Below are 127,500 nucleotides of genomic sequence, written 5' to 3' on the forward strand. Positions count from 1 at the left end.
GACAATGGCCACATAAGCTATTGTTCATTCTATTGTTTCCTAATATCGCACCTTTGCAGTATGGCTGAATAAGTGCGCACCGGCAGTAAGTGTATTAACGTTTAATAGTATAACAGATCGAATTTTTTGAAGGGCCGTTTGGCCTGCTTTATACTAATTGTGAATAGGGCAAGTCTTACCTTCCGCCAAACCCACGGCAACAAGTGTGGCGCCTTCGCAGGCATTCGAACATATGCTTGTCGCGCCTGAATCTTGAGTAGCTTATGCTCGAAAAAACTCGCGCGCGCGTGCCTTTTCTTTGTTGCGAAAAAAGAGAAGCTTTAACTAGAACATTCGCGCTCGCGACCAGATTCCTCTAATTTGTAGGCGAAGGAAAGGATGGTCGAACAAATCGGCCGGTTTCCCGCAAACGTCCCTCCAGTTGAAAATCGTAAGTAGAGTTTATAACATTAACGTATGGCGGCACGATGTGAATTAACAACGGACGGAGCGGGTTTTTGAAGAGCTCTGAAAAGAGCGCCCGATCACTATTGTATTTATTGGTCGCGCACGCCGTCATCTTCGTTTTGACCGTAGATCGTGAGTAAAACAGCTGATTCATATGGAAATTTTAAAATTCGCGGTAGTTAAGAATATTTTTTTCATGCAGAGTGGTTTGTAACAATAGGCATTGTTTCATTTGACATGTATTGTTATTCATGTCTGGGCTGAAAACAATAGCTCGCCAGCTCTGAACGCGCCATTTTCAAATAAAACTACCACCAACAATTTTCAAGCTGAAAAACATAAAGGTTCCTCGTGACCAATTTTCGAAATTAAAACGGATTCTTTTCAAGGAAAGACTCGTCTGCCATTTGCCGTGCGTGAAAGTCTAGTAGGTATGTTAGTTTTCCCAAAATGGTTCTCCAAAATGACTGTCTATACGAAAATTTGCAAAATTTACTGTATATTCAAGTGGAAAAACATAAAACTTCTACTTTCTCAATTTCATTCTTTTTTAGTGCAAATTGTAGACTAATCCTTGAGTTTTAAGAAGCCGTGCGTGAACCTTGAGATTATCATTTCTGAGACTCAGGAAAGTGAATTTTGTGAACCCTAGTTGCCTAGTTTCGGCCCATTCTTCTCTAATTTATAGCTCTTCAAAGCGCGGTCGCATTCGAATTTGCCGCTTCAGTGGCTATGAATTATTCATGATGTCCAGGCATTCTGCGCGATGGGTAACCAGTTGGTTATCTGCCGTTCTTCTTCGTCTCCAAGAAATTCAGTAGGCGGAACTACTACAAGTACTCATATAGTGTAGTAAAATGTTCCAGTTCTCCTTTTAACCGTTTGTGTGAGTTTGCTACAAATCGCAATGAAGAACGCTTGGAGACGGATATGACTAGTGAACAGTTGACTGCCCCATGAGAGGTAATCTTCTGTCATTTTATAGTGTCAAGAACGCGGGAACGTTGTGGGCGGCACTGCATGAGTCACCTCTAAAAGACGGAAAGTATGGGCTTGGAGTCGTTTAATATCCGAGAAAGAGTCGTGTCCTTTGGGTGGGAAAGAGTTGGTTGCGAAATTCACGAAAGCCGTGAATGTTGTTGTTTTTGTTCCTGGCTATGAAAAGTTCTGCTTACGTTTCCGTTTGTTGCTAAAATTTGCCCCGTTCTGTGAGCGAAACTCCTTTCAATGCATTGAGCCGTATGTTGATGGAATTAAGAACGAAGCATACACTGATTGATATTACAGTGTTTTGCTACTGACAGTAATTATAAGTAGCTTCACCTTTGTAACTGATATTCATTATTTAAAATAAATGAACGGGCATACACATCTTAATAATATTCACTTGTTGGTTGTTGTTCAACCAGTGTAGAATTTTGTTAAATGGTTTTAGCTAGCAAGAAAAATCCTTGTTACTTTTGCGATATTTGCGATATTTGCGGACATTTCGGGGCCCTTCTTGCCTTCATCTTTTACTAAGTCTTGAATCTTGTTACATTTGTTATTCTTGCGATTTTTGCGATATTTGTAATGATTGCTTTTAGCTAGCAAGGAAAATCCTTGTTCCTTTTGCGATATTTGCGATATTTGCGGGCATTTCGGGGCCCTCCTTGCATTCAAATTCTTCTAAGTCTTGAATCTTGTTACATTTGTTATTCTTGCGATTTTTGCGATATTTGTAGTGAATGGTTTTTGCTAGCAAGAAAAATCCTTGTTACTTTTGCGATATTTGCAATATTTGCGGATATTTCGGGGCCCTTCGTGCCTTCATCTTATCTCAAGTCTTGAATCTTGTTACATTTGTTATTCTTGCGATTCTTGCGATATTTGTAATGAACGCTTTTAGCTAGCAAGGAAAATCCTTGTTACTTTTGCGATATTTGCGATATTTGCGGGGATTTCGGGGCCCTCCTTGCCTTGAACTTCATCTAAGTGTTGAATCTTGTTACATTTGTTATTCTTGCGATTTTTGCGATATTTGTAATGAATGTTTTTAGCTAGCAAGAAAAATCCTTGTTACTTTTGCGATATTTGCGGACATTTCGGGGCCCTTCTTGCCTTCATCTTTTTCTACGTCTTGAATCTTTTTACTTTTGTTATTCTTGCGATTTTTGCGATATTTGTTACTCAGTCTTTTCTCTTGGCAAGGAAATGTCTTGTTGCTTTTGCGATTTTTGCTATTTCTTCTATACTCTTCTAAAAGCCGTTTTCTTTGCGACAATTGCGAAAATAATTTGCTAGCAAATTCTTGCTAACAAGGTCGATCCTGGACATAAGAACCTACGTGTTCATTCGACCTACGTGCCTAACGCTTAGTCTATACAAGAAGTTTGAAGCAACTTGACACATGATATCCACTGAATCAGTGTATTCACAAATCGAGGAGTCCATCACGGAAAACATCTACACGAACCAAAATTGGCTCAAATATTTGCTGTTTTGTAATTGAAGATAGTGAAGCCCCGGGAGTTTTACTCTATTCTAAACTTTCACAGTTCAATCCACGAGTCGACAATCATGCTACGCGTATGTTTAACGTTTTATGTATTCTTGCTGACATTGAGCTTACCTGTTCTGTGTTCACCAAAACGCACATGTAAATAAACTAATTATTAATAGTGTTTGCGATAAAGTTTATTCGGGTCGATGTTTGTTTTATTTTCAGTCTTCCACTGTTAACATTTTTAAATACAAAGGGAAATATTTGTTACGACGAATCCTTGATATGCTTCTCATGGAAGCTTTAATCCTTTCATTTTCTCGAATAAGCAAGCACGCATTATCAATGGGAATATACACAAACAGATAATGTCACCGCGATCATCGAACAGCCAGCAACGGGGACAAACGACCGAAGACAACATTTCATGAATTATTGTTAATGTTTCCACTTACTATGGATGTATTGGGTCAAAATTACACACTTCAAGGGTTAGATGTACAAGCCATCATTTTACAGTGGTTATAAAAGCTGATACTCAGTGGGTATATATTGATGATATCAGAGGTGTCTCAGTCAAAGCGTACACCTCATTTCAAGATCTTTTACATAATCATTCTAGTGGTTGGTTTTTCATTATTTTCAGAAAGTCTTCAGTAAGAGTTGCCAACGATAATATACAAGCAAGTTTTCCAACCAGTCAAACTCCGACACAAAACTTAGATGATTTTCCTGTTAGCACTTTGCCAAGAGATCCACCTAGCATTGAAAACATTACTACATGTAGTGTCACCATAACAAAAAGCTCTACAGTAGCTCTTTATGCTATTTGTTTTTCCATGTTGAAACCTTGTGTCGACTGGAAGACTGATACATCAGATGCTATTGTTAAATGTGGAAGTTCATTATTTTCTGACACCATGAAGTGCCATCCAAATCCCAGTGAACTATTCCAGAATATTAATATATATGGTGCTCATATTGATGTTAACTGTGTCTCAACTACGACAGGAACCCTTGTGAACAGTTCGTCCAAATCTCTGGAAAACTTGAACCCACTGATAATAATAGAGCAACTCATGATGCCACCGGCCTTGATGCCATTGATGACAACACAACACCTCATGACAACACAGCACCTGACGACAACTCGCTTGAAGCCATATAATGGCAATGCAACTACTGATGACACTTCATTCAAACACATTCCCTCCCCATGTTTATTTCACATTTGTTCACGTTTTGATAATCAACGTTGTTTTAAACAATATTGTAATTCCCAAACTATTAAAACGTTGTGTTGCCATTCATGTCTCAAGATTTTATGGCACTTCTCATCATAATGATATCACCTCATTAGAGAAAAACCAATTCCGTTTTCCTCATTGCAATATTACTTCACTCAGTTTTAATGCCATTTCGAAACACCATACAAACAGTCGTTCAATCTTCAAAATTACCCGGAAAGAGGAAAGAGGAAAGAGGAAAGAGAGGAGACCCTCCACCCAGGTAATGTTTCGCCCACCCTCTTTTCCACCACAAACCCAGTGAGAGTTTCTTTAAGACTCAAGAATGATTTCTCTGGCTAATCTGTCTCACTAATCATGGCCTTTCTCTCTAACTTCACAATTCACTCCAATGCTACGCTCAAAAAACCCAAACCATCCCACGGAATCGCCTTTAGGCGTCTTGTCTTACAGTCTTCGAGCGTTAGAAGGCCATCTGCCTTCTCACTCACCTCATGAGAGAGATAAGGGATTTCTAAGTGTTCTATGTAACGATTAAGTTGTTCCTCAGTCACATCTACTTTGGATGAATACAGAGTTTTATAGTAGTTTTCTATCTCAAGCAAAATTTGCTCTTCATTGTTAATAATCTCGCCATCTTCGTCTTCTAACTCTGAAATTACTTTCCTGCTATAATTCCTTTTTTCAAGATTGAAAAAATATTTGGTCGGTTTTTCACCTCTTTCTACTCACAAACATTTTGATCGAAACTTTGCCGCTTCACCTTTATTTTCATATAATTCTTGGAGTTCTTTCTTCAGGTTTTCGTATTGCTTTAACTCCTGATCAATATTCGTTAAATCGGCATTGTTACAGATAATATGATCAAGTTTGTCCAGTGTATCCTTGATTATAAGTTCGCGTTTATTAGTTAATCCTTGGCTTTCCTTTTAGCGTATGAGATAGTCATACACCTAATTTCCATCGTAAGAAGTTCCCAAAACATTCGTTTATCTTGAATATATGTATACTTTTCTCGTAATTCCGGATACATTTTACAGATTTGTTCTGTATACTTATCATCTTCAATAAAGCGTTGTTAAACTTCCAGAAACCAGGGCCCCTTGGGGTTTCTTTTATCCAGTGCAACGATAGGTAGACTGTCCTATGATCGGGTGCTATCGAAGGTTGAATGTCAACTTTTTGAACGTATCTGGTTAAATTTTTAGCTATAAAAAAAAAAAATATTCTTGATCTCATTTTTAGGGCTTTTGATTCATAAGAGTATTTGTTTATATTCGGATGTTAAACTCGTTGTATGTCTACAAGATCAAAAATATCCATTGTAGTTAAGATCAAATTTCGGAAGCCGGTTGGTCTCCAAGGCAAGCCACCTTTCTTGTCTTTCTTTGTCAGAGTACAATTCCAGTCACTGTAGCTGTTAATTTACTTTTCGGCGTTGCTCTCTTCAGCGGAATAGCCAGATCCAGATTAAAGTATGAATGGTTTTGCTGATTCGTAGAATTCCAGATATGCAGTTTTTGTTAAAGGTGGTAAACTTTGTAATTAAACAGCGATGGTACGTGCTTCAACAGCCACTCGCTGACCTTGCAATTTTATTTATACTTCGCTAGTATATACGTGCTCCAAGAACCTTTGCCGGCTCTGCTGCTCTTGTAATTTATTGTTTTAAGGAATTTGCAGTTTAGGTTACTTTTAAAAATAGCCTCAGTAATAATAGCTTCTGGAGTTAAAAATATATTCTGTGGTTTACTTTCGCTAAGATCCAACAAATTGTGTATGCACTTCTTTGTATTTCTTTTAGTTGAACAGCTGTACGAATCATATATAACGTAGTCAGTTTGTAGTGTTTTTCGATTACAACCTGTACGATTACATCTCTGAGAAGTTGTACGAGTTCTAGAAATAAACGCTGTAATGGACCCAAGTCAAGTTTCTCTTATTGCTGCGTACCAGTTCGTGGTTTGATCCTGAGTGACGGCTCTTTCCCGCAAGCGATTTGCCGGCGGCACATTTGAGTCTAATTTCCCTCGTTGTCAGTTATTTCCGAACGCCAGAGAACCGTAAAGTTTTTAGTTATCCAGAAAGCGGAAAAACCTTCCGTCACACACTTTCTCGAGAGTCTTTAACCTCGTGCACTTTCTCGAAAGTTTTCAACCAGCTCAAGTTTACACGAGAATTGAACACCAACATGCTCGGCTAGTAATTACTGGTCATTTTCGAGCTTTCATTCTCGTGCTCTTCCGACTTGGTTTCTATCTTTTCAGTAATAAAACAGCCTGAGAGAATGCAACCTTTCGAAGATTGTCAACGAACAACTGAATTTCGAGCTGATAACAGGAACTAAACGGAACAACGGGAATGTTCATCGGATTTATTTTATCTGATATTAGCTGCGAACGGAGACTTTTTCGTACGTCCCGCGAGTCCGACACATTGCGTTCAGTTTCGCTTCTTCCTCGTTCAAGTTAATTAATTATCCTTGCCATGCGCCTAAAAATACAATTCCTATTCACTTGATTCAACTTCGTTCTTCACAATTATTTTGAAACTAGGTCTTCAAGACTCTTGCAAGTTAGTTGTGTTTCCGTGCAATTTTGTTTATTCAAGTTTACGGTACTTTTAGTTTAAAATTGGTTTCAAGACAAGCCGTTAGGACTTATGATTTTTTTTTAGTGAACTTAGCCGTTTCCGTTTCCTTTGATATATACAGACTCATCCCTTTACAAATTTTCCACGGTTGGTGGACGTATCTTGTTAACCATACAGGACATCTAAACCAACCCACTCTGTTAGCTTTTATTTCTGTGCTTACATAGAGTCCACGGAACGTCCCATCGCCGGTCGGCCGCGACGTCTCCTTTGACGGTCCATCGACTAAAATGTCGAATTTCGGCGGCTAAAACTGAACTTTCAACCTTACAAAAAACAAACTTATATTTACAATAGGAAACACTAGATTACATAAAGTGAAGAACAAAGAGTGGATGATCAAAATTCGGGCACGATTTGAACAGATTATTCCACCACAAGCTCACGTCGAATTTCAGGTGTCGACCCGTACAATTTATTTTTGAGCCGGTCTGCTCGCGCATGCGCTTAACCGTGAACATCGGCCTTTAAACAGCGATGGTACGTGCTTCAACAGCCACTCGCTGACCTTGCAATTCTATTTATACTTCAATAGTGCGTGCTCCAAGAACCTTTGCCGACTCTGCTGCTCTTGTAATTTATTGTTTTAAGGAATTTGCAGTTTAGGTTACTTTTTAAAATAGCCTCAGTAACAATAGCTTCTGGAGTTAAAAATATATTTTGTGGTTTACTTTCGGTAAGATCCAACAAATTGTGTATGCACTTCTTTGTATTTCTTTTAGTTGAATAGCTGTACGAATCATATATAACGTAGTCAGTTTGTACTGTTTTTCGATTACAACCTGTACGATTACATCTCCGAGAAGTTGTACGAGTTCTAGAAATAAACGCTGTTGGACCCATCCCAAGTCAAGTTTCTCTTATTGCTGCGTGCCAGTTCGTGGTTTGATCCCGTACCTCCAGAGAGTGACGGCTCTTTCCCGCAAGCGATTAGCACATTTGAGTCTAATTTCCCTCGTTGTCAGTTATTTCCGAACGCCAGAGAACCGTAAAGTTTCCGGTTATCCAGAAAGCGGAAAAACCTTCCGTCACACACTTTCTCGAGAGTCTTCAACCTCGTGCACTCTCTCGAAAGTTTTCAACCAGCTCAAGTTTACACGAGAATTGAACACCAACATGCATGCGCTAGTAATTACTGGTCATTTTCGAGCTTTCATTTTCGCGCTCTTCCGACTTGGTTTGTATCTTTTCAGTAATAAAACAGCCCGAGAGAATGCAACCTTCAAAGGTTGTCAACGAACAACTGAATTTCGAGCTGATAATAGGAACTAAACGGAACGACGGGAACGTTCATTGGATTTATTTTATCTGACATTAGCTGCGAACGGAGACTTTTTCGTACGTCCCGCGAGTCCGACACATTGCGTTCAGTTTCGCTTCTTCCTCGTTCAAGTTATTATCCTTGCCATGCGCCTAAAAATACAATTCCTATTCACTTGATTCTACTTCGTTCTTCACAATTATTTTTAAACTTTGTCTTCAAGGCTCTTGCAAGTCAGTTGTGTTTCCGTGCAATTTTGTTTATTCAAGTTTACGGTACTTTAAAGACAAGGACTTATGATTTGTTTTTAGTGACCTTAGCTTGCGTAAGAGTCGTTTTCGTTTCCTTTGAACCAAGCGGGGCAAGCACGAAAGACGCGCAAGGGCATTGGCGAAAAGGAGCAAAAAAGTTTTTGTTTAGGATTACAGCTAAGTGATAATATAGTATGTATGTATAACATAAGATATTCACAAAAAACCTATATGGAAACAAAACACGCAAGCATATCAATAACAAGAATATACTTTTGGTCATTACCATAATAACAAGGATATACATGCCATAATTTACTCTTCCCACTCTGGCCAACCCAATTTTTGAAAAAAGTAAATATTGTTATTAAGAAGACCACTCCCTTCCCTCGGGACTTTCCCAGTTTTAGTATGCTTTGCACAAAAAACTTTTACAACCGACTTTCATGATATCTAACTAACTCTTATAACACCTTTTAGAGTCACTGTAGCTGCTCGTATAGTCAAGGTTCACTCAGTTGAAATTATTTCTTTATTTGTCAATGTTTCTTCTTTTCCTTTTCTTTTCTTTTCATTTCACTGATCGACTGAGCAACGTTCCTGTGAGAAAGGATGATAAGAATCGATCAATTGACGCGATTAAGCTAATTACGTTAAGACAAACTGATACGTACCGATTTGTTGGCCCGATTAGTATAGGTTCAAGCGGATCGGTCAGGGGCAAGTTACTCTTTACAATATGTCGGTCGATTTTATTTTCTGTTGGTGTAAGGCGGAGTGGTCGGTGAAAATCACCCCCCCCCCCCCCCAAAAAAAAAAAAACTCTCTTGTAACACTGCCACAGATTTATATATATTGGGTCAATTTTCGTCGGCTTGCTTTTCCTTTTGTTTTTGTTTTGTTTTGGTTTTTTTTTCAAATTGGGTCAATTCGGCCATATCATCGGTAAGTGTAAATTAGCAGCCATTTTCTCTCCTAATCTCCCTCTATCCAATCCCCCCCCCCCCTCCGTTTTTACCGTTACTTAGCATATTAAATGTATCGTTTCCGCACTGTGGAAAATTGAACGACTGCTTGCAGTCTAGTAGAAAAGAAGTCTGTACAAACAGCTAAATTCTCAGTTTCCTTCCCGCCTTCATGAGTTCTTGTTCCTAGCTAGTATTTATTTCTCAGAAATTCCTAGTATTGCTATAACACTAGGCAAATTGATCACAATCAGATAAAGCTACTTAATATTTAAGCAGATTAATGAAAATGCTAGAAAAAAATTATAACAGATAAAAATGTGTTTCGGGTCAAAAGATGTAGTTTGGACTGACTTCACCTTTACAAGGAGTAAGAACTAAAACTAAGGCAGTGAGGTAAGGTAATTGAGCTTTAACCAGACAACTTTCTTATTCTCATCCCGCTCTAGTTAACGACAAAATTTGATCGTGCACAAGTATTTCAAGTTTCAAGTTTATTAAGTTTATTAAGTTTTCCAAAAAGTTACTTACAATGAACACCGCCTGTAAATAGCGAGCTAATCTAGGCAGGCGGTGTTAAGGACATACTTACACGAATTACTAATTGAAGGCGTTAAAAAAGTCAATTTGAATACATTATTTGTCAAAAGAGTAAAAAGTAATGAAAAGTGAAGAAAAATATTATGATTTATGATTGAATTATAATTAAGATGACTTTTTTATTTCAGAAATAAGAGTGCTAGTGTCAGCATAACTGTCCAGAGTTTCTAAAGTTACAAATAGTAATGCTTGAATTTTCTTTTTGAATATGTACTTTGGGTATTCTTCGATAGCTTTTTTGAATGCTGTTCCAAATTTTAGCTCCAACGATGGAAAAAGAGTTTTTATGATAATCGAGCCTAGAATAATTAATATAGTAGTTACCAGAAGATGCTGAGCGAGTATTATACTGATGTATGCCTTGTGTAGAAGTAAAAAGATTGCAGATATTTTGAGGTGCAGAATTAGTAGTTATATCAAGCATTAAGGTTGATGAAAGGACCCAGTCTAGTTGCTAACTTCAGCAGTGAGCCATAAACTCCGCAATTCGCAGGTTGAGATAAAATTAAGATGGCAGTTTTTTTAAAAAACAAAAAGCCACGTTTGCGGTGAGACCGACCGACAACAACTGCATATATTTAATTCTCTTTATTTTCTCTAAAAACTCATATGCAAGTATGATTGTCAAATAGCACTAATGGAGAGAAAGGCACATTCCTGAGATGTAATGATAAGGAGTTTTTGTTGTTGTTGTTGTTGTTGTTTAGTATATATAATCATTTTTGGTCTCTTTATTCGTTATGCTTAGCCCAAACTTTCGCCGCGGTATCAGTCGATGCAATAGTACTTGGAACCACCAAAGGTCTTTTCTGATTCCGGCACAGGAGGGGCTGTTAAGCAGCAATTGAAATTTCATTTTTGTACTGCCTCAATAGGTGAATTGCATTGCGGCTGCATGTTGGTGGACAAAACAAAAGAAAATTTGCTCCCAGACGAGAAAAATCTTATTGTTCCTATCCACCAATATGGCGGCCGTGAGGTCACATGCAATCCTCCAATACAGGGATTAAATACGGTCCTTCGTCTTGATAACTGCGGAACGTGCTTGTTTGATTTCTTTCATTCACGTATCATCATACATCCGATATGCCTCACGTAAATTTCCTGGTTTCTGTTATAGAAATTTGTCCGCCAAGTTGTAGTCAGGTGCTGCAACGATGAAGTCGATGAACGTCTGTTCTCAACACAATGCTTGTCTTAATGCTTCCACAAACGATATTTTCTGTACAAAACCGGACTGTGTGCTCCCCGCATGTATTAATATGAAGTTACAGAACTTGAAGGATGGAACCATGAGCAAGGCAAAGCCAAAGAGAGGCAGAAAAGCAAAGTAAGTGTTTTTTTCATCTAAATTTTTAATTTTTAAATTAACGCTTCAATTCACACCAGGGGGTTAAGAAATGCGTTTTTACCTTCTGAAAGACTTAAACAAACTTCGCTCCTGATGAGCTTTGGTCAAGATAAAAAACTTATGCTAATGAGCTTACGGTGAGTTGAAATCACCGATGGCTTATCATTAACTGCAACAAGAGAAACCGTTTTGCACCTTTGCGTGTTATAATGCATGGTCGGAATGGTCTTTTTTCACACGTGTGGAGTTCCAGCAGTCATGCAGAGAGAAACAGAATTCCAGACATCGTGGTTTATGCAGATCGAATGCTAGACTTGCTCACAAGTCGAGCTTAGAGAGCGCGAAGCGCGATCGTCAGAGCTTCAATGAGAAGCGAGCGAGCGACTTTGAGAAAGTCTAATCGAATGCGCGAGGAATGCTCCCGTTTTACACACGCAAATGGTAACCAGTAACGAAAGTAGTTACGCTTTTTGAAGGACTTGGTTCTTTTGCTCGAACAGTAACTCCAGGGCACAATATGAACCACTGAAAATAGGCAACTGGGGCGATTTAATATTCTAAACGAACATCGAATCAAAGCACAAACGCAAACAATTCCTGCCAAAAGCAGTAGAATCGCGGAACAGAGTTTGGAACATTTATTTACTGCACAACATGTGACAATATTCATTGTAGCACAAGCCGCGCTAGGAACTGTGTTTTTGTGAACGTTGTAACAACAAGATCACATTAAACAAAATTCGGAGTCTTTTTCCACAAAAAAAAAGAAAGAAAAGTGATACAAATGTAAATTGATGATACAAAGCATGAGATCGTCTCCGCGCGTTTCATTCGGACGGCCCTAAAATGGAAGAAAAAGGAATAGTTGATAAACTGTGAGTGCGAGGTTGGTATTCCTCTCATAAAGAGTTATAAAGAATTGGTACTACAAAGCAGTGTTACTGTATACTAAATTCGTACTCGACAAAGCAGCTTTGCGCAATTTACTTCAAAGCCAAACGAGAATATTACAGTGAGTTAGATCAATATCCTGCCAGACAGATAACAACAGCTCAATGAAAAGAAAGCTGACTACCTAAGTAGAGCAGAATTGGTTATTGCGAAATTAATTAGTGCGAGTAGAGCATTGTGCTCGACAAGCTAAAGCAGAACCTAAGTTAGTGTTCAAAGCGCGAGGTTAGGTTAATGTTTGCTCGACAGATAACAACAGCTTAATTAAGAACTGACTACCCAAGTAAAGCAGTTTGCTCGACAGATAACAGCAGTTCAATAAAAACTGACGACCCGATTAAAGCAGAACAGGATTAATATTGCGCGGTGATGGTTGAATTAATCTGGCGGTAGATACAACAACAACAACAATTTATTTAGGTATTTCCATATCTATACATGGCATTACCGTATACAAACTAGAAAATTATATAATTGTGTAAACTTCTAATACAGGTTCATAACCTATATAACTTCCTATATCTAGAGTTCATGATTTCATAGACAAGAGCAGCAACTGATCTACAAATAAATGGGTCAATACTATTAAAGAGGAACAAAATTTTTGAATTAATATCTAGTTGTTCAAAAAATTGGTATTTTCTAGTTATTTCATCAAAAATTTTAATTCGAAAACTATCATAAAATGTGCAAAAGAATAAAGCGTGGGACTTGTTTTCAACATCATTAGCTTGGCAAAAAGTGCAAATTCTTAAATTTTCAGGAGTCTTGGGGACAGTATATCTTCCAGTTTCAATATGAAGTTGATGGTTTCCTAAGCGAAATTTATTTACAGCGGTTCTATGGAGAGGATTTATAATAGCATCTAAAAAAAGTTGTAAAAGCTCAATTTTCTGTTTGAGTTAAGAAGTGAGAGTTGATGGTTAATTAATGCTTTGCGTATATTTTGATTGACGTGATTTATAAACGCTTTTAACTACAGTTATTGTTATTTAAAACCATGGAATTGGAATTATACTCCTTGGATAGCACTTTAATTTTCTGTGACAAACCTGGCTGGTTTTTGTCAGCCAGTTCGTTAGAAATCTGTAAACATTGTTTTGCAATGTTATTTTCTGGTAGAGTTTGTAAATGTATCCAGAATTTAAGGATGGAAGTGTCAATATTCAATTTCAAAGATAATCTTCCTAGTTCATTTCTAGCTGCAACGTTTGGGCATCGTTTATTTACTCCTAGCTTACAAAGAAAAATATGCGTTTTTTCGATTACATCCTTTTCCCAAGTACTGAAATCATCTTTATCATAGATTGCCCATACCTCAGATCCGTAGAGAAGAATTGGCAAAAAGAGTGAATTAAAAAGTTTATTGGTAATATCAAGCGGAACTTTGGAGAAATCTAAATAACGAGAGGTAGCAAAGAAGGATCTTCTTACTTTATCTTTTGAATTTAATTTACTAAATTTAAAGTTTCCATTATTAGAAAAGTTTATTCCAAGGTAAGTGTAATTGTTGACAATATCGATGTTTTGGTTGTTTATCTGAAAGGAATACTTATTAATGATTGATTTTCTAAACTTCTTCTGGAAGATCATTACTTTAGTTTTCTTTGGATAAAAACAGTGCAGTAAATAAATGACTAAGAGCCAAGCTATGCACTTATATAATAACTTCCAAAAGCAGAATCTTAAAATTGATATAGTCTATTTACAAATTTCACTACTGACGAATGCCTTGCCTTGCTTTTATATGATCGTGAATCGATGACGAATACGCGCGAGTTTCCCAACCTCGATCAGTTTTCCGCCATAATTACAATGACTCAACAAGACTTCAACTCTCGGCAATCGTCTAAAGAGGTTCCTTTATGCCAAAATATTGTTCTAATTCCTAGACGTATACGTTGCTTTTCGAGATTTCCTGTGATACTTGCGTTAAATGCTGAGCGGAAATTTGTTAGGGATATTCAAAGAAGACAAAGCTGGGAAAATTCACACCAATACAACTCAATTTCAGAAGTACATTATTTTATCGAAGCCGACGTCAATTTATCTGAGCATTGCTTCTTAGGTGAAGAAAATAAAAACGAATGACCCAAGAACTATTCTCCTTCTCCTAAAGCTCACTTGTTGTTGAATTAATCGCGAGCTTGGCAACGTCAACGAATGGCTAAAGGCCAACAAACTGTATTTGAACATAAAAAAAATCAAACTTTGTAATCTTTCGTCCCCGGCAAAAGAATATGCCCTTCATACATAGGATTAGAATGCTTGACTCCGTGACTAACACCTACGCAAACCTTGAAATGAAAGACTATGTAAAATATCTTGGCTTAATGATTGATTCAAATCTTTCTTGGAAATACCACATTGAATCTATCTATCACAAAATCAGCAAGTCGATAGGAATTACAGCTAAAATTCGACATTATGTCCCGCCAACTCATTAATAGTCCCTTACTTAACTTATGGTATTTTTGGTTGGGGAAATTGTGCCTTGACATTTCAAAGAAAGATCGTAACTCTACAAAAACGGGCCTTACGTCTTATTTACTTCAGGAAGTCTAACGAACATACCGTACCCTTCTTTCTCAAATCGAATTGCCTTCCCCTACCTAGCCTATTTTTTAGAGATTGTAGCTATTTATTGTATGATATCAACAGACAGTGAGCACCAGTTAGTATACTCAATCAGTTTGTTAAAACAAGTCAGATTTATAACCACAGAACAAGATCTGTCTCTAGCGTCTCGTTCTATGTTGTTTTCTAGAACCGATAAAATGTATGCCTTTTTCTCGAGAATCGGTGCCCAAATTTGGAACTCTATTCCTCATTCGATTAAACTACTCAAACGTTCGTCCTTTCGCAAAAAGATAAAGGAATTATTACTAAATTTCTTGCGGTCAGAAGATGATTACGTCGAAGTCTCCCGTCTTACTAAGTTATTTAAGACTTTAGGTTAGCTTCTCTTCGTAATTTTAATGTATTTGCTTTGTTTTATGTTAGTTTATCCTGTTCACTGTATAGTAGTGTCTTCACTGCTATTTAGTCCATCTATATATAGATAAACTTTGTACTTGTAATATGTCCTCAGATCTCCCCGCCTCGATTAGTTCATAAGCTACTTGCGGAAAAGTAATATAATTAGTTATATTTCTAATTTTCAATAAAATGTTGTTGTTGTTTTATGGTAGATACAACTTACCAAAACGAACATGCATGTGTAAAGTCAATCCTCAAGCAGAGGAAGTGGTCTGCTGTTATTCTGCCCGCGGCAATTATCGATAAATACAAAAAAAATCCATTCTTTTATGACAGTCTGGGCTGTGAAATGTTATGAAAACGAAGGAAAACCAATGGCAAAATCGGCAGTTGACCGTGGAAAATCATACAATACCACTCCGGAAAACACTGCGCGTCGCAAGGCACGAGTTTGTCTCGAAAGCGCAAGATGAAACTGCGTGACTATAATACACTGTGGCTGTTTCATGTTACTTTTCCAGGCATACGATGACACCTCGCGTACAATATTAAAAGGACCCCAGTTATTTTTGTTACTCACAAGATTAAAATCGAGACTGAAGTATTTACTGTTTGACTTGTCACGTTCATGGCACAGAGGGTTTCCCTTTTCTGCATGGCTTAATATCTCAAGGTGCGCATGAATGATTTTCAAGCTTTTGAGTGTCGAGCGGCTATGTCAGTTAGCACGAATTTCGGCATGTATATATATATTTTTTACTTTTACCTTCTCTTTAAAAGTTTTTTTCCATTTCCGCGTTTCAGGTAATTTTAATTAACTTATAAGAGTGATTGGTTTTGGCTGACGAGAATGAACTTTGGAGTTTCACTAAAATGTCAATAGGGCAACGCCATCATGCCAAAATATACAACTTAGACAACTTATCGCTGTTTCACAGTGTCTCTAAAATCTCGTTCGTAACATCTTAATTGCGTTTTGTTGGGTAATCGCAAAGATCGGTACTTAGGTCGTCGCTCAGGCTTTGGATTTAAAGTCAGTGTAAAGGGGGGATTTTACCTAAACGTCACTTTTCCGCCACTTGACATGGCTTTAATGGAAATATCTCGTTCACGTTTCAAGCAATCCAAAAACACTATTCTCATCCCGTGAATCTGTGTTGTGGGGTGTTTTGTGAATTTTTGGGTGATTTTTGGGTATATTTGGGAGGAGATAGTTTTTCTTGAAGGATTGGTAAAATTAAGAGAAATAAGAACCATTGACAAATGGTACCCCTTTCGTATACCTTCCATTGGAAAATAATGAAAGGCCCTTTTAAATACCTAAATGACAGATTTCCCTTCCCTTTCATATACTTCGACTCGTGAAATCCTTACTAGAAGAGCCATTCATAAATTGCTGATATATTTTAAGATCGGTAATAATTTTTGTCCAAGTTATTTAGTTGATTTATTACCCTTACAAGTTAGTGAAAGGACAACTTACTCCTTACGTACGGCATCAAATTACTCTCTTCTTGCAAGCCGCACTGAACGTTTTAACAGATCTTTTTTTCCCTCAACTACTACCTTGTACTACTACCTTGATTTTGCTATTGATAGATTTAATGCAATTTTCCATACTCGTTTACGTTTAGACACTTGCGCGCTTAACTATTATCTTTATAAAATAGGTTGCAAAGAAAGCCCCGTGTGTTTTTGTGGTTTCTACAGCGAGACAATTAAGCATTTTCTTCTTGAATGTCCACTTTATTCTGCCCCTAGAATTCCTCTGCTGCTCGCATATTTGCTGACAGGTGGTTTTCCATGTCTAAAGCACAAATAGTATCAGTTTTTCTGTTTGGATCACAGCTACTTTCTCCTAAGCAAAATAATGATCTATTTTTTCATGTCCAGTCTTTTATATCTGAATCGAAAAGAATTTATAAAAGTACCTAGATGTGTATTTTCCACCTGTTAGCATTGCTTAATGCTGCTTTTTGTTGATTTTGCTGCCGCTCTGACTAATTATTATTTAATGTTAATTTTTCAATTCAACGTTATTTCGAAGTGAGCCCTCTCGATGAGTTTTAAAATATGTTTAAATAAATAAATAAATAAATAAAAAGAAATCCCTACCCTTTTATATACCTGAAGCGTGAAAAAAGTATCCCTTTCGGGCGGAACCTCCCCGTGTAGGCCATTATATAGGGAGTACCCCCCCCCCCCCCCCCAGGGTTGTTGCCAACAATCGCCGCGTACAGAAGACGAGCCAAACTGCTCATCCCAAAGAACAACAAGTCTCCCGCCTTTGAGAATTCCGTCAAATATTCCTCATGACAGCTATACACAAGATTACCGCCAGGGTAAACTCGTAGTAATAGACTTTTTATTCTGATTATTTAACAATCCCATTCATATTGTCGTCCATACTGTTTTCTTCCTCTGCTTACAAAAAAACAACAGAGGAATATGGAAATTGCGAGACTAGTGTTCCTGTATTGACGTCACAGCCCTACTATCCCCAGTCTACCATCTTTCGCGGCATTGTACCCAACCGGAAGTGAAAAATTTGACACTTTTATACTAAGTCCTCAAACGCGGGGGAGAAAAAAATAAATAAGGAGTTTTGGGGGAACTTTCATTCGAAAACAACATGAAAATTTGATCAAGCAAATAAAAAAAATGTCAGGTACTGCGCTTGTGTCACGGGGATTTGGTGTCATTTCATAAACCTAAATACCATAGTTTTGTTTTGTTAAAAAATACTACCACACTGCAATACCCCAGTGTACTAGAACTGCCGATCTCTCTGGACTGTAGGCTAACTTTCTTGTAGACTAAAGTTCTTGCATTTTTCTTTCCAACATACGCTAGAACTGATATCATGAGTTGTTCCTTTCGAGAATTCATTTGATATTTTTCTATCAGTCTTCTAAAATTATTTTGTGACTAAGCAAAGGCATTTTAGTTGCTTTTAACCTAAAAAAGACAAAATACGGCGAACACTTCCCCTTTGGTAAGAGCAGCAGAGACCGATACAACGTAGAATTACGTTTTAGAGATAAGAATTTGCATTGGGACATTGGCTTATATTACAAGTATTTGCGCAATAACAGAACTACGTAAAACTAAAGTGATTGACAGTATAAAAGATGCAGCAAATGAAAAAACAAAAAGGAAAAAAAGCTAGTAATTTTCTTCGCGACTATTCAGGCCATGTGGAAGAAGTGTTCTGCCTTTTGAGATTAGAAAGGCATCCCTGGCCTTACGTATTGAGTCTCATTTGGAGTAGACTTTTTCTATAAGAACCTTTTTTATAAGAACGTCGAGGCTGAGATTAACCAAAATTTTAAGAACGTATTAAGAACATTTCTCAGGCTGAGAGTAGATTAAGAACTTTTTTATTTTGCTAATCTGTGTATAAAATCAAGGTAACAAATGTAAATTAACCAAAATACTTAAGGGCATGTTTTGTATAACATTTAAAATGGTGACACATATCGTTTTGTCATATCGTTTTGTCATAATCAGCACCATATCTCAGCAGGCAATGCACTTTGATAGGTTTCCTGGTCCTGAAACACATGTAGTGTATACCATGTAATTTAAGAACATCTTAAGAACGTTTTCAGTCTCAAATCGCAACAAAATGTAAGAACGTTCAGCCTCAGCTTCAAAATTAGACGTTCTTATAAAAAAAAACAGAGTGTAATTGCACATCGCGGCCGTGTGGTTGGAAGCGGTTAGGAAGTGTTCTGCGGCTGTGGTAGGTTTAATAGATTTAGTGTTAGGGTTATCTATGGTGCGGCTGTGTTCATTAAAGCGTTCATCGCCGCTTTAAGCTGGGCACTGATACACTGGTTTCGTTTATACTAAAATAATTCTTAACGTCAGAGTCAGTGCCAAGTGAAGAGTGGTGGGCATTTACCTCGCATTATGACATGCAAACGAGACAAATGGGACATTCTGCATTAATTACTATGGATCTTTAACCTCGCTTGAATCGTTATTCTGAACAATAGAGGGTTTCATCTGTCGAGGAAATATAAGCGCAGACATTTTTGGCTAATATTGTTTTAAGGTCGCCGAACACATTTTTTTTTTATTATACAGGAGTTAGTAAACATTAATTGTTTGTAAACCACGCCGTACTTCAGGGTGCCCGAAATTAGCATGGAGCAAGATTAACTAAGAAGAAATGTATTTTGATACTTCCTGTTGAGCTAGGTACTGTTTCCATGGCAACATGGCGAGCTATTAACCATCCACAAATATGTAATAGGTTTCCTTTATTTTTAGAAAATATACTCGTTAGATTTTTTCCATTTTTTTATCTTCAGAAAAATGTAATTTTGACCGAGAGACCTACTGTAAATTATATTGGTTTTGAACTTAAATGTTTTGTCAAGATACCCTCTGTCAGACTTGGGTTTTTGTGCGTAGGCGAGTTATGCTTAAAGAGAACTACTGTTTTGTCAAATTTCACGAAATTCTAACGAGCGGTTCCTAAGAAAATTAACAGCTCATTTCTGCTAAAACAACCAGTCACAGTTTTTGGTCAAATGCGCATGCCTGGCTTTTAATTGAGTGATTTCAAACTTGAAGATGAAAAGCGTGCAAAAAGGCTTAGCTTCGTGAACTCGCTGTCTGTGCTCGGTGATAACAAAAAAGTGTTCACAATCGAGAAAACTGAGTTATTTTAAGAACAAATATTAAGATTCATTTGATATAAAAGAAATTATTGAGCTTTATCGTTACCTCATAAATTTGCTTACCATAGCCCTAGCGCTCTTAAAATATCGTCATTAACTGAACCTGAAAAGCGTGCGTAAACTGTGTTCGGACACCTTAAAGAACGTCAAATTTCCAAGGGGCAACTATCAGTCCGATCAAGGCAGGAACACTCCATTGTTTTTATTGTTCACAAATAATTTTCTTCCGCACAAAAGTTACTAAGAGTGGCGTTCATTTACTGCCTCCTGTTGACGTCAATAGGTGGTTTACAACCAAACCCTGGAGATGCAAAAAGACAACGGTATGGCGGCCATGTTGGATGACAAAACAAAAGGTTCTCTCATCCAATATGGCTGCCACACTATGTCTTTTGGATTTCCAGGGATTGGTTGCAAACCACCTATTGCCAGTTGATGGTAGTGAAAAAAAGCAACCTAGTTGTTAATAAACTGGAAAAATAAATGAGAGGTTTCATCGCGGACGATTATTGGCCATCCGGGCATTTTCGTGGGATGGACACTGATGCGCTGACAGTGACTCTGCTCAGATGAAAAAACTGTCAAGTCACGTGATCGATTTAAATCAATCAGACTCAACTATAATTGATCATAGACTCATATTTTTAGGTTGCAGGTTTAGTTTACGCTATTTTTCTCTAACATATAAGCCCAATTTTATGATGTATTTTTTTGATATTCCTAGTCACAAGAGGCAACAAGTTTATAAGTGCGTGTGTAACCACGTCAGTGTTATGTGCATACCCTCGTTAAATAAAGACATTATTATAATTATTATTATTATTATTATTATTATTATTTTTTATTAGCCTAAGACACACAATATTTACAGTACTACGCACTACTTATAGTACTTACAAAGTTACAATTCTTACCGTTTTTGCAATACTTACAATATCCGGTTTACAATATCACGCTATACTAATAATATTTACAGTGCCTACAACATTACACATACATTTAATAGGGGAAAAGAAGCCAAAAGATAGATAATTATATAAGAAATAAATAAATAAATAAATAAATGAATAAATAAATAAATAACCATTGAGCGACAAAAACTTCAAAACAGCCATTTATACGAATTATATAATCACTGACAACTTGAGACAAAAGTTAAAAAAGAATGTTATCCTATTAAAACAAAAGAACAATAGCACGCAGTTACTTACCTCTTCTGGGAAAAAGAAACAATCAACCGTAATAACCCAAGCGCACATAAGCGAGGTTAGCTTTTTTGAAATATTTCACTACATCGTATGTAAATTTAAAATTGTTGACCTTTTTATCAATTATCTGGAATTAAAGTTCGTTTAAATCTTCAAAACAGTCGATTCTTCGTACTTTTGCGTTAATATCCGTCTTTAAGAAGATTTTTCCGTCGATAGTCCATGCTCTGCCATTCGGATATTTTTTTCTTTACTTTCCTCGCTTCTCTGAAAAGGTTGGCTTTCCAGGATGTTAAATTTTCGTTAATTATTATTATTATTATTATTATCATTATCATTATCATTATCATTATCATTATCATTATCATTATCATTATCATTATCATTATCATTATCATTATTATTATTATTATTATTATTATTATTATTATTATTATTATTATTATTATTATTATTATTATTATTGGCGTTATCTTCTGTAGCACACTGATGCTAATACAGCCCGGGATCTTTCCAGTTTGTTCCTCTATGTTCTTTTTGATGACTCTAAGCGCTCAAACTACTACTGGAAAAGTTTCCGTGTGCATTCCCCACATCCTGGTTACTTCAATTTCTAGATCTTTGTACTTTGAGAGTTTTTCAATGACCTTTACGAATGTATTCCTCTCTGATGGTACTGCTATGCTGACTTATTTGAATTTCATGGTTTTGTGAATTTTAAGTACTATGTCAGGCTTGTTAGCTTCTTCTTCTTCTTCTTCTCCTTCTTCTTCTTCTTCTTCTTCTTCTTATTATTATTATTAATTAAAAAAATATTATTATTATTATTATTATTACCATTTTTTGAAAAGTTTGTGCTTGAAAATTAGTCTCGAAATCGGAATGAATTGTAAATAGGTTTCAATAGTTGTTTTCTCAACTTTTAACCTGTAAATAACAATTTCAGCTGCTCGGTATATGTTAATAAAGATTATTTATTTATTATTTTTTATTATTTTTATCACTATTATTATTTAAATAATTAAATCATCTAGTTACTAACAAATTCCAAGCAAATCGCTATTTACAAGTTAAAAGTAGAAAAAAGAACTATTAAAACCTATTTACAATTCATTTCAACTAAAAAAAAATGACCATTTTCGGGCACAACAGCTATTTTCAAGCACATTTTTTTAAATTGAAGAAATTGTTATTATTGTTATGACAGTTGTAAAAACTTACGTATGCCATAAGATTATACATAGACTGGGGCGTTAAACGTGGCCCAAACTACATGTAGGAATAGCGAATGTCTCTAGACTTTGTATAAAATATATAATAAAAGCTAAATAAATAAATAAAACTTAGTGACTAATAATCTCTAAAAATTATGAATGTGAGTTCCTTAAAAATGTAGCCATCATTTCAAAAGTCCATTATTATTATTATTATTATTATTATTATTATTATTATTATTATTATTACTTTAATTATTATTTATTAGTAATCAATCAATCCATCAGTTTATTCAATTAAAACATGTTTTATCTGATTTTTAAAATCAGAAGCAGCGTGGGTCAAAGTACAGAGGTAAGGCTTACCGCAGCAAACGAAAGTACTGATCATTTCTGGAATCAAGACCTAGATGACCTAGATGATGTTCTCAACGTTCTCTGGCTAAACAACTATGGAAATATTCCGGACAGCCAGTCAAACAATGCCACCCTGGATATAAGTGAACAGCGGTCGCCTGCTTTACAGCATAATTATGAGGAAGTCTTCAACTTATTTCACGATCCACTGGCGTTTCAAGCTTTACCATCTCGCCAACCAGGGGTGCAAAACCAGTGTGTGGTAGAGACGCAGAGTGCTTCCAATCCTGGAATAAAGGTCCAGTCCAAATCAGCTCAACATTCATTTCCTGCAGAAAACCAACACCTGGCCAGCGATGAAGCGGACTCGGGTGGTGCACATGCTCACGTACCTTGCGTGCCTCATGTCATAGATAACACAGTTCAGCCAATTAACAGCCCCAATACTCATAATGCTTCATATAATATGAATGTTGCTGTATCTGGAAGGGAAGCAAGCTTGCCTGCTGTTAAAAGGTCCATACAGAATCAAGCCAAATTTCAAACGAAGTATTCTAACAGCGAGGAGACTGGAAACCACTCTCCGATCAAGAGAAAGCCAACGACTCCCATGCAATCTTCCAGCAAACTGTTTGGGATTCTTTCTCTCATCCTTCAGGTCTTTGATAGTCCCATGACACCAGAGCTTGAGGAACGCTGTGCACGTGCGCTGCAAAGAGCTCTTACGGAGATTCAAAATGCCCATTCTAATTTAAAGGGATCTCAGGGACAACTAATTTGAACCGGTACTATCTGAGTGACCATCTCAAATACAGTCATGCACAACAAGGATGTCCTATCTTAGGACCACCTTTTACAGCATAATAAACAGCACCACAGGAAAGTACTGCTTAGTAGCTTTCATTTTCATCCACAGACTCAAAAGTTAGAACCACTTTGTACAGCATAATAAACAGTACCACAGGAAAGTACTGCTTAGCAGCCACTTGAATGGTCACACTTTAAGATTCTCATTTTATAGATGGCCGGTGATAAAATTCTCAAACTCATTAGTTTTTCGTTGAGAGAAACAAAGGAAATCCGGCACTACTATGAAGAAGCAGAAGAAGAAGGTCTGGAAATGTGACTTTAATTATCATAAAATTTGCTGAACTTTTGCTTTGAATTTCTCCAAGAATTATTAATGGATTGAGTGCCTTGAGAAGCGATATCAAACTTTCGAACGAGTGTTTCACACCTCGACTGGTTGGTTCAAAAGGCTTTGCTGCGCCTCGTTGTTTCAACCCGTACTAACACACTCTTACTCGTGTTTGATATATTACTTCAAACTATGTTAAAGTAGCTAGTTAGAGAAAATTATATATTAGTTAATTGGGTGAAAAGTATATACTATTAAAAATTTCAAGACACCAAATCGAAGATCTAGCTCCGATTTCTTTGCTATTGTAAATATTACGCAACTCTCCCTTTGCGACCACCTCTCGTAAGCGACTACCTCTCATTAGCGACCACTTTTCCAAAATACCAAAAGTTTTCGAATCAAATCACTATAGATGGAACCTCTCGTAGGCGACCACCTCTCGTAAGCGACCACCTCCCGTAAGCGACCACTTTTAGAGGTGATTGTTTAAAATTTTCAATTGTTTTTAACCTCCCGTAGGCGACCACTTGACACACAATCTGCTGTTTCTCTCACGGGCGGAAATTGACTGTTACATATTGGCCCACATCATTATAGCGGATGCCGTATTAAAATCTCACAGCGGGAGCTACCGGAAGTGTCTCCCGACATTGAAACAAATGATAACATATACATGCACTATAGTGTATACTGAAATAAACTTTAATCAGGTTGAATCCCTTATAGGAAAGAAACTCTCTTATCTTGTAAATAGCATGCACGTACATGCACGACCGGTGATGACTCTCTCAACCTTGTTATTATCCAACAGAAAAATAGGCCTTATCACGGTTTTCGACGCCATTTTGACGAGTAGGCAAACAGGCTCGAAATAACAGTGTTTGTATGGAAATCCGATGTCAAATAATTTTCATAAAACATCGCTTCTGAAAAATTCATGAATTGGAAACTTTTGGCACTAGGAAAACGATTTTAAGGAAAAGTTTTGAGGGATGAGGCTGTGCCAGAAAGTGTCTAGTCGTGTTATGAACTTCCCGTCCATTTGTCTGTATAGCGAACCAGCCGTGAACTGCTCTAAAAATAGCTCGCGGGAAAAAAATACAAGGAAATGTATGGAAAGTTCAAAACACGACTGGGCGCTTTCTGGCACAGCTACATCCCTCCAAGTTTTTTCCTAAAATCCTTTTCCTAGTGCCAAAAGTTTCCTATTCATGAATTTTTTCAGAAGCGATGTTTTATGAAAATTATTTGACATCGGATTTCCATACAAACACTGTGATTTCGAGCCTGTTTGCCTACTCGTCAAAATGGCGTCGAAAACCGTGATAAGGCCTATTGTGGCGATAAAGAACGTCAACTGGATTATGTAACAAACAAACGAACAAACGCCAAAGTTGTTGATGTGTTACGCTTGCAATGTAACATTGCAAACATGCCGTTTACTGTTTGCTCCTAAATCAGGCAGTCTAAAGAAAGTTTTTACTTTGGGTTTCGATACGTAAGCGACCACATATCCTTGACATTAAGGGTGGTCGCTTACGGGAGGTTCGACTGTATACTCACTTTGTTATCAAATATTGAACAATTCCTTGCTATTAGTTTACCAGTCATTTCTGTTCAGTTTTTGCCAGTCTTTTAGCCTGCGAGCAAGCTCTCTATCACCAAAATCGAGCAAGCAAAAGAAAGGCTCTGCAAGCAGGGTGGCTCTCTATAGGTCAACCGCAAGAGAATGTCGCGGGACCCACCCCAATCCTCTCGCGGCTGACCTGTAATAGAGCGGCTTGCTCGCAGGCTACCGGCCTTTCTAATATCAGCGCTACCAAGCGGTTCATTTAGGTGGATATCTGTTCAGATGACCTTACTTTTTCTTCGGCAAAATGTCTCTTCAAAATTTCGTAACACCGGAAGACTGATTCGTTTCATTTTCTGAGGGGCACATATCTCGATAAAACTGCGGGATAAGATCAGTTCTTCGTAGCATTTCGCAAAACCAATAATAGCTCGTAAATTCGGAAAATAATCTTCTATTTCTTAAAACTTTCTGCAGGTTAACTTTTAAGCTAAAGTGTCCGAACAAACCGAACTGAATAGACCCTTATCACTCGGCGGCCATCTTGAGTCTCGGGGGAATAAAAAAGCTTTGTTTTCGCAGGGCAAGCCTCGCGAATTCAGTGCGAGGCTTGCCGTGCAAAAAAAGCTTTTTATTCTCTTGAAACTCAGCATGGCCGCCGTGTGATAAAGGTCTAGAGGCCATTTCGGAGTTGCTTTAAACCTCATGATGAAAGCGAGGCTAAGTGCAAAGTTTTTATTATGGAAATTAGTTTTCATTTATATGCAAACAAAACTAATTTTCGTTTGAAAAGCTTTACACTAGTAATGGGCTCTTGTTTACACTTAGCCTCGCTTTCATAATGAGGTTCACAAAACGATCTGGGAACACAGGGGACAACATTTCCAGTTTTACTTAATGTCGGTTCTCGTTGGGTGACCCCACAATACCTGTGACTATTTAATTGCTATCGTTAAATTCGGTTCATAGCCCATTTTTCAACCCTTGAAAATGCATGCCAAAATTTAAACTTTTGCTACCATTTTGGCAGCGTCACAATGTGTTGAATAAAACCAAAAGCCCAAAACAGGAAAGCTCACCCTGACTGGGTTATTTTAAGAGCAAAGCTCACCTTTGTGATCCATTTGGTATAAAATCGAGGGATCGATAGTATTTGCTTACCACAACCCTAGTGCGCACTTAACAGCATCACTAACAGAAGCTCGCGCAAACTGTGTTCGGCCACCTTAAAAACCCTAGACATGAACAAATTCTATATTTGTGTGAATGCATTTCTCTAAATTATTGATATTCTCTTGGCTTATATTTACATACAAAACACTCTACATGCAGTACATACTAAGTTGTCTACAGTTAAACTAAGGTACAGAGTACCAGGGCCGTACATAGCGCGGGGGCTGAGGGGGCAGCTGCCCCCGCCAGGAAAACTCAATTTGTTTCTAACATCACACTGATCACAAGAAAATCGACTAATTGACTGAAAAATTATTCCTTCAATGTGAATTCCAGATAATTATTTTGGAAAATCTGTTGAGGCAAAAGCCAGTACCGGTTTTGTTATGAAAATAATGATTTTGTCAGTTTGGGCTGCCTATTGTTTAGAACTTTCTGGCGCGTGTTTAAGCCTTTTTAGATCTAGCTTATACAAGTATTTTTGTTTTTCAGAGATAAATTGGTTTTAAAAGCCTGCGCTGCTCGCAAGTATTTGTAGCGGGTTTGGATTTAACCATCATATGTTCATCATCCGACAGATCATTTGCGCCTAATGATCTTTGAGTTTCCTCTTTTGAATTCTCTTCGTCTTGAATATGACCTCTTATTCCGTGTGTTCAACGACGGTGTTTTTATGCCACGTGGGCATTTCAGCTGTGTTTGGCTTGACTCTTTTAAGCGCCTTTCTTGTTGAGATTTGGCAATATTAGGACAGAAATTAATCATTGCTTGTATCATGCAATGAGCTTCATTCTTTAATTGTTGCAATGCCGTGCCCGGCTAGTGTTTGTCACAAGGAGTTGTGTTTCTTGGCACGGCTATTTGGTTTTTTGGGTCTCTAGTAATCGTTGTAGCGTGTTATAGAGCTATGCAACGTGTCACAGTAATACTGAAAAGGCTTGAATTGCATTTAAACATAGTTAGTAGAGGAGACTGTTTATGAAAGTCGGCAAAAATCAAGAGCAAAAACAACGGTGCTGCAATTTAGGTTGAAAGCTCCCTGACAGTGCACAACCTTTTGTTCTTTGGTCGCACATTCAGACTGAATAAATTAATGGTACTTTGCTATTGGTCACAATTTTCAACTTAATTGGAGTGCTATTGAGCGTTGTCACCTTTGTGCACCTTCAAGGGCAAAAAAGGCCAACAAAAACCTAAAACAAAGGAAGAATGATGGGCTTCATAACCATTGCCCTTTATTAACTATGATTTAAATAACGACTGTGTTTTTGCAAACGCTTCGCTCCACTGATATAGTGCATTTGAATTGTGGAAGCTCAGTATTCTCCCTTTGTTTACAGCAGTGCATCGACTGTGTTTTAAAATTAGAGACAATATTTGCTTCAAGCTAAACAAGACGTTACCTCCATAAAAAGTCATGACAATTTAAAACAAAAAGCATCGGTGTGTTTTTTTTTTCTCTAAACGTCGTAGAGGCAACTTTCTGTGTAGGAGTGAAAACAAACTTAATGACCAACTAGAAACCCTGTCTTCATACGGTAGACCCCTGTGAGGGGTGTGCGGAGTTTGCCCCCACAGACAAAAAATCCTAGGTACGGCCCTGAGTACGGTAATGAGAAAGTTGGTAGAGGATAGAAACCAAAATATAAATAAATTTAACTAGACCGGTTCAATTACAAAACTTGAAAATTAAAAGCTCAAAACTTTACTTGGAGTTTAACTATGTTTTCCAAAATTGAGGTGGGTTTTTAAAAGTCGTATTAAATGCTTCCCACATGTATTAGGCTTCTTGTTTCCTTGAAGCGGTGTAAAAATAGAATTTGATAAAAATGACACTTTTTTGTAGTACTTTCGTTTGTGCTGAATATGGATGACGTGTGAATGGACGCAGGTTTCCTTCTAAGTATGTTTGGTTTGCTGATCCAGATTATTATTAGATGATCTAAAAATAACGAGGAAGGAAAACGAGAAGGAACTGATTCTGCAACGGAAGCATGTTCCCACGATTAAGTGATTTCGTCAAAGCCTGTGGCCGGATTCACAAAGCCCTCTATTCTAAGTATTGCTTCCTATTGTCATGGCAACATAAGCCTATTGTCATGGCAACATTGGCTACTGTTAGGAAATAATACTTATAATACATTTTAACTTAGGGCGGCTTGGAGAATCTGGCTCCTGTTTTATACACTTTGATCGACTATCACGATATTGACTATAGCCCAAAGGTGATGTCAAGATGGCTGGATATTGGCCAACTGAGATAACTGCGTTCGTCTATGGACCGAGATGAAGTCGAAGTCCATAAAAACACAAAGATGAACGTGGCCAATATCCAGCCACAAGCACACACATTATTATTGCAGAAAAGTTGGAGATGGTCTTTAATTATTCATCACATTCACATTCCTCTCCCCTACACACGAAATTACGCATATTTAACAATTATCCTGCGAAATCGCGCGGAATATCGCCTGATACTTAAGGGATATTCCAGACATTCCGCAAGATTGAGCGGGATAATTGTTTTCAGTATTATTCAAACATTGTTACAAAACACAGTTTTATGGCAGAAAAGTTGAAGAAGATCTTTATTTTGCCATTTTTCTCCTCGACACACGAAACCAAGTATATTTCAGGATATCTGTTGACTACTGACAATGAATATCGAGTGCACCAGGACCATAATTGGGTAGTGTTATAATGTGCTGAATAATAACGCAGATTATTTGTTGTGTACAGAACACAAATCCCGAGTACACCATGACCATATTTGGACAGAGTTACAATGTGCAGAATAATAACGCCTGATATAGTCCAATTTCTGTTACGGGCTATTTTTAAATTACTTTCACTACTGTGACTTTCACTACTGTGGTTTGTATATGTGTTCCTAATTACCATAACATTGTGCCAACTTTAGCCCAGTGGATTTCTCTAAGAATTATTTATCATTTGTGAAGCCATATCAAACACTCGAAAGTGTGTTTCATCAGATATCCAAACACCTCGAAGTCGTTTAAAAAAACTCGGCTGCGCCTCGTTTTTTCAACCTAGTCTCAGTGTTTGGATATCTGATGAGACACATCTACTCTTGTTTGATATCAGTTACTTACAATCAAGCTACTGTATGTTTCACGATGATGGTAAAGGTTTTTTTCGTCTGTGGGAAACTACTCTTCCCAGACTTCAAGTGATGTTATCCGCTAAGGTCTACAGAGGAAGTCACGAAAATATCCATACCGGAAAAAGTCGATAAATCAGATCATGTAAGTGACACTTTTCACTTGATCTGTTCCGTGTTATTTCGCGGAGCATATGGATGGATGGATTTAGCTGACCCAATCTGCAAGCACGCCGAGACTAGTAAAATTTGTCCTTGTCTATAATAGCGCCAACATATATCAACTGACAGTATTTAGGTACGCTCATTAAATCCACGGCTATTACACCGGGCATCGTGACCAGCTATGACTACCCCAAGCAAAAACAACTAAGTACCAGCCTGAGGGCAGCTTCGTAATTCAGGATTAATGGTGCGCGTACTTGTAATTCTTTACCGCAGAATATTAGATCAGCAACTGACCTTGGTATATGAATTCAAGGTGAAGTGTCTGGCTAAACGCCACTTTAAGCACTAGCGTCCCATTAAAAATGATTGCAGTGCCTAGAGTCATATCAATTGTAATTATAGTTCACAGTTGCTATTTACCATAAAATGGACGTGATAATATATATACATGTAGATATTAATCGGGACCCTTCCTAGGCCTCAACAAATGTTTGTCACCTTAGTTTAGAATAAAACGCCTAAGATAGCTCGAAAAGCATAACTTTAGTGGTAATATCGACCAAACAACAGCTTTAAGTATTTCAGTATAACCGAAGTGCTCGGTTCGTACACTGATTACCCCAGCCCCACTCGGTACAGGTGTGGCATGGCGTGGGTTCACCTGTGGTGTAATGGTTATCACGTCTGCCTTAAACGCAGGAGATCGGCGGGGTTCGAATTCTCGCCGGTGAGCCATATTTTCACATATTAGGCTATATCTTGCTTTAACACACGTTAACTTACTTATGTGAAAATGTGGCCGATTCGCTAAGTACGAATCAGTTCCCTGCTGTCTGTTTCATGTTCCTTTCTTGGTTAGCTAGGGGACAACCCTATCAGTCACCAAATATAAGATAGCATACGCATTTCAACAAATACGCGAGTAGCCATGCTTTCCAGCACGTGCATGTTACAACTGCCTGGAGCTTATGTCAAGTGCTGCGTCATAAAAGAACCGGAAATGACGTACGAACCAGACGCTTTTCCAAGGAATAAACTGGAGTATTTTACTGATAATTAAGGCTTGGGTGCTTATATCTTAGCTGCAAGTTTTGCTTGGAATAATTCTTCCAAGTTTGAGGAAGAAAGGACAGTTATACTTGGTTCTAAGTGACACTTGCCCGATTTTGCTTTTAGTCTGTCTGTTGCAAAAAAAAAAATTGCCTCTCCAGTGAATGTCTGACAAGACTGAAGTGCTTAAAGGATTAAATTGTATAATTCCCATTAGCAATGTATTATTTTATGCTTTGTGAACGACTATCCAGCTTTTCATATTAAAACTATTTACGAAAATGCCTTTTTCCTCTTTTCTTTTCAGTAAAAACGACTTATGTTGAATTTTATGTTGAAGTTAGATTTAGCACTGCACAAACAGTACAAAAGGTTTTAAAACACCATCAATGTTTTCCCAACATAACCTGCATCACACAGGTCACACTTGAATAAATAAACAACACATTGCTGGGTTACAATGTTGGGCTTGGGCTCACGCAGGCTTAGATCTTGATTAAGCTTACGGCTAGTAAGCTAGTATTCAACCCGTGTTTACTAGCCGTAAGCTACATCAATGTTTTGTAGCTAATTTAAAATAGAAGATAGATATAGTTTCTGATTGCTTTTTAGATTTGTAAATTTTTGATATTTTGTCTACAAATGTTGCACAATGGACAATATAGGCCACAATGTATCAGAAAGCTGTTAACAATTTGAAGAAATGCAAAATACCGTTGTTATCCCTGAGAAAAACTGGTAAGATGGCAGGTAGAAGCAGTGATCATTTACGATTATAGGAATTTCAAACTATACATCACATTCGTTCTCAGGGAAATGTTTAAGTTTCCTTGAAAACAAAAACAGGATTAATAGTCTTAAAAGAGTACTGTTCCTGATGTGTCATGGCGAGGTGCCAATCATCATACAAGGAAGACTGAGACGTAGGAAGATTCCAACAGAGATATAACTGGTGCAACTATTTGAGTGAGAACAGAAGTTGCTTTTCCTCGAGTGAGTGCTAAACAGACTTAAATAGAGGTAAGCGATGTTCAATGTTGCGGTCTTTACGATCTTTTAGTCGCCCACCAATTTACAATAACGTGTTGTCCCGGACTCAGTATTTGTCTTAACTGAACAAAAGAGGTTCATGGCCTTTGCCGTCTGACATAGAAACGTAAAGAACAGCAAACTTGAAAACAGGTTGAATTCAACAGCTGTCAGTTCAAAATGCTGCTCTATTTTACTGCTAATTATGTAGGAAACAGCGTTTTTCTTCAAGTTAATCTCTTGAAAGAGGACCGTTTACTTCGATTTGGGTTATTATCTAAAGCCAGCAAAGTTGCGTACATCATGCGGTCATCAGTACAAATGACAAAACACTTTATGCTGTAAGCGTTTAAAATTAACACATTTAAAGTAATTACGATTTGAGAATCTTGCTCAACTATTAGCCTAAGTGAGGTAGCAAACAGATCATGATAGTTAAACGGAAGGGTATCTTTGAACTTGATGTTTGCCGGCCTGATTAATGAAATATCGACGAGCTAGAACAGTGTCTTCATAAGGGCTGTGGTTCAATCTTCATTGTTAGGTACTCCTGGTTAACATTACGTGTCCAGTGTTTGTATGTTATGTCGTGATATGCTGAGGTAAAAGTATAAGGAATGAATTGCATAATATTCACTGCTGTTGTGAAGAGAAACTTCAGCAGTTGCAATGGAAACAGAATGTGCTGACACCTCACAACTAAATAAAAAATTGTCAAACCGAAGCAGGTTTCACATTCGTACGTAGCTCACTCAACTTTTTGCAAGTTCTTTCAAGTTATATCAAAGTAAAGCTGTTTCATTCATTTTTGTAGATATTGGCCGAAGTCGAAAAGTTATTTTAACATGAATATGCCATCATTGCCCGATGTTACAGAAAATACACATGGTATTTATTGCACAGTGCCAGACTGTGTGTTACCGCGATGTATCAACCAGAAGTTACAGATCATGCAAAATAACACCATAAGCACCCCAAAGAAACGTGGAAGAAGACCAAAGTAAGTGAATTTTGTTGTTGCTTTAAAAAAAATATTTTATATGTCCTCCAAGAGCCGCCTTCTCGATGGGTAAAATTGGGTGAGAAAAGTTTACTTTACTAAGCAGCATCAGACAATCAGAGACAGAGCGGGATGTTAAGCAAACCCTTTGGTCACAATTTTCTAGCGTTTGATTGATAGTTTTTCTTTTCTTTTGCTTATCTCTATTTTCACATGTAAGGTCACTGTGCACCGCATTGTATTTGAAGGCCGTAGCCTGTTTAATAACAATTATTCCATGAGCACGCGTTGGATATGAGATGGTAAATAGCCAACGAAGCGCGAAGCGCCGAGTTGGCTATAACTGATCTCATATCCAACAAGCGCGAATGGAATAATTGTTTTATAAAATTCTCCACGTTTGGATATTGCTGTTGAAGTTTACTGAATTTTATTTTAAGTAAAAATTTCTTTCAAATTAAAACGACTGGATGTTGAGGCAACCTCCGACCAAAGCGCGCGAAACGTAATGATCACATGACACGCGCAGCTCTTTGCAAATAGAGTTGAATGAAAAAATCGAAAGCGAAGAAGATCGGACACAGTCGGACATCTCAAATTCAAGAAACGTTTAAATGTACGAGTTACCACCTTTCTGAGACAAGCATTCAAGTGCTTTTGAAGTTCCAGCTCATCGAGAAGCGTGATAGTTGTGCACATTTGAGCAAATGTTTTGCTGTGTAGTGCCGATCGAAGGAAGGGATCAAGGACGGCTTTTTTCTATGCTGAACTGAATTCCTCGTGAACGATTTAAAACACTTCGGACAAGTCCAAGTGTACGAGGTACAACCTCACTGAGACAAGCATTTAGTGCAAGTTTTTAAAATTCAAGGTGATCGAGAAGCGTAAGAGCTGTGCAATTTGTGCAAATGTTTTGCTGAGTGGTGCCGAGCGACGGAAACGAACGTTATGGCCACCGCTCGTACGGATTTCATGGATGAACTTTTCCTGAAGTCCTCGTAAATGCGGTAAAACATAAAGGCAGGCCGATGCTCTTCCTGAGAAATTCCTTCGATCGGTTTTAATCTCTTACTGCCAGGATTGGCAAGCCATCCTGAAATTTTTGAAGGTAACCGGTTGTTATTGTTGTTTTTATGTGATCTAAATCGTAAAATCTTGCAATTTTAAAGATTTTAAAGAAAACTTCAGAGATACATACCATTAAATAGTGTCATACCGAACTTTGTGGCTTTTATTGTAGTTGTTATATTGAGATGGCATTCTCTGGTATTTCTTTCTTTTCTTTCTTTTTTTTTTTTTTCTCCGTTTTTCCGAAGAAACTTTTGCTTCCCGCCGAAAAAACGACACCTGGGGCAATCGTTTTCCATATAAGGTCAAACTACGGTATATGAGCTGATAACCGGGATTTAGTGAACCAATCAGAACGCTAGAAATCCAATATCCGAGGCTGAGAATTTAATAATAATTTTTATACTTTGCACAAGCGCCTGCACTATATTGGCGAGATGGGCAACGTTATCAACGTACTAGATCATGTAGATGATTTATACAGTTGCGAGAAATCATTATTGCCGGGTCCATAACTAAAAATATCATTATGATGCCACTTAACAGGGTTAGGAAAAGCCTAAAAATATGACATTTGCAGAAGAGTGTATGAAATAAAGAGAAGCAACTTTTTGGCTCAAATGTGACATTAAAATCCTTGATGATCTCGTTCAAAACAACCCTTTTCACATGACCCGGAGTATGTTCACCTTGTATCTCATACACTAATAATGTATCTGTAATTCTTAATCTCAGAAGAAGAATAGATCAAGCCATGGAGATATCAAAGGAATGTTCTAAACATTCCTGGAATGAAGACTTGGACGATGTTCTCAACATTCTAGGGTTAAATAGTTCTGAAAACACCCCCAGCTTCTCTCATAACCCAGTACACAATGCGGGCACAGCCCTGGATGATACTGACCAGCGGTCGCCTGATTTACAGCATGCGTTTGGGGAAAGTTTCAACTCCTTTCAAGATCTACCGACGTTTCAAGCGACAAGGTTCCAAAAAGCTGTGCAAAACCAACACTTAAATGGGATGAAAGTCCAGTCCAAACGCAGGCGGTGTTTAATTTTACCACAAAACCAGCTCCTGGCAAACTTGGGTAGTGGAAGTGTTGTACATGTACCTGACGCAACTGACGTCACAGACAACAGCGTTAGGCCAATAAGCACTGCTAGTGTTCCTACCACCACATTTAAAACAGCCGCAAATTCCTTTTCTGTGAGGTCCATACGAAATCAAGCCAAACTTCAAACGAAGTATCCTAACAAAGAGGAGACTGGAAACCACTCTCCGATCAAGAGAACGCCAACGTGTCCCATGCAGTCTTCCAGCAATCTGTTTGGGATTCTTTCTCTCATCCTTCAGGCCTTTGTTAGTCCAATGACACCAGAACTTGAGGAACGCTCTGTAAGAGCTTTGCAAAGAGCTCTTGTCGAGATTAAAAATGCCCATCATTATTTACAGGGATCTCAGGGACAACAAATCTGAGTTGTACTCTTTCACTCGTGATTAAGAGCGCCCAGAGAGAAACTATAAAAACATTTTACGCTAAAATTGCATTATACGCAAAACAAGTTTTACTGAAAGTAAAGTAAAAGTAAAGTAAATTTATTTATTTAATGTCAATAACACGGGGAGTGCTTGCGCTATCTCCCGAGCCAGAGGCTCGTGATACTGAAGTGCTTGACAGTAATCGCGATCGAATTGGAATTTGAAAATGTTGGTTTTTAAGGAGAGTGGGAAATTGGAGTACTGAGGAGAAAAACCTCTCGGAGCAAGGACGAGAACCAACAACAAACTCAACCCACATATCATGACGTCGAGTCCGGGAATCGAAGCCGGACCACATTGGTGGGAGGCGAATGGGCGCCAGCCCTGCACCCCAAAGTAAAGCACCGGTTGCAATTGCTTCACCGTTCGTTTGAATGGTCCCATACACTTTTAGGATTTCACCCACAGATTCAGAAATGTTTTAGCCACCTTTTTCCTTACACCTTGTACAATATAGAAAACCGAACCTTGAATTCCGTGAAAATGCATTGCATAATATATGCTCACTCAAAGAAATTTAACCATGAACTCATTTTAAAACTGAAGGGCTTTCAAATCTACCTTGAAAAGCATGATCAAAAGTATACCATGAAAACCTCCCTGCTCAACAGATTTTTACTGGAATGGCTACACTCGAATTAGGCAAAGTTTGTACCACCCTCTGCAGCAATCAAAGCCTTCATTTAAATGATCACATCATCCACACACTTAAAATGTAGAACCGTCGCGTACACCATAATATCCAGCTGTTTCGACAAAGGTTGTCCAAAAAAGCGCAAAAGCGTACGCGACAATATTTCCCGCCATCTCAAGTCTTCGCTGTACGATCGAGGCATTATGGATTCTGAGCTTTTAATGAAAGTGATTTGGGTATTTCCCAGACTACCTTTCGGCATTTTCGTGTATTTTTTTACGCTTTTTCGGACAACCTTTGTCGAAACAGCTGTATTGCACCTGCACAGGAAAATACTGGTCAATTTTCCCGATTGAGGGGGGGGGGGGGAGTTACTCCCCTATATAAGTTATTTAGGGATTTGTGGCCCAAAAGGGCATAGTGTTTGACCTGTTTTGATCTGAAAATGGGTATATGTTTTAAGCATTTTGGTCTGAAAGTCTGAAAAGGGGTATGTATTTTACAGAAACGGGTATGAATTCTAGAAACCAGGTCTGTAAAATGGGTATGAATTTTGAAGGTCTGAAAAAGGATACCGAAAAAGTTCATACTGTGGTCTGAAATAGAGCCAGGGTCTGAACCGAGCTGCACAACCCCGCCAATAATTCCGAGGAATTCCCTCCCCCCCCCCCCCCCCCCCGTTCCCCAAGTCAATTTCATAGCCATGATTTAGGATTTCATCCACAGACTCAAATCTTAGAGCCACAAATGCATTCACGGAATAGCGCCAACGTATCTACTAACAGAATTTAAGTACGCTCACCAAATCCACGGCTATTATATTACACCAGGCATCGTGCTGCCCCAACCAAAGACAATCAAGTGCCAGCCTGAGGGCAGCTTCGTAATAGAGGATTAATGGCGCGCGTACTTATAATTCTTTACTTCGGAATATTAGATCAGCAACTGACCTTGATATATTTAAGTCCCTGGCTAAACGCCACTTTAAGCACTAGTGTGCCATCAAAAATGATTACAGTGTCTCTAGAGTCCTATTATTGTAATTATAGTGTCTCTATGTATTTTTATTAGTGTGTTATTCTGTAATGATTTTTTGTTCATTTGTTCTTTTTTATTTATTATTAAAAACAGGAAAGAAAGAAATAAAAAATAAAATGGATGGATATCCTTTATTTTAACACCATACGTTTTAAAGCAGCTGTAAGAATAAATAGTTTACAGATGCTATTTACTATAAAATGGACGTGATAATATATGTATACATGTAGATATAAATCGGGACCTTTCCTAGGCCCTTAGCAAATGTTTGTCACCTTAGTTTAGAATAAAACGCCTAAGATAGCCCGAAAAGCATACCTTTAGTGGTAATTTCGACCAAACAACAGCTTTAAGTATTTCAGTATAACTGAGGTGCTCGGTTCGTACACTGATTCCCCCAACCCCACTCGGTACAGGTGTGGCATGGCGTGGGTTCACCTGCAGTGTAGTGGTTATCACGTCTGCCTTAAACGCAGGAGACCGGCGGGGTTCGAATCCTCGCCGGTGAGCCATATTTTCACATAGTACGTTACTGATCTTGCTTTAACACACGTTAACTTACTTATGTGAAAATGTGGCTGATTCACTAAGTACGAATCAGTTCCCTGCTGTCTGTTTCATGTTCCTTTCTTGGTTAGCTAGGGGACAACCCTATCAGTCACCAAATATAAGATAGCATACGCATTTCAACAAATACGCGAGTAGCAATGCTTTCCAGCACGTGCACGTTACAACTGCCTGGAGCTTATGTCAAGTGCTGCGTCATAGAAGAACCGGAAATGGCGTACAAAGTAGACGCTTTTCCAAGGAATAAACTGGAGTATTTTACTGATAATTACGGCTTGGGCGCTTAAATCTTAGCTGCAAGTTTTGCTTGGAACAATTTTTTCAAGTTTGAGGAAGAAAGGACTGTTATACTTGGTTCTATGTGGCACTTGCCCGATTTTGCTTTTAGTCTGTCTGTTGCAAAAAAAAAAAAAATTGCCTCTCCAGTAAATGTCTGACAAGACTGGCGTGCTTAAAGGATTAAATTGTATAATTCCCGATTAGTAATGTATTTCAGTAATGTTATTGTGCTTCTGAACGACTATCCAGCTTCTCATAATAAAACTATTTCCGAAAATGCCTTTTTCCTATTTTCTTTTCAATAAAAACGACTCATGTTGAATAATTGAGTTAGATTTAGCCTCTCACCTACATTGCAAAATGTTTTAAAACACCATCAATGTTTTGTAGCTAATTTAAAATAGAACAGATATAATTTCTGATTGCTCTTTACATTTGTTAATTTTTGATATTTTGTCTACGAATGTTGTACAATGGACAATATAGACTGCAATGAATCAGAAAGCTGTTAACAATTTTAAAGAAATAAAAAATACCATTGTTATCCCTGAATAAAACAGGTAAGATGGCATGTAGAAAGTAGTGATCATTTACGATTATAGGAATTTCAAACTATACATTACTTCTAGAATTTTCGAAATTTGAAACTATTACTTAAGTAATTCGTTCTCAGGGAAATTTTTAAGTTTCCTTGAAAATTTAAACGAATACAGGAACAATAGTCTTAAAAGAGTATTGTTCCTGATCATGTGTCATGGCGAGGTGCCAATCATTACAAGGAAGACTGAGACGTAGGAAAATTCCAACATGTACGTTTTCCACAGAGATATAACTGGTGCAACGATTTGGGTTAGAACAGAATTTGCTTTTTCTCGAATGGGTGCTAGACAGAGTTAAATAGAGGTAAGCGATGTTCATGTTGCGGTCTTGACGATCTTTCAGTCTCTCACTATTGACCAATTTACAACGTTCGTGTTGTCCACGACTATCAGTATTTGTCTTAACTAAGCAAAAGTGTCCGGCATTCATGGCCTTTGCCGTCTGACATAGAAACGAAAAGAGCAACAGACTTGCAAACAGTTTGAACTCAACAGCTTTCAGTTCAAAATGCTGCTCTTTTTACTAATAATTATGTAGGAAACAGCGTTTTTCTTCAAGTTAATCTCTTGAAAGAGGACCGTTAGCTTCGAGTTGGGTTGTCAGCCTAAGTTGCGTCCATCATGCGCTGATCAGTGCAAATGACAAAACACTTTATGTTGTTAGCGTTTAAAATTAAAGTAGTTAAGATTTCAGAATCTTGCTCAACTATTAGCTCAAGTGAGGCAGCAAACAGATCATGATAGTTAAACGGAAGAGTATCTTTATCTTGACTTGGTGTTTGCTGGCCATTAATGAAATATCGACGAGCAAGAACAGGCGTTAACAGCGTAAGCTCTATAGTTCAATTTTCCGTGTTGGATACTCCTTGTCATCATTTCGTGTCCAGAGTTTGTATTTTATGCCGTGATATGCCGAGGAAATGATATAACGAATAAGTTGCATTATATTTACTGCTTTTGTGAAGAAACTTTAACAGTTGCAATGGAAAGAAAATGTCTGCAACCTCACAACTACACAAACTGAAATCGTCAAACGGAACCTCAAAACTCGCAAATTTCGCAAGTTCTTTCAAGTTATATCAAAGTAAAGCTATGTTTCATAATTCATTTTTGTAGATATCGGCCGAAGTCGAAAAGTTATTTTACTATGAATATGCCATCATTGCCCGATGTTACAGAAAATACACATGGTATTCATTGCACAGTGCCAGACTGTGTGTTACCAGGATGTATCAACCAAAGGTTACAGATCATTAAAAATAACATCATAAGCACCCCAAAGAAACGTGGAAGAAGACCAAAGTAAGTGAATTTTGTTGCTGCTTATTAACAAAAATGTTTTATATGTCCTCCAAGAGCCGCCTTCTCGATGGGTAAAATTGGCCGGTAAGAAGAGATTGCTTTACCAAGCAGCATCAGACAATCAGAGACAGAGCGAGATTTTAAGCAAGCCCTTTGTCTCAATTTTCTAGCGTTTGATTGAAAGTTTTTCTTTTCTTTTGCTTATCTCTATTTTCACATGTCAGGTCACCCTGTAACGTACTGTGTTTGAAGGCCGTAGCCTGTTTATTAATTTTTATACTTTGCACAAGCGCCTGCAATATGTTGGCGAGATGAGCAACCTTTGCTAGTTACCAACATAGATCATGTAGATGAGCTATACAGTTGCGAGAAATCATTATTGCCGGGTCCATTACTAAAATATCATTATGATGTCACTTAACAGGGTTGGGAAAAGCCTTAAAATATGACATTTGCAGAAGAGTGTGTGAACTATATTGAAGAAGCAACTTTTCGGTTCAAACGGTGACATTACATCAACCCTTTGCACATGACCCAGAGTATGTTCACCTTCTATCTCATCCCCTAATGATATATCTGTAATTCTTAATCTCAGAAGAAGAATAGCCATGGAGATATCAAACGAATGTTCTAATAATTCCTGGAATGAAGACTTGGATGATGTTCTCAACATTCTAGGGTTGAATAGTTCTGAAAACACCCTCAGCTTCTCTCATAACCCAGTACACAATGCGGGCACAGTCCTGGAAGATACTGACCAGCGGTTGCCTGATTTACAGCATGCGTTTGGGGAAAGTTTCAACTCCTTTCAAGATCCACCGACGTTCCAAGCGACAATGTTCCAAAAAGCTGTGCAAAACCAACACTTGAAAAAGATGCAGAGTACTTCCAGTCCTGGGATGAAAGTCCAGTCCAAACGCAGGCGGTGTTTAATTTTACCACGAAACCAACTCCGTGCAAACTTGGGTAGTGGTAGTGTTGTACATGTACCTGACGCAACTGACGTCACAGACAACAGCGTTAGGCCAATAAGCGCTGTTAGTGTTCCTACCACTTCAAATAAAACATGCGCAAATTCCTTTTCTGTAAGGTCCATACAGAATCAAGCCAAACTTGAAACGAAGTATCCTAACAAAGAGGAGACTAGAAACCACTCTCCGGTAAAGAGAAATCCAACGAGTCCCATGCAGTCTTCCAGCAAACTGTTTGCGATTCTTTCTCTCATCCTTCAGGTCTTTGATAGTCCCATGACACCAGGACTTGAGGAACGCTATGCACGCGCGCTGCAAAGAGCTCTTGTGGAGATTAAAAATGCCCATCATTATTTGCAGGGATCTCAGGAACAACAAATCTGAGTTGTACTAAAACTCTTTCACTCGTGACTAAGAGCGCCCAGAGAAAAACTATAACAACATTTTACGCTAAAATTGCATTATATGCAAAACAAGTTTTACTGAAAGTAAACTAAAAGTAAAGTAAATTTATTTATTTAATGTCAATAACACGGGGAGTGCTTGCGCTATCTCCCGAGCCAGAGGCTCATGATACTGAAGTGCTTGACAGTAATCGCGATCGAATTGGAATTTGAAAATGTTGGTTTTTAAGGAGAGTGGGAAATCGGAGTACTAGGAGAAAAACCTCTCGGATCAAGGACGAGAACCAACAAAAAACGCAACCCACATATGACGTGGAGTTTGGGAATCGAACCCGGACCACCTTGGTGGGAGGCGAGTGCTCTCACCACTGCGCCATCCCTGCTCCCCAAAGTAAAGCACCGGTTGATTCACCGTTCATTTGAATGGTCCTATACACTTTCTGGATTTCACCCACAGATTCAGAAACGTCTTAGCCACCTTTCCTTCCATCTTGTACAACATCACGGAAAACCGAACCTTGAATGACGTGAAAATGCATTGCATAGTATATGTTCACTTAAAGAAATTTATCCTTGAACTCATTTTAAAACTGAAGGGCTTTCAAAGCTACCTTGAAAAGCATGATCAAAAGTATACCATGAAAACGTCCCTGCTCAACAAATTTTTGCTGGAATGGTTACACTCGAATTAGGCAAGGTTTGAACCACCCTCTGCAGCAATCAATAGCCTTGAAAACATCATTCACACACTTAAAAGGTAGAACCGTCGCGTACACCATAATATATAGCACCCGCACAGGAAAATAATGCTCAATTTTCCCGAGAGAGGGGGAGGGGCGGGGAGGGTTACTCCCCTTTATAAGTTATATAGGGATGTGTGGCCCAAAAGGGTATAGTTTTTGACCCGTTTTGATCTGAACATGGGTACAGGTTTTAATCATTTTCAGTCTGAAAGTCTGAAATGGGGTATGAATACATTTTACAGAAACGGGAATGAATTCTAGAAACCAGGTCTGAAAATGGCTATGGATTTTAAAGGTCTGAAAAAGGATACCGAAAAAGTTCATACTTTGGTCTGAAATAGAGCCAGAGTTTGGTGAACCAAGCTGCACTACCCCGCCAATAATTCCGAGGAATTCCCTCCCCTCCCCTCCCCCAGGTCAATTTTATAGCCATGATTTAGGATTTCATCCATAGACTCAAATATTAGAACCAGTATGATACAACATGAAAACAGCACCAAAGAAGATCTCATTAGAAACTTTCATTTGGATGGTCATATACTAGGTTGGAATTCAAATTCTTATTACATGGGACAAAACTGTAACTGAACTCAATACAGTGAAAACATTCAACATATTTTTCTACTGTATCAGTTTACTATCTAGTCCCGGTTTGTTGTTGTTGCTAAAGTTTCAAAGCTATTCAGATATATTTCACCATTTTGTGGTGCTTACCCGCTCAGGGTAAGCCAGTTCGTATGTTATGTTCTAGTAAATTGTAATGTTAAGGAAATATTGTTACTACATGTAAGGTCCAATAATTACTCCGCTTGTAAAATTTTTTGACTGCTGTAATGATGCTACATACAAGACGAAACTATTAAATCTGGTTAAGAAAAAATTTAAAACTAAGCTAATTAGAGACTGAAGTAAAGAACCATGTTTTGGATGGTAAGTTAAGCTTGTAAGAACTTGTTAGTTGTGACACTTATCACACACACACTAAATGACTAAATGTTAAACAATGTTAAAAAAATGGGCCATAAAAGTGAAAAAAAGTTAGCTAAATCCTAATATTATTATTTTACTATTTTCTGAGGGATTTGTCTACTTCTTAAGTACTTTTTAAAACAGCTCATTCCAGCTAAGGGGCGGACCATTAGTAATCACGGGAGGGGGGGGGGGGGGGTGACAATTCCCCAAAAAAAATTCCTGCAAAGGAAAATTAATGCAAGCAGTTCACCATCCAAAAAAAACGGCAAGTAAACTGAACCAAAGTACTGTACGATATCAAAACACAACATCAAGTAGTTTTCCTGTACATATCAAGAACACAACCTGCTCAACTATCATTTTATCACATTTTACATGAATTAATGTTCCTGGAAGTGACAATGCAACAGATTACATCTGATCTCCTGCTCATTTATGGAGAACCATATTTCAAGTGTAGAAGAAATATAAAACAATTTTACTATAACAAAGCTTCAACAATCTTTCTTTGGAGTAGGAAATAGCAAGGCGTGACAGGCCTGCACGACTTCTAACAATGGGAACATTTTTGAAGTGTAACTCTTTATATTTTTGCTCTAACAAGCACGTCATTTAGAGATTTTTTTTTTTAAAGGAAATTAGTCGTGACTCTTTGAAGATTTGTCGTAGGAAAGGTGCCATTTTTCCATTAAAACATGTTTGAGGTTAGGCACGATGGTTGATATTGTTACGAAAAGCAATATTTGTTTGGGGGTGTTGTCTTTTTGCTTCAATGCCGATGACCTTTCTGTAAATTTGACATCTGACAAAATTTTTTCAGTCAGATTATTTGGGTAGCCTCCAACAAGGAGTCGTGATTTACTTTTTCGTTTATATTTTCCTCAAATGTTGTTTTTGAGGAGTTTGTTCGTAGGAGTCTTAGGGCATCACCCTTAACAAATCCTTTTTTGACTCCTGGTGGGTGGCTAGAAGGGAAATGTGTGTAGTGAAAAAAGGTTTCAGTCCGCTTGATATCCAGTATCGAATAATGATGGAATCGATTGCATTTGTATACAACTGTATCCAGAAATGAAGCCTCGGCATTTAAGATTTCAGCCATAAATTTTGATTGTTGGATGATATGAGTTTGCTTGCCAGATGAACCGTTCTATATCGTGTTTACAAGTTTCCCACAGAGAAAAGATATCGTCAATCTAACATTTCCAAACTGAAGGTTTTACGATACTTTGGATTGTCAGGGGTTTCAATGTCGGCCATAAAAATGTTTGCAAAAGTAACGGCCATGGCAGTACCATGGATTTGGAGGTAGTTCCTTCCACTGAATTGGAAAGAATTTTCTTTGAGAATGAGAGCAATGGGAGCAAGGATGGCGCAGTGGTGAGAGCACTCGCCTCCCACCAATGTGGCCTGCGTTCGATTCCCGGTCTCGGTGTCATATGTGGGTTGAGTTTGTTGTTGGTTCTCGTCCCTGCTCCGAGGGTTTTTCTCCGGGTACTCCGGTTTTCCTCCCTCCACAAAAGCCAACATTTCCAAATTCCAATTCGACCTGGAAACAGTGGATGGAAGAGCCGCCCCGTGGAATCCACTAGAATTCCCATTTTTTCCCCAATGAGTGTTAGCATTTCTCTCAGGTCTGGAGTGGGAATGGGAGGGTTGTTGCTGTGACAATTGTTGTATGCTTTGCGAACTCTTTGACCGAGAAAACAACACTGAATATACGTACTAAATTGCCTCCGAACTTCTGACCCTTTTCAAGTTCGCTTTTGCATTCAACTGTAAAAAACATATAGCGCAGGGCAATTTTTTATTTATTTTAGTTTAGTCACGCAACTTCTGCTGATAAACTTCGCCTTTTGTTCTTTTGTGTTGCCTTATTTGTCTATTATGTTTCAATGAATAGACGCGTTCCGCGAATTGTCACTTTAACAATACCATACACAAAAGACTGCTGTGATTGACGTCCAAAATGAAGCTCATTTGCATTTTACAAGTGACGCGTTTTAATTGGCACGATTTCGTAATGACATTACTTCTAGAATTTTCAGGAAATTTCAAATTATTACTAGAGTAATTCGGTCTCAGGAAATTTTTACGTTTCCTTGAAAACGAATACAGGAACAATAGTCTTAAAAGAGTATTGTTCCTGATCATCTGTTGTCATGGCGAGTGCCAACATTACAAGGAAGACTGTTACAGTAGGAAAATTGCGACATCTCAGTTTTCTACAGAGATATAACTGGTGCAACAATTTGAGTGAGAACAGAAGTTGCTTTTTCTCGAGTAAGTGCTAGACAGACTTAAATAGAGGTAAGAAATGTTCATGTTGCGATCTTGACGATCTTTCAGTCTCTCACTATTGACCAATTTACAACGTGTTTTCCCGGACTATCAGTATTTGTCTTGACTGAGCCTCAAAAGTGTCCGGCATTCATGGCCTTTGCCGTCTGACATAGAAACGTAAAGAACAGCAAAATTGCAAACAGTTTGAACTCAACAGCTTTCAGTTCAAAGTGCTGCTCTGTTTACTACTAATTATCTAGTAAACAGCGTTTTTCTTCAAGTTAATCTCTTGAAAGAGGACCGTTTACTTCGATTTGGGTTATTATCTAAAGCAAGCAAAGTTGCGTACATCATGCGGGGATCAGTACAAATGACAAAACACTTTATGCTGTAAGCGTTTAAAATAAATACATTTAAAGTAGTTAAGATTTGACAATCTTGCTCAACTATTAGCTCAAGTGAGGTAGCAAACAGATCATGATAGTTAAACGGAAGGGTGTCTTTAAACTTGATGTTTGCCGGCCATTAATGAAATATCGACGAACAGTATCTTTATAAGGTCTATAATTCAATCTTTATTGTTTGGTACTCCTGCCCTGGTGTCCAGTGTTTGTATGTTATACCGTGATGTGCTGAGGTAAAGGTTTAAGGAATGAATTGCATAATATTCACTGCTGTTATGAAGAATAACTTCAGCAGTGGCAATGGAAACAGAATGTGCTGCATCCTCACATTCAAATTTCGCAAGTTCTTTCAAGTTATATTAAAGTAAACCTATGTTTCATAATTCATTTTTGTAGATATCGGCCGAAGTCGAAAAGTTATTTTACCATGAATACACCATCATTGCCCGATGTTACAGAAAATACACATGGTATTCATTGCACAGTGCCAGACTGTGTGTTACCAGGATGTATCAACCAGAAGTTACAGATCATGAAAAATACTACCATAAGCGCCCCAAAGAAACGTGTAAGAAGACCAAAGTAAGCGAATTTTGTTGCCGCTTATTAACAAAAAAATATTTTAAATGTCCTCCAAGAGCCGCCTTCTCGATGGGTTTCACATGTAAGGTCACCATGCAACGTACTGTGTTTGAAGGCCGTAGCCTGTTTATTAATTTTTATACTTTGCACAAACACCTGCAATATGTTAGCGAGATGGGCAGCCTTTGCCAGATACCAACATAGATCATGTAGATGAATTATACAGTTGCGAGAAATCATTATTGCCGGGTCCATTACTAAAAACATCATTATCATGTCACTTAACAGAGTAAGGAAAAGCCTTAAAATATTTGCAGAAGAGTGTATGAAATAAAGAGAAGAAGCAACTTTTTGGCTCAAACGTGACATTAAAAACCTTGATGATCACGTCCAAGACATCAACCCTTTGCACATGACCCAGAGTATGTTCACCTTGTATCTCATCCCCTAATAATGTATCCGTAATTCTTGATCTCAGAAGAAGAATAGATCCAGCCATGGAGATATCAAACGAATGTTCTAAACATTCCTGGAATGAAGACTTGGATGATGTTCTCAACATTCTAGAGTTAAACCGTTTTGAAAACAGTCACAGCTTCTCTCATGACCCAGTACACAATGCAGGCACAGCCCTGGATGATACTGACCAGCCGTCGCCTGCTTCACAGCATGCGTTTGGGGTAAGCTTGAACTCCTTTCAAGATCCATCGACGTTTCAAGCGACAATGTTCCAAAAATCTGGGCAAAACCAACACTTGAAAAAGATGCAGAGTTCTTCCAGTCCTGGGATGAAAGTCCAGTCCAAACGCAGGTGGAGTTTAATTTTACCACAAAACCAGCTACATGTACCTGACGCAACTGACGTCACAGACAACAGCGTTAGGCCAATAAGCGCTATTAGTGTTCCTACCACTTCATATAAAACAGGCGCAAATTCCTTTTCTGTGAAGTCCATACGGAATCAAGCCAAACTTCAAACGAAGTATCCTAGCAAAGAGGAGACTAGAAACCACTCTCCGGTAAAGAGAAAGCCAACGTGTCCCATGCAGTCTTCCAGCAATCTGTTTGGGATTCTTTCTCTCATCCTTCAGGCCTTTGTTAGTCCCATGACACCAGAACTTGAGGAACGCTCTGTAAGAGCTTTGCAAAGAGCTCTTGTGGAGATAAAAAATGCCCATCATTATTTACAGGGATCTCATGGACAACAAATCTGAGTTGTACTCTTTCGCTCGTGACTAAGAGCGCCCAGAGAAAAACTATAAAAACATTTTACGCTCAAATTGCATTATACGCAAAACAAACATTACTGAAAGTAAAGTAAAAGTAAAGTAAATTTATTTATTTTATGTCAATAACACGGGGAGTGCTTGCGCTATCTCCCGAGCCAGAGGCTCATGATACTGAAGTGCTTGACAATAATCGAGATCGAATTGGAATTTGAAAATGTTGGTTTTTAAGGAGAGTGGGAAATCGGAGTACTAGGAGAAAAACCTCTTGGAGCAAGTACGAGAACCAACAACAAACTCAACCCACATATGACGTGGAGTCTGGGAATCGAACCCGGACCACCTTGGTGGGAGGCGAGTGCTCTCACCACTGCGCCATCCCTGCTCCCCAAAGTAAAGCATCGATTGCTTCACCGTTCATTTGATTGGTCCCATACACTTTTTGGATTTCACCCACAGATTCAGAAACGTCTTAGCCACCTTTTCCTTAGACCTTGTACAACATAGAATACCGAACCTTGAATGCCGTGAAAATGCATTGCATAGTATATGTTCACTTAAAGAAATTTATCCATGAACTCATTTTAAAACTGAAGAGCTTTCAAAGCTACCTTGAAAAGCATGATCAAAAGTATACCACGAAAACGTCCCTGCTCAACAGATTTTTACTGGAATGGTTACACTCGAAATACGCAAGGTTCGAACCACCCTCTGCAGCAATCATAGCCTTCATTTAAATGATCACATCATCCACACACTTAAAAGGTAGAACCGTCGCGTACACCATAAAAGATAGCACCCGCACAGGGAAATACTGCTCAATTTTTCTTAGGGAGGGGAGAGGGGCGGGGAAGGGGTTACTCCCCTGTATAAGTTATATAGGGATGTGTGGCCCAAAAGAGTATAGATTTTGACCTTAATTGGTCTGAAAATGGGTATAGGATATCATTTTTGGTCTGAAAGTCTGAAAAGGGGTATGTATTTTACAGAAACGGGCATGAATTCTAGAAACCAGGTCTGGAAAATGGGTATGAATTTTAAAGATCTGAAAAAGGAGACCGAAAAAGTTCATATTTTGGTCTGAACTGAGCTGCACAACCCCGCCAATAATTCCAAGGAATACCCTCTCCTCCCCTCCCCCAGGTCAATTTCAGGATTTAGGATTTCATCCACAGACTCAAATATTAGAGCCACTATAATACATACCTCTTACTAAGCGAGCTCGAGGGCCGTACTGTAAGTTACGGGCCGAGTTTTTCCCCGTTGATTTATCCGCGCTTGGCCATAAATCAACGGGAAAAAAACGAGCATCCGAAACTTACAGTACGGACCGAGAAAACGAGGTTAGTAAGATATTTATTATACCGCTGAGGTTAGTCGGGCGCGCGAGGAAAGGAAACTTTTAAATTTAGCGGGTCATACGATACAGTGAAATATGGTCCGCAAAATTGGCCAATCACACCGCGCGTACTAACTAATAGATATAGTAAAACATGAAAACAGGACCAAGAAGATCTCATTAGAAACTTTCATTTGTATGGTCACATATAAGGTTGGAATCCAAATCCTTATTACATGGAACAAAACTGTAACTGAGCTGAATGCAGTGAGAACATTCAAAATATTTTTCTATTGTATTTTTACTAGCTAGTCCCGGTTTGTTGTTGTTGTCAAAGGTTCAAAGTTATTCAGTTATATTTCACCGTTTTTTGGTGCTTACCAGCTCAAGGTAAGCCAGTTCGTATGCTATTATCTGGGAAATTGCAACGTGAAAGTAAAAATTGTCACTACATGAATGTAAGGTCCAGTAATTACTCCGCTTGTAAAATACTTTTAACTGCTGTAATGATACTACATACAAGACGTAGCTATTAAATCTGCTTAAGAAAAAATGTAAAAACTATTGCTAATTATATTTAGAGACTGAAGTAAACAACCATGTTTTGGATCCAGTTCAGCTTGTAAGAACTTGTCAGTTGTGACACCTATCACACACACACACACATCAAAGACTTGGTAACTAAAGCTGAAAAAGTAAATGTTAAAAAATAAGGCCATAAAATTGATAAAGTTAGCTAACGCCTACTATTATTATTTTACTATTTTCTGAGGGATTTGTCAACTTCTTCAGTACTTTTTAAAACAGCTCATTCCAGCTAAATAAATGATTCTGTCAAAAGAAATACTTTTCTGTTTTAGTTGGTTTTAAGTATTTTTTCGCAACTGACACAACTATTACTATAATTAGTTTTCAACTGTCTTAAATTGGTTTCGTTTTAGCAAGTGGTATATCCACGAACACAATCCTTGTATGAAACGAAACGGTTGTAAGCCGTGCATGCGTATCAGGTGAGCACGTGGTACAGGCCGGACACCAAACTCGTCCCTAGGACTCTTCGTTCGCCATTTTAAATATTGCGAAGACTCTGGGAACGAGGTTGGCCAGAATCAGTGGTCTTTTTTCTTAGAAGGTTAACTGCGTTTTTTTCATTGAACAGGCATGGAAGATTTGTCTGCAAATGAAATCACTGATGAAAAAGTATACTTTATTATGATCCTGAGAATACAACGATCTTGGATATAGAGCAGCTGGGCGAATTCAGTTACCACTCCCCACTGGATGGGACACTTGTCCATACATAGCGGGGCTACCCCAGCACCTTCAGCTAATTCCCAGCTTCACAAACGTTTTTTATTGAGAGCACCCACGAAGCATTTGAATTTCCATTAACCCATTCTCCAACTGAGCTGTTCAGTTAATGCGGTCAATTAATTTACTTCAAGGATCATACACATAAGCCACCGGCAGTTCAATTAAAGTCCATTTCCAAACAGTTTGTCCAGTTCTGACGTCACACCTCTGCACCAGTCCCCTGTGGTAATATAACACTGCGTGGCAGTAATGCGTACACTTAGGACACACTGCCTTGGTCAGGAACCTAGGGACACGATCAGGGTTATCATCTTGGGCCCAGCTCCAGGGGCACTTTGAGGTACCTAGCAATCGCACTTTGACGTCACGGCCAACACGTCTTGCCTGAGATGACCACAGGAAGGCAGGTTTCTCAACAAACAAGAAATTTCGGCGAAGACGTTTGAGTGTCTTTCGAGGTTTCTGATCGAAGTCTGTGCAAGAGATTTGAATTGAAGAACAAATTAAGCCGAAAGAAAAGGCTAGAAAAACCAGCTGAAATAAACAGAAAAGAAAATGTTAACGATGTTTTTTTTCTCCTGCTGTGGTATTTATGAAAGGTCTCCCCCCAGACAATTGCTTGAACCGTCCAGGGATTAAATCGTAGTGATCGAACGCTTTACCCTTCCAACCCCACCCCCTTCCCCCCAACACACACTGTGTGTCAGACGGACCCACCACACACAACAAAAACAGGGGGGCCTTACATATGCTTCTGAAGCTAGCTCCCCGCCTTTCACTCTACCAAACACTCCGTGACTCCTGAAATCAATGAATGAAACACATTTTTCGTGCAGTTCTTGTAGAAATTGTAGGAATACAATTATTGGGAAAATGCATGTGTTACCTCATAGCAGCTTACATTTGAGATTTCTGTCGGTAAATATCATTTAATATTAGGTAAAATTCCGAATTAATCCCTGGGATAATATTGGTTGAAAGGAATTTCTCGGACTTATTTTCGGGTTGTCTCCATGTTGCTGTAAGGAGAATTTTGCAAATTGGAACTAGGGCACATCCGAGAAAAGGGCCGCAAAGAACATAAAATCTTTTATTTATAAACCAAACTGATTGCAGGGCCTGAAGAAGACTAGTTGTACTGGCTGAAATATTGGCCCGAATAAATAAGCAATTTGCCCTAGTGTCAGCCTGCAATCAGTTTGTTTATTTAAGCGAAAGTGACGTCTGGCACGTCCATCACTACAACAAGAGATCCGGCAATGAAACGTATTCTGAACATCCAAAATTTCGTAAATCTTTTGTTCTCATCGGTCGGGCGATAAAGAAAAATCTTATAGGGACTGTCTAACCGCTCTGCTTTCTTCCCATTCTTCCCTCTCCCCTCTCCCGCCATATGGAGTTTGAGCCCGCAGTACGAGCGTCAATCACAACTGGTTTCCACACGCCATCCAATGCTTCTACCAGAAAAGGAATACTTCATTGTGAACTAAATGAAAATAATGTTTCGTGCCATGCTAAACATTTTAACTACATTTTTAATGTCGATTTCATGTAATTTCCCTTCCTCGGCACAACCAATCACAGCGCGAAGACGTCAATGACGTTTTGACCTGGTGTTAACTTCTGATCGGTTCATTTAAATTTTAGACGCGCAGACAGCACGTATGAATGAATCAATTTTGACTGTCGTATTACAACAACCTATTCGCGCCAAAAATGTTACTGTAGGATCTATTCAAGTACTTTGCAAACATTGCGGGCCTGCTTGTTTCCCATGATTCTTTGCTCGGTCAGAAAAATTTATACCAAGGGGGTTTATATCTGTGTATTTTTGTTTCCTCACCCGGGGATCTCTTACTGTATGAGGTAACCAGCTTGTATTCTTTGTTTATTTGCATTTATTTCGTTTTTTTCGCTTCATTTCGTTTCGGTATCACTTTAGTTACGCTATTTTTGTTTTTATTTTAGAACCGCGCGCTTGTGTATCTTGTTATTCGTGTGTATCGCATCAGTAAGGAAAAATAAATCATCAATAAGCTAACTGGAGCTTATACAGTTACAGAAAAGTACATGTTGGGAGCTGGGCACCCGAAATAACGATGACAAACTTCTTTCTACAGTTACTGAGATGAAATAGTAAGGACGAAATGATTCAGGCGTGACAACTGCCAGTCTGAAAACGGTGTATTTAACTATTCACTACTGAATCAAACATGAATTTTCTCAAAACCGTAGGTCAGTTTATAAAAGGACGGCAACACTGAATTATAGCACGATTTCTGAGAAAAATAACCGGACTGCCCGTAGTCTAGTAAATTACGGCGTGTTTCATTAATTTTCCAAGTCAGTGATCTAGAACTTGATTACTGACATAATAAAGCAGCTGTAATAATTCAATGATGACCATCCTTTCACAAAAAAAGCATGAATATTCAAACAAAAATTGTGCCAATAACCGCGGGATAGAGTTCATGTGGAAGAATACTCCAACCCTGTCAAAGCTGAGATCGCCTCAGTTTTGACTAAGTCAAGACATCTTAAAAAACGTCTTTAAACCAGTGAACTGGTGAAATCTCGGGAAATTTTTTTTAAAATTATAACTGGGCTGGCTCATTTGAACAGGCCCTTGGATGTTTTAATTATCATCCCCTTGATAATCATTGAAGTCTAATGTGAACCTTGCCTTTAGATTAAAACTCCATCGCGAATACAAAAGAAGCAAAATTGTGAATTAATTTCCTACCTTCCTCCAAGAGAAAATCATTTCAGCTTATCTGCTAAGAGAGTTTCTACATGTTTTCTTCAGAGTTGTGTTAGTGTTAAAAATCTACGGTAATGATAGATGTCTAAGGTATATGTGTGTGTTTTTTAAGTATATATATGTCACCCGGTATCATGATATATTTATTGAGAAGCCAACCAATGATCGTCGCAGGATTTTACACGGTTCCTCGCTTATTCTTTGTGAATATGTTCTTATCAAATTGTTGTACAGTTGCTTTGCTTAAACTTGCCCGCTGCAGGTGAAATATTTACGCGCTAAATTAGCATACTGCGGAATTTGGAGTCTTTTTGTTGGGAGGGGGGGTGGGGGGGAGGTTAGGGGTTTTTTTAGTATTACTGATCCTTTTCCCACTTCTCATACACCCTAAATCAAAAGTTCAAAATCCCCGACCAACGTTCCCAGTCCTCTCTCTCCGCTCTCCAAGAGCGTGAAAGAAAACAGTTTCTTCGTTTTACAGGACAAAATTGCAGACACCACTAACTGACAACTGCACAACGGAACAATAGTAACCAAGGCCGGGTAAGGCTCATCGTCGACCCTGCTCAACAACGCGATGGCCAATGCGTAACTCAACACTGTCCCGGATAAGTATCTTGAAGATCTGAAAAACATCTGAGAAAAGTTAGCTACAAGACAGCCGATAATGATATCGCCAGCCCCGAGAAATACGTGTTCGTCCCGCGGGCCTAGCTTAAATGTGAAGATAGTTGGAAGTTCCCAATCGTTGTTGATCTCAAATGCATTGCACAGTATCGTGTCGCAATTTCCCACGCTGAGCAAAGAAGGAACGCCTCTGAAAACCGTATTTACTAGGCAGATATCATACACCACAGCAATCCAAAGGAATATTTGTAAGGAGAGAAAGTTTTGAAAATGCACGTGGCTGACCAGCAGCGAGAACAAAGCGATGACCATGTCATTTAAGATCCACCGAAACGTCGTGGAGGCGCTCGCAATCCAAGTAACCGAAAAGAGCCCTCCTAAACACAGGGCCAAATGTGGTTGGAACCATTGAAGGAATGCTATTAAAATGCAAAAAATCACCGTAATGTGCTGCACAAATACCATGAAGTAAGGATGCGACTGAAAGAGGGCGATAGACAACGCCATCATGGCGAAATAAGCCGTGTAAAATAACAAACGCCGTACAGTTTCTCTAAGATTTGATTTAGTCATTTCACCGCCTGATTCTTTCTCTTTGCCCACCGAGGAAACTACCTCGCTCACTTCAGTAAGTGTTTTCCGGCGCCGAATTGTTTTTCCATACCACGCGCTGATGAAAACCAACAGACTAGTGGTGATGTCCAACATCCAGAAGTTGATAGAGCGATATAGCATTTCAAGCGATCGGGAGGCTACAGTCCGGATACTGATTCGCGTGATTCGCACGTTTTTTTCACTGCTTGTTTACGTTTAGTCGTGCTGCACCTGCAATAATTGTCCAGAATCCCGATGAACGCTCAAGCAACGAGTGGTAATTCAAGGTTTTGTTTCTCGCAGAGAATTAGCAATGAGATGGTGCCAGCGACGTTCTTCCGAGTGACAATATTGCCAGGCAACTCAAACCCTCACTGAAGCATTTCAATTGTCGATTGTCTTTTTTTGTTAAAAAAAAAAAGAAAAGAAAAAGAAAATCGTTTACGAAATCATGTATATACTGAGTTTTGATTAGTAAATTGTCAAACCACCTGTGAACCGACCCTGGAAAAACAGGTGTGCAGTGACACATTTGGCATGGGGGAGTGAGTTGTTGGCCTATTCTTTCCGAACTGATGAGAAAATCCATAACATCACGAATGTTAATTAAAAATTTACTGGGATCCGAAAATAAATTATTCGCATCATTCAACCTTAACATCGCACAATTTAAAAATTGAGGATGAAAATCTAATTTCGTTTTGAGATTATAATAAAAAGAACAAGATGTAACTTCCGAGAAGATTTCCATCGCTGTTTGTAATGGTTGCCTTATTTTTTAGGCCTCCGGAATCAAAAGTTTTTCTCTTTAGAAGCTTTGATCAGTTTAGTTACACCTGTGAATCACTTAGCTTTGACTTTCTAAAAGCCCTTTCCAATATTATTTTCCCTCTTCACTCTTAATGTTAATTACGTTGGTTTTTGTTCCCTCGCGACGTTCGTTGCTCACTTTCGCGACTTCGTCGCTTTAACTGAGAAGTCGACTTGTGGCAAGTCTACACACAGCTCTTTTGTTTTGGGCCTTAATGTCCATTGTTTCTATTGTTTGTTTATTGCTTCGCTTCATTGATTTTCAGCCAATCCGTTGAGTCGTTTTAAGAGTAGAGCTGCGTGGTGAAGTTTGAACCAAAAAACATTATGAGCTAGAAAAAAAAAACTATGAGCCATAAAACTATACACCACATGAATGACAGACATTGAAAACACTTCTTCTGGATCTATGATTAGTGTAAATAATGGACTTCTGATGTCAACAAATGGACAGCTGTTTTTAGCTGTTTTATTATTATCATTATTATTATTATTATTATTATTATTATTATTATTATTATTATTATTATTATTATTATTATTATTATTATTATTATATTTAACTTTGGTTAAGGATAATTTTCATGGCGTCGATCGTATCAGGCGTCACGGTTCTGGACAATTTAAAAAACAAGATCGGTCAATGCCCCACGGCCGGTACAAAGGAGCTGTTCAAATATCCCACGGAATGCCGTTAAAAAATGAGCTTTTTCTTCGTTTCTTAGTTTACATTGCTTCTAATCAAAGTAACTTTGGGCCAAACTACGTCTCGGGTTTGCCTTTTCGATCTACAATTTCGTTTTAGACAGTTTATCACAAAATAATTTATCGTCTTTGTCGATAAAGGTACCAGTTGAAAAGAATGGACAAATGCCCGACCCTGGGGACGGACAGTATTGAAAAATGCCTCACTAATGTCCAGGGGGGGAGGGGGGGTGTACATTACTGGAACTTACGGTTGTATGTAGATGACACTACTGAATATGCATCAGACGCTTCCCCTCCAGTTTTAGAATATATTATGAACTCTAATCTAAATATTATTATCAACATGGCTTCGGCAAAACTATCTTCAGATCAATGCATCTAAGACACAGGCAATGACTATAGGTCCAGTATCATATTGCTATAACTTCAGTGTAGATGACAATGAAGTGGATGCTAATGATACACTTAAAATCCTTTACATTAGATCGTAAGCTCAATTTTGTCGCTCATGTGTCCGAACAAATGAAAACGGCGTGTACCAAAGCCTATGCGTTACGGAGGATTCGCAGGTTTATTCCTTGAGACGAAATGTGCCGCCTTTATAAAGCATATATTTTGCCTCATTTAGAATATTGTTGTCCGCTATTACTTGGAGTTGGAAGAGGCCAAATTAAAAAATTAGAAGATACCAATAATTATATTCTTAGATCTATTTTAAGGTATGGAAAACATACACCATACAACCATTTATTAAATATGGCTGGTATAAGAACGCTAGAAGAAAGAAGAAAATTCCAGGCCTTAGTTTTGATATATAAATGTATTAATAAAGAAGCCCCAAGGTACATAGAAGAATATTTTGAGATTAAAATCTGTAATTATAATTTAAGAGGGTCGGGGACACTTTTAACGCTACCCAATTTTAATCTAGAATGGCGCCATAAGTCATTCTCATTTCTAGCCGCAAAACTTTGGAATTCGTTACCTACGTATGTTAGAAATGCCAAGGATATTTCTACTTTTAAATGTCTTTTAAAGAAGCAGGTTTTTAGATAGATTTAAGATTTAAGTAATTTAAGTAATTTTTAAATTATTTCTGTTTTTTTTTTTTTTTATACTTTTCGTTTCACGCTCATGTTTTAACGAGTTTTTATCACTCCTAGATGTAGCGTGGGTAAATAAAGTATTGTTGTTATTGTTGTAAAGATTTTAAAAGAAAAAATCCGAACGTGAGAGCCACTAACAAAAAGCCGTGTCCGGATTAAGTTTTTGAGGAATTTGAACTGATCACGTAATTACGGCGGTTACACTACCAGATTTCACGGGCAACCTTATTCCCAAGAGTATTCCCTTGACGAATGGGAGGGCTGATAGCAAAAGTACTGGGAACGAAGTCGAGTTCACTGACCAATCGCGATCGGGATATTTTCCGATGGCGTCATTTTAGTACAACTACCAGAATCCTTCATTTTTTTTGTTGTCTCATGCTATGCATACCGATTTTTCAAACCGCTACTAGGGAATGTCAGTGGAGTTTCAAAAATCGTGGGTAAACTGAATCTGACCCAAGCAAATCCAAGGGAAACAACTTATCGAAACTTTTAATTCGAAGACTCGGGAGTTTCGAAAAATCGAGGGTTCAATAATCAAGATTCCACTTTATTCCTTTTGGTCTCCATGCACTGGGAATACAACATTCGAATTTGAAAAGGAAAACGAAAATGATTTCTGCCTTCATTTGTAGTTAAATGACGCCATCATGTCATATAAATGGCATATTAATGAAACTTGACTCGTTTTGCATTCGAATGCTGCAAATGGCTGTGATGGAAAGACGTATCGGGTCAAAGCTGTTTTTACATTGTAATTTTCAAATGATTGTCATAGCTTGGGGGGAGGGGGATACTGAGATAAACTGGTGTTTTGGAGACGCGCGCAAAGCCTCTTTTCGGTTTAAAATTATTATTTATTGGGAAATTTAAGGGGTTAGCAATTTTTCGTGTGAAACGCATTTTGGCCAGGACCCTGGGCTCCTGTTTTGGAAGGAACGTTTTAAGGGTTTTTATGTGGAGAAGAATATACTTTTTTGGGACCATTTTTCGGACAAGAAGAGGACGTATGTTCACCAACTCCACTGAGTCACCATTTACGGTAACAGCACTCCATAAGTTAGCCATTTAAAATTACTGGCGGTGTGTTGCTGGACTCTGAGATCACGTTTCAAAAGGAAGAAGGCGTTGTTTTAATTAACTAACACGGAAATGATTAAAGACGAAAATTTTATGAACATAAAAAAAACTAGACAACAAGAAAAAGGTGTCTACGGGTCAGTTTGCCGCGAGACTGATTCTTGGAAAATGGGAAAAGTTCCCTCCGTTCTTTGCGCGACAACACGCACGCCTCTTTTCACTTCATCTTCTCTTGTTTTCATGACTCATTATTAACAGTCGGATACCGTCTTGCATTCGCTTCATAACTTAAATCAAATAGCTTCACGTTCTCTTGCCTACAGCTGCAGACTGCGAAGTTATCCGTCATTTTCTTTCCAGACAGAAAAATCTGAATCCATCGAGTAGTGAGTTCAAGTGCAATCTCGTTATCCAGACTCCTCAGGCTCTTTGGCCAGCGGTTGGTCGCCTGTGCTGATACGGTTTGATTTGTGACCATTTGTGGGGTGAAAAAATTCCACCCGACCCCAGAGTCTCTCCAAGCCACCGACCGCTTGCCAAAGAGCCTGAGGATTGCTACAAGTGAAGCCAGGAGACCGGTTGAATGGTCTGCAAGGCCCTCAACAAGAACTCACAGGGACATGGCAACAATTTCGATCGCGGTTAAAATCGTTTGATTCTTCTACGAGGATGATCTGTTTTTTCAAGGCAAATGATTCGGCTTTGTTGATCAATTTTATCAAACAAACTTTGAGACGATAAAACTCTGAGGATCAATAAGTCACTGTGGTCAATACGGGCTCTAACGTACAATTGACACTACCAGTTTTCCTTGAAGATTTTCAACTGGTTCAGTCACGGCACAATAAATGTGATAATTAACAATTATTCCACGAGCGCGCGTTGGATATGAGATGATAGATAACCAATGAGGCGCGTAGCGCCTAGTTGGCTATAATCATCTCATATCCATCAAGCGCGAGTGGAATAATTGTTTTATTAAAAACAATCAAAAGTTATTGCTAGATCTTTCTGATTTCGCTTTGAAAGAACAATCAGAAGACAATTTATTGGTCGCCATTCCTCGGGCATGGTATAATGGCTCATGTACCACGGCCGCTAAGCCAATCAAATCTCTGGAATTGCATTATACAATGATCCACTTTTTAATGAATGGCAATTGGTGAGCTGACAGCCATTCCGTTTTAACTTTTTCCTGATTAAAGCCTAACAAACAACAACAGCAACAATTTTAAGCCTCGGATTAATAGCAGACGGAGCAGCTGCTCAAAAGACACTGGTTATTAATGTATCTGTTTAATGAGATGCATGCTTGCCTTCAGTCACAGCGCTGTTCGACCAAAAGCGATCACGTGGCCATCCGGCTTCCGTGAAAAGCGGAAAGAAATAAGAGGAGCGGCTTAGATGTTGTCCTTACAGGAAAATTTTTGTTTTCACAAGAATAGAATTAATATTCTAAATGAACTCCACCTATCCTTTGAACTGAGGGTCCCCTTCCGCCCAGCGCCTCAGTTGTATAGTTTCAGTCGTATGGCTTCCGTCGTTTTGCACGGACCACTGTTCATTCTCTTTTCCAGTCACGAACTGAATGACCAGAAGCTTTTCCTTGATCTGAACAAAATCAACTGAGTGCAAGACTTGGATGGGAAATCTGAAATAAAACAGTGATTGGCAGAATCAAGCATAAAAAAGTTTGCCCCACAATTACTTATAACCTCTAGTCACTAAACAAAGTCAGTCGAAACTCGCCCATTTCAGTCGTTGTTGTTGCTGTTGTGTTTTTTTTTTTTTCCGGACAGTCCGGATGAATCAATATTATTGAGCCGATTAATAACATATGCTGTAATGTTCAATGCTTGAGGGAAAACGTGTTTTTAGCCAGACCACTGACCTTTCAAAATACAAAATAGTTCTCAGTTTCATCCGAAGCATTACCGTTTTTCGTCTTCCGTAAATTACTCTCTCTGAAGAGTCATGACATGTACACCATGGAACATTTATCCAGTCCGATTTGTTGACCACTGGGTGACTGTAAATGACAACTGAAGGAAGCCGTGTTTTTTTTTTTTTACCTAACCACCGGTTTTCCTTTCAAAACCTCTAATAGATATAGTGAGAGCAGTCAACCATAATCGTTTCCGCCCTAAGCTAATCGTTTTAATTTCAATACTATCAGTAGTCTGGGAGGAGGTTTAAGGAATGTTTTCTGGAGGTCTATTTAGAGGAAATTAACAAGAGAGCGATAGACCAAATGATTAATTGATCAAGGCAGTCTGAGACAACCTATAGTAGACTATTGTACTGAGCCGGTACTAGCTAAGGTCAGTTCAAGAAGGCGAGAGGTTCGAGATCAGAGCCGGCTATTAAAAGTAGCCTCGGATGCTGTCCGATGTGAAGCTGTTAGGGTCCATAGTCATTTTATTGTTTTTTTTTTTTGTTGTTGTTGTTGTTTGTTTGTTTTTTTAATTGTTTCAAGCCCAGTTGTTGTTAAGTTTTTGTAACCAGTGTATCGTATGGTTATACTACAGAAATGTAAAGGGCAGCAAGCCGTTTCTTACATGAAGTACATACTAATAAATGAGTGGTTTCGAAAGTTCGTAACACAGTACTCATGCCGCTAATTATAGAAAGTCTGTTTTATTTGCAGTTTCTGATTAGAATATTGCGAACAATATCCTCGCATAACACTCATTGCTCGTTTTCACTTCGTCTGGATATTGATGACTGCTTTTTGCATCCCCTTCGGGGAATGAAAATAAGTTGTTGTTCAACAGAATAATAGTTGATTGCAGACAATATTAACAGGAAGGAAGTGGACTTTACCGCAACCTTACCCTGACTAAAAAGTTCTGTCTGCAAATTTCTGCGTAGGATCGAGTTATTGCCTCAAAATGGAAAGCTAAGAATGCGAAGGAGTTGTCTAGAATTGAGTCATTGTTAGGAACAGTAAAATCTTGAGAGTTTGGCATGCTCGCCAGACCGAAAAACGACTGATAAACGTTCCAGAAACGATCCTGAAACGGCGGTAGACCACAGCAGCAGTTTTGTAAGAAACAGACAGAATAATGCATAATGGTTATCACAAACGACTTCCTTGAAGGCGTGATGCGAGAGAAAATTCAGTTGCAATTAAATACCACATGACGTTCCGCATCATCACGGGTTTCGAGAGCATTATCAGAAAATCATGGGCAGTTTCTGTTTTGCCATCCTACCATGCCAAAGCATCCGGTTTTGTCGCCTACTGCTCCAGGCACCGGAAGCTACGCTGGTGGCAACCGGCTTATTTACATTTGACTTTCAAACTGAGCAAAACGACGAAGGACAGATAGGGGTATAGAATAGTCTATCGAAAACGATAAGTCTCGAAAAATATTTTGAAACTGTCTCGAATTCTAGCAATTGAAAGTTAGCGTCTCGGAATCTCGCGATCGCTAGAATTTAGACCATCCCGAAGTCTCGCAAACCGCGGCGCCCGGGGGGGGGTACTCCCCTATATAAGGTATATAGGTGTGAGCCGCCCCAAAGGGTATGGTTTTTGAACTGGTTTGGTCTGAAAACGGGTATAGATTTTGACGATTACGGACTGAAATCGGGTCGGGTTTTGGGGGCCGGGAACATTTACGAAAGCTTACAAACATATTTTTCTTCTCAGTACGTAACTGGAACGACTAACTGATAGCGAGAAAAAGAAATAGATAAACTATGTCATTCCAGCTTAGTTTTACTCTTTGCGTCAACTTCCGTTCGGGTCTAAAAACGGGTACGAATTTTAGAGGTCAGGTCTGAAATCGGGTGTGGAAAATGGCATGTTTAGGTCTGAAATAGGGTCGGGATTTGAAGACCCGGGCGGCACACCCCCACCAAGAATTCTGAGGAGTACCCCCCCCCCCCCCCTCCCCTCCACCCCGAGCCGCGGCGTCGAGCCCAAGAAAGGTTTTAGTCAGTGTCTAGTCTGTGAGTAGCGATGAACAACGAACCGGCATACATGAAGAATGACAACCTTCTTTTTGGTACTTCGTATCGAATTGAAAATTGTCAGCACTCAGAAACTCAGTCTTGGGCTTGCATTTTTTTAGTGAGCCATGTTGGGCTTGAAAATTATGGAAACAACGGAAGCCTCGCTTTTACGTAAAATTGAAGACTTTTGGACATCGTTCGTTTTACACCAAATAGAATCCTTTCCTACCGACCAACCTTTTTGTCAGCTGGTAACAACGTGTTTTCAACTGAAAGCTGAGAATAGGAGCCCATAAAATAAACTGATCACAGCTGTGAAATCAGCTAAATTTTTCACCGACCGCCGAGAAGTCAGAGACCCCCAGCCGATCGAGGGTTCATTTCGGTGTGTCCGTGCCGGATTACATCCCCGGTCAATTTTCATTTCGTCCTATTTCTTTGTTCACAGGGCACAGCTTCGTTTTCAACAAAATTTGAACTGAGTTGTTTCTAAAAACGTATTGGACTGTAGTAGACATGGATAAGCCCCACAAATTTCCTTGCTAACTTGAGCACGTTTTGCCGGGTTTCTACACCAATTTTTGATCACAGCTGTGACTTTATGAAACCATACTTGCAAATATCGAAATTAATATATCAGTTTTCACCAAGAATTTAAAGAAATCAGTAAATTATTTCTGGCACTCCACTGATTCACTGCCTAGCTCTGATGAGGGGTAATCAGGCTGTACACTACATGATTTAAAAACCACTAATATGGCTGACTATCTAAACACAGACAGGAAGTTGGGTGAATTTTAATTTAGCTGCTAGAAAATAACACCTTTAAAAGCACAACTAAGTTAGCGGTCACTACGAAAAAATCACTGAATTCGCCCAAATTAGACACTGACTGACTAACTGTCCACAAAAATTGTTCCCTTATTGTACAAGCTCCCTGGCCCTTGTCGCTGTAGCGGGCTTGCCGCTAAATGGTCAGTCAGTCTGTCATAACAACATATTTGTATTTTAAACTCCCAAACCACTTTTATCCGGAATTCCAAACCGTGTCCGAAATGTTTTCCTTTCAGATTCACCCTAGAGAATGGCCAGATCAGTTTTAAGCAGCCTGTCTACGGTGAAAATGCTGTTTCTGTTGGCAATCTTTTCCTCTTCTTTGAGATGTAAACAGTCACACCTCTAAAAAGTAAAATAAAAATAGTTCAAGTCAAATATCATACACCGCCTCTCGCTCATACAAAGAGAGAGTAGCTATTGTTCTTTTGTTTACATTTCAAAAGCTCATCAAGCTCAAAAGGATGCAATTTTTAGAAACTTCCGCCTAGTCGGAACGTATAATCATCTTTAAAACTCGTGATAGTATTACTAGAATTTAACATTGCTATGCAATCTGTTTTCTCTTCATTATCGACTCTACCGCTTTATGTACGCGTTGGCGATCAAATGTTTGAAAAATCTACCACGTTCGCCAACCTTCTAAAGTTCCGTGACAAACTGATTGTTGGGAGGGAGGGGTATATTAGTAGCTGTTCTCGGTCCCTGGAGCACCCACTTTAATTAAGCATCTTCTTAAATTCTACCTTTAATAAGATTTTTTAGCTAATAAACCGCGGCAGGAATTAAACTTTTCGTGAATACGTGTCCATTTGAGGAGTATTGAGAAATAGAAGCTTTTTCCCTGTACCCCTTCCCGAGATCTGACACAATCTAAGGATCGGTGACGTGTTTACTTACGTATGTTTCCGTTCACACCCATTATTTCCCCTTGAGTGGTTTCATTGTCAGAAGCAGCTCTGTAACGATGCCTTATGAGTGCAATCGGCATTATCTCGATCTCCGGTCCTGTCAGCTAGTCCATGTGAAAAACGGTGAATCTTTGGCGAGATTTTTCAACTTCAGTAAACGAGGCCACTGACTGGGAGTTCTGGCCTACACTAACTGCAACTAACGGGATCCCCAAACCAGAGCATCTCAATTTTATCCGTACATAGCTGTAGTTGCTACATGGCACGTCCGTGGATGCTGATTTCATGGTTCCTTATTGTTCTAACTTTCCTTTCCCTGTCATCAGGTGAGCGTTGTTCTGTGTTTGTAGAGTTTTTTTCAGGAGATCTGCCCTGTGGCAATGAACAGCTAGACTAAACTCAGAACCTAAGAACTTTAACTTGCTAACGGCGCTAGCACATGTTTATGTTGTTAAAATTAAGAGCTATTATATTATTCATGCACAGTCATTGAAAACAGAGTTAAATTATTAAGAGTTCATAAAAGCGTTTCAGAATGCTGGCTTGTAAGTGACAAGGCGCGCTTTTGTTCCGTGCGTGAAGATACAAATTATAGATTTTACTCCATTATATATTTCGTTTTTCTACTTGTATAAATGTAAATGTCAGACTGTAGCGAAATGAACATCTTTGCGGGTTGCTAGTTTCAATACTCTGTCGTAAGTTTTAATTTACTTCATTTACTATTCATTTAGTAGAAGCACTTGTAGGTTGCACAGCTGTTCTCATCTCACGTCCAATTTTCCCATTTTAGCGGTGTAGCTTCATTAGCAGTGGTAGTGTTTGACTTTTACAATAAACAGAATACATAGAAGCGCGCGATTTCACAATCCTCGATAATTTCTTTGACGTTGTTTGCTCAAAACGCTTGAAAATTCGCCAAGACAAATTATTAAGTTACCACCGATTTTACATTATTCATAGCTCTACGACGCAAGACTCGAAAATTCTGTGGCAAAGGCTAAATTTTCAGTCAATTCGTTTTCAGATAAATACTAAAAATAGTAAAACGTGTAATTTTAATAGTGAACGCTAGCGCAACATCGCACTCCATTAAAAGATAGGCTTGAATTCTTATCACCGCTTTCCTGTTACCATTTAGCATATGAAAGTGAGAGCAGCTGAAAGAAATCTGATTGTAGCCATTGATAGCGAGCGTTATGATAAAATAAAGAGCCATACTGAGCGGTGGGATGTTGCAGTTCACGCAAGAGCGAGTTTTAGTTTCGAATGAATCGACTTCCGGTCAGAACGAAGATCGTGAGAGCTTGTTGCATCAAGCTTTCCTCTGCACGTTTTGTCAAAGAGGGCACAAAAATGCTTGTAGTTTGGCAAATAGGTTTGACAACCTATTTAGAATCTGAAAGGGCGAGAAAACATGTCGTTCTGGAAAAGCTGTATTGTTCAGCTAACGACAACAAAGTAATCTTATTGTTTTTCACTGCTCGAAAATGGAAACGAAATTAAACAAAACGTCCTCCGCGCCTTCCATTTAAATATGGAAGGGCATATTTCCGCTGTGACAAAAAAAACAACAACAAAAAATTGGCCATTCACACGAGAGATCACGAATAAGATGGAGTGAACTGAAACTCAATTTAAGGTCATTTTTCATTGAAAAAAAAATTGTAAATTGTGTGCATTTTTTCTCCGAAATCGATTAAAGTTTTTTTTTTCTAAAATAAAAAGGTAAACACAAATTAGCAACCCAAATAACAAATGGCATATATTATGTTTTTCAAAAATATTAGTCAAGGGTTTATTTGAACAATTAAGTCACGTTTTAACTTTATTTCAACCGCCAAATTTTTGTCCATTTTTAGTAAAAAAAATAAGCCTTGATACAGCAATTTTAGTGTTAATTTCGTTACATATAGCTATTTTTTAATTTTAAATCTACTAGTAGTACATGTGTACTATGCTGAATTTTGTGAATTTTTTTGTTGAATTAACAAAAATGACCTTTTTCATTTTATTATTTCAATTTTATGATAAATGCTGTTTACATAGCTTCAATATTATTATCAGTAGTAATTTCTAGAGTTCCTTTTTCCCTTTACCAATTCTCTAATTAGGAACCCCTTAGCCTCTGGGAACTATTAGTGATAACAATTTTTTTGACATTACAAAAATTATTGCAATAAACTTGAAATAGAAATCAAAACTGTTTTATTTCATTCTGATTGTCTTGTCTAATTTGGAGGATGTATTTTCTTTGGTGTATATAATAAATGGTGGGATTGCATGTTTCCTGGCGTGTTCCAAATGTATATCCATTATGTGTACAGAATATTATTAGATAACGTCACAGCGTGTATACTTATACACAAAATAATGGCATATTTTTCAACCTGATATGTTTTAAACAGTGTTTATGATAATGAAAGTCATTCATTTGATCAGTCGAGTCACGTCCTCAACTTAGTTCTTTTTTCTTGCAATATATTAACATACGTGTATTGTGGGATTTAAAAAAAAAACACTGTAACTATTCTAAACCCCTTTAAGGCCCAATAGCTACTGTAATCTAACTTTTCCTTACTGTGTCGCTACTTAATCAAACATAGATGTTGTATGAGGATAAAGGAAATGATCGCCAAATAGAAAACGTGAGGACAATATCTCTGCAAGTGACTCTATAAGAAATTAGTGAGATTAAAGTTATGGATGAAAATGCCTTATTGTTGCTACAGTGGAACCTCAATTTAACAAACCTCTCCTTGATGTAAGGAACAATATTCTCCAGCCCAGCCTTTTAAAATGTATGGAAAAGAACCTCGATACAATGAACCCTTGATATAACGAACCACTTTCCCTAGTCCCCTGGCACTTCGTTAAATCAAGGTTCAACTGTACTCTTATCCATTTTAGTTTCTTCTACTGTTCACCACGGCCAGCAGTACTAGTATTTTTTGTATGCTTTTAGATATTTAATAAAGACTTTGATAATGACAATGAAGATTGTGATGATGATGATGATGATGATGATGATGATGATCAGACCTGCCAACTCTCCCGGTTTTCCCAGGAGTCTCCAAGTTTTTCATTAAATCTCCCGGTCTCCCGGTTAGACCACCAAATCTCCCAGGAAATACTTACCGTGGCCTTTATCAATTTGTTTTTCATTAATTTCATTATTTTTGAGATGTCAAAAAGGAAAATAAAACAAGAAGTGGTTTTATTGTTCTATTTGAGCTGTTCTCAATCAGAAAACATAAACAGAGCAATCAAATTGATATATATTTAACAAGTACAGTATCCTAATTGGTCAGAAATCAACCAATCAAATTGCACAATACATGGTAGGGAAATGCTGTTCTAACCCAGAGACATCGGGAACATTTGGAAGGCCTTTGGGTGATTTTCGGAGAGTATTCAGACATTGTTGAAAATAACATTCTTACAATGCAAAGATTTTTAGACGTCTCCAGATTTTTGTACTCCAGGGGTTGGCAGGTATGATGATGACGATGAAAGTGATGGTGTTTATGAGATGGTGATGGTGGTTGCAAAGATGAAAGTAATGATGAGTGTAATAGTGGAGGTAATGATGGATCAAGTCACAGCCTTATGAACCACCCAGAAGAGTCAAAAGGATGATTTTTTTATAATGATGATGATGATGATGATGATGATGATGATGATGATGATGGATAACTGAGGGCGTAGATGGTGTGGAAAAAAGTGATAGTGGTGACAGTAATGGTAGATGTGGTGGTGATGGTGAAGGTAGAGGTGATTAGCTGTCTCCAGTTCTCAGACTCTGTTGAGCTTGAAAAATTGAAATGATATGATAAACTTCCAAGGTGATAAATTCCATTAATTTAACAATGATCACACATCTTGGTATGATTCTATAATGTACTCTTCAATTAACACCCATAAAACCATTAAGGAGAGTCTACAAATATAAATAAATTATTACAGAAAGCTAAGAAGGCTTCCTTTTTTTATCTACAGGTGAATTCCAGCCAAGACTCGTATGGGAAGCGGGAAATGGGAAGCGTTCGTCTTTGCTTGTTGCAAAAGGCTACTCTGTTGATTTAAACTGCCAATTAAATGATTCCTTAGCTCAAGTGTCTTTGATCCAAGACAAAAACAAGGATGGAACGAAACAAGAAATTAGAGTTCCAGATGGAGTCAATGTGACACAGAGTGGGCAGATATTTACTATAAACAACGTGCAGGATTCTGATTCTGGCAGATACCATTGTAAAGTTAGATCATATGTTCTACGCATAGAAAAACTATGGCTTTTTTCTTATCGCTCACGAGGTAAACAAAAGATGTTGTACAATGTATTTTTGTTGAATGTGTTTGGAGTAAAGAGCTTTTGTCTTCCCTTAATTAACGTACATCGTGCACCTTGGATCCAGAGGGTGGCAAATGGGAAGCCACTGACACACAAAGGAAAGGTGCAGGGGATGGTAAGGAGGACTGCTCATCTCATGTCTGGGGACCTGTTATATGACAATAAATATATGATTTAACTATGATCTTCACTTGTGGAAATATACTTCAGTTATCAGAATCTCAAAGGGGAGGGCCTGGGGTCTTTGGAACCATGGGCCCAGTTGCATAAAGCATCTTAAGGTGATGTTACACAAGACAATTCTCAACGACAATTTTTAATGTGACAGTGTTGTGCTAAAAGTTGATGCTGTGTAAAATAAGAATGCGGACAATTTTCTGCGCAACTTTTGCGTTGCAAGTTGCCACACTAATTAAAGTTGCAAATTCTGTTCAAGTTGTTTTTGTGCATACCTGTTGTCAATTTTCTACCCTATGACTTCCCATAAAACGTCACTTATTGTTATGTACACACAAATATCATTAACAACATCCTTTTTGTTTTTCATTTTGCAGTAAATTACATTAGGATTCACCGTATAGATCCACAAAGCATAGCCATCAGTGAAGGAGAAAGTGCAAGCTTTAGCTGTAATGTTAGCGGACATGGCATTAAATATGTGGAATGGTATAAAGACAAAGTGAAAATTCCCAGCAGATACATAACATATAATCACACCAGAGGATACAGTATTAGTATTATTCAATTAACAGCAGTGTCTGTGGCACAAGGTGGTGCATATGAGTGTCGTACAAGTATTGTTCCAAGTATTTATAAGCCTGGGGGTTATAAAGCCCAATCAGCAACGCTGTATGTTACAGGTAAGGGTCAACATGTTCTTTAACCCTTTCCCGTCCGAGGGAAATGGCGAATTTTTCTAAATCGCTAACTATGAACTGGGAGACTACATGTGATATACCATTTAAAAGGTATTTTCTGGAGTGTGCTATAAATCACACCAACAGAGATGGAGGAGGAGTTCACATATTAGAGTGAGAAAAGTCCAAAATGAAAGAAGAAAACCTTTGAAAATTTTCCTATTTGTTGTACATACTGGGTATCCCCCTAAACTATAGCTTAATGACGTACAGCTCTCAGTGCATTGCTTGTTGTAAGATATCAACTGGACCCTTAACGTACAAAGGAAAAAAAATCCAAAAGTTTGAGGGGTGGTAAATCAAGTCTCATATAGGAGGGGGGCATGATTTTATGCCTTCAATTTATAGATCTTTTAAAGATCTTTTGGTTGTGCAAATTTCACACAAATTGACCAAATACTGAGCTCATAATTGCGTCTTGTGCCATATGGCACTCTTGGTCGGGAAAGGGTTAAGTTGTTTGGATAGTTGTCTGTTTTCCCATAAATCTGTGTTTGGTTTATCAACAGAGTTGATAGCTAAAGGTTTATTAGCCACCTTAAAGAGATTTTGATTGCTGCATGACGTTTTTGAATGAAGACCTTTGTCAGAGTGAGTGATGAAGGGCTTAACACTTGAATCTCTTTATGGTGGCCAATTTGTGTTAAGTCTTCTCCCCCCTGATCGAAACAGCACGAGTGATAAAAATCTGCGAGTCAGCGAGCCATGCGAGCCAAGGTGTGAGCCTTGCGAGCTGTGCGAGCCATGCGAGTCACGCGAGTCATGCGAGCCACAGTATAAATGTTAAGAATTTTTATTTGTTGTATTTACATTCACATAAGAACAAGAACAAGAGCATCGGAACAAGATGAATAACATCGCAATAATTATTTAATTCTTACAGTGGGACAACGCAAACCATCATATTTCAGCCTTTTTGTTACGGTCAACCCAGGTCACGTGTGAACGATATTTTTGAAATTTGAAGGGAGTTTTGAAATTTACATGTCAGTTTTGAAAATCCCCAACAAGTTCCCGTAAAAATTTCCCCAGCTTATTGACGGTATAAAGCTATGAATTTTTCTTTACACTTCAAAATTGAATATTTCAAGAATAACAATTGTTTCCCAAGTATTTTGAATCTTTTTTTTCAGTTAATGCGTCTTTTTCGGAACGATGTGCAGAGAAATGTCGAACATTCCATTCGCACGTCGGACATTACAAAGAGAAATTCTAATGTCCATTTCATTCTTGGAAATACTGTTCACGCGTGACCTGGGTTGACTGTAATTGACATGTCAGGACTGATTGTCAGTGTCATTCCAATCTTGTAAGGTATGATAAATGAGTATACTCAAAGATGAGCGAAGTCAATGTTGTCGCACTAAATTCAATTTGAAAAGAAGCAGTATGACAGAAGCATTTGCCGTCAGCTGGTGGGTCGAATGCTATCTTGAAACCAGTCTCTGCCACTCTAGTGGCGAGTTTTGAAGAAAAACTCGTCCAAGGGAAAGGACAACCACATGCAGCAGTCAGCCAACCGACAGAGTTCTGATACCTCTGATTCTCGACTAAAGACCAAACCTGTTAAAATGGCGCAATTTACTCACCATTCTTGACGCCAACACACGGAGATCGAGGTGCTGTTCTTTTTTTTTTTTTCTTGAATGAAGTTCCACGTGGATATCAATGAATGACATGTGTCAATAGATACCTATTTGAGTAGCGGTGCAGCCGTATGTTTTTCTCGAATTTTTTTTTCTGAAGTCTTGAACCTTAATACATTTTTGCGTATTGTTTTTATTTTTTTGCGCATCTTGGGCGATTTTGAATAGGCAAAATTCTCTCCAAAATTATAACAAAAACGAAAAAAAAAAAAAAAAAACAAAGAAAAAAATTCGTCCAAAATTTCCACACGCGAATGTAAATAAAACAAATAAAAATTCTTAGCATTTGCACTGTGGCTCACATGACTCACGTGACTCGCATGGCTCGCTGGCTCGCAGATTTTGCAGACCCAAACAGCACCACAATTTCTTTAGCAACTAATAACCCCCTCTATGGAATAAAGAAAAATGATGAACACTTGACTGCAATAGGTCAGTTTTTCGGATCAACCTGTTGGATGAGAGCTCAAATCACATGAAATGTACCGGTAAACAATTACCTGGCAATTGAATTGCCATTTTGTTGTTCAGTAAAAGTGTTCATGGTTGTCAGATTTCAATGGTGGAATGACAAACAGGGAAGCCAGAATTTCAAAAAAAAAAAGCCAGTAACCATTAACAATTAATAACTATTATTTGAATTGTTGATTCTCAATCCAAAACACAAGCAATAGTGATTTTCATGGACTGCTCAGTTTCTCATTTTATCCTTATTTGTACATTTGGGCTTTTTTCTTCAAAATATTAGACATTTTTTCCTTCGTCAGTTACTTAATTTGAATAATCGGGTTAAGTAGTTACTTTAATTTCTTTCTTTGTGTTAATTCACTTGTTCTATAAAATATTTATGGAATATTTATAGAATGCTAAGCAATAATTGTTGATATATTGAGAAAGAGTCTGATCACTCTTAATAAACTGTTTGTCCACCTTCATTCCTCAGGTTTTCATTTTCTTGCTAAGAAGAAAAAATTTCAGAGACAGTTTGTAGGGGACAATGTGACAATCAACTGTATGACCAATGAACAGAAAGTATCATCTAGTTTATGGGTTAGGAAAGGCATAAATCCAGCTCAAAAGGTCATTCCTAATGGTGGAACCATTACGCAGAGGGGAAACAGATTTTATTTGAGAAATCTAACCCAAGGTGATGCTGGTATCTACATATGCAAGGCCACTTTGTCACTCATCAGCAAGACTATTGAAGAAGAGATCACAAGTCTATTGGTCTTTACTGGTAATTACAGCTGAATAAAATTATAGCCTACAAATCTTTTCATTGACATGTGTGTGTATGGGTAGGGGCAGGGGGGTACCAGTGAAGTGAACAGCCCTCTCCTATTTGGGGACACAGGGCAACTGAACATCCTACTCCCCATTGGTAGGGAAGCGGGGTACACAGGCACCTGTACATCCAAATCCCTATGGGGGTGCAGGGGAACTAAACATTCCTCATTGGGGAGAGGGGAAGTAGAGGAGAACTGAACATTGTACCCCAGGGGGTACAGGAGAAATAAACAGCCCACTTCCCATGGGGACTGGATGTAGGGAACTGACCCCCCCCCCCCCCCCCCCCAACGTGTGGACCTTACTTGGCAAATCCCACCATGTTATCTCTTCTGGTTCAAACAGTTGTTTTCATGTGAATGGTCTCAATACACCCAAGGTGGCTCTAAATAAGTGAACCTTGTCTCCTAAGGGATTAGATTAGACCTCATTAGACCTAATCCACCTAATTTAAGGCCAATGCCAGCCTTTTTTACACCTAATCTATTCGTCGGGTTAGAGCTGCTGTTTCTGGTCTGTAGTCGGTAAATGCCACACAACATTCCAGGGCTGCCCTCTCCTACCATTCCCTTTACTTAGCCCCGCCCCAAGGTGTCCTTTATCACTTAAGTTCCCAAACATTGAAAATATTAGAGAAATCAAACTTGTGACAAAGTGAACCATGCCCTGGTACTTCACACTGCAGGAGTTTCTGGTATCTAATCATCAAAAGTTCAAATATGGACTGTCAAACCCTGTTATTATGGACACCGCTAGGACCAGAAAAAATGCCTGAATTATTGGGGTGTCCTTATTATGGAGTGGACCGAGAAAACTGCCTCTAATAATGGGGTGTTCCTGTTAACCCTTTCATCCCTTTCATGGATATTCTCCTCACTGTCAAATGTTTAATCAAGCAGTGACATATTGCAAGGAGAAATTAGATTTTGATCACCACTAGGGCTTAAAGGATTAAGTGCGTGTCTTATATTAAAGCAGCATTCAACTGTATCTCTGGGTTTTTTGTTTGTTTGTTCACAGATGACCAGAAAAGACCTCAAGCGCAAGTTTACCCAGTCTTTAAAGAAGTCATCCTTGGAGAGGACTTTAATTTTTCCTGTCAAGCTCCTGGTGATGGAGTCTCTATTGAATGGATGAAAAATGGTCAACTCATTTCAAGTGCCCAAACAAACATTAAACCAAAGAAAACAGTGAGAGGTTTTACCTTTAATGAAAACGTTCTCATGCTGAGAAAGGTTTCAACGAACGATGATGCAAATTATACATGTGTTGTGAGGACTTCACAAAACCCAGGATATTCTGATAAAGAAACAGCTACGCTTTCAGTCAAAGGTAAGATTAAGGTTCATGCAAACATTGGACTTCAATTATATCAGGCGCGGATCCAGACTGGTTCCCACCATTGTACGTAAAACAGTCAGCTCTAGTTTTGTACAATAAATTGATACGATAGTTTTAGAATAAACGAAAATTCGCAAGTTTAAGAATGGAAAATGTCTGTCTGTCAGTGATTTGAAAAATTCAGGAAAATATGGCACTTGCACTTGCTACAATTTAAAAATTTCCTGGGGAAGCATGTATCGGATCCCCTAACCAGCATTTTGTCAATCAAGTGTATACTCGTAGAAGGTTATTTAGTTACTATACCTTGGCATTCCAAAGATGATTAAAAAATACAGTAACTGTAAATTCACTTTACTTTCCAGAATGTCTTGTCCCCAATGGAAAGTTTGCTGATCCAGCGGATGCTTCTGGGTACTTTGAGTGCATCAAAGGAAAAGCAGTGAAGAAATTCTGTCCTACAGAGCAACAATGGAATCAACAGAAAAAGCGCTGTGAAGTAAACCTGTGTAAGTAAACATGACAAGGAACAGAGTATAACTGAAGTGCTGATTACAGCATAACCGACCCAAGTGACTTTTTAGATCACTTTTTGTTGTTTCAGCTCAGATACTTTGGATACTTTGCATGTGACCATGAATTCCTTCAGGGAATGTTGCTTCAATGTTTTATCCCCTCCTTTGCACTTCATTTGCAATAAAGGCCTATGATTATGGACTAGATTTCCATTTTTATCACAACGTGAATTGCAATTAAAGCGGCGGATAAAACATTGGAGCAATGTTTCCTGAAGGAATTCAAGGCCGCATGCAAAATCTCTAGTGAATCTGAGCTAAAACACAAAAAGTCATCTGAAAAGTCATTTGTGTACGTTGGTTAATAAATGCTCTCAGCCCTTTTTATTATATTATAGAATGTTAAACTTTTCCCCCTGTTTCCTTTTGGCCATATTTTGTACTCTGTTTTACTCTGTCACGACTTCACAAGGAGAGCAGTCACTCTGAGTGCATTCATTTCAATTATTGGTACAATTCCGGTAATAATACCTTTTCCAGTTCAGGAATAACAGAATAGACAGAATATCGCAGCCCCAAAAAGAATGCAATTCCACCTACACTGTATTCCCATTAACATGTCACTGAAAACCTTCTCAAACGAATGTAATAGTTATTGTCTTGCACCATCTAAATTATGTTGATTTTAAATCCCACCTTCTTCATCTTGGCAAAATGTCTCAGAAAGTTCCACAGAAACATTGTAAGTAAAGCTCTCCACTGAAAAGCACATCTGTAAAAGAGAGAACTTTAAAGTAGGGTAGATCATCTTTTTGTCTTAAACACTCTGTCTACCCTCCCCTTCTTTGGAGACAACCATTAAAATATGACATGTTATCTTTTGTAAACTGATTTTCACAGCATGGACAGTGAACCAAAGGCTGTACATCATAGTGTTACCACAGCAACCATTCAAGTTAGACTGCCGGCTAAATGATCCAAACGTATTAATTGAACTCTACAGAGGAAAGCAAACTAGTGAAGAACGTCTTAAGAAAGTTGATCCGAAAACTGACCAACATGTCACACAGAACGGTCAGGTGTTCACAATAGATGTTTCCACTTTGACATTTGGAAGCAACATGGAGTTTGAATGCAAGGCTATTAACACTGACGGTGAAGTTGTTCGTCAGAAGACGGTTATCCTTCAGAAAGCTCGAGGTTTGACATAAGAAATTGAACTTCTTTCTTTCACTACAGATTAGGCTAACTGTCATTTTATAGCAGCCAGCAAATGAGAACCTAATTGAAACTGCAATGAAGTTTTAAATAGACTATGCAGCCTGTTTCTCTCTTGAAGTTTGTGTAGTTGTAAAATGCAGTGAAAAATTGCGACAAGGAGATCGGCACATGAGAAGAGATTAACCCTCAATGGGCTTTAAGAGAAAAGGGGAACTGCAATCAGTGTAAGATTCAAAATGACCAGAAGACAATAGCCACAGAAGGTTAATAAAAACCCAAGAGTTTATGACAACAAGCTTTCCCTGTGTGGCCAATTTTTTTCAAAGCTCAATGTCAGCTCTGCAGATCTGTATAGATATACAGCATAAGAGTTTCATACTGCATAGTAATTATTACTATGCTGATTAGTTTAAGGCTTTAATAATAATTAAATCAGTCTAGATGTATCCCCTGCAATTCCTTGTCACTAAACCGTACATGTAACATTATTTATCAAAAACTGGATCATTGTATAATGTAATTCCAGGGTTTTGATTGGCTGAGCGGCCATGGTATATCAGCCATTATACCATGGCCGAGAAATGGCGACCATTAAATTGTCTGCTGGTTGTTCTTGCACAGCAAAATCAGTAAGATCTAGCAATATTTCTTGATTGTTTTTAATAAAACAATTATTCCACTTGCGCTTGTTGGATATGAGATGATTATAGCCAACTCGGCGCTACGCGCCTCGTTGGCTATCTATCATCTCATATCCAACGCGCGCTCGTGGAATAATTGTTTATTATTCTATGCAAGGTGCCCTTCGTCAAACTTTAATTCTGTTTATCATGTGACGTTAAAATACACAACAAATATCAAATATGTGCATGCTACATTCCATAAGGTTGCATCCTAGATGTAATTCCTACTTTGCACAGGACAATGACTTTGTAACCTAGGGTATGCAACAGAGGTATGACATTGTGGGTTTATATATGCTTCTGATATGAAATTCACTATTTTTTCTTTTTTTTTTTTTGTTCATTTGCAGATTTCAACAAGAATATCTATGTTGAGTTTCTTCCTTCATGTTACCATGGTCCACTGGACATTCATGATTCCATCAATATTGTTTGCCATGCATACCATTTTGGAAGCCTAACATGGTACAAGATAGACGCATCCTCCCAAGAGGCCAAGGAAATAAAAGAGCCCAGAGTAAACCGTAAATCACGGCGAACTAGACATGGCCATTGGCAGAAAAACAGCACATTGATGCTTCATGATGTAACAAAAAATGATGCAGGCACTTACGTTTGTTCAAAATCAAACGGATTCAATGCAACAAAAAATGTTACAATTTTTATAGAGGTTTTAGGTATGTCTCTCCAATTGAAGTGTTCGCTGCAAAGGGGTGTACACCAGTTGTTTGGCCAAGAAATTGAAAAAGCAGTAAAAATATCTGCGCAGTTTTAGCATGCATTTTGGATTTTATGCGCTAATTGTGGATCTGTGTTGTTTGTTTAATGACTAGATTTAAGTTGAATTGGAAGGATCTCAGGGCCTTGACAATGGTAGTAAATTAGCCTTGTTGAAAAAATTGAAACGTACCAGTTTTTAGCACACAAGGTCGGAAGAGCGTGCTAAAACTTGGCAAGTTTGAAGCGGTTTATTTATTACTTTGTTCAATTTCTTGGCCAAAAAAAATCCGATATACGTTATTTTTGAAGCAACACTTTCGATTCTCTTATGTGTTCAAGTTTGGTATCACTTAGAGGAATGTAAGTTATAAGTCCTTAAGTTTTTTGTCTTGACGCGAGTTCGAAGTATAGTCGGCCGTTAAAGAGTGGCACGGAAGCTTTGCATTTCCGATACCCAAGGCTTGCTTTAATTAAAAGCTGTTTTGTTAAACATGGCTAAATTGTTTTCGTCACAGAAGTAGCTTGCTGATGTTTTTCGACTTCAAATTTAGCGCAATCTGATGAACACAAGTTCAAACTTGATAAAATTCCTTGAACCCAATTTGAATGACTTGATTTTCTGTCACTGAAATGTTTTCATTTGTTAAACCTGGTTTAACTAGACATTTTCAGGTTCTGTGAACCAGAATAATGCTTATTTCGAGGTCGAAAATAGAAGGAGAAGCTTAGAAACTTACCTTTTTAGTAGCTTTCTACAAGCCCCTTTACTTTTTGTTCACGTTGTTTTTCAGGCGCCTAAATTTCAATGTTAACTTTTAACGATCCTTTGTGGAAACCGCAAATCGGTTTGCCGTCATTGGCTGTGTTTAAAAAATAAAATATCTCGAACAAAGTTGAAATCCGTATAAAATTGGGCGAACTTAATTCAAATGTTGGCAAAATCGGCCGGCTGAGGAAAGGTAGTTCTCAGTCCACACACGGCTACCTGAGTACAACTCTGCAATTTTACCACAATCGTTTATAATCTCGCAATCTGATTGGCTAATTTTCCGTTGTCGATAAGAGTCTAGACAACGCTGCTCGCGTCAATCAGCGCGCGGAAATTTTGACAGTTATTGTAAAAATTTTCTTTGACGTTGATATTGTGGTAAAAAACATATCGAATGTGGTTTAACGTTGTCTGCACTCTTATCGACAACGATATTCGTCATCACAGTGGTCAAAATTTGTTGTGGATCCACAACATTTTGACCACTATGATGACGAATATCGTTGTCGATAAGAGTGCAGACAACGTTAAACCACATTCGATTTGTTAAATGGAACGGAAGGTACTACATTTTTCCATTCCAATTACTGTTCCATTTGCACGAAATCATTGATTTCAATTTCCACTTTGTTGTCTTCTTGCACGAACAGCCAATAGACCATAAAATGACGCCATAAAATGTCCAAAACTTGGTAGTGAAACCACTCGCCTGCGGCTCGTGGTTCCACTTGAGTTTTGAACATTTTTGACGTCATTTTATGGTCTATAAGAGTACAGACTATAGAGAACTGCCGTCGATTTGTAAATCATTGATTGAGATTGCAAGTTTGATTGATTGATTGATTGATTGATTGATTGATTGATTGATTGATTGATTGATTGATTGATTGATTGATTGATTGATTGATTGATTGATTGATTGATTGATTGATTGATTGATTGATTGATTGATTACCAGATCCCTCGCCAGCCAATGTAGACAAGCTTATCTCGCCCCAGGCCGTGGACGAAGGACAAAACGCCCAATTTCAGTGCACGGTGAATGGCTCTCCACGACCCAAAGTAACATGGATGAAAGGGCAGGAAATTGTAGCAGAGTGTGACGGAAATCAACATGGCACTTGTAAAGCATTGGTAGACGGTTCAAAATACAAAGCAGAGTGGATGGACGACAGAGCTTGTATGACTGAATATTCCATGGGTCCAACAAGGGGCAGATGGGTCAGCTGGTTGAGAGTAACCAAAACGCAATCACCGGCTGATGCCGTCAAATACACTTGTAGAGTCGACAATGGACAACCACAAGAACAATCTGCTTCGCTTGCTATCAACGGTTAGTTCATGAATTTTATCACGATCTTCTTTGTATCTGTCTGCGTGTATGTAAATACTGACAATATATCAGCACTGTATATAACAACGAAACGATGTGGCGGAATTACTCAGTAAAATCCGATGTTTGTTATACTAGCCCCTCAATGGCGGCTGCCTATCCCAGAAATTAGTCCCCTCTCCTAAGAAAGAGGGGCTGTCATATGTGAGAGGGGATCGCGGAGGAGTACTGCCGTTTTATTCATTGACAGCCAGCTGTCTTCAAAAACTAGTAAATTAAATTCAAAGAGACTGACCTTTTTTCCCCACCGGCTTGTTACCGAGGGCTGTAGATCAAAGCTGTCAGAGTTGATGTAGTGGTTAAAGCTCTCGTATCCAGCCATGCCGTATCCCAACCTCAGCGCTCCGCTTGGTCTTGCTCCAAGGGATTTTCTTCCAGCCCTCCGCTATTTCTCACTCCATACTGCAAAATTAACATTTCAAAACTAGTATTCAATTTGGGGTCGAAGAATTCAATTACGGGTTTCCTAGTGATTTGACTAAAGAACAAATTCCCCTATCTTGTCCCCGTACTCTTGTTTACATGTAGTCACCACTGATTGAATCGGAAGTACACAGGTTCGACTTCCGTCGGGAGAACTCAGAGTATGCCTGCGTTATTAACTGAAAAAACAAAACATACTTTTATCATTCATATTCACCGGGCATTAAACATAACACATTTCTTTCGCAAGGTTATTGTTGTTGTTGTTATTTTTGTAGTTGCACCTGTGTTAAAAAAGTCTACTAAAAGCGGTGTGGAAAGGCTCATCAGAGAAAGAGGAAAAACGGCCGAGCTAAAATGCATAACAGAACGAAGTTACCCCGCGGCAGTCTTCAAGTGGAGTTATCAGTTGCTAGACTGCACCACTGTATCGCTGACCTGTCCGTCAGCTAAGCCAGATGGCTGGAGAACTCCGGTACCATCATCTGTAACAGTGGAACAACGTTCATCTAACGTTAGCGTCGTTGTCATCCCAGGAACCATTGAAACGTTGTATTTCAGATGCATTGCAGAAAACCCAGTCACGCATGCGAGAGACTCTATACAGTACCAATTCATCCGAACATCCCGTAAGTAACAATGGTCTTTAGCTTGTCAAGTGAGAAAAGCGATGTAAATATCAAGGCCAATTTATTAGTTCCCTTGTGATGTTATCGCGTTCTCCAGGCCGAACCAGCCAAACTACACGTGCTGACAATTCCGGCCCTATGACTTTTAAATTCCGTTTTAGAACAAAACGGACGATCAAAAGTTCGTTTAGAGGAATACCAAACCATAAAACTGCTCAAATCTGAAAAATTTTTCATTAAAATAACGGATTAACGAAAGCAAAATAACTCGGCTCATTCCCCTTGTGGAAGCCATTTTTCACAGGACAACTTCTAAATTTAGCCAGCGTCGGCCTGGCTCGCCTCATATTTTACCGGGCTGAATTCATCTCAGCAAACCAAGCATGTACGGCTAGCCGAGTCCACTCGGCTAAGAGCCGATTACATAAGAATCATGTCTCGTCCTTGACACAAGTTTTGTTTTAAGCATGACTGAGGGACGGGTAGAAAGCGAAGAAATCATAACGTGTTAATAGGTATAACGTGAGAAACATGGGTGTCCCGACGCAAGAGGGGTTTACATAAGTATTTTTGCTTTGTTTAATTCCAAAACTTGATTGTAATAACATTCAATGTAATTTTCATTCTTTACACAGCCGACGAAGAACGTCAAAGCCTTGTTGTCACACCAGCTGCATACGTTACAAGAAGTGAAGGAACAAATGTCACTTTACTCTGTGAAGCTGTGGTCGGCGTTTTCAAAGACATGCCATCTTGGTTTTTCAGAGGCCACGTGATCGGTAAGAACGAGGCTAAGCCCATGTTTGTTAGAGAATTGGTTAAGGAAAAATGGATAAGCGAATTGCACATTCAAAACGCGCAACCAGGAGACAGTGGCGAGTACGTGTGTAAAGCTGAAACGATTCATGGCAACTCCACACAAAGGTTCATTCAACTGACTGTTAGGGGTAAGTACAGTAAATTAAGATCGTTATACAGAATACGAAGCCTCCGCTGTGTCGATCGTGATGGTAAAATTTAAGTTGACCGAAGACATTAAGGTTATGAAAGCAATGAAATCCTTGCCTGGAGGCTGAAAACTTCTGCATCATCACTGTCTCAACAAAGTAAAAAAAAAAACAGTTGACACTTCTTACACTATTAATAATAGTAAACAGTACTTACAATACTTACAAAAAATGCTAATTATACTTGCAGCACTAACAATTATACTACTTACAATACCTACAGCATCTGCACTACTTACAATACACTTAGAATAGCTACACTACTTGCAATACCCACAGCATTTGCACCAACAATACTTACAATATCTATACTACTTTCATGCATAAAACACATGCATCACCAGAAATACAGCATAATAGTCAGCCTCTAAAAGGAGGGGGGTGGGGTGGGGAGGGAAACTGGTATAGCACAAATGAGCTCACTGTTCTGATTGTGTTTCTTTGCAGAATTGTCTAAACCAACTGTGCTGATCAGTTCTAATATCACCTTTAAGAAAGGCCAAAATGCTGAATTAAGCTGTACTGTCACTGGAAATCCATCACCAGAAGTCTCTTGGTTCAGAAATGGCGAGAAAATCAAAACAAGTAGAATTGTCAAAAATTGTAACCAGTTGCAAAGTGGTTTTTATGAAATGGCGCGCGAAGAAGTATCCAAGGGTGAAAAGTGGCGAACACGTTTATTGGTCTGTTCCGCGAATCATTTAGATCACACTGGGAGTTATACTTGTCAAGCGACGAACAGTAAGGGAAATGCCTCTGGTGTGACCTACTTGAATATTTTAGGTAAGTAGATAAAAGGCGCAAAGCGTAACAGCTCTTTGGAGTCGTTTCGTCCTGGAAACGATTCGATCATGGACGATTCGCCCTGAACTTGAAGTTGTTTCATCTCGAACCTTTAGTTGTTTCGCCCAATTCCTTATGCAGATTGACCTCGAACCTAATGCCGTTTCGCCCCTTTGAAACTGTTTTGCACCTGCACACTTCTTTTTTATTCATATGTTGTTTTGTCTTTATTTGGCGGGTTTTTTATTGAAACTTGAGACTCATTGAAAAACCCGAGGGTATTCGTAGAAGTATTGATTGTTCTAATGTGAAAAGAACTTAATTTTTACTCGAATTGTAAGCTGCGTACACCTTCATTTTGGACCAGCGGGCTACAAATTGACCCAACATGTGTATTACAAAATCCTTGTTTTCACAGAAAATGCTAAATCACAAAGAGCCTAACTTTGAACTTCTAACTTCCCGTTTTTAGAGAAACCTACTGTCAATGTGAAGAGAATGGACTCCGACAACACAGTAGAGCTCGTTTGCAGCGCAACTGGTAATCCCACTCCGATCGTATCCTGGCAGAAGGAAGCCGAACGTGAGGACTCATTTGTTCCTCTACCGGGGAAAGATGGCCAGTGGGTGTTACGTTCGAGTGTTATTAACGTGAAGCTATCAGATGATACCTATGGTGCGTACCGTTGCGTGGCAAACAACAGCCAAGGAAGTGATGACGAAAGTGTACAGTTGTCTGGTGGGTTGTGTTTCCCTGAAGTTTCCCGGAATCGTTTCGTCAAATAACAGTTAAAAAACAGCATGATAGGAAATTCAACTTTGGTAAAAAAAAAATTAACGATATATTCTCTCTAATTTTCCAGCCTTAGACCCCATGGGTATTAATAACCAGCGTAAAGATGACGGATCCTCGAAGGCTTCCATGATCGGGATGATAGCGTTTGGCGGCCTCGTGTTGTTGATAGTTCTTCTCATCAGTGCGGTACTGTATCACAGGAAGAAGAGATATGGCGGATTTTACATCCTCACACTTCCTCCGCCTCCTGATTACATCACAAAGTTGGACCCAGAGAGGTCCCTACTGGAACAAACAAACAAACTACCTTATGACGCTCAGTGGGAATTCCCTAGGGAGCGTATCCAAATGGGTGGGTATAATCAATGTACACTTAATGTATGGTCCCGAGGGAAACAGTTAGTTTTGTTTTCCCGAGAGTCCTGATCGTCGAGGGAAACATCAGGACTCGAGGGAAAACAAAACTAACCAGTTTCCCGAATGACCATACATTAAGTGGTTTGTTGTATATTTAGACTTTCCCTTCAACAATCATAGCAAAACAAACAAACAACTGAGAAGGCAACAACTGCGGAATTGTATCCCGGTCAGGATACATTTGTATTTGATCAGGGGCACGTGACCAAGGATAAATCACAGTGCTCGTTTTGTTGGGTGAAAGTCTAGGTATATAACAACATATATTATATGGACAGGAGTGTTTTACTAGAAAACTACACCACTCGTAAAATTCACATGAAACCACATCAGCGATCCAAGTGGCGTTTTTTCCTTATCCTCACTTGTGAAGGTACTCATGACGTCATTTCCCGCTTTTCTACGGTTGATGTTCAAACGGCAGTCGGTGAAAAATAGCGAGCGATTTGAAACTGAATAATTTTTGTGGTTCTAGCTTTAATTTGCAGCAAACTAAACGTGTTCACATGTCAACTCCTCGCTAAAGCTATTTCATTTTTAAGGGTATTGTAATTGATTCTTCTACTTTGATGTGTTCGGCAAGTCATTTTCTGTTTTTCGTTTTCCATTTATAGTTAAGCCTTTGGGATCGGGAGCGTTTGGCCAAGTGACTCTTGCGCAAGCAACCGGAATAATTGCGTTTGATCCTCGTGGCAGCACAAAGCGAAAGCTTACTCGCCGAAGATCGAGATTTGGCTCAACGAGTCGGCCATATTACAACGACAAACGAGTGACTGCAGTTGCAGTAAAAAGCCTTAAAGGTGAGTCATTTGTCTTGACGTTATTCATCCAATTGTCATTATCAGCAACAGCAACCCTATTGTCCTTGTCATCGTCTTCATCGAATTTTGGTCGTTTCGTCTACGAGTTGTTTCGCTGTCGGGCAGTGCGCTATTGAATGCGTGTATTTCAGTGTCCAGTCGCCGTAACAATCTTCGCAATTGATTTGGAAAATTGAGTGAAACGATAGCGTACGACTTCTCCACAGGCTCTTCACTTCTAAAATCTAATAGGAAATAAGCGAAACAGCAGGGGACTTGGCAACGAATGGGAAGTGCAATTGAGGGCTCAGTTGGTGTAAGCGATCGGAATGGGGACGAGGCAGCTATAGCGTCACCTTCAATACGAATTAGTTTGGTTTTCTCTATTGAAACTTTGTTGTTCTTTTCTTTTGTCACAGAAAATGCAACAGAAGCCGAGTACAGAGACTTGTTATCAGAACTGAAAATCCTGATCCACATTGGTGAACATAAGAACATTGTTAACTTGCTTGGGGCGTGTACAAAAGGTAGGTAAACATTGTATTGACCTCATAGGCATTTACCATATTACAAGCATTCCCTCTCTACAAGGCTTATATGCTCGGATTCGGTCAGGTTCGTGAAGGTTCTTAGTGTTTCAGCTCACGGACCCCACTCTTAAAAACATTAATAATTAAGACTTGGGGCTGTGGCTAATGTGGCGGGCAAACTGTTCCGCTGCTTTAGCGGGTAAAAAGCTGTATGGAAGATAGGTTTTCTTTTCGTAGGGAATTCTAAAGGATTTGGCGTGACTATTTGTAAAGTGTCTCGAAAGTGGTATAAGTTCTTTAGAAAGATCGACTTCAACTAGGCTATTCTAACAAAGACATTATTTGGAAAAATGCCCCGCAGATGTCGGTACTGGTGAATTTTTTGGAAAAAATTTCGGGTAGTAAATGACGTAGACAATTGATATCTCAACAGTAATTTCTTTTCTGTAGGCATGGAGCGTGACCTTTGGGTAATAATCGAGTACTGTCCCCATGGCAACTTGCTCGACTTTCTGCGCAAGCGTCGTGACATATTCGAGGCAATATGGACCACGCCCACCGAACATGCTGACGTCTCATTCACGACAATCGATCAGTACATTTGTGCATTGCAAATTGCACGAGCCATGGACTTTTTAGCTTCAAGAAGGGTAAGTTGGCGTTTTCTTTACTCGAGTATTTTGTCTGTAGTGAAGCATAACACTCTGTTTTGCATTTCCAGAACTGTTGCAAAGCTTTGCTTGTTTGCTTGTTTTTGATCTAATAAATCTCTTACAGTCAGTAAAGAAATCTAGAGGCTTTCACTCTACTGAAGCTGCAATTTTTGTCGCAATTTTTCCGTAATTTTGTCGTGCTCGAGTTGGCGATGAAAATCGCAAGTGTAAACTAGCGGCGATTTCAGTGAAAGTTTGGGGCGCTTGGGGTGCGATTGTTGCTCTGATTTGGAAAATGATAAAAGGGTGTGTCTTATATAAAGCACTTAGATTCAGGGTTAGGTGCATTTCTGGACATAAGTGTCAAAAAGCGCAACAAAAACTACACAAAGCATCACGTGTGAACGGGCCTTTTCGCTAAACCGTAATCATATGTTTTCCGTAATTCTTGCCTGCCAATTTTTGGCAACAGTTTGAAAATACTCCAAGAGTTGCGCAAGAACAGGTTAATACCAGGAGTTTGTGTCGATAAGTTGAAAAACTGAGTCAAAAGTTTACGCTAATTCTATAAGACCTTCTACAACTAGTCACCAAGATTGGGTTGTTTATGTTCCTCCTAATTCGTTCGGTTAAGAATCCCTTCAAGCTTCTTGCCGTAAGTTAACATGAAAAACTCTCATTTTTAGTGTGTCCATCGTGACCTTGCTGCCAGGAATGTCTTAGTGGGCGAGAACTACGTTTTGAAGGTGGCCGACTTTGGTTTGGCGAGAGACATTTACAAAGATGAGCATTACGTTAAGACGACAGCGGTAAGAAATTTTACAATCTCAGTCTTCGAAATCAGTAACTTTAGCTTCGTTTCCAAACTGTTCATGACTTCATCAGTTTTATAGGAGTTCAAAAATCCTTCTTAAGCCTTCTACGTCTCATGACAATCAGAAATCTGTATCTTCTCTGAGGCACCCAACGAGAACATTTGCGCAGAATACTTCTCCTGTGTTCTCAGATCGTTTGTGTCCTTTCAAGGCCATATTTGTGTGAGCATGATTGATCTGTTGGGATGCTTTAGCTGAATATTAAGTTGCAGAAAGTTTCAGGAAACGGAATTTTATTCCAGGCCGAATTTACCAGCTGTTGTTGGGTTTACGAAAGTGCAAGCCGCCTTTTTTACGACATAATTGCCCCTCCGAAAACGAGTTATTTTTCCGGTGTTACGAAATTTTAAGCTGACATATTGCAGAAGATACTTCCTCTGAATTCCTGATCCGATCAAGGCCACCCGAAGAGATATCCGCCGAAATAAACCGTTGGGAAGAAAGAGGGGAGAGGGGAGTCCAGTCCCCCATTTTTTTTCTCACTTTTTCTCGCTCCCCTACCCCCTCCCCGATCACGCCTGCTACGCCGGCTAGTTGGGTGCCAATATCTTCGCTCCTGATAATCGCCCTCTTTGTGTTTCCTTCATATAGGGTCTGCTTCCAGTCAAGTGGATGGCTATTGAAGCGTTAGTTGACCGAGTCTACACTCACAAGAGTGATGTGTAAGTTGTCATGTGGCCTCATAGAGTTACTATTCAACGACCGGTTAAAGTATTTCGCCATTTTGCGGAAAAATTGAAGAACAGTTTCCCCATAAACCTGTCGTTCAATGAGTTCTACCGAGAAGTAGGCATTGGATGAATAAAACCGGAACAAGGTATAACAAGTATCGATTGGTTGTTACCTTGCAAGCTCTCCGGTTGTTGATTACATCTCAGCTACGTTACGGGCGATTTGATTCCTTCAGTGCTTTTATTTCTTCATTTTACCTTGCCACGTATCTGTCGGTAATATGTCGGTGGACTATCGGTATTCTGTCGGTAATCAGTCGGCCATTTGTCGGGTGACCGATAACCAACAGTGGGCCGACAGGTTTACGGGGCAGCTGTTCTTCAATTTTACCCGTTTACTTCATGGAGTAAAGCTAGGTTTGTTCTTACCGTTTGAGTATGCAGCGTGAAAAACAACCAACTCATTGCGCGTACGCTGCACGATTTTTTTTTTATTTATTTATTTTTTTTTACGCTGCACGAGCTAAAAACGTGAAAGATGGAGAACCAAGAACGCCGGACAGGCTTTGTACATTTTGTCGTTTTTTAAGGTTCCTAGAATTTGGTTTTGTAACGAGTAAAGCATTTTATCGATTTAAAAAATGGCTTTTGTTGCCGTTTGCTTTAAAACTTACATCTAACGAAAGCTGAATTTATGTTTTGCCAATCTCTATTTTTGTTCTGTTATAGCCACATTTATCAGCCAATCAGAGCTGGTGTTGTATTGTACTTATTTTATAACTCAAGTAACAATGCTTTCTTTTCTGTTTTCTTATCAGATGGTCGTTTGGTGTGGTGTTATGGGAGCTTTTCACTCTAGGTAAGTTCAGTGCTTGAAACATTAATTCATTTGATATTCGGCTACCTTGACCAACGGAGTCACTGGATTGCATAAATACTGAAAAAGGTTTACGCCCTTTCTTAACATTGCATATTTTCTTTTTATCTTTTTGTCAAGGTGGAAGCCCGTACCCAGGTCTCCCGGCCAATGAAGTGTATCAGTATTTAATGGAGGGACAGCGCATGGAAAACCCATTGAATTGCCCGGATGAAATGTAAGCAGAGATAAAGTGGTGAAATTTCACATCTTATTTCATCTGACTCCCCCTGCCACCCCACCGCCACCCTTGTGTGGGCCTTGTCGTATACAACATTACTTGTTCATAAAGAAGTCAAAATCCTTAAGTTCAGCCTGCGTAGCTGGCAGGAGAAAGGAAGACGAGCGATGAAGGCGCGAGAAGAATGAGGACGACTGTCCTCCCTCCCTCGTTCCCATTCTTCTTGCAACTTCGCCGCTCGTTTACGTCTTCTCGCTTGTTGTTCGTCGTTCGTTCCGCCGGCAACCAAACCCCAACGAAACCGCCAGATACGCAGGCTACCTTAAATAACATGGGTCCTACACGGCTCACACAGTTTGCAGTACCTTGAATTAGGCTATACTGAGGCCTATTCAAAGAAGAGAAAAAATGGTCTCAAGCAAGTCCTGTAAAGAAAAGCTTGCGGGTATAAGTCTCATGGTTTTATTTTCCCGCAGGTATGAAATAATGTGTCACTGCTGGCTTCACAGTCCTGATGACAGACCTTCATTTGCTGATCTTGGCGCTCGTCTAGACCAACTTCTGGACGAAAGAACAACTGAGGTAAAATCAAACTCGAAGTTTCTAATGGCCCCTCAAGGCAGCGTTCTTCTCTGCCTTTTCTGGCAACCACCGTCTGGAAGTATCCCGGCTTTAGCAGAGTTTACCATTTTGAACTTTATTGAACTGTCTCTCTTCTTTGTTCTCATTGTTGCAGACCGGGGAAGGATATCTTGATCTTGAACACGCAACCGAAGATGAACCGAACTTGGACGAATCAACATTCGAGGACGATTATCTTAATCCATATTCCGGAAAGAGACTGCTTCCCTCACCCGGTAGCCCCACCTCCGAAGACAGAATGAACTTTCCTCTCCCTCCCCTCCCCACTGAGGAAATTGAATTGGAAACATTTCAAGAGAGTCCCGATCCCAGAGAAGACGAAAAGAAGCAATTAATTCTTTTGGATCCACCAAAGGAAAGACGCATCAATCGAATGGACAGCGAGTTGGAGAAAGTTCGCAGAGACACACTGGAAAGAGAGAAGTCTAGGGAGAGCGTAGGGCAATCCCACGAAGACGAATTTATCAGCGAGAAAGAACAGCTTCGATCGGACGATGAAGACAGAGACATCTGCGAAAGCAATTCAGGTGTTTTTGTGTTTCCACCTGTACACGGGCGTGCGCCCAATCTTGAGGTACCCCCTCAGGATACTGGTTACTATGGCGAACAGCGGCCTCCTACTCAAAACGAGGTTTCTTTTAAGGCGGGAAATGGATTCCGCGGCAGACAGCCATCAAACAGATACGTGAATTCATAATGCAACTACCAAGAACAGCTTAATTAAATCTGGCAGATTCGCAGCAGTGAGTAAGCAAAAGATGCCAAGTAGCGAAATGGAGTGGAGGGCTTCATAATCTGCACACAGACAAAACAGTTTAATCTGTCAGAGCCATAACAGACAGAATTTACAAACGATTCCTAAGAATATCCGATGACGAGATACTGTAATCTCGGGTACAGTTGTGGAATTCTCAATAATGACTTTGGACTTTAATTTACGTGAAAAGTTTAAACGTGAATACTTTCCCTTCCTTTTTATCACCTCCCATTTCCCAATCCCTGATGATAGATGAAGGTATAGTACCTTAGTAATGGGTGAGAAGATTCTCCGGGCGAATTCCCGCGCGACTTCCCTCGCGGCTTCCTGCGTGATCGCTCGTTCTCCTTGCTTGGCCATCAGTGGTCTATAAGTTCGCCAATATTTACTGTAAATAAGATTTAAAGAAGGCACTCCAGCGAGCTATGAATATTGTTATAATTTTACCTACCATAAATGTCATAAGATGGCATGTTAGCTTGTTAACTTAACCTGCGGAAGTTTAAAAATCCGCAAACCGACATTATTCGTATCAACCAATGAGAGTTCTCGAAATGTCGTTTTTATTTTACAAACACAATGGTTTGAATTGGCTATTTTATATATAGTTTGGAAGAAGGCCGTTTTATAGGACAGTGAAATCGCGAAGCGAGGATAATACAAGTAGACCGGTACAACTGTTGTGGTTTTACTTGTTATTTCCTAGCTAATATTTATACTGAACTGGTTCAAATAGAAAACTGCTTTTGTGCTTCCATAGCCTCTTCCGGGGCGACCTGCAACGTTTGCAATGTCTTACATGGTTGGTCGAAAGGACAAGAGAACGAACAACAGAACAATGTTCACAGGCTTAAACGACAATACAGTTGCAGGGTATTGGGGTCCAGTGAAAATAGAGCTTTCGAAAGGTACAGGTCTACTGCCTCAGATAGTGGGAAGCGACGCGAAATAAATTGCGATGCGGGCGAATATTAGAGCGAGGAGACTGGGGAGAGAACCGCTCCATTTTCCCAGTCCCGATTTGCGCTGCGCTCCCAACCATCTGAACGCCTGCAACCGAGGCTAGTGCTTCCGTGCATAAGCTGATGTTTCGGAGAACGCCTTGGGCTCGTTTCTTCTGCCGTAAATGTTTAGAGTTTTCTTGAACTAAACTTGAAACTCAACAGAAATAACAGGAAAGTTTTCTAGACCTTTTACAACCGAAAAGCGGTCAAAATAAAGTTTTCTCTCTCCACCCACTCGACGCCCGGAAACTCTTCATAAAGTTGTGGAGTTGGTTTATTGGAAGCTAACAAATGAAATCCTTCTTAGTTGTCTTGAGCTGGCGGGGTTTTTGGGCTGGGCCCAGACTGACTTTCTGCCAAGATAACACCACTGTACCATGTACGAATCTCACAGTCTGAAGTAGATAAATGCGGCCAAGATAGATTTATATCGTATTTTAATCAATAAAGTAACTTGAGAAGCATAAAAGTTAAATCAGAAAATTTATTAGAGGAACTGTTTAATGTGACGAATAAATGAGATGAAATAGTAGGGCAAACTTGAGTAATCTGTCACGTTTGTGTGTGATATTCCGTTATATTTCACATCCCTGTGTATTGATCATTTGACTTGCGTTTAGAGTTGAACCAACACCACTTGCTACCGAATTATTTTCTACCACAGCGAACGCAAACGTGGGAAGTAAGGCGGCGAGTCCACTATTGCCTGTGTTAAAATTTTACTTTAGCAACCGAGAAAAAGTTTACCCAGGGTTCAAGCACATTTTACAGACAAGGCCCGGTTCAGACGCCGAACTTTTCATGAGCCGAACCTAATACCCTGGATTAAGTACATGAAAAGTTCGGCGTTTGAATCAGTTGAGAACGGCTGTTTCAATTTGGAACGGCTCAGCCGTTCTTCTCGCCTGGCTCAGTCGGGAATTTCGGCTTTGGAATGGCTTTGATTCAGAAGTCGAACTTTTCATGAGCCGAACCTAATGCATAAATTATTATAACGTATTTCAAATAAAAAGATAACCGCATACATTTTGATTGGTTTTGCTTCAAGTAAATTAAGTTCGGCGTCTGAATCAAAAGGCGGGATTTTCGTGATTTGGGCCGACCTTAATTTGAATTAAGTTCGGCGTCTGAACTGGGCCATCACCTTGGGTAACTCACTTAGTGTCTCGCTTCAGTTTGTACACTAAAGAATAAAACTTGTGAAGGAAACTTTAACCAGTTTTTCGACCTTAACATATTTTACATTATCTTTCTAACAATCTGGGATCCCACAAAATTCTCGTGATTTGAAATAGTAATAAAAAATTAATAAATAAATGAGCTTGCGAGCAGGATTCGAATCCATGACCTCTGCGATACCGAAACACTGTTAGGCTGTGCCGGTTGCCAACTGAGCTAACAAGACAACATTTTGATAGTTCCTGTAAACATAGAAGAGGTGGAAGCGTAACAAATTCTTACAAATTATTTTTCTTCAGTTACAACACCACTTGCCAGTCAATTATGACGCCGCGTGCTCAAATATTGTTATTGTACAAATACAAAATGACAGGAATAACCGTCTTAATTACTGGTCCGGCAATAAAACAGCTGATTAGAATGTTTGTCTTAGCTTTATGATGAATATGGGTGTTACGGGCGCGCCGGTGAATACCGCCAAATGGCCCGCCCTCTGAAATGATATCACGCACGCGTTGTACGAAGGTTATCGAGACCTCTGTTGTTTAGGAAATGATAATTGCACAAGCCGGGATTAATTGATCAAATGTTTTGTTTTGCCATAATCTGCGCCTGTCTGTTTCCTGAAGACATATTAAAGAACATGCATGAAATATCCTTTCGTGACACTGCGGTTATATGATACCACGGTCAAGCTTCAAATTGATTTCTCTCATATGTACGTATGCCGCGTTGAAACGTAATTGATTCGCATCACATTACGAACTTCGTGTTGTTAAACGACTTATGCCTCACTTTTGTCTGTTTTGAACCTCTTGGCGTTCAATTGTGAATTGACAATGGCTAGTCAGCTACGACGAAATGCTACAAGACATGTTACTTCACGAAAGCCGATGGCAAGTTTCCTTCGTGTTTATTTGAGGCTGTTCGTGTGGGTGATTCTGAACTCCTGTGTTCAAGGTAGGGCTGTCTGTTCAGTTCTCTCTCTCTCAACATTCTCTTCATTTGTGATTACCTATTCGAGAATTGCTCTGCTTGAACGGTTTTCGTTATGTTCCAATTCGTTGATTTGTCGTCACTGTATGCGCACATTCTTTCAAGCAGCAAGATACATTTTGCTGTTTATAGCTGGCTAAAAGTGCTGATTACGGTTTGCTAAATCCTATCCGATAAAGCAAGGGCCGGATTAATTTATTTTTCTCTGGTTGAAGGAATTTAATTATTGTTTTGGAAGCTCACCATGACAGAAATATTTCTTGGATGCTTTCTTATCGATCCTTAGAGGCAGTGAAGTGGCAGTCATCTCTACGCCATTTTCTAACCGCAAATAATCGTGTGGCACAATTTCCGCTCACAGTGGGAAATATAAATTGGCGCGAATGTCATTATTTTTTTTTTTAGTCTGTACCGTACGTAGTCTTCTGGAACTATCTTTATAAGAAAAACAGATACAAAGTTGGAGCTTCGTTGCGTTACACAGTTTCGTTACCGGCAAAAACAATAAAATGAAGGTTCTATATCAGAAGTGTTAAATAAAACGGAGAAAACAAATGGGAAAAATAATGTTCGTATAGTAAAATGTTATTGATTTGAACTGTACCAAGAGAGGATCCTCTGTTGACTGTACTGATGTCTTCAGATAATTTTCTACGTAATTTTAACTGAATAATAACGGTAAACCAAAGAATCACAATTAAATTGAAAAATTGCTTGGCTTAAAAGTTATTATAAAATCCATTGGTTTCGTAGAAACCTTCAGTATTGCCGGGAAATGTCATTGGGGTGTTGACAAGTTTTAGATCGCATTGTCTGAGCATTCAAATCCTTTATAAATTTAGACGTATTGAGCAGACAGTTATTACCTGTCTATCACAATGGTTCTTTTAAATTGAAGAAAATTATTTTGGACCCATTATATGTTAGTCTGTTCGTCGCATAAATAACTTTGCAGTTCCGATGGAAACCCTTTGTTGTTTATTCTATCAAGCTTGTCACCTGCGCTGTTGGGATCAGTCTGCCGTCAATGTTTTGTATTTGAAATAATTTGCTGATCCAGGTCTACAAGTGATCCGGCACCACTCATTGGTTTGTCGCTGTGGAATTGCAAATTTTATTGTATCCCCCCCCCCCCCCTCCCCCACCCGGGGGCAACCTCCCAAGCATTTGGACTTTTGAAGACCACAAATATCACTAATTTCTATTGGGAAGGTTAGAAAACAAGCCCGGTATAGCAATTTTATTAGTTACGTTCGTTTTACGCCTTTGTTTGTCGTTTTCCACAACCCCCCCCCCCCCCCTCTCCCCCTGTTCAATGTTGAATTCCCCACGAAAAATAATGCGTAAAAAATTTACAGTTGAATCTCAACATTGATACAGGGGAGGGGAGGAACGTGAAGGCAAGGCAAAACTTAGCAATCTTCCCAAAAGTTTTGGCGATGATTGTAGGTTGTTCAAATTCCCGCCTCCCGGGTCAAAAAGCCGTTTAAAATGCCCTCACCCTATTAAAAGTGCGGCAAGACTTCTCTTCGAGCTTCGAGCTCGAGGACAAATTTTCAGCTTCAATCAATTAATCCGTCCATCAATCAATCAATCAATCAATCAATCAATCAATCACTATTAATGCTTCGCAAACAGTTTATCAATGACGTGACACCTTCCAAAAACTATTTTGAGGCCGTTGTGAGTGAGCCCTATGTTCGCAAACCATGTCCCTGGGCATCTCCGAACTCCGCTAGATCTAAAGAAAAATTTGTTTCAAATTCCCCATCCCGATCAAATGCCCGAGGATCGGATACAGCTTAGGGCTAGGGGAATTCCTGAATGTGGACCATGATCATGATCTTACTTATCCCAACACTGATTTAAATTTAAGGATTTAAGGTCGGGAATATTCCACGGTCTCCAAAACAACCACTCGCGGTTGAAATAAATTGTAATTACCAAACGCAACTGTCCGAGTAATGCGCCGAACAGTTCGTGCCTCCAACATCCCCCCACCCACCCCCCCCCCCCCACCCCCCGGCACACCCCAATATTCTTTCTTAATTCTGTAATAGGCTTTAAGGAAGACTTAATGAATCTGGCTTAGGTATTTTGTTGGTATTTTTATGCAGTAACCTTCTGAAGGGAAATGTAGCCTAAATTGTTTCTTTTTATTGAAAAACTTTCCAGCGTCTTCGTAAAAAAATCGTAGACAAAACAACAGAAATGAACGGAATTGATCTTCCCCGGATTCACTTAGAAAAGCCAGACCGAGTCACAAAAATGGCAACTTCAAAAAAAATGGCTAATATGTTTCAAATCCTTCCCAAAAGCGATTAAAACTAATTATGGATTATATGAAAATCACGTGATATCTCTCTCGTGAACAAGGCCGGAAAGGTATGTTTCAGTTTCTACAAATCATAAACCAAAAAATGTTAAAAATAAAAACCTTTGACCCAGCCCCGCTTGAACGACTGAAGATCCAGTGAGAAGCTTTAACAACCTCTGATTTACCGACAAATGCCAGTCGTCTTGAACATACCGGCAAAAAATTCAAAGCAATCAATGAGCTCACGATCTAAAAAGCTAGAGTTATGGTGAACTACTCTTTACGACAGTAAAAAAAAAAGACGAAAACAAAATAATTGGATATATAAACTGAAAAAAAATATATTTGTTTAAAAATATTTGGGTTTGACAAACAAGACTCGGGCGGCTACAAGATTTGATTTTCACCAGCGCAATGAGCGCCGTTAGAAGTAGCTAAAATAGCAGGATCATTATTACTGTTATGTAGCCGTTCTTGTAGATCTAAAGAATGTTTCTGGCAGTTTGTTCGTTGCTTTTTTTTCCACTGAGTTTATCTCTTGTTTGTTTTGGAACAGGCTTATCCGCCCAGTACAATTTTTTTTTTATCTCTTTTAAAGAAAACAAGTTTTCCTTATCAACAAAGGTACACGGTTTATAACTACTGCCTACGTCAATTACATATAATACTCGTCACCTTTCTGTCTTATCCCCCTCTCCACTGTCGATTTCAAAAGAAAAAAGTGAACATCGAGAAGGAGAAAGAGAAAAAGAGAGGGAAATAAAATTGTGATGCAATGATACGATGAATCTACTCTAGACCTTTTGTCAAGTTTCCAACTAAATGCTCGGGGCGAAATGCGATTTGCATTGTAAGAGGCTTACAAAAATGTGTGTAGCTTTTAACTCACTAAGTAACATGTGTACGGTAGAATTTGGCTTCATATTTGAAATTTTCCTCCCAAGAATTTGAGCAGAACAGTCTATTACCTCCCGGGTTATCCTATCAACACTGTAGTATGTAGCGGGATGTATGCCAGCACTGGAATGCTTAAACAACATCTTTTATTATTAAGAGTATTTGTACGGGTGTCAGTCAGCTGTTTTAATCATCGCTTGCTGATCACACATACATATCCCTGATAAAGCTACTGTCAATTTTAGATTATATATCTGCTAACTATTAGTACTGTATTTTCTCTCCCTGGCTCCAGACATAACAAACAGACAAAACCGGTACATTTTCAGAATTAAAAGGTGTCAAATTTTCCTTGAGAAAGAAAACGAAAAATGACTGACCCTCGCATTAAAAAATGGTCACAGTGATTTATTGTGCCCTAAGGACAACAAGGATCAATTTGTGGTTTGTTTTGAATTAGTACTGCTTTCTTCGTGGCCAGGTAGTGACGCGATTAAACACTCAAGGTCACACAATTTTCGTGAGTTTGAGTTCCAGTATTTTGCTAAGGCAATCATTTGTTGACTACAAGGCAAGGTGGTTTACAAAAAGATCTATGTTCCGTAGGAAAAGCATTTGATACTTTGTCTGTGGTAAAACTGAATATGATGATCTCATTTCCTGATTAGCTTATCATTTCCTCATCAGCATATCTCTTTCTCCTTTCCTTTCCTTAATTTCTTTTATTTCCTCTTCAGTTGAAAAGGCCAAAACTGGAGTCAGTCGATCGGTGGTCAACGAAGAAAATAGGGGGTAATGAAAATGAAATACAAGAAATTCGTATATCTGAACTACTAATGAAAAAATTAGGAATTGAGAAACCATTGCCTGAAGCTTTTTGTCTTCTACATTTCCCAAAATTTGATTTTGGCGCGTTTTGCTGCCTTCGATTGAATGAGACTTCACCAAATTTTAAAGATTGTTTTCATTTCGCCGAAGCGCTTGAATTACGCTTTTTGGAGTTTTTCCATAGTCTTTGACTCTTTTTTTCGCTGATTTTAAGTTTCGTTGGCTGTTCCTGTATTCCAAAAGGAACGTTCCTCTAGTATGGACTGTTCCTCGTTTTTGTGTTCCTATTGACTATAAGAGGACCAGATGTTTTACAAGGTAGGAACAAAACGTTCACTCTAGTGTAAAAGAGGAATATTTCGTTCCGAGTTCCCAATTGTAAATGGAACATATTGTTCTCAAATTGACAAATAAGGACTGTTTTGTTCCGAGTTCCTATCTGTAAATGGAACACATTGTTCCCAAATTGGTCATTTAAGACTTTTTTGTTCCGAGTTCCTATCTGTAAATTGAACACATTGTTCCCAAATTGGTCATTTAGGACTGTTTTGTTCCGAGTTCCTTTCTATTGATGGAACACATTGTTCCCAAATTGGTCATTTAGGACTGTTTTGTTCCGAGTTCCTATCTATTGATGGAACACATTGTTCCGAAATTGATAAATAAGGACTGTTTTGTTCCGAGTTCCCAACTGTAAATGGAAGATATTGTTCCCAAATTGATAAATAAGGACTGTTTTGTTCCGAGTTCCTATCTGTTGATGGAACACATTGTTCCGAAATTGATAAATAAGGACTGTTTTGTTCCGAGTTCCTTTCTGTTGTTGGAACACATTGTTCCCAAATTGGTCATTTAGGACTGTTTTGTTCCGAGTTCCTATCTATTGATGGAACACATTGTTCCGAAATTGATAAATAAGGACTGTTTTGTTCCGAGTTCCCAACTGTAAATGGAAGATATTGTTCCCAAATTGATAAATAAGGACTGTTTTGTTCCGAGTTCCTATCTGTTGATGGAACACATTGTTCCCAAATTGGTCATTTAGGACTGTTTTGTTCCGAGTTCCTATCTATTGATGGAACACATTGTTCCGAAATTGATAAATAAGGACTGTTTTGTTCCGAGTTCCCAACTGTAAATGGAAGATATTGTTCCCAAATTGATAAATAAGGACTGTTTTGTTCCGAGTTCCTATCTGTTGATGGAACACATTGTTCCCAAATTGGTCATTTAGGACTGTTTTGTTCCGAGTTCCTTTCTGTTGTTGGAACACATTGTTCCCAAATTGGTCATTTAGGACTGTTTTGTTCCGAGTTCCTCTCTGTGAATAGAACATATTGTTCCCAAGTTGGTCGTTTGAGAACAGATTTTGGACCATTTTTCTACGCATTCCCATTTTGTTCCCAAATTAAGGTGGCCTTTGGGAATGAGGCAAACAAGAAGGCGCCCTCAGACCTGCTTGGGCGAGTTTGGTGGCATGTCACTGTCATGAATTTTGCACAATAGTAATGAGGGCGGGCAAGTTAGGGCATGCTTTGGCAAATACAAACATATATGCAGTTCCTTTGCTCGTCATCGGCTCCTCGGTTATGGTTCAGATGCGCTTAAAAGGCAAAATGAGCAAGAAGTATAAAGTCGATTGGTCGGATATCGATGGAGCGTCGCCCAAACCGAAACGGCTTCACTTGGAAAAAGATGAAACCAACAGCTTGTATCACTGCCCAATACAAGAGTGCGACCATGATGGATTTCAAAGTCAAAGAGGGTGCAGAAAACATGTTTATAACAAGCACAGTTGGTTCTTTTATTTTGATGAAAAGCCCAATTCGAAAGAAATCACAGATTCGCGAAATGTTCCGATGGTGAAACCAATTCAAGATCAAACAACTGAAACCACAAAGCATGCCGTAAAGTTACTTCCTTCGTTTTCATTATCGTGTGACATTGCCGAGTTGTTCACGAAATGGTTGACTGGAAGTGGTGGCGGTTACAAGAAGGATCGCGCAGCGCAACAAATAGTTACAAGATGCTTTAAGTTTCTAAGATTTTGCTGTGAAGACGAGGAAGAGTTGACTTTTGACGTGGTGGACTTTAGTTTATGTTCTCCAAATTTGTTGTTCAAGTTTATCGACTACTTACAAGACGAATGCAAGCTCGGCCATGGTGGGCGTTTAGGCTACATAGACGCTATTTCTGAAATGATCGACTTCAGAAAACTTCATGGCGCATCAGAGGCAGTCTTTCAAAAGTTCTCTGCAACAGAGTTGTACCTCAAAAGAGCGCGAAAGACAGTTGCAAAGATGATGCGATTGCAGTGGACACACGATTTAGACATTGAAACACTGGAAGCAAGAGGCCACTGGGCAACAATGGAGGAGCTGTTGGGGGTCGTGAAATTCCATCTGCCGCGCTACGAAAATACCGTGAAGATTTGCAAATCGAGTCCAGCTCAAGTTAACCCCTCGGACTTGACATTTGCCACGAAATTCGTGGCCATGTATCTGTTCATCAAAGTGAAGGGGTCACGTCCTATGACTTATCAATATTTGACGGTGGACATGATTGATACAGCTAAGGAAAAGGGTGGATTCATTGATCAGAAAACGTTCAAGACTGCTGGAAAGTATGGATTTGATTCTTTGATTCTTTCCGATGCAAACATGCAAGTGCTCAATGGCTACATCTCGTACGTTAGACCTTTGCTTAAACCCAAGTGTGATTTCGTTCTCGTCAACAGAAATGGAGGCCAGCATGGTAAATTGGGCGAGATCATGAGCAAACTGGTGTTTGATGCAATTGGAAAGTACATCCATCCCACGCGTTATCGCCAAATTGTTGAAACGCAGAGCCTCAACCAGCTCACTAGCGAAGAGCAGAGGATTTTGTCGGAAGACCAAAAACACAGCTCTGCCGTTGCTAAAGTTCACTATCAAAAACAACGATCCCGAGAAGTTGCTTTGAAGGGTCACGAGTGCCTACAGAAACTACAAGGCGCCAAGGGGTCAGAAGTGGACGAGGACGTCAACGCAAGACTCGGCGATTCAACTTCCACCGCCGGGCCTTCTGTTGAACCAGGGCAAAATGACAACTCCTTCCCCAAAAAGGACGCCCTGCCTAAAAGAATCTTGCGCTCTCAGAGGAACATTCGTCATGTTTTGAAATTCACTACGCAAGGGGACTATTTTCTAAAGGAAGGGATAACTAAGCACGGGTTTGGACAGTGGACTGCTATTTTGAGAGACCTTGATTTCAAATTTCAAGACGGAAGAACAGCGGACTCTCTAAAGAAAAGGGCTGGAATGAAAATGCCGCTGGCTTGACACCAGAGGGACATATACCCGCATAAAAACGCTTACATGCCATCAATGATATAGGTTATTATTATTTTTTTTTTTTTTGGCATATCTGGTACTTTGAAAGCTTAACGTGCTTTCTCGAAAAGTAAAGCCCAACAACAGTCATTGAAACAAAATGCTTGCTTTTCATTAAACTGAACTGCAACAGAACTTTAATGATTTTGATCTTACAAAGCATGGGTTTAATTAATGTATTATATTAAGTGTGCACGAATTAAGTGATAGTTTGAGTATGGTCTGGTCAGTTTTACTTTTGGGTAGCGCTAAAGTAGTCGAGGAGCGTATTCGGCTTTGTTCTCTTGGCCACCTCTTGGCTGAGTGGACGCTCTTTGCGCTTCTTCGTGGTACAGGTTCGAAGCAACTCCTCTGAGACAGCGAGATCGTTGACGTTTGCAAGGGCAGCCTGCGCAGGCGACAGTGCACTGCTCGGAACGAGAGTAGCGTCGGGTTCTGGAGATGCTGTGATGGAGCATGGCGACTGTGGCCAGTACTGATCTACGTCGTTTAGGCGTGGAACGTAAGGTGGCGTTCTTGGCGTTATGAACAAATCTTGTTCTTCGTCCTCTCTTTCTTCCTCGCTGTAGTTATTTTCCACTGCCGCGAGCGGGAGGGGCTCCATTAAGCTTTTCACCAGGTTTTCGTCTTCTTCTGTAAGAAGGCCAAGCATTCTGCAAACTCGCTTCCGTTCAGCCAACGCTTCCTTAGACCGGAGGGTGCCGAGGTTACTGTGGTGGTTTTTGAGCTTGTCCTGCCGCACTTCGAGGTGGGCATTAATAGACGCTCTCCTGTTCCCATCGAGGTTGCCATGAAGAAGCCTAACGCAATCGTGCAACTCTCGCTCGGTCCTAAGGAGCCAGGAACCTTCAAACACTCGAGCTGCCTTCTCGCGGCGCTGTTCTTCCTCCTTCGCTCTCTCATCTCTACAGTAGTTGTCTAGTTCCCTCTGAAGTGGGCTTGGCATCTCTTGATCTGGATCAAGTGGCAACATCTCCACGCTCTCCACACTTATTCCCTTGTCTAGCAAGGCTTGTTTTTGCATTTCGTACTGCTGTCGTCTTCTGTCTTCTCGCATTGATCGCTTCCTCTGTTCTTCTTTGACTATGTGTTCAAGCTGTCTGCGTTGTAAACTGCCAGGATGGGATCGGCCCACGGAATCCCTCAATGCATCCAAGACGTCGTCGGACATGGAAGCACTTTCACGGTCTTGTGGAACATTCGTGACTGCGCTAGAAGTGGTCTCCTCGACGAGGGAACTGGCCAGCGTGAGACATCTGAGTTCCTCTTTTTCCTTGTCTTGCAGGATTCCTTCTTCATCGTCACTGTCTGTGTCGTCTTCGTCACTTTCATCGCTCTCGCTGTCGCCTTGACAGTCTTTTGCCTTTTCCGTGGCCCAAACCACGCAATCCATAGCGTGTTTCTTTAGCCATGCTGCGGCGCTCTTCTTAGGATTTGGAAGGGTCTTGAATACATAAGTGCGCAGTCGTTTCTCCATTGCTGGTTGGTGTGTTGGACCAAACTGCAGCTTACGCTGGGCGGTGATTATCATGGGGCACTTGTTGAGAAAAGCCTTTGCGGTCTGGTACTTTACATCATGCGCAGAGTATCCTCCTTGCGTCAAGACCTTCCAATCGGCAATGTCCAGGGCGCTCTCACTGGCTTCATCAATGAAGATCACTTCAGTAAATGGCGTGATCATCGCTTTATTAAAGGCTCTTTGTTTGGTCACTGTTGCTATATTGCCATGGTGTATCAATCCCTGGATCGGAAAGAACAAACTTGTCTTGCCACTGTTTGCTTCGCCCACAAGGCACGGTACCTTGTCTTTGTGTTGCTTCTTGTTATAGTTCAGAAGCTTCAGAAAATCGTCACAAAAGTGGGCCACCTCGTCTGGGGACAAACTGTTTTCCAGGATCTCTTTGAAGTACTTAGGATCAGGATCGTTTGTGGAATCGTACGCGCAAAACGCCCTGGGCGATATTTTTCCAATGTCGTTGGCGTTAATTGGACTCTGTACAAACGCACGCTTCTTTATGGACCAGCAAATACCGCCATTAACTTCAATGAGATCGTAGTCGATCATCAAAGGTTGGAACAGCTCACAATGAGGATCTGATAGAAGCTCAATCACCTTTTTCATCTCTCGTATGAGCCTCGACTTGAAGTGCTCGTTCGTCGCGATAGTGTTGATGAATTGTCTGGCCTCGCACTTAAATGAGTAAGTGTACTTTGCTTTTGGGTCGCGCTTGTAGATCTTGCCTCGGTAACTGGCATATTCAAGTTGCTGCATTGCGATTGTTATGTCGTTTACTAAGATGGTCAGCTTGTCAGAAAGTCTTTTCTCACCCGTCATCTTCTTTGTATTGGAGCTGTTGAAACCAAACTTATCGATCTGTAGTTTGGCTTCAATCATCTTCTCTAGTGCCTTTGTCAGAGATTGCTGGAAGGTAGGGTTGAGGAGTGTAACGCGCACGACGTTTTCTCTTCCACAGTCCTCTAGCTCTTGAGAAGACAGAGGAGACATGCCTCTAAGACTTTGGTACTCTTCATGAAAGCTGTACTGGTAGGACGTTGTTACAAGGTCCTGCATGAAGGGGTTCTTGTGGTCTTTTAACGTTTTGTAGAGTTCCTTGATAGCCATGCACACTTTTCCGTCTTGAAACTGTACCTGAAAAAAAAAAAAGGAAATTATGAGTATCGTGCTTAAATTGTGCTCGTCCAGTGTGTGTCATTGCATTTATCGTTAGTACATGTGATACCTGATTAGCTGTGACTGCAACTCCACATTTCAGCAGTGCCCTATGGACAATGAGAGGATTTGCCGGAGCACCATTAGGCGTGGTTAGTGCTAACCAATAGTTAATTGCAGGCCAAAGCGATTTGTTGACAAGTGTTGGGTTGCCATTGATCATTTGCTCAGATTGTGTGCTTGGTACAGGACTATTTTCTCCATCGTCATCGCTGTCATCACTTTCTTCTATACTTCCCTTCTTTTTCTCTTGTGTAGCTACGGCACTGAAGAAAAATGCCGCGTTTGGTATACCTGAGAAAATTCAATGAAAACTGTTTTTCAAGGTCATGAAGCTTAGTTTGAAGAAAAAAGCAACCAGGAGCTGAGTCGAACCTGAGATTTCTCTATCGCACAAATCCCGCTTGTGGCAGATGCTATTCCAAGATGTGAGAAGGTCTTTTTCCTTCACATTAATTACGCATTTTGCACTGATAACGCTGCACTGACCGGCAACAACGGGACTCATGTAACATAAGGCGGCTCCTCGAATGGCCTCGCTGTTTAACTGTTTACTTGGCTGTTGTGCTCGCCGCATCCTCAACCTATTGACAGTGGACAGAAATGAAGCCCAAGCTTGCTTCTTATATAGACCACTAGTACTTGCCAGGTGGCTATGAATATATGAATTTCACGAAGTGATGCATATTTCTGCCTTAAAAGGAGCGCATCTCTATTTTAAACACCTTCTCTGCTTTAGAGGTCTTGACGTACTGTTTCTTCCACTATGATAAGCTAATTACAATATTATGCCTTGCAACTTGCTGCCACTTGTTGCAGTAATTTTCTAAAGTGGGCAGATTTTGGTGTTGATTCTTAGTCCCAGAGCAATTGTTAATTTTGACAGCTTCTAGTTTTTGCGTGTTTTTTAATGCTTCTCGATGCTTCTATTGTTTTTTTATTAAAAATGCTTCACAATGTATGTGCAAACTTGTGAAAAGGTAGACGTGATGATTAGAATTAAAAACTACTCGCCAGTGTCGTGTCTTCCTTGGTTATGTTACCAGAAGGAATCGAAAACAATTAGAAAACTAATTACAATATTATGCCTTGCAACTTGCTGCCACTTGTTGCAGTCATTTTCTAAAGTGGGCAGATTTTGGTGTTGATTCTTTGTTCCAGAGCAATTGTTAATTTTGACAGCTTCTAGTATTTGCGTGTTTTTAAATGCTTCTCTTTTTTATTAAAATGCTTCACAATGTATGTGCAAACTTGTGAAAAGGTAGACTTGATGATTAGACTTAAAAACTACTCGCAAAGTGTCGTGTCTTCCTTGATTATGTTACCAGAAGAAATCGAAAACAATTAGATACAAAGCAGCGCAAAAGAAACTTCGACAACCCAATAAACTTGATATTGCATACATTGTCTTGTAAAATCCATGTCAGACAAAATTGCATGTTGGGTTAAATCTGATCATTGTTTATTCATATTCCCGTTAAATCCTTGAGAACTACGTCTTCCGCCTCAACAGTAGAAGTTTGTGTTGCTTATAATATATTACACCTAATCCATTGCATGACACTGCAAGTTTGCAGGTAAGACAAACTTTTAATATATAGGCGGAAGATTAGGATTTCAGGGAATTAACGGGGACATGAATCGATAATCATGTTACTGCTTTATATTACTGTAAGTATATACATATAAAATAAATTCAATAATATACTTACAGTAAACATGAGAAGCAAATCATTGGTTATTCATATTCCCGTTAAATCCTTGAGAACCACGTCTTCCGCCTCAATAGTGGAAGTTTGTGTTGCTTTTAATATATTACACATAATCCATTGCATGACACTGCAAGTTTGCAGGTCAGACAAACTTTTAACATACAGGCGGAAGATTAGGATTTCAGGGAATTAACGGGGACATGAATCGATAATCATGTTACTGCTTTATATTACTGTAAGTATATACATATAAAATAAATTCAATAATATACTTACAGTAAACATGAGAAGCAAATCATTGGTTATTCATATTCCCGTTAAATCCTTGAGAACCACGTCTTCCGCTTTAATAGTAGAAGTTTGTCTTGCTTCTAATATATTACACATAATCCATTGCATGACACTGCAAGTTTGCAGGTCAGACAAACTTTTAACATACAGGCGGAAGATTAGGATTTCAGGGAATTAACGGGGACATGAATCTATAATCATGTTACTGATTCATATTACTGTAAGTATATAGATATAAAATAAATTCAATAATATACTTACAGTAAACATGAGAAGTAAATCATTGGTTATTCATATTTCCGTTAAATCCTTGAGAACCACGTCTTCCGCTTTAATAGTAGAAGTTTGTCTTGCTTATAATATATTACACATAATCCATTGCATGACAATAATATACTTGCAGGTAAGACAAACTTTTAATATATAGGCGGAAGATTTGGATCTCAAGGATTTGACGGAAACTCGAATGTAACATCATGTAGCTGGCTTTTAGTGTAAGCAAACCTCTACTCATTTTGTCGGAAGACATGTATTTCATGGATTTAGCGGGGGAATCTTAGATTCGTTTTATAATTATAAAGGACTAGTATCATCATAAAAGTTCATGTATTAAGGGCCGAAACAACATCGGGTTTGGTGAGGGCTTGACGCCCTTCTACTGAGTACGAGGTATGACTTGATAATTTTTTAGCGTGATAGGTCTGTGCAGTGCACTGATTTCTTAGGAAAATTACTGTAGAGCGGTAGAAAGGAACAAAGAGGGCCCATGTTTGAGCGTTCCATGGTTCATGACAGTGTGCTTTCAAATGTGCTTGAAGATTGTTTTCTTTTTAGCCAGAAAACACCTTGCAGTTTTATTAGTTTATTTTTGTCATGTCGAGAATGGATCGTACAGAAAGAAACACAAATCATCGTTGTAACTATTATCTGGTAAGGAACCAGGAACTTTGGGAAACGATCCTCTTCTTCTTCTTCTTCTTCTTCTTCTTCTTCTTCTTCTTCTTCTTCTTCTTCTTCTTCTTCTTCTTCTTCTTCTTCTTCTTCTTCAGGCTTTCTTTTGGGAGCTGCTTAGGTTGCGAACATAACTACGATAGTCTATCAATTCTAAATTAAGGGGGAATGGTCTAAGTAATGTCCAAACTTTTTCTTTGTGCTTATTATTAATGAATTTGATTCATTGAATATTAGGCCGCCGCCCACTCCAATACGTTGGACAATGGAGGCATAACCGCATTATTCCCGAAGGATCCTCAGTCGATCTCAGTTGTGAGGTCAGTGATCCAACAGTGCGAGTGACCCTTTGGCAAATGTTGCCCTCAGGGGCAATGTTCACTCCAAGAAAAAACGTAGTAAAATATGGACAGATTTATACTCTTCATCGAGCATCCAAGAGTACTGAGGGAACTTACCTATGCAGATCAAGCCAACCACGATTTGCGAAGAATATTGGCAGAATTTCCGTCTCTCGAAGTCCCAAAGGTAAATGGAAAGGCGAAAACTATTGGTTGCTGTTAAATGGCTTTAAATAGATCGTTTTGTCCTCGTTGTTATTTTTTGAATGATGGTTAAAACGATGACGACGAAGACGATGATGATGATGATGATGATGATGATAATAATGATGATGATGATGATGATGATGATGATGATGATGATGATGATGATGATGATGATGATGATAGCAATCTTGGTAAAGACGATGACAATGATTACGATTAAGACTGAATTATAATGATATCTTGGTAAAGACGATGGCGATTATGACGATGACGATGATTAAGATGAAGAGCGAATGATAATTAATGATGACGAAATGATAGTTGTAATGATGTCAATGGTATTTAATATGACTTTTAAGAATTCCATCTTTTTTTGTATCCAAAACACCTTCCCAGATCCTCCAAGACCAATTGTGGATCAGAGAGTAAAGAACACTCTTGTCAATCATGATGCAAACTTGACGTGCCAAGCTACAGGCACAAGAATCTCATCTGTGCAGTGGTATAAGTGGGCGAGGAGATTACCTCCGCAGCATCAGAGCGTCAGAAGACAGCTTAACATGAATAAACAGACCTGGACAAATACCCTGATGTTAAAAAAAGTGCAGATGAACCAAACCGGTTGGTATGAGTGCCGCGTCTTTGAGACTGGACAGAATTACGGATTTTGGTCCACACATGAAAAGTTGAATGTTATAGGTAAGAAATGGAGCATAGAACAACAAAGCCCCTCTGACGACCAAGAAAGAGAGCTAAGACAGTTTATAATTACAGTAGGTACTTAAATACCAAAAAGTATAAGTAGTGATTTCCTCGAGATTTTGCCAAGATGGAGTCACCTGCTTTAACCCTCCTGAAGAAACGTGCTTATTCCGCGAGTGGGCTCTAAAACAAAGTGATGGTCCCGGTAAAACACTACATGAGCATAATTTTATCCAAATACCGCGCGCGCTACCCCTCCGTTTTATCTAGGCATATATATCTTGCAACGAAAACTGAAATCTCTTTCCATAATCACAAACAAAATGCAGGCCTGACTTGTAACAAGTCAATCTGTGCGTATAGTACTTTCCCTTGGAAATTCGATGTTCTTAAAACTAACCGACATAACAACCTGAACTTTCAACGGGCAACTATTAGCCAATAGTCCCTTGACAAAAAAAACCTTTTATTTGCTTTCTTTTCTTAGTAATACTGCTCACTGTAGGTTCACTCAAAAATCTGATTGGATATACAGGCACCTTTGACTGAAGCTGTAGCGAGTCTTTAAGCAGAAAAGGCGTGGAGAATTTGTTGAACTTAGTTGCTTCGTTTTCAGTTCGCAAAAAGAGCAAAGAGTAAGAATACAAAATTTCATCTCATGACGGAACTTGAGAGTTCTGAAATCATGATAACATAACTGTAAAGCTGGATTTTTAACTTCCTGTCTCTTAATTTTACTCAGAATGCCCAGCGCTTGATGGTGATTTTGCTGACCCACAAAGAAACACAGGTTTTCTCCGTTGTAAGGGTGGCGTGAGTACGCAGATGAACTGCTCGAAGGGACTGGCGTGGAGAAAAGACCTGAAAGCTTGTGGTGCCCCAGGTAGGCACTATCGTCTCCAGCTATCAAAGTACCCTCACCAAATTGCACAGAAGAACTTGCCCCCATATTACCTTACTATTTTCATTAAATTTTAACTGTAAAAGTTTTTTCCTTTTTGCTGTTTCCTTTTTCTTATCATTAATTACTTGACCTACTACGAAAATTTGTGAAAGCAGAGTCAGTGTTACCGCCTAGCTTGCTAATCAAGAGCACTCAATGAAAACATTTCAGCAAAATACTTAAAAAGTTGTCTCCTGTGTTCCCAGAAAGTTTTGTGGCCTTTTAGAGACATATTTGTGTGAGCTGATACAGTTTAATCTGTTAGAATGCTTTAGCTAAAAAATTAAGTTGCAGAAAGTTTCAGGAAACAGAATCTGATTCTCTGAATTTACGAGCTGTTGCTGGCTTTACGAACTAGCTTACCGCCTTACTTCGTATTTTTAATGGAGATATTTGCCACTATGAAAACGGAAGGAATTAGTTTTTCAGTGTTACCAATATTGAGTTGTCATTTTGCCGAAGAAAACTTTAGATTTTCTTTAAAACTAAATCCGAAATGAACCGTTTGGTGCCCAGGCTAATGAATTTCATATGGAGTCGTCAAATCTTTGATTGGTTCGGAGCCTTGAATTGAAGACCGAAATCTTTGCACTGTTACTTGCAAAAGGATTTAGATACATGTGAACTGAAGCCAATTTTGCAATGTGTAACTTACATTTTGCTTTTTAGAAAACTGCTGAACAACTAAGGCAATTTCCCTGAAAATATTTTTAGAATAAAATCGATCAAATGCAGCAAAGAAAACATACAGTCAACTCCCTCGTAAGCGACCGCCCTTGGGGAACGACAAAGTGGTCGCTTACGGGAAGTGGTTGGTGGTCCGGGGTAGCGTCATTAACAATTGAACTTTTGTCACTCCTGAGTAATGATTTACTAACAATCACACGTGATTATGTTGGGTGGTTGCTTACCGGAAACAGAAAACAAAAGAATATGTGTAATTTCTGGCCTTAAAAGTGGTCGCGGTCCCTTAAGAAATTTGAGTGGTGATCGCTTACGAGAGAGCTCTTGAAACAGTATTCAACTGAGAAACAAAACGGTTGTTTAAGACGCGGTCGCTTACGGGAGGTGGTCGCTTACGAGAAGTGGTCGCTATGAGAGAGTTGACTGTACTTCCTCCTTTAATCATTTACCATTCTTTCAAGAACACTGAGTTCTTTGCACTGTGTTTGGAGGTAAAGATAACAGTAATTAGGGAGTTCAAGAAGCAACTATGGCGACGGTAACGAAGAACGTCACAAAACAATAGGATTTGATGAGAAAACGAGAGCCCTGTACGTGCCAAAACAACGACGTGAAATGGCCAAATTTAAGGTTTTGTAGAGTACGTGAGCACATGGCGGTCAATTTTTCATTTTCCGTCTCAAATTGAACGCCGTTCCCACATGTTCTGTTACTGGATAGTTTGGCCGCATCGTACAAATTGCACGAATTGAAAAAATCGCGAAGTAGTGCAAGCGACGCGAACTTATATATTGCTATCGTTGATCAGTTCTATTTTTTGTTTTCAGTAAAAGTTGTCAGGTGGGAATCAAGCAGTAGTTTGAAGCCAATCAAGAAAACTGTTGGCGATTCAGTGACATTTGACTGTCGGTTGAGTGATCCGAGTGTAAGAGTAAAGCTTATGCAAAAAGTCCGCTCAAAAGTACTGATTGAGCGATCCACTGATGGATGCAGAGTCAGCCGCACTGGGCAGAAGTTTGTTATCCACGCTGTGAATTTTAACGACTTTGGGATCTACTTTTGCGAGGCGCCGCAAGCTAAGATCAGAAGAAAAGAGGAGGCGTACTTGACAATCAATCCAGGTAAAGTGATAAATGATTGCGTGTAAATTTTAAGCGTCTTTGGTGGTTAAAAAAGTAAAAAGTAATGCAGCAAACAAGAGCCTCTATTGCAAGCTAGATCCAGTTCAATACCAGAAATACGAATATTTAGGTCTATTATCTGTAACAGCTAAATATTCCCACAAAACACAACAACTGGTGACTACCTAGTTTCAGTTTGCTAAAAAGTATTGCTTCGATTGTCCTTTTTTTCTCCTTACTCGGACCCAGTCTCCTGTACCAAACCAGCGGATAGTGTACGTATTTCGCGTGCTCTGGTTGGCTACTCAAACTCCTGATTACATATGCTATTCACTTTCCCGCATTGTCCTGGGTTTCTCACGAATTTGTTTAGCCGATTTTTCATAAATAAAGTAGCTTATTGGGTATCGCTATCCTCTGGGTTGGTATGTTCTAAAACAATAGGCCATTTCCGAGTGGCTGTGAACCTCATTATGAAAGCGAGGCTAAGTGCAAAGCTTTTATTATGAAAATAAGTTTTGTTTGCATATGAATGAAATCTTATTTTCATAATATAAACTTCATCGTATGTAGTGGTACATATTTTTCTCTCCGCTTCGATGCTCGGCAGATATCAAACACTATTCACCTCGACTTCGTTTGTTATTAACCATCCCGATTTTACGTATCCAAACCGACTGTGCAAAAAACACTATTCAGTGGTTTGGTATATTGTGATGTCTTTTTTCCGAATGGAACATCTACTGACCAACGCCACAGGCTTTTAGAAGACTCAACGGCCAATACCAGTCGCAGGTGTCGTGATAAAGCTGAACTGTCTGAAACACTCACACAAATTCAAATTGGATTCTTACTGCTTTTGTTTCTTATTTCTTTGTCATTTTCCATAACCTTTTCTTTCAGCTCCAATATCTGCCATTCACCAAGGATACAGGAATTTGTTTGTGACATTCGGAAGCTCCCTGGACCTGAACTGCGGCGCGCTTAACGTGTTTGAACCTCGCGTGTATCTGGAAATAATCCGCATGGACGGAATTACACAGCTGACGCCTGATGGTTATAACGTCACCATGACCGGGAGGATTGTTACCATCCATGGACTGGATCCTAGCATGCAGGGAAAGGTTGTCTGCAAGCTTGTGTCGTCATGCACTAAGACTCGAGGCGATGTGGATTTGGGGTTTCTTTTACCAATACCTCCGAAAGGTGCGTATATATGTATAAAAACAGCTATTGACTGTTGGAATAAGAAACATTACCTATTACTAGCTAGCCTTACTAGTAATAATCAAAGATTAGGGAGTGCGTCCGATGTCACCAGGCTCTCTCTCCTTTGCCAACTTGGTGATGATGTCATCCGCCCCTGCAAAATCTGCGGGGATGCCAGATACGCGTCCCTAGATCCATTCGCTCAATCAGCTGTCCCATGCAACCTCGAGTCCAATCTGTATTAGGAGTGCGTTCTTTCTACGTCAAGCGCAATTAAAAACTTGATCATTGCATAATGCAAATACGAACTTTTGATCGGCTTAGAGGCAGTGGAATGTCAGCTATTAAATCGATCTTGTGTTCTTTCTTGCAAAAGGAAATCAGCAATATTTTACAATATTTCTTGGTTAATTTTATTGAAGCAATTATATACATTTCGCTCGCCCTTGTTGGTTATCTTTCATTTCAAATCCAATGCACGCAAGCAGAATATTTGTTAAACTAAGAACCACAGCCGAAGGGATGAAAAACGAATAAACGAGATTACGCACTTTCAAGTTAACTTAGGTTACAATTTTATGCGTATTCCTCTTTGTCCCATGTAAAGGAGAGCCTCCAGTACCTATGGTATCGCCTGAATTTCCAGTCCTCAAGGAAGGCAACAACTTGCTAATCAAATGTTCAGTTTCTAAAGACAAGGAAATACAAACTGTTGGTTGGTATAAGGACAAGAAACGTGTCACTAAAAATGTGGTCGTCGTGTCCGCTTTTGAAAGCGTGCTCAGAATAAGTAATGCCACTAAGTCTGATGCAGGAGTTTACGAATGTAGAGTGACGGACTTTGGAGTGGGATATTGGGTCAAATCAGCTACAGTAAAGGTTGAAGGTATGTGTACAACATTTTCAAATGTCGGGTTGAGAACAGTATTTTATATGACAATATCCTTTGACGCCACACATATCTATATCTAAGACTACATTAAGACGCCACAGTTATAAGTAAGATTTTTAAACACGGCCTCCAAGAAAAGCAGCATTTATTGTTTAGCTTTGTTTTATTATTTTTAATTTTTTATAATCCTAGTTAGGTAGATAGATGGTTAGCTGATAATGATAATCTAAGTAGCTGATGGAAAAACCGTGTATAAATAAAGTTATCCTATCCTATCTATTTAGCTTATATAGTGGAATCCCCCCCCCCCCCCCCCCGCTATACTAGGAACACTAAAGCCGAAAGCGTCTTGTGTTGTATTAAATAAAGAAACATGACAAGTTTTATTACTGTAATTGGCTTCAACCGCCTTAGTCTGTTTATTGAGATCTTCACAGGCTAAGAGTGACAGTATCCGAACGATCATACCAATTAACACCAGAGCAACTCACACTTTGATATGCAAAAAAGTTGCTCACAAAACCTGCGACTCGTTGTTGGGTCAGTATCTCAGAGTGTCTCACAGTATCTCTTTTCAGCACCAAACCAGACGAAAGCTTATCTTACTTTCTCTTTTATGTTCTTGCTTCTGTTTAGATTCGGACACGAGAATACCGACAGGAACATTACAGAGCACATCTGTGCCAACTACGTCCTCCACGCACGAGGCACCTACGCCTCCATCGATACCTATCTCCCCGTATCAACCAGTGGATATCCCTTGCACCATGTTTCGAGCTGATATGGAGGTGACTTTATGGCAAGAATCTTCGGAAGGAGCTGTCGTTCAAAGAATACCTGACGGATTCTCACTCATTCGTCAAGGCAACGTGTTTACAATCACTCAAGGCAGAGCCACCGACGAAGGGACGTATTACTGTCAGACTGCAGGCTCTCGGAAAATTCCCTCCGTTCGTCTATTGTATACAGCAGGTGAGATCCTAAAGTTGTGCAACCAAAAGACTGTGGTAGAGCGGATTCAAATTAAGTGTTGAAAGTAATTAAACGTTTGCTTTAATTTTGCTGTTACTACGTTCGGTGATTAGTTCGCAAAACTGCGCATTTTCTCAACCAATGAGAAGCTAAACCAAAACCAATCGTGCCTTGGTCGCACGCGTTTTCCCGCGCGTAACGTCGGTTACATGTAATTGTTTCGAATTTTGATTGGCTCGTTGTGGTGTTTACGTCTGTTGTGATTGGTCAGAGTAATTACTTTGGTTTTGGTTTTACGACACTTAATTGGAAACCGCTCTAATGAAAAATTGATGCATCCTGAAAAAGAAAGACCGTGCCTTTTTTTTACTGAATGCTGATCATTCATCGTGAGTTTTTACTTGCACCATTGTCGCTGTACTTAGTTGACAATAGTGGTCAGCATCTCATTTCTCCCTACTACATGATCATGCATACAGGTCATGAGAATTCAGGAAATGATCACCAAAGACAAAATGTCTTGATATTGAAACAATTTCTCCCAACTGATTCAGTAACTGATATGGAGAAGAGTAAGGAGAATGTCTTTGTTGATACTGAGGCTTAACATAGGGTTAAACTGTTACGTGTATCCACTTCTTACTTAGACACACTTATTGAGTATTGAAATTAATTTTGCGTTTGCGTTGGTTTTGCTTACTACGCTCTGTGATTGGTTGGCTAAACTCACGCCATTTTCTCAACCAATGAGAAACAAAACCAAACCCAATCGTGCCTCGCTCTCACGCGTTTTCCCGCGCTTGGCGCCGGTTACGTGCATTTGCCTCAAATTCTGATTGGTTCATTGTGTCAGAGTAGTTACTAAAAGGAATGACACTGAATTTGAAGTCGAAGTAAGCAAATAATATTCATTTTGTCACGAGCAAGGGACAGCAAACAGAAAGGTCTAGTCCTCGATAGGATTCATACAAATTGATGTTCTGTACACCTAGAAAATTAGAAAGTAAAATGTTGGTTTTATTCTCTTTCCAAGGACCGCTGCTTGTCGACAAAATAGTTTGGATTCCAAACAAATCTCGAGTCATTGATTACAACGGTGGAGCAGACATCGTTTGCATTGTACAATCCAAAGTTCCTGCCGATTGGAGCGTTTGGGTGAAGAGTGATCAGTCAGGCCGTGTTCAAGATAGCTCGATTAAACAGCATACAGTCATTGCTAAAAGCACCGGCGTGTTTAGCGAGCTTGTTCTTCGGATCAAAAATGCAGCCGAGGAGGATTCAGGCACATACACTTGCCGAGCAATGTTTGGAGGAGACATTAAAGAGCAGAGCGTACAACTGACAGTCAAAGGTATCAGTAATGGCCGAAAATATAAACGGAACAGTACACATAGAATTAAACCCCTTTCGTGTGAGAATAGATTAGCGCGTCGGAGAGTACATCAACTTGTGGAAATACAGCTATCAAAAGGCCATTTCCTAGTTGCTTTGAACCTCATTAGGAAAGCGAATATTCGTGCATAGTGTTTCATACGCAAACAAAACTAATTTTCATATGACAACCTTTGCATTTAGCCTCGCTCTCAAAATGAGGTTCAAAACTACTTGGAAATGGCCTATTAGCGTCGATGGAATCCAACGCGACATTACCGGAAGGTGATATCCTACATAAACTAAACGATAGAGGCAAATATTTATGGTACTTTGCCCCATCCTATGGCGCACTGACAGCCATGAATTAACAGCCAAATTACAAAATATTTACAGTTACCCATACTACCTTTCGGTCCTGTCGAGTAGGCTCAACAGTCTGTGGACAATCGGCACTCTTCATTTACAAGCTGTGTACAAACCTGGGTTTAGAAAATCCTATTCGTTCATTGGTCAGTTATCGTACAGTAGCAACCTGCCTTTTGAGCAGAAGTAAGTTTACAGCCGCTGTTATCTCGGATTTTCTTTTTTCCGAGTTTGCTTGTCTCACTGACTGAAAAAATACTGCTATCACTTAGTCATCTGGCTCCAGTTGTTCAAAGGCCGGATAACTTTATCCTGTGGATAAGTCACTATCCGACAGTTTCAATCCGTGCAAATATTTCGGTATTTCCTCTTGTACAAGTGAATATGCATACTCCAACCACAGTTAAGTTTGGTAGTGTACCAAAACCTTGGACAACGTTTAATGTGAAGTATATTTTAGACCCTGAATAGTACCTTATCCAGCGGATAAAGTTATCCAGCCTTTGAACAACTGGGGCCTGGGCTCAGTTGTTCGAAAACCGATTAACCCTAATCCACGATTAAAATTTAACCAAGTTTTTCATCTTGCTCGTTTGAAAAGCTAATTTTAAGCTTATGTTAAGTCTAAATCAAAACTGAGACAGAAAAATCTTTTGGAAGAATGGTTAATGATTAGTCCTTAAAATCGAATCAAAGTTCACGTTAATCCAGGATTCGCTTAATCAGGCTTTGAACAACTGGGCCCAGGGTTAAGACATAGTATCTCATTTCTTTCACAATACACTCTTGTTATTTTATAAGAACCTCTAATTTGAGGGCTGAGTGCTGAACGTTCTTATTATTTTTGGCAATTTGGGCCCTGAAAAGTTCTTCATAAAATGTGATCTTCTCTTGTTATGTGTTATAGTATTTCTTAAATCTATGCGGACGTGACCAAGACATCTATTATTTGAGTTAATTGGACAATATAGACTGAAATTTAACCCGTATTATTTTATCCGTATTTATACTGTTCATTTTAAAAACAGTTGGTCATAACAAACATGTTCTTAACTGACTCTCAGCCCTGGCAATGTTCTGAGTATGTTCTTAAATTTTAGTTAATCTCAGCCTCAACGTTCTTATAAAAAAGGTTCTGAAAAAAACAAGAGTGTATTTATAATATAAACAAATACGTCAATAAAAATATCAGCACTTGTTGTCCTTCACAGCTCTGACCAAAGGTCAAGTTCTGCTCTATTCAGGATCCCAAGCTGTAAATGAATCGCAGTCCTCAGAGTTATGGTGCAAAGCAGGCGGATCTCCTCATCCGAAGATAACTTGGCAGAGACTTGGTCGGCCACTGGGAGAATGCAGTCTAAGATGGGGAGCCGTAAATTGCCGCACATTCTCCGAGCGCCACACGGTGACCTTCAGTAAAGAAACGTCTTTCTTACGTATTGCAACCACGGATTATCACAAAGATTCTGGGGCGTATTCGTGCCACGTCGAAAATTTAGCCGGCAGTGAAAACGTCACGTTTCAGTTAACCATTCAAGGTAAACCGACTTTTTACGAACTATTTTAAAATTCTGTTCCACTTTAATACTTTACTATTTGACTTACTTTTAATTAAGTGCTTTCTTTGTTACCTTTTTCAAGGAAGTGGTCAAAACTACTATACTCGAACAGAACTCACCAAACCACAAAATAGATGGTGGCCTCTGCCTACACTTCCCCCCCCCCCCCCCTCCCTTCCTCAACCTCAAAAGCGCCTTTATTGTGTAGCCACCCCTCTATCCAGCAGAAAAAAACGACAGTGAGACAAACCTCAGTTTTCTTGTTTATCTAGCAATGCTGACTCTTGCTAGCTGAATATTTCTGTGTCAAATCAAATTTTAAAGCCAATAAAATTTTGTCGGTAATGTTCATGAGATAGGTGGTGTCTTCGATCGATAACCCCCCTACCCCAGACAAGGTGAGCCCTCTTCGAACAAACTACTTTAGATTTTCTTTTATGAAAACTAGATCAGAATTTCTGAGGGAGATATCTGAGCGGAATGAACCGTTGGGTGCCCCTGATAAATTGAACATAACGGAATTAGATGACACGTTCAAGAAGTTCTTCTTTTGTACCTCCTTTCTAATTGTGATAATTAACAGTCATGAGTTAAACAATTTCTGGGTTCAAATTGAGCATTGATCAACTTTAAAGTAAAAAAAAAAAGAGTTTTGCATTTTCCACTATCCCTGCGAAGTCCTATGATTTACGTATTTAAATCTTAAGTTTTTTTTTTTTTTTTTTACTTCTTTCAAGTTAAACCAACTATCATAAAGAACGGCAGTAAGGATTTGATGATAATTCAAGTGAGTGAAAGTATCTCTCTACCATGTACCATCCGTCACGGCAGCCCTTCACCCACGCTCTCATGGTGGAACCAGACTTGCCCCATGGACAGTTCAGAATGCAAACCCTCCCCACAGGGGTGGAGAAGAATGGCAACCGATAACGCAAGCTCGTTACAGATTCCTCCAAGCCGAGAGCATGTGCTTTATAAGTGCACTGCAGAAAACTTGTTGGGATATGATGACATAATGTACACTGTACTAAGACAGCCAAGTAAGTACCGTGTGAAGCGCCTTACGCGTATTTTTTTTCTTTTATTACAATCTGTTACATCTAGGCTAAAGCACTTGAAAATATTTACCTACTGAGTCGGAGTTTAAATGTACCTTAACCCTGATGAAATGTCAGAAATCAGTTTGGTTTGAAGTCAAAGATAAGCGGCAAGTTCGGCTTCATCAAGAACTCAGCTCATGCTTAGAAGAAATCGACTGTGTTTTAGGAAATCATAGCCGGATGATAATAAAGAATCTCAAGAGATTAAAATCCGTTTTTAAAACAGTGGTTTACGTAACAGTGATTTACGTAATATCTCTATCAAGAAAGCTGGTAGGACAAATTTTACTTTCAGATTTAAACAATTCTATATAGCCAGTTGGATCAATTCAGCCAAAGCCGATTGTTTTTGGTTTGGTTGGTGGAGGGGAACACCATCGAGACCAGACAAACATTTCTTGACACTGATCGAATCAAAACAATTAAATTTCTTTTTAGTAGCAAGAGGAAAAAAAATTCTTCGTTTCCCTTCTATACAAAAGGATCGATATGCGATCTAACTGATAGAATTTTAACTAACAGCATAGGATAGGAATGCCGCAATATAGCTGATAGCTAATTAACAAATGATCAAAATTTGACTAATAACTGAGATTCCATTACTCCATTGAGACATGCGCGCTTGAGGGCTACCCTTATAACAGGTTATGACTGGTTAATCTTGTTTTTCCTGCAGACGTCAAGCCTCCCAGTATCCTCCATTTCATGCCAAGGATATTTGCCAACGCTTCTCAAACTGTGAGGTTCGTTTGTGAAACAAAAGATCAACCTCTGTTTGCTGAGTTTGAGTGGCTCAAAGATGGCGCTTACGTCGGAAGCTGTCACGGTAGACTTCAACAAAACAAAACGTGTCGTCTCCATGGTGACGAAACAAACAAAGCAAAATACAAGATAACCTGGACGGGGTCTGGGGCCGAATTGACGATCAAGAATGTTTTCCATCCTTTTGACAGCGGTAATTTTACATGTATCGCTAGAAACGCAGCAGGAGTAGATACCGAAACTGTCGCTTTGGCTGTCCATGGTAAGTCTGTAAACTTACCCTTTTAGAGCGGTATCCAATTGAGTGTCGTAAAACCAAAACCAAAGTAATTACTCTGGCCAATCATAACAGATGTAAACAACACAGCGAGCCAATCAGGAATTCGAAGCAAATACACGTAACCGGCGCCAAGCGCAGGAAAACGCATGCGGCCAAAACTCGATTGGTTTTGGTTTGGATTCCCATTGGTTGAGAAAGTGAGTTTTAATTTTGTTTAACCAATCACCGAGCGTAGTAATGCAAAACCAACCGCGAAATTACTTTCGACAGTCGATTGAAAACCGCTCTATTCATTCAAAGAGAATGAATGACATTCAATAGCTCAATTTCGAGGTATTAAAATTCAGCCTGAAACAATAAACATCACCGCAAGGTTCCCAGGAAATAAACCCATATAAACTCGACAAATTATTTCCCGGAACCTCGAAGTGATGTTAATGTTTCAGGCTGAATTTTAATATCTCGAAATTGGGCTATTGAAAAGCATTAATTATTATGTTCAGCAAAAAAAAATATGATACCGCAAAATACAAGTCAAGACAGAAGAAACGGCTTGTAAGGACTTTGTAAAGAGTAACCACGACCGCCGGCGACCGCTTAATAGAGATGACCGCTTAAGAGAGGTCAAAATTACAGTAATTATGGGAACTAATTTTTCAGGGATTTGACAACTGACCGCTTAATAGAGGGTTACCGCTGAATGCGGTGCCGCTTAATACAGGTTCCACACTACATAAGTCTACATACACTGCTTGCTGTCAAAATTACCATTTTTTTTTACCAATTTCGCGAAAAGTAACCACTATCGGATAAACTTTTTGCCGTCGGTACTCTTTCAGTGAATATATACAATAATTATGTTGTTACAATTTTGTACGTCATAAATATCTTGTTATTTATTATTTTTCAAGAAAAACCAGTTCTTAACAAGAGAAACGACACCGACTTCCTCGTGTTGGCTTTTGGAACCGCAACTACGATCCAGTCCATAGCGTTACGCGGTCATCCCATACCTTTCTTTAAGTGGTTTCGACAGCCCATTACAACATGCTCATCAGGCTGCAAACCAGACTCGAGAAAATGGCAACGAGTTCCCCGGAGCGTGATAAGCCCTTCTGCGCATGTGCCGTCTAGAATCAGCAACCTGTTCTTACCACCTGCTAGATCCGGGTACTTTTTCCGATGTATTGCCGAGAATTCTCTTGGACACGACGATGTTGTATATTTGGTGCACAGGATTGGTGAGTATCTACTGATGGTGCGGCTGGTCACATAGCACCCAAAGTCTGGGTGCTTGACAAAATTTTCCATTAGGGAGGGGTAGTAAAGTATGCAGTTGTCCTCTGTATATAAATTCTTCCCATTCAAGTTTCCCGGGAAGTTGTAGAATTAATAATCAAGCTCTGCTTCTTTGGCCGTTTAAAATTCACTAGATTCTACTTAATATACGATTTTTACAGTGGATGAAACTGCAACAAATTCTCGCATTTCTCTTGCTTTCGTGCCCGCTTGAAAACCCCTGTTCGGCTCTTACGAACAAAATAATAAAGCGAATCTACCGTGACTGGGGAGACATTTGTCGTCTGCAGTCACGTGACCAGCCGCAAGCAGAGTCCTTTCTCGAGGGAGGTAGAAAGAGGACCCTGGGAACAAAGTTGTTTCCGGCCAAGAGCTGAGGAGACGTGAGTCTTTTGGTCAGTTAGTCGTATTGCAAATTAAGTTCGATCCCTTAAGTTATGGTTACAGTCGTCACTTAATGTAAATAATTGAATGTAATGAAAACTTATACGATTGTTTTATATCCTGTGAAAACACGGACAAAATGTGTTCTATCAAACAGCTCCGACAATCCCGCTAGGCTAGTTTCCATACTGAGTTATAGAAACATGTCATTGTGTCCTCGCCAATTGTTATATATAATGCAGTTCATACCTTTTGAAAGTTTTTAGAGGTTTTTAAGGTGCCCCCCTCCATGTAAAAATTGGGATAAGATTGCACGTCAGCCTAGTTCCCACGAGTCTCCTAAAGCTCACTGGTATAATATCGGAATCAGAAGGTCATAGATTCGACTCCTGTTAGCATAACTCGGATCTCTTTTTTCTGAGTATACATTTGTCACTGACTGAATAACACATCATTCTCAAAATTATTTATATTGTAAAAAAAATATAAAAACCTACCTTATCTAAAAACACAAAAGATCTAAAATCAAAATACGCTAAAACTGAGAAAAACCAGAATTTGATTTAAGCTGGGGACCGAGCTGGACAACCCAACGCCAAGTGCAAAAGGGTTCCATTCTTTACTTTCGTCGCAGTTCTCAGGTTAATCCTGTTTTTTCATATTGTTTCTCTGATTACGTTTCAGATTCCCAGGTTATTTTACCAGAAATCATTCCTACCAAGACAGAGCTACATGTTGATGAGACAAGTTCTTTCAAACTTCAATGCCAAACTCGAGCAGGAGATTTCCAGTACATCTCGTGGAAAAAAAGAAACGCGGCCCGAAATCTTGTATCCGAACTAAAACGAAACCAGTTCAACTTGACAAACACGTTATCTATTGAACATGCGCAGTTAGATGACGCTGGTGATTATTTGTGTGTTGGATGGACTACTAACGACACAAAGATTTCATTGATTACAATTGTTGTTAAAGGTATGTCGGGTGTTCTTCTTTCTTCCTGCGTTTTTGTTTGAAAAACTTTTTCATTTGAAAACAGCAATTTGGTTTATCCTTTGTAAGTCTGCCTCAGTCAGCAAATTAAATAAAATCACACTTTTGTGACAAGTATCGGTGCTCCGTAGAGATCTCTGATTGGCTAATAAGAATTCCCAAACTGTTCGAGTGTGCTACTTCATCGAGAAAAACGACTCCGAACGAATTATTTGTCAGCTGTATGCTGTAACAATTGAGATTTCCGTCGTTTGCTTGCAATCCACGTCCGAAACTAAATGTAATGAAATAGCCAGAAAGAACTCGCCATTTTGTGTGAATCTAAGCAGTAGAACTTTAAAACTCCTGTTGTGTGTAACTTTTCAGTTCTTACGATAGTGTAAATTTGAAGTTCAGTTTATATTTTCTTAAGTTTTTTTTTTTTTTACTTTTTTAACAAATAGCTCTTTGACAGATAGTATAGCGACAGCTCAAAAAAACAGTGAATAAGGTTTTTCGTGCTGCAGATCGATCTAGTTAGGATTCCGAATTTTAGTCCGTTATGAAACGGAAGGCTAAAAAAGCGTTGTCCAAAATATAAGAGGGTTTGTTTCTAAAGAAATTGTGGTTCTGATTCGGTGGGGAGTAGAAACGAATGTTTGGTTTAATAAACAGTGTTGATAACAAGGTAAACTGAATTAGCCACCGTGAAGAGATTTGAGTGCTGACGTTTGGAGCGTTAGCCGTTCGTCAGAGCGAATCGATTATAGAAGAGAAACGAAGAGAAACGAAAGAAGACGCTAGAAACGTCAGCTTTCGAATCTCTTTACGGTGGCCAATTTACCTTTAGTTATCAATTCTGTTGATAAACCAAACATTCGTTATCCAAAATACCTTAGTTTGTATAGTTTGACAGTATTTTAAAATAGACGCCATCGTTGTAATCCCCCAGTTTTCTTTCTTCTCTAGAGTTTATCGCTCCCGTTGTTTCTCTGTCCAACAAAACCATTCACGAGGCTCAAACGAACAAGACAACCTTACATTGCGCAATCACATCCGGGTATCCTAAGCCAAACATCACGTGGTATAAAGATGGCGTCAAGTTGAGCCTGCATGCCCTTGGGTCTGAGGATGACTGCAGAATTAACGGTTTTCATTACACGGAGAAGCATCGACATACTACCGCGGAATATCTGGTGATATGCAAGCCAAGCCACGTGGAGAACACAGGATTATACAAATGCATAGCTGAGAACGCTGTGGGAGATGATTCAAATGAAGGATTTTTAAATGTTTTAGGTTCGTGCTGTAAACATGCAGTGAAAGTTTGTTCATTTTGAAGTTTTGCAGTTAGTGCTGTAGCTGTCTATCCCAACTCATATACGGACGACTTTTCTTTTTCTAATTATTTCTACTACCCTTTCCTATCCTAGGCCCTAAGGTAACGGTACCCTCCCCCTTCCCCGCTCCCCCGAGCTGGCGAGTTTATATTGGGCGGTCATCATATTCGATGGTGTCCTTCTTCTCTTTTCGTACACATGATTACAGCAAGATTTTTTTAAGATATAGAACTCAAGAACTCACCGGCCTGTTTAAAGCTGCAACAATTTGTCGGAGAGTGTAAAGTGCCAAGTAAGAACTTGGACGCTTTTGACATGTCTTTTTGCGAAATATTTAACTGTTCTTGAATGGTCACGTTCTAGACTTTCATACACAGACGCAGAGTAACGTCGATTAGATTTTACCTTTATAAGCGTGTTGTGTGTTACATTGGTTAATTTAATTTTCTCTTTTTCCAGCTCAACCGAAGATTACTAATAAGAAGGATACACTGGAGAGAGATCTGGGTGAAAAAGTTAATGTAACCTGCGAAGCCACGGGCAATCCCGCTCCTTCGGTCACGTGGGTCATGAAAACAGATGACGGTCGTCATGCATCTGTCAGTCAATCGGACGGCAAGAATCACACTCTCAGAATAAACTCCATACAAGAACGTCACTACGGGATATACGTCTGTGTTGCTGAAAACAGATTTGGTAATGACACGGTTGCCTTCGCTCTCGGTAAGTGTTGGGAGTTCACGGGATCTAACAGGATCTCTCGTTAAAATTTATTCTACTCATAAAAGCTCTCTGAGACCGGCTATAGTCAATCCTATTCCTAAAATCTTCCCCTCCATCCAAAAAGCAGTGGTCGGAAGAGGAGAGTAAGAAGTCAGTACATGCTGGTATGGTAAATGCAGCTACAATATGCTCCCGTTTGTGGAAGCGGTCCTTGCTAGGTTTACAAAACTCGTGAAAGTCAGGGCCAACTGAATCCTTTCTCCCACCCACGACTCTTGAGATCCATCAGCTTTTTGACAAATCCTCATTATTCATTTTGATTTCTTTACAGTGAAGCGCAAACAAACGCCAGTAGGAGCTGTGACGGGCCCGCAGCCATCTTCCAAAATCATCTTCATAGTCGCTGTTTCAGTCAGTGGGGTGCTCTTCATTCTGTTGCTTATCATCGCTGCCATTTTGTATCGCCGGCGCAAGTTGTATGATGGATTTTATTTATGTACTAGTCCTCCGCTGCCAGATTTGATTGCGAGGTTAGATTCCTCCGTTCCTCTCATTGAACAAGTCAACAAACTGCCGTATGACAAGCGGTGGGAGTTCCCGCGGGAGCAGCTGCAATTTGGTAAGCATCAATTTTTCTAAAGGACCTAAAGGATATTATCATTATTTTATTTTTTGTTACTGGTGAATAGTCAACAAGACGAAGTCAAGTAGGCTATAACTAACAGAAGTTAAGGAAAAGATTTCTGATCATTTTTAACAACAACACAGATCAGAACTTTTACTTACCAAGATCCATATCACCATGCGCGCGCGATTGTTGATTATCAAGAGGGTCTCAATGGGGTTAAGCGTCCGCCGTCAAACAGCCTCAAATTTAACCGTCAACCATCAAAAAAGGGCTATTTCCACCGTCAACTGAAAAAAAGCAGTTATTATTAGCCGTCAAATAGTTTCAAGGTCTTTCAAATATCACCATTTCAGTTGCTCATCCCGGACTTCTGACTCTCAAACAATCGTTTCAACTGGCAAACTAGTTTCCATCTTATTAAATATTCTCACTTTATGATCTTTTCCACTAAATTTGCGTCCAAACTGACATCACAACTAACTTCCATCTGGAAGTACTTCTGGTTTCTAAATAATTATTTACTTAATTGATAACGTGTCTCCGACTACAAAATAACCTCCAGAACACAATTGTTAATATTAAAAAAGCAAAATTTAATATTAACTTTAACCCAAGAAGAAATTTTCCCTAGATAACCGTCAACCGTCGAAACCCCCATCATTTAACCGTCAACCGTCAGAGCTATTCCCCCCCCCCCCCCCCCCCCCACCACCCTTGAGACCTTCTATCAACGAACAGTGGTTTGGCGATAAACTACGGGAAATGGTTCTAAACTGTCCACCATTTCGGCTCAGCTGTTGTATTGTGCGCTTGGAAATCTTTTCCTTCAAGTTACACAGGATTACCTATGAAAACGAGATTTGACATCAATTTCACTTTTCATGGAAAAACCATCCATAACACTGGGAAGGTATCCAAGATTTCCGTATCGCCATTTTGAAATTAACGGATATATCTGCTGTCATGTACGCAAGATATTGGGCAAAATTCACGTTTAAAACTGTGAATGGTCTATTTTATGTGCTTATCAGCCCTCTGTTAACATATGCCTTCTCTGTTTGATCTGACATTAGGTAAGGTGATTGGTTCCGGTGCGTTTGGCGAGGTGTATTTGGCTGAAGTCAATGCCAGTGTTATAACTGATAACTCGATAGCAGTAACCAGAAGGCCCCGATTATCAATGAAAAAGGACTTGCGAAGAGGATCTACTATATCTGTGAAAGGACCAATTAAAGTAGCGGTCAAGACACTGAAAGGTAAATAAGTTGAGGTTATATTGAAAGAAATATGATGTTATGGTTTTCACCTGGTGAGTAAATGATAGATTGTTGCTGTTTGTTTGTTTGTTTGCTTGCTTGTTCACTTTGTGGTTTTATTTTGTGTTTTTCTTCAAAGCTTTAACTTTCTTAGTTACCTTCATAAGAATAACAATCTTTTATAGGGAAGCTCCATCACTTAGAGTTGTTTACATAGAGGTCCTAAAACTAGATATATATATTATATAATGATAGAACTAGAAATCATAAAATAAAGAGCTAAAATCGAAATATATATAAACTTAAATGTAAAAAGCAGAAAAAAGACACCTCTCCTTCTTCTTCATGTGGTAAAAACAATACTTTTTTTCGACACGAAGAAAATTAAAATGGTTGGTCTTGCAAGGTCGTTTATTTCTGGTTAATATGAATGTAGAATGAGATGTCATTCGCTTTAGGGCGTAACTTCAATTTATACATTTATGAATTTATTACTGGAAACAGGAGGAGCAGATGAAGCGGAGCACAAAGACTTACAATCTGAACTCAAAATACTGATACATATTGGATCGCACAAGAATATCGTCAACCTGCTCGGAGCGTGCACAAGGGGTAAGAACTGCTTGACGTATAACAATGTTTTAAAATGATTCTGAAAAGACACAAAATTAGCAATTTACATGAATATATGATACATATATTTGAACTGCAGGTGAAAGATTAAATAGAAGAAAACAGTTATTTACGCAAGTTAAACAGTGGAGGGAGAATAAATGTACATGAATATATGCAATGTTTAAAACACGAGCAGCAGTGTTTTATCGGGATTTAAAACCACGAGGCGCAGACGAGTGGTTTTAGACCCGATAAAACACGTGCTGCGAGTTTTTGGACGGCTTCAAAAACATTCCTGGAAAAGCGTGTGTCAAGAGAGTTCATATTAATGATGCTTTTGTGAACGTTGGAAATTAGCATACGAGAAAAACATTAAACACCGTATACTAATAAGGAGAAGGTTTTATCGGGTTTTAAAACCACTGCACGTGATGTTTTATCGACCATTTGATAAGTCAATGGTATTATGAATTATTAAGGTGTTTTTGAAGAAACGTCTAACGAGTTTCCCTCCAAACACATAAAACTGAGAAACTGAATTATTTGTTGTGAAGCTTAAAAGCTAGGCCCCACAAGCACCTTATGCTGTAAACACTGACCGAGGGTAAATAAAGATTAATATAACTATAATTATTAAAAACTGATCCAGGAATTTGATTGGCTTAGTGGCTATTGTATATTAGCATACCTCAGTGACCGACTATCGCGTAACGCGCAATCTGATTGGCTACACAGGTGCCGTCTATCGATCGATAGACGGCAGTTTGTCAGAGCGCGCGCGATATAGCATGCATCATTGCACAAATATATCAAATTCATGAAATAAAGATTTTTTTGCTTCATAGATCGATCACTAAGGTATGCTAAAACAATTAGACGGCTCGCTCTCGGTTTCTATCGCCTTTGATAGTTGGCTTGGGGCTTCGCCCCTCGCCAACTATCAGCCGATAGAAACCTCGAGCTCGCCGTCTAATTGTTAATGAGCCATTATACCACGGTCGAGAAATAATGACCATTAAATTGTCTTCTGGTTGTTCTTGCGAAGTGAAATCAGCAGGATCTAGCAATATTTCTTTATTCTTTTCAATAAAACAATTATTCCACTCGCTCTTGTTGGATATGAGATGATAGATAGCCAACTCGGCGCTACGCGCCTCGTTGGCTATCTATCATCTCATTTCCAACGCGCGCTCGTGGAATAATTGTCAATTATTATTGTTTTGGTTAGTTATTTTTTTGTTGTATCTTTTCGTCTTTTTTTTTTTTTATAATACAGGCCGTTACTGTGATTTGTGTGTGATTATTGAGTATTGTCCATACGGAAACATGCTGCAATTCCTACGGAACAGAAGAGGTCTATATAACCCGTCATGGCTTCCACCCTCTGACGACCCGGATAAACAGTTTACAATCACAGATCTGGTCAGTGCAGCTTTTCAGGTCGCGAGGGCCATGGAATTTCTTGCATCCAGAAAGGTGAGATTACGTTAAGCACACAAACACAAGTTCACACTTCTGACACAAGTGACTTAGAACATATTGGAGACCTTTAAATAATAGTAAGCCGGTACAACTACGAAAACGAGATTTGACATCATTTTTTTAACGAAGTACTATGAAGAGATATATCTTTGTAAACAACGAACTTGGCACAGTTATTTTGAATGATGATAGCTTAGCACTTTTGTGATTCAAAAACGACAAGATCCCATACGTCTCGAGGAGTTGTTTTCGCCCCTGCGCCATTCTCACAAAAACTCGTAGTACAATGACGCTAAAAGTGAAGGTCTCTATTGAGTCTTTTGAAATCTCCTCAGTGGAGAGAGACTACCATCAACGACAAAAGCCCTTTTTGTCTCTTTATTACCAAAAACGATCTTTCCGGGATCCCAGACAATGTTACTTTGATGGAAAAATCGTTTTGTGCGTAACAGAAAAAAACGTACAATGTGAGGGAGATTATCAGGGGGGTATCACCGAGTTCACTTATACCGCTTAAAGCATGTTAAAATTCCCAATAATTCCTACGGACATTGCAGTTTAACACAGGTTACACATAGACTTGACGCCACAGCCATGCAAGTCAAATAATTTACCGGCACGCGTTTACTGGGCTTTAAAATTTCAAAAACATGCGAGCATGGAGAGAATGGATATAAATCTTTCACACGTGGCCATCTCAAGAGTGTGATCTTAAAATGAGAGCCTTTTCGATTCTGAACTTTCTTCACTCATTGACGGCAAACTGAAAGCGCAACTGTTGGTTGAATTTTTAGTTACAGACTGCGGGGTTTCTTCTCCTTCTTTGACAAAAAAACAGCAACCAATTCTTCAAGAAATGCATCTAATAGGAAAGTGTTTATTAGCTTCTGAGGGCGGAAACTCAGGGCTATAACTCGTTGCAGTGACCTAAAAAAGTGGACAATCTAGTTGTCAAGTGTCTGAATGGGCATTCTAGATAATGTTCAGTTTGACAAACCGTAGCCTAGTAACCTGCTGTTTGAGATGTATTTCCTCTAAACGTTTCTAAATATTGTTCTTCTCTTTTTATTTAGTGTGTTCACAGGGATCTCGCTGCCAGAAACGTTCTTGTTGCAGCAAATTATGTGGTCAAAGTAGCGGACTTTGGACTCGCCCGAGATGTCTACAAAACTGATGAGTACATCAAAGTGTCACCAGTTAGTAGCTGATTTTTTCTTTGTGCCTGTTATAATATTTTTTACAAAGACGTACGTGCACTGATTGGCCAAATGCTATGCGTATAGTTTTTTATCCCATTGATCATTACGAGATGTAAAGGGCGTTGTGATTCGTTAAACATTGATATCCCCTAATGACCCAGATGGCCAACCCGTTAATTCAACCAGTTTGTTATCGAGACCATTTTTTTTAGCCAGGCGAAAACTCTGGCAGTCTGGTTAATCATATCAAATCTAATTGCCTTTTTATCAGTAGCCAAACTTTGAGCAGTTATGGGACAGTCATTGGACAGCGCACTCGATTTGCCTAA

The 127,500-nt window shown here is 39.1% G+C and overlaps 7 protein-coding genes and 1 long non-coding RNA gene across 9 annotated transcripts in view; 5 read left to right on the forward strand and 3 right to left on the reverse strand.

Annotated features, from left to right (window-relative positions):
* Positions 1 to 9,664: 9,664 nt before the first annotated feature.
* On the forward strand, positions 9,665 to 24,064 carry LOC146451643 (uncharacterized). Its single transcript, XM_085098958.1, has 3 exons — positions 9,665 to 9,701; positions 11,026 to 11,235; positions 22,630 to 24,064. Exons 2-3 carry the CDS (start codon positions 11,063 to 11,065, stop codon positions 23,435 to 23,437), a joined length of 981 nt encoding a protein of 326 aa, XP_084955084.1. The 5' UTR covers positions 9,665 to 9,701; positions 11,026 to 11,062; the 3' UTR covers positions 23,438 to 24,064.
* LOC146451644 (uncharacterized) lies at positions 11,880 to 13,821 on the reverse strand. The gene is made up of 2 exons (XR_014859995.1): positions 13,494 to 13,821; positions 11,880 to 13,436 (listed from the first exon to the last, which is right to left on the reverse strand). It is a non-coding gene; the product is annotated as an uncharacterized LOC146451644 (long non-coding RNA).
* Positions 24,065 to 31,810: 7,746 nt separating the features above from the next.
* LOC146451645 (uncharacterized) lies at positions 31,811 to 35,459 on the forward strand. 2 transcript variants are annotated; one of them, XM_085098968.1, is made up of 3 exons: positions 31,811 to 31,899; positions 32,723 to 32,908; positions 34,712 to 35,459. In XM_085098968.1, exons 2-3 carry the CDS (start codon positions 32,754 to 32,756, stop codon positions 35,451 to 35,453), a joined length of 897 nt encoding a protein of 298 aa, XP_084955094.1. In that variant the 5' UTR covers positions 31,811 to 31,899; positions 32,723 to 32,753; the 3' UTR covers positions 35,454 to 35,459. The 2 variants fall into 2 exon arrangements, with proteins under 2 accessions (XP_084955094.1, XP_084955095.1); XM_085098969.1 differs by lacking the exon at positions 31,811 to 31,899 and having other exon boundaries at positions 32,422 to 32,908.
* A 9,648-nt stretch (positions 35,460 to 45,107) lies between these two features.
* LOC146451646 (uncharacterized) lies at positions 45,108 to 48,301 on the forward strand. The gene is made up of 3 exons (XM_085098964.1): positions 45,108 to 45,332; positions 46,106 to 46,291; positions 46,770 to 48,301. Exons 2-3 carry the CDS (start codon positions 46,137 to 46,139, stop codon positions 47,503 to 47,505), a joined length of 891 nt encoding a protein of 296 aa, XP_084955090.1. The 5' UTR covers positions 45,108 to 45,332; positions 46,106 to 46,136; the 3' UTR covers positions 47,506 to 48,301.
* Positions 48,302 to 48,372: 71 nt separating this feature from the next.
* Positions 48,373 to 54,540, reverse strand: LOC146451647 (uncharacterized). Its single transcript, XM_085098938.1, has one exon. The coding sequence runs from the start codon at positions 54,291 to 54,293 to the stop codon at positions 53,319 to 53,321; it is 975 nt and encodes a 324-aa protein (XP_084955064.1). The 5' UTR covers positions 54,294 to 54,540; the 3' UTR covers positions 48,373 to 53,318.
* Positions 54,541 to 63,601: 9,061 nt separating this feature from the next.
* LOC146451648 (uncharacterized) lies at positions 63,602 to 89,342 on the forward strand. The gene is made up of 23 exons (XM_085098920.1): positions 63,602 to 63,890; positions 67,564 to 67,878; positions 68,470 to 68,775; positions 71,422 to 71,715; positions 72,786 to 73,097; positions 73,472 to 73,615; positions 74,522 to 74,821; positions 75,876 to 76,202; positions 77,973 to 78,347; positions 79,109 to 79,459; positions 80,095 to 80,406; positions 80,914 to 81,249; positions 81,722 to 81,988; positions 82,113 to 82,397; positions 83,077 to 83,262; positions 83,682 to 83,789; positions 84,243 to 84,442; positions 85,132 to 85,254; positions 85,912 to 85,982; positions 86,810 to 86,850; positions 86,989 to 87,085; positions 87,565 to 87,670; positions 87,825 to 89,342. The coding sequence occupies exons 1-23, from the start codon at positions 63,824 to 63,826 to the stop codon at positions 88,425 to 88,427; spliced, it is 5,526 nt and encodes a 1,841-aa protein (XP_084955046.1). The 5' UTR covers positions 63,602 to 63,823; the 3' UTR covers positions 88,428 to 89,342.
* Positions 89,343 to 91,353: 2,011 nt separating this feature from the next.
* Positions 91,354 to 127,500, forward strand: part of LOC146451649 (uncharacterized) — a 41,762-nt gene continuing 5,615 nt past the window's right edge. The window contains exons 1-21 of the mRNA XM_085098919.1: positions 91,354 to 91,630; positions 105,002 to 105,292; positions 105,709 to 106,011; positions 106,757 to 106,897; positions 108,469 to 108,762; positions 109,666 to 109,968; positions 110,579 to 110,857; positions 111,500 to 111,835; positions 112,869 to 113,186; positions 114,784 to 115,110; positions 115,869 to 116,171; positions 116,908 to 117,255; positions 118,185 to 118,514; positions 119,641 to 119,931; positions 120,898 to 121,227; positions 121,728 to 121,991; positions 122,323 to 122,610; positions 123,693 to 123,875; positions 124,380 to 124,487; positions 125,767 to 125,966; positions 127,046 to 127,168. Of these exons, the coding sequence (XP_084955045.1) occupies positions 91,510 to 91,630; positions 105,002 to 105,292; positions 105,709 to 106,011; positions 106,757 to 106,897; positions 108,469 to 108,762; positions 109,666 to 109,968; positions 110,579 to 110,857; positions 111,500 to 111,835; positions 112,869 to 113,186; positions 114,784 to 115,110; positions 115,869 to 116,171; positions 116,908 to 117,255; positions 118,185 to 118,514; positions 119,641 to 119,931; positions 120,898 to 121,227; positions 121,728 to 121,991; positions 122,323 to 122,610; positions 123,693 to 123,875; positions 124,380 to 124,487; positions 125,767 to 125,966; positions 127,046 to 127,168 (5,481 nt within the window). The 5' untranslated portion in view covers positions 91,354 to 91,509. The remainder of the gene's footprint in view (positions 91,631 to 105,001; positions 105,293 to 105,708; positions 106,012 to 106,756; positions 106,898 to 108,468; positions 108,763 to 109,665; positions 109,969 to 110,578; positions 110,858 to 111,499; positions 111,836 to 112,868; positions 113,187 to 114,783; positions 115,111 to 115,868; positions 116,172 to 116,907; positions 117,256 to 118,184; positions 118,515 to 119,640; positions 119,932 to 120,897; positions 121,228 to 121,727; positions 121,992 to 122,322; positions 122,611 to 123,692; positions 123,876 to 124,379; positions 124,488 to 125,766; positions 125,967 to 127,045; positions 127,169 to 127,500) is intronic.
* Positions 99,312 to 102,387, reverse strand: LOC146451650 (uncharacterized). The gene is made up of 3 exons (XM_085098765.1): positions 102,186 to 102,387; positions 101,821 to 102,104; positions 99,312 to 101,729 (listed from the first exon to the last, which is right to left on the reverse strand). The coding sequence occupies exons 1-3, from the start codon at positions 102,385 to 102,387 to the stop codon at positions 99,312 to 99,314; spliced, it is 2,904 nt and encodes a 967-aa protein (XP_084954891.1).

Source organism: Pavona decussata, unplaced genomic scaffold, assembly GCF_977016875.1.
Source record: "Pavona decussata unplaced genomic scaffold, jaPavDecu1.1 SCAFFOLD_386, whole genome shotgun sequence".
Classification (NCBI taxonomy): Eukaryota; Metazoa; Cnidaria; class Anthozoa; order Scleractinia; family Agariciidae; genus Pavona; species Pavona decussata.

What these genes read in the sequence shown, in the direction of transcription:
- LOC146451647 (XM_085098938.1), bottom strand. Translation starts at nt 54,293, where the DNA reads ATGCTATATCGCTCTATCAACTTCTGGATGTTGGACATCACCACTAGT.
- LOC146451643 (XM_085098958.1), top strand. Translation starts at nt 11,063, where the DNA reads ATGAAGTCGATGAACGTCTGTTCTCAACACAATGCTTGTCTTAATGCT. An exon ending in AAGAGAGGCAGAAAAGCAAA is followed by an intron (nt 11,236 to 22,629) that starts GTAAGTGTTTTT and finishes TTTTAAAATCAG; the next exon opens with AAGCAGCGTGGGTCAAAGTA.
- LOC146451646 (XM_085098964.1), top strand. Translation starts at nt 46,137, where the DNA reads ATGAATACACCATCATTGCCCGATGTTACAGAAAATACACATGGTATT. An exon ending in AAACGTGTAAGAAGACCAAA is followed by an intron (nt 46,292 to 46,769) that starts GTAAGCGAATTT and finishes TCTTGATCTCAG; the next exon opens with AAGAAGAATAGATCCAGCCA.
- LOC146451650 (XM_085098765.1), bottom strand. Translation starts at nt 102,387, where the DNA reads ATGCGGCGAGCACAACAGCCAAGTAAACAGTTAAACAGCGAGGCCATT. An exon ending in GTGCGATAGAGAAATCTCAG is followed by an intron (nt 102,105 to 102,185) that starts GTTCGACTCAGC and finishes GAATTTTCTCAG; the next exon opens with GTATACCAAACGCGGCATTT. An exon ending in TTGCAGTCACAGCTAATCAG is followed by an intron (nt 101,730 to 101,820) that starts GTATCACATGTA and finishes TTTTTTTTTCAG; the next exon opens with GTACAGTTTCAAGACGGAAA.
- LOC146451645 (XM_085098968.1), top strand. Translation starts at nt 32,754, where the DNA reads ATGAATATGCCATCATTGCCCGATGTTACAGAAAATACACATGGTATT. An exon ending in AAACGTGGAAGAAGACCAAA is followed by an intron (nt 32,909 to 34,711) that starts GTAAGTGAATTT and finishes TCTTAATCTCAG; the next exon opens with AAGAAGAATAGATCAAGCCA.
- LOC146451648 (XM_085098920.1), top strand. Translation starts at nt 63,824, where the DNA reads ATGGCACGTCCGTGGATGCTGATTTCATGGTTCCTTATTGTTCTAACT. An exon ending in GCGCTGTGAAGTAAACCTGT is followed by an intron (nt 73,616 to 74,521) that starts GTAAGTAAACAT and finishes TGATTTTCACAG; the next exon opens with CATGGACAGTGAACCAAAGG. An exon ending in TGCTTCGCTTGCTATCAACG is followed by an intron (nt 78,348 to 79,108) that starts GTTAGTTCATGA and finishes TTATTTTTGTAG; the next exon opens with TTGCACCTGTGTTAAAAAAG.